The sequence below is a fragment of the Pelophylax lessonae genome (genome assembly GCF_965119305.1).
Source record: "Pelophylax lessonae genome assembly, chromosome: 12".
In the NCBI taxonomy this organism is placed as follows: Eukaryota; Metazoa; Chordata; class Amphibia; order Anura; family Ranidae; genus Pelophylax; species Pelophylax lessonae.
In genome coordinates this window covers 62,712,859-62,857,037 of record NC_138779.1, presented here as the reverse complement: position 1 = coordinate 62,857,037, position 144,179 = coordinate 62,712,859, and the positions used below count along the sequence as shown (strand labels likewise).

At 42.7% G+C, this 144,179-nt stretch overlaps 2 protein-coding genes across 2 annotated transcripts in view; both read right to left on the bottom strand.

Annotated features, from left to right (window-relative positions):
• Nucleotides 1–15,848, bottom strand: part of ZW10 (zw10 kinetochore protein) — a 72,796-nt gene extending 56,948 nt beyond the window's left edge. The window contains exons 1-2 of the mRNA XM_082273389.1: nt 15,666–15,848; nt 962–1,096 (exon numbers count right to left, since the gene is read on the bottom strand). Coding sequence (XP_082129515.1) covers nt 962–1,096; nt 15,666–15,770 — 240 coding nt within the window. The 5' untranslated portion in view covers nt 15,771–15,848. The remainder of the gene's footprint in view (nt 1–961; nt 1,097–15,665) is intronic.
• Nucleotides 15,849–37,361: 21,513 nt separating this feature from the next.
• LOC309567877 (G protein-activated inward rectifier potassium channel 4-like) lies at nt 37,362–124,198 on the bottom strand (the record flags this gene model as incomplete). The annotated part of the gene is made up of 4 exons (XM_082273388.1): nt 124,111–124,198; nt 72,943–73,219; nt 67,619–68,858; nt 37,362–37,720 (listed from the first exon to the last, which is right to left on the bottom strand). The coding sequence occupies exons 2-4, from the start codon at nt 73,156–73,158 to the stop codon at nt 37,362–37,364; spliced, it is 1,815 nt and encodes a 604-aa protein (XP_082129514.1). The 5' UTR covers nt 73,159–73,219; nt 124,111–124,198.
• Between the last annotated feature and the right edge of the window lie 19,981 nt (nt 124,199–144,179).

The following is a 144,179-nucleotide window of genomic DNA, read 5'->3' as shown; positions in this document are numbered from 1 at the left end:
CATAATGGAAGTCTATGCAAGTCGCTCCGAGGTCGCCCCAAAGTAGTACAGGACCCTTTTTCTAAGTCGGAGCGACTTGTGTCGCTCCTATTAGAACGGGTCCTGTAGCGGTCAATGGACAAGTCAGGGCCATCTTACCGATTGGGCACGATGGGCAGTTGCCCGGGGGCCCCACTTGCCTGGGGGGCCCCACCTTCCCAGTGACCCAGCCAAGCATTAGTCCCGATTCCTGTGTGCATCCCGCCACCAAACTTAGCAGGTGGCAAGCACCTGTCAGCCTTGCACTGCTGTGAGGCCACTTGGGTCATGGAGAGGGAGCCCACAACTGCAGGAATACCTGTACTCCCGTCCGTATGTGTGTTCACAGAACTTGAAAGCTGTCATTAGCCTGGCACTGCTGTACCAATAAATATCGCCTTATCGATAATTTGCATTTTTATTCTCGTGGGTGATTGTGTAGGCAGGGTTCCAGTGCACTGCATTGCCCGGGGGCCTATAATGCTCTTAAGATGGCACTGGGACAAGTCGCCTGACAAGTCGCGGCATTGTGGACCGGCTCTTAAGGCGAATTTAACAGAAATCAGACTGTGTGCATTCACAGACTGGGTTGCTCCATTCTCCTAAAGCATATGCCATAGTATGAGTAATATGATTATTATTATACAGAGCACCAACAGTTTGCGCAGCGCTTCACAAAATGAAGGCAGACAGTTCAGTTCCAATACAGTAACAATCAGAGGATCCTGCTCGCTAGAGCTTACAATCTAAGAGAAAATATTTTATATTCAATATTTTTCCTATTCTTCTGAATACTTACAGTGCTTTTTTCTACCATAAAAAAAAAACATTAGGATTTTACAGGAAATATATCTGCATCCGAACATTGATTTTGAAAAGCAAAGCATAAAGCCATTTGCAGGGGTTTCTCTCTGCACCCCAGATCTGCTATAGTTGTACTCGCCTCATTCTCTATCCGCAGCTTCAAAAGGTCCACATCTTTGTTCAGGTTGTTTACTTGTGTCACCAGATCTTCAGCGCTTTGCATGCTGGGAAGGAACTCGTCATATTTCTTATTTATCATGTCACATACTTCACCCTGCAGAAATATCAATGCAAACATGTTCACAGCCAAGCCAAACATTTAGACAAGAAACCCCCAGTATTCACTACACATAAAGCCCCAATACATGAAGATACTACAGACAGCCATTTATAAATAGTCACCTCTCCACTTTTCTAGCCTGCGCTGCACTGAGAAAACAGTGGAATGCTCTATCCCCATTCATCTACAACATACAGGTCTTATCGTTTTTATTTTTATTTTTTAAGGGTAATTTAAAACTTGCTTATCCTTCTAGTGTCCATTAAAAAGGAGCATACTTCCCTCGTTCTGACTTGACCTAGCTATGGCTCATCTCTTAAAAATTGTATTTAAGGATTTTTTTATTTTTGTAATTCTTTACTTAAAATTGCATCTCTGTATACAGTGGTGATCGAAAGTTTGGGCACCCCAGGTAAAAATTTGTATTAATGTGCATAAAGAAGCCAAGGAAAGATGGAAAAATCTCCAAAAGGCATCCAATTACAGATTAGACATTCTTATAATATGTCAACAAATGTTAGATTTTATTTCCATCATTGACACTTTCAAAATGACAGAAAACAAAAAATGGCATCTGCAAAAGTTTGGGCACTAGGGCTGAACGATAGTCGATATGATATAGACTATTGTTCTGCGGGCGTGGGCGATATTCATATCGCCAAAGACGCGATATTTACCATTAGGCAGGGAGAAGTCGGGACTCAGGGGGAGGAGGAGGACTCGCAGTGCTGGCAGCCGTCCCACATGTTCAGCGGTGAGCAGCGCGCCATGAGCAGCTGTACAGCTAACCAATCACGCGTGCCTGCACATCTGATTGGTTCCCTGTGCCGCTACCATGTGATTGGTTCGCTGTGCCGCGCTCACCACTCCGTCAAGAGAACTAGCTCCAGGGCGGCAGAGGGAACGTGTGGGACAGATGTCATGTCGGGCTGTGTTTTTCTACCTCCTACCACAACTGTGAGTCCCGACTCTGCCTAATCTGTCTTCTGCATTCCACAAAGAGAAATATCGCGATATTTATCGTTGAAAACGAAATATCGCAATGTTCTTTTTTCCCCCAATATCGTGCAGCCCTATTGGGCACCCTGCAGAATTTATAGCATGCACTGCCCCTTTTGCAAGGCTGAGACCTGCCAGTGTCATGGATTGCTCTCAATCATCATCTGGGAAGACCAGGTGATGTCAATCTCAAAGGTATTAAATGCCCAGAATCATCTGACCTTGCCCCAACAATCAGCACCATGGGATCTTCTAAGCAGTTGCCTAGAAAACTGAAACTGAAAATAGTTGACGCTCACAAAGCTGGAGAAGGCTATAAGAAGATAGCAAAGCGTTTTAAGATGTCAATATCCTCTGTTCGGAATGTAATTAAGAAATGGCAGTCATCAGGAACAGTGGAAGTTAAAGCAAGATCTGGAAGACCAAGAAAAATATCAGACAGAACAGCTCGCAGGATTGTGAAAAAAACAATTCAAAACCCACGTTTGACTGGGTTCCTCCAGAAAGATCTGGCAGACACTGGAGTTGTGGTACACTTTTCCACTATAAAGAGATAATTGTATAAATATGGTCTTCCTGGAAGAGTCATCAGAAGAAAACCTCTTCTACGTCCTCACCACAAAAATCAGCGTTTGAACTTTGCAAATTAACATATAGACAAGCCTGATGCATTTTGGAAAAAAGTTCTGTGGACCGATGAGGTTAAAATTGAATTTTGGCCGGAATGAGCAAAGGTACGTTTGGAGAAGAAGGGGCACAGAATTTAATGAAAAGAACCTCTGTCCAACTGTTAAACATGGGGGTGGATCAATCATGCTTTGGGGTTGTATTGCAGCCAGTGGCACAGGGAACATCTCACGAGTAGAAGGAAAAATGGATTCAATAAAATTTCAGCAAATTTTGGATGGTAACTTGATGCCATCTGTGAAAGGGCGGAAGTTAAAGAGAGGATGGCTTCTACAAATGGATAATGATCCTAAACACACCTAAAAATCCACGGGGGATTACATCAAGAGGCGTAAACTGAAGGTTTTGCCATGGCCTTCACAATCTCCTGACCTCAACGTAATTGAAAATCTATGGATAGACCTTAAAAGAGCAGTGCGTGACAGACAGCCCAGAAATCTCAAAGAACTGGAAGACTTTTGTAAGGAAGAATGGGCAAAGATACCTCAAACAAGAATTGAAAGACTCTTGGCTGGCTACAAAAAGCGTTTACAAGCTGTGATACTTGCCAAAGGGGGCAGTACAAGATATTAACTCTGCAGGGTGCCCAAACGTTTGCAAAGGCCATTTTTTTGTTTTCTGTCATTCTGAAAGTGTCAATGATGGAAATAAAATCTAACTTTTGTTGACATATTATAAGAATGTCTAATCTGTAATTTGATGCCTTGGAGATTTTTCAATCTTTCCTTGGCTTCTTTATGCACATTAATACAAATTTTTACCTGGGGTGCCCAAACTTTCGATCACCACTGTAAAGTATCAAAAAAGATACCAAAAAGATGTATGCGTTTCTTCTATAAAACAATTCCTCAGGTAAAATGAGAAAACTGAAACCTAAATACTGCCAAATTGTGAACTCCAGTTAGGAAGGTATATTCACCGAAGGAAAAGCAGCCATTCTTGTGATCCAAACACCCCACCAGACAGCACAGCCAGATCCTGGAACTCATCCTGAGGCACAACATGGTCAGAGACAGGGCAAGCCTGCAACCACCAAGAAGCAGTAGAACAGAGACAGGAACATCTCTCATTCTGCAGCCCAACCCCCAACTGAACATGTACAGAAGACCTGAAAGGCTCTTAGGGTGGTCCCAGCCTCACCCAGTTCAATTACTGCTGTACAAGGGACTATAGGAAGCTGAAATAAAAACAAATTCAGTTATTTACATTGGCCGCATTTATAGTGGGGTTGTAAAGTCAGAAGGTTTTTATTTGTTTTTTTTTAATCTTACCTGTTTATCTTACCTGTTTACCTGAACCCCTTCTCGATCCAGTGATGTCCACGTCTGTCTCAGCCATTAGGGACTCCCCTCCTCATTGGCTAAGACAGATCGATCCGCCGATTCCCCGCTGAGCAGGAGGATGACAGCTGTGTCTCCGCGCTGTGTGTGCGGAGACACAGCTGTCAGTTCCCCATGCATCTCTATGGGGGAAATTGGATGGGAACGGACCGTCGGTCCGTTCTCATCCCGATAGATGGATGGAAAATAGGGTTTCCCTCCTTCCAGATTTGACGGATTGGATGTCAGTGGACATGTCTCCGCTGACATCCGATCCCCCATAGGGATGCATGGGGGGACCGTTTAGATCCGCCTGTCCGTTTTTTTTGCAGATCTGAACGGTGACCCCATGCATACATGTCCGCTGACACCCGATCCGTCAAATCTGGAAGGATGGAAACCCTATTTTCCATCCATCCAGCGGATCGGATTGGATGAGAACGGACCGGCGGTCCGTTCCCATCCGATTTCCCCCATAGAGATGCATAGGGAACTGACAGCTGTGTCTCCGCACACAGCTGTCATCCTCCTGCTCAGCGGGGGATCGGCAGGTCGATCTGTCTTAGCCAATGAGGAGGGGAGTCCCGAATGGCTGAGACAGCCGTGGACATCCCTGGATCGAGAAGGGGCTCAGGTGAAAGGGGCCTTAAAGCTGAACTCTGAGATTCTGACCTCTAATAAACTCGATCTAGCGATCTTTGCCCATGCACATGCTGCTCAAGTATTAAAAAAAAAAAAAATTTCACCCTAAAGAGAAAAAAATAAAGTCAGTAGCTACAAACACTGTAGCTGCTGACTTTTAATAAAAGGACACTTACCTGTTCAGGGACCCAGACCTGTCCTCACATGGGGTCCGTGCTTTGCCAGTTTTCGGGTTCCTGGCGCTGGCATGTTTACTGTAGAAAGCCGGCTGTGGCTCCTTGCAGCTTCACAACCAGCTTCCCGCTACGCTTTGTGAATGGCCCCGCAGGCTTCTGGGACCTGTGACTGTGACAAGTCCTAGAAGGCTGCAGGCAAAGAGAGGAGGGGCCGAACTTCTGCTCAGATCACCAAGGCGATCCTAGTGGAAGTGGGAGCGGGTACCTATTAAAACAAGGTAGCCGGTTCCCCAAAAAATATTGAACGTGCCAAATATGGGAGAAGGCAGGGGGGAAAGACAAGGACATAAAGCAAAGTTCTGCTTTAAAAATCAATGGTTTACTTTTCAATTAATTAAGAATTTTTATTGTGATGTCATCACTCCTTCAGTAAAATGTAGTGTCCAAGCAACCGGGGTGGATCCCAGCTAGGGCCACATATTACAGTCAACTAGTTTACAAGGAACTTTCACTCAAATCAATAGGAGACCACCAACATCAAGGCCAATGAGTAGCTGTGGGAAGGTCATGACCAGGTGCTGTGCAGATCTCACCCATCTACCGAGGGAAGGGTGATGTAAGCATGTCACTGCTCTACTTCAGAAGACCATTCAGATGTGGAAAGGCAACAGAGAACCATTTCTCCATAGGGAGAACACAGCAGAACCTGGGTGCCCAAACCAGAACAGACTGTAAACTGGAGGCGGAGTGAATAAATAGTGGGATAACTTCAGAAATAAATGGAGACAATTTACTGTAGGTAAACAGGGGCATGCTTATTATATTCTCCTCCTGGCTAGAAGTCATCTCTAATGATGACATAATTGCAGGAATTTGGTTTTGTTTTTTTAGATTTAAAGCAGGTTTAAATATAAAAAACTGAAATAAGATTTAGTAGTGTCCAAAATTTTAAAAAAGGGGGTTCCTGCAAAACTGAAAAGGTTATAGAATGAAAACACATGTACAAGTTGAATTGCATACCTTCTATGAAATCGCTCAGCTGCCATACCAGGAGCACTAAGGCCCAAAATAGTTTTCGGTGACAAGTTCACAAGTGAAAATATAGTAACACACCGAGTACAGAAAACATGCAACTGAAGTGACACAGCAAGCTTGTTACTCAGAGCGATGAGGCTAGGAAATAAACATAGGGTTCAGCAGCCTTTTGACCACTTGTAGCCCATCATTCTAGAGTAGCAAAGCACTTTGTTTTCCCAATAACAGCAACACATTAAGGCTACGTTTCCACTATTGCGGCTACAAAGTCACGCTACTTCTATTGCGACTTTGTAGTGTGACTTGTTTGCGGCTACTTCTGATGACTTCAGTGCGACCTTCCTTCTATGAGGGACAAGTCGCACTGAAGTCGGCCCAAAAGTAGTGCAAAAACTATTTAAGTCACTGCGACTCAAGTCGCAGCAGTTAGAACGGGCCAAATTGAAATGAATGGCTTTTGACTTGCTGTGCGACTTGACATGTGTGGAAACGGAGCCTTAGATAGATTACATCTTTTGTTCAGCAGCAGCATCACAGGATAAGGTTCTGATGCCACTGCTCAACTATAGCAAAGTACTACAACTGGCAAGCTGCTATAAACAGAACTCAAAATACAGGGCAATATGTAGTCTCTTCAGACATGGCTACAAAACCAAAACGCTCACCGCTTTCCATAGCACATCTGCTTTTCTCCCTCTGATACAGTCACTTGTACTAGATGTTAAACCCAAGGCTTACCAACTCGATGGCTGTTCTCTCAATAGGCAAAACCAAGACAAGACATCTCTTTATTAAAAAAGCAGACTCGCAAAACTTGATAATGTACTCTCTTTTGCTTGGCACAACTCCATAAGAAGCAGAGGAACACTTCGTCAATCTCTTGTCTAGCTGGAGTACCTCAACTGCTTCTGCAAAAACAAGGACATGACTACGGTGCTCCCCCCCCTCCCCCGCCCAGGAGAAAAAACCTTTGTGATCTCAAAACGTATGTCCAGGTAGTTTCTTCTGCCATGGACGAAAACATCTTAATTATATGACTTCTCCTCCAAGAGCACCGTCTGCTGCTCTCCAAAGGACTTCTCCTCCAATTCCACCCTCTGCTGCTCTCCAAAGGACTTCTCCTCCAATTCCACCCTCTGCTGCTCTCCAAAGGACTTCTCCTCCAATTCCACCATCTGCAGCTCTCCAAAGGACTTCTCCTCCAATTCCATCATCTGCAGCTCTCCAAAGGACTTCTCCTCCAATTCCATCATCTGCAGCTCTCCAAAGGACTTCTCCTCCAATTCCACCATCTGCAGCTCTCCAAAGGACTTCTCCTCCAATTCCATCATCTGCAGCTCTCCAAAGGACTTCTCCTCCAATTCCATCATCTGCAGCTCTCCAAAGGACTTCTCCTCCAATTCCACCATCTGCTGCTCTCCAAAGGACTTCTCCTCCAATTCCATCATCTGCTGCTCTCCAAAGGACTTCTCCAACTTCACCATCCACGGCTCTCCAAGTGACCTCCGACGTCACGATCTGCTATTCTCCAATCGATTTCTCCAATGTCACCATCTGCTGCTCTCCAAGGAACTTCTCCAACTCCACCATCCATTACTCTCCAAGTCAGTTTTCTTCCATCTCCACTATCTGCTGCTCTCCAATAGACTTCTATGACTCGCACACTCTCATGACTGAGCAATAATCTCACCCAGAGACAAACTATAGCAGAATGAGGAAAAAGAATCAGGTCTTAAAGTCCCCTTATATACAATAAGACCATACAAGTCAGTGTCTCAATTGCAGGTAATCACTTGCGTCCACTCTCAGCATAACAAAGTCATTGGAAGGGATTAGCAAGCAGTTACTGGGCATTTAGAAAGCGATCTACCACAGTATTTGTAGCTTTTTGAGCATTTTATTAGCATTTGCGATGCTTTCTGATCGCTCAAATTCCATGACAATGCTAAAGTCTACTTGAAGCGGTAGTATACTCCGCCATTAAAAACTTCTACCTACAGGTAAGCCTATGATAAGGCTTACCTGTAGGTAAAATGAATATCTCCTAAACCTGCACGGTTTAGGAGATATTCGCCCTGCATGCAGCTGCTGATACCAGCGGTGCATGCGCTCTCAAGGTCTGGCGGACCTGCAGCGCTCCTTGCCGGAAAGTAACTCCCGGGCGTATGCGCGGGAGTGACGTCATCGCAGCTCCGGCCACTCACGGCGCTGGAGCCACCGAGGGAACGGGACGGCTCCCTCAGCAGTGTGCGGAACGGGGCTTCGTTTTAAGGTAAGTATTTCATAATGAGCTAGTATGCGATGCCTACTAGCTCATTATGCCTTTCTCCTGCAGGGTTTTTTTTGAGTATACAACCGCTTTAACAATCATCTGTAAGCAGCTAGTGTAAAGTGCAGAGCATACTGTTTGGCTTCAGATAAGTAAGCTTTACATATGGTGTGGTAACTGGAAGGTTCTAATAAGTCTAAATCCACTGTTCTTAAGCCTCGTACACACGCAACGATTGTTGGCCGTGAATTTTTGGCCAACGTCCGATCGGCCGATTGTCGGCTTGTTAGTATGATGCTTCCGACAACCGACTGCGACTTTTCGGCCGAACAAAATCTGGTGTGCATGCTATAACATTTTTGTTGGCCGTCAACAGAACGGCCGATTTTCCGTCAGTCAGTACAGATTTCGGCAGACAAAAATCAGATGAGCAAGACTGGGCATGCTCAGAGAAGAAAAAACACACGGAAAGTAAACCAGCACATGACATCACTTCTGAAGTTAATTTTTGTTGGCCGAGAAAATTGTGTGCAGTCTAGAGCACATTTCAACCAACACAACAACAATGGACAAAAGTCGACCGATCGGTCGGCCGACAATCGTTGCGTGTGTACGAGGCATTAGTCTCTCTGTAAAATGTCCCATGTGTTTGTCTATGACTCAACAAAACCATATTTATAGTAACATGGCATTAGCTGCACATCTTCAAATGCCAGCTCCAGGATCTTGTGTCAGAACAATACTTTACAAGAACATACCAACCCTGCACTGCCCTAATATGCAATGAAGTGGGATGTTCTATGCAATTCCAGAAGCAGACAAAGATTTACATGTCAGGGGAAATATCAGGTAAAGATCAAGGGATAGTTCCACTTATTTGTGAACTCAGGTTATCTACTTTATTATTGCTCTTCACCTTTTCCTCTTCTATCCAGTCTTTAAAAAAAAAAAAAAAAGATACAAAACAGATTTTTTTATAGCTTTAACATACCTTTGCATTGCATGCGTTAGGACATTGTGCTGCCTTTTATGTTGAATCTACTTGAAGATCCAACTTATTAAAGCGGAATGACACTTAAATAAAGGATGCTGATATGTAGGATTTTTATGACGGAAGAGACTATCGATCTTTTATATCAAAAACCTCTCTCCCAAGACCCCAATAGGAGAGCTGACACTGGAGGTGGTCACTAGCCAGGTAAGTCTGCTATAGTGTGCTAACATGTAGTACATAGTAGCACACTATGGCTAATAGCTCTTGGGACCCAATTTCAAATTGTTTTTTCCCCAGGACATGTAATTACGGTTTGAAGGCCAGTTCACACCATAGAAACGCAGTCCAAATGAGTTCTGGATGAGTTTCTGCATACACGTTTTTGATGCTTCCCAGTGCATTTTTTACCCTCCACTTTAAATAGGGTCATGTGCATTCCGGTGTGTTTTACTACGTTCCAGTTCAGTGCAGAAAAAATTCAGCATGTTCTACTTTTTTCTCTGGAACTGACCACACCGGTGTGAGCCAGGCCATTTGAAACAATATAACCTACTTTTCATGCGTTTTTGATGCAGGAAAAAAAAAAAAAATACACTGGACTGCATGTGGTGTGAACTGTCCCTAAAGCCTCGTACACACGATCAGATTATTCATTTTAGCACGTTTTTTGTTGCATGCTAGTCTCATATGGAAAGTGAAGAGGTTACTTTCATACGAAAATTCTCGTACGACAGAATTCAACTTGGGAAGTGATGTCATGCGTTGGATTGTTTTGTACGTGTTCTTTCGTTTTTGAGCATACCTAGTCTTACTCTTACAATTTTTTTTCGGACAAAAACTGTACCAATTAGATGAAAAATCAGACGTGTTCACGTACGATAAAAATGTTATAGCTAGTGGTGCACCGAAATTCCGGCAACCAAATTTTCAGCCGAAAATGGGCTTATTCCATTTCGGCCGAAAATGGGTTAAAGATGACGATATTACTGATGGCCGCCGCAGGCGCAGCGCAGATTTCAAAAGACCCGCCTCTGGCCGGCGGCCCGCCTCCCGGTGATGTCACTACTACTACGATGTGTATGAACGAACTAACACACCGGGTGGGCGGGCGAGCGGCCGCTAATAGCTATAACTATGTGAGCCCTTCACTTCCCTTTCAGGCGGGTATCTCCGCTGACAGGGAAGTGAAGCACTCACTTAGTTACAGCCATTAGCGGCCGCTCGCCCGCCCGGTGTGTTAGTTCATTCATGCATATCGTAGTAGTGACACCACCGGGAGGCGGGCAGCCGACCAGAGACGGGACTTTTGAAAGGAAGGACACAGGAGGAGCTGAGAGTTTGCCTGTCACATGGAGGTGCCAACAAGTAACGAGATTGCATCATTGGGGTGAGGAGGGGCGCTGAGGCAGGGGCTGAGGCGAGGTTACCAATGATATTTGTATTATGCAGCATGAGGGGGTTAAGGTATTGCCACTGCTGGTCACTGATGCATTAGTGACCGACCAGTGGCAGTTAATTAACCCCTTTGTCCTGCATTAGTGCAACCACCATCAGTGCAACTAGTGTCAATTAACACTGATACTGGTTGCACTAATGCAGCACAAAGGGGTTAATTAACTGCCACTGGTCGGTCACTAATGCATCAGTGACCAGCAGTGGCAATACATTAACCCCCTCATACTGCACAATACAAATACCATTGGTAATTAAATTAACCACTTGCCAACCCGTCACAGTACATATACTGTGACAGGGTGGCAGCTACGGTGTACGTCGCTGCCTGTTTTTGGTGCCCCTGTTCCATCTATTTAAAAACATTTGGGTGAAAAAAGTCATTTTCGGCTTCGATTTTCAGCCAAGGGCATCCTGCATTTTCGGTTTCGGCCCAGAATTTTCATTTCGGTGCATCCCTAGTTATAGCCCACACATTCAGTTTTTGCCATCCGAAAATTCATATTTGGCTGTTGAAAGTACTAATACTAATGATCCGAAAATCGGCAGATCGTTCATCGGACGAAATTTTATTTTCAATTTTCTTATCGTGTGTACGGGCCTTAGCTCTTAACATTTGCTGAAATTCCCCACAATGCACTATGATGTGTTGTGGTGTGTTATGTTGGGAGAAAGTATATGGGTGTGGTGAGCGCTATGGGAGGATAAACTGCAGGTAAGTGGCACAAAACTGTTAAAACATAAATAAATTGGAAATACAAGATAACCAGCATTACAAATGCGGCCCACTGCGGGTTCCCTGTCCCTCTGGTGAGCAGCAGAGGATTTGATTTCTTGTGCCTTTCTCTTCCATGCCTGGGATTTTTTTCTTGTGAGTGAGTGGAACCTAGTCCTGGAAGACCCTCCGGTGTCCTGAGTGTGATCTCTCCAACCATCTGTTAACCCCTGAGGGGTATAGCGGTATCTGACCCTTGGTGATTCTTGGGTCAGAGAGTAAGGTGAGAGGTGTAGTTTTGGACACGTATGAATATTGGGACATTATCACTACTCACATGAATTATATTATTTGAATATCTTTAGCTTTTCACCATCTGACAATTTGAGCACTTTTTGGATATTTATTGACGCAGCACATTTTTTTGGTTTTATACTATATGCCGTATTTCTCTGTTTATCTTGTGAGTGCATCCTTTTATTTAATGCGATACTTTTACCCACATACTGCACTTAGATTGACGCTGCCTTCTTTTTCCCTTTGTTGGAAAAATGCTGAAAGTCTGTTTTTTGGTTGAAGCCCCCCATCACATCAGCAGCCCCCAAATTGTGTTGAATTCCCCCCTATACACCCGAAGCCTCCATCACAACAGAGTCCCCTTATCACAGAGTCAGAGGCCCCCCATTAGAACAAAGTCCCCCCCCCCCCCATCACCACTGAGTCCTCATCTTTCTCTGGGCCAGGGAAAACAGTCTGGTGCTTCCGGCACCCTGGAGGAACCCAAATGGCAACCCCAGAGTTCTGCAGCACCCTGGTTGAGGAACACTGGCCTAGCCTATAAGAATAAACGACTGCAGTTGAAATGGTTTTGTAATGGAGTTGGAAACTGCAGTGATCTTACTCATGACATCCTTCATCTCCATCTAACACAATGATAAGTGGAGATCCATTGCTTCCAATCGATTCACCCCCCCCCTTACAATCTTAAAAACAGCATGTCCCCGATTCTTACAGAGCTCTTCTCTGCTCACTCACAGCTGTCAAAAAAAAATAGGCTGCTAAAGAACAATAAACACAATGCTTTACAATGTATCATTTCATTCTTAGATCAAAGGAATGAATGTATGTCCGTAAGGCTCCATTCACACCCGGGCGTTTTTGTTTCAGGCGTTTTTATGGGCGTTTTTGCAGGCGTTTTTTGATTGACTAGAGACCAATGGAAAACGCCTGTAATCTGCCCAAAAAGAAGCTCATGTACTTTTTTGAGCGTTGGGCGTTTTGCTTCAGGCGTTTAAACTCTCAGATGTAAACAGGGGCCATTTAAATGAATGGGGTTTTACTTGTTGGGCGTTTTGGAAACGTTTCTTTTGAGCGTTTTTGGAGCTGAAAAACGCCCAGGTGTGAATGGAGCCTAAGTGAGGGCAGTTTAACCTCTTAAAGACTAGGCCTTTTGACATTGTTGCTCACAAGTTAAAATCAGTATTTTTTGCTGCAAAATTACTTTGAACCCCAAGCATTATATTATATTATATATATATATATATACACACACACACACTTTTTTTTTTTTTTTAGCAGAGATCCTAGAGAATGAAATGGCGATCGTTGCAATCACACTGTATTTGCGCAGAAGTCTTTCAAAAGCATTTTTTGGGGAAAAAATACACTTAAATGAATTAAAAAAAAAAAAAAAACTAAACAGTAAAGTTAGCCCAATTTTTTTGCATAATGTAAAAGATGTCACGTGGAGAATCGTGATCTTTATTCTGAGCAAAAAAATAGCGATTCTCATTTTATTCAGAATCGTGCAGCTCTAATTTCTAGTTTAGTGTCACACGGTGAGGAATCGTATATAAGTGAAGCACAGAGATGTGGGGAGACCTCTGAGCACACTGTCAGACATCCCAAGTCTCCCGCGATCTGTGGCTCCCTGACCCCCCCAGCAATATCCCGGCTGTCAGCACAGAGCCAATTTATCCTGTATAGTTCCGGCTCTGTCCTGTCACAGGCGGAGTGATATCAAATGCACGCCGCCTGTGAGGACAGATACAGGAATCTCTGAGTCTGCATGTTTCCTCCAACACCGCTCCTCACATTCCCTTGATCATGTGTCTCAGATGAGCCAGCATTACCCACCAGCAGTACCCGCCAGCATTTCCTACCAGCAGTACCCGCCAGCATTTCCCACCAGCTATACCTGCCAGCATTTCCCGCCAGCAGTACCCGCCAGCATTTCCCACCAGCATTTCCCACCAGCATTTCCCACCAGCATTTCCCACCAGCATTTCCCACCAGCAGTACCCGCCAGCATTTCCCACCAGCAGTAACTGCCAGCATTTCCCGCCAGCAGTACCCGCCAGCATTTCCCACCAGCATTTTCCGCCAGCATTTCCCACCAGCAGTACCTGCCAGCATTTCCCACCAGCAGTACCCTCCAGCATTTCCCACCAGCAGTACCCTCCAGCATTTCCCGCCAGCAGTACCCGCCAGCAGTACCCGCCAGCAGTACCCGCCAGCATTTCCCACCAGCAGTACCCTCCAGCATTTCCCACCAGCAGTACCCGCCAGCATTTCCCACCAGCATTTCCCACCAGCAGTACCCGCCAGCATTTCCTACCAGCAGTACCCGCCAGCATTTCCCACCAGCATTTCCCACCAGCATTTCCCACCAGCAGTACCCGCCAGCATTTCCCACCAGCATTTCCCACCAGCAGTACCCGCCAGCATTTCCCACCAGCAGTAACTGCCAGCATTTCCCGCCAGCAGTACCCGCCAGCATTTCCCACCAGCATTTTCCGCCAGCATTTCCCACCAGCAGTACCTGCCAGCATTTCCCACCAGCAGTACCCTCCAGCATTTCCCACCAGCAGTACCCGCCAGCAGTACCCACCAGCAGTACCCACCAGCATTTCCCACCAGCAGTACCCTCCAGCAGTACCCGCCAGCATTTCCCACCAGCATTTCCCACCAGCAGTACCCGCCAGCATTTTCCGCCAGCATTTCCCACCAGCAGTACCTGCCAGCATTTCCCACCAGCAGTACCCTCCAGCATTTCCCACCAGCAGTACCCGCCAGCATTTCCCACCAGCAGTACCCTCCAGCATTTCCCACCAGCAGTACCCGCCAGCATTTCCCACCAGCAATACCCGCCAGGATTTCCTACCAGCAGTACCCGCCAGCAATACCCGCCAGCATTTCCTACCAGCAGTACCCGCCAGCATTTCCCACTAGCAGTACCCGCCAGCAATTCCTACCAGCATTTCCCACCAGCAGTACCCGCCAGCATTTCCCACCAGCATTTCCCACCAGCATTTCCCACCAGCAGTACCCGCCAGCATTTCCCACCAGCAGTACCTGCCAGAATTTCCCACCAGCAGTACCCGCCAGCAGTACCCGCCAGCATTTCCCACCAGCATTTCCCACCAGCAGTACCCGCCAGCATTTCCCACCAGCAGTACCCTCCAGCATTTCCCACCAGCATTTCCCACCAGCAGTACCCGCCAGCATTTCCCACCAGCAGTACCCTCCAGCATTTCCCTCCAGCATTTCCCACCAGCAGTACCCGCCAGCATTTCCCACCAGCATTTCCCACCAGCAGTACCTGCCAGAATTTCCCACCAGCAGTACCCGCCAGCATTTCCCACCAGCAGTACCCTCCAGCATTTCCCGCCAGCATTTCCCACCAGCAATACCCGCCAGCATTTCCCACCAGCAGTACCCGCCAGCATTTCCCACCAGCAGTACCCGCCAGCATTTCCCACCAGCAATACCCGCCAGCATTTCCCACCAGCAATACCCGCCAGGATTTCCTACCAGCAGTACCCGCAAGCAATACCCGCCAGCATTTCCTACCAGCAGTACCCGCCAGCATTTCCCACCAGCAGTACCCGCCAGCATTTCCCACCAGCATTTCCCGCCAGCATTTCCCACCAGCAATACCCGCCAGCATTTCCCACCAGCAGTACCTGCCAGCATTAAAACATAACTGTAAATATCCCAGCATGTGCAGAGTTTCTGACTCCTATCACTGAAGTGGTGATGGAGATTAGAGTGTTCCTTTATTATCTCTCAGAAGAAGTAAACCTCTGTATACTGATTACATTTCATCATCCTCTAGTTGTGTTATACTGGTGGGGGGGGGGGGGGGGTTTCACCTCCCTTAAATGAGTTTCTTGGGGTTGGTATGTCTGCAGTGTGTATACAGAACACCTCCCCATCACTCCTCTCCTATCCCCGCACACTGTATGTCACCCTGTGACAGCTCCTCATTATTACCTTCACCTCCTCCACCCTCCGGGACAGCCGGTTGATCTTGGTGCCCAGGTCTTCCTTCTCCAGGCGCCCAGAGCTGGCCAGCACCTCGGTCACAAACGACGCCATCCCGCCCGCCAACTAACACGGCCCCCCCAATCGGTGCCCAGCGCTGACGGGGCCGCTTTCAAAACTAGAAGAGTCAGCCCAGGGCGCAGTGCATGCCGGGATTATAGTCCAGCCTACCGGGGTCTCCGCACACCTCCCACTACACAGCTCAGCGAGGGAACTACCAGTCCCGGCATGCACTGCGCACTATCACTGACAGCTATGGAGCCAGGTCAGGATTCCTAAAGGATGCTGGGAGACGGGGGCTTCTGCGTGGCTGTGATAGGGTGGAGCGAGACAGGACGACTGTCGGTGTGATAGGTGCAGGGTGGTGGGGGGCGGAGTCTGATGGACAACTTGTGCTATGTACTTCCGCTCTTTCTGTGTCCTCGCTAATGTTTACATTTCTGACCTATGGAGGAGAGGGAGAAGGAGAGAAGGTCCTCCTATACTCAGAGTCACTACTGACCTCCTGTGGAGGGAGACGATTATTGCTCTCTGTAACCTTATTAGGAACATTTCACATCCAGGAAAATAAGAATAAAGTAGAACTGAAGGCAAAAGCATTCTTTTTTGTTTTTTTCTTTTGTTTTTAAACTCTGGTTACAGTGAGGGAGGCTTCTATTCTATCCCTGCCAGTGTTTTTCAGTTATAATTTAAATTCCAACTGAACTTTCCATTTAAATCAGCTGAAGCCGTTCTATTTCAGGCGTATCCAAACAAAAGGTGTGAAAGAGGAAGTAATTTTCCATGGACTGTTTCTACTTAACCGCTTGCCAACCGCCGCACGACTATTTACTGCGGCAGTCAGCCCCTCACAGGCAAAGCGACGTAGTACTACGTCGCTAGCCTGTGAGGGTCTAGGGAGCGAGCGTGCGCCCCCGGAAGCGCGCTCCCGCGCGGTCACGGACCCCTCCGTGCGTGTGCCTGGTGGACCCGATGTCCGCCGGGCACTCGCGATCTTCCGTTACACCGGAAGAAAGGCAGACGGCAAATGTAAACAAAGCCGCCTGTCATTCTCCCCTGTGTAAGAATGGTGATCATACGGTTCTACTATGTAGGACCGTTGATCTCTGTTCTTACACTAGTAGCCACAGCCAATCACAGTTAGAAGCACGCCCCTAGGGACACACTTAACCCCTCCCTCTCCAATACAGTTAACTCCTTTACTGCCAGTGTCATTTTTACAGTAACAGTGCATATGTATAGCACTGATTACTGCAGTAATGTCACTGGTAACCCCAAAAGTGTCAAAATGTCAGTCAAGGGTCCGATCTGTCTGCCGCAATGTCGCAGTCCCGCAAAAAAAAAATCGCAGATCGCCGCCATTACTCGTTAAAAATAAACAACAAAAATCTTTCCCTTTGTTAGTAAACGTGATAACTTTTGCGCAAGCCAATCAAAATACGCTTTTTGCTTTTTGCGATTTTTTTTACCAAACATATGTAGCATAAAACAAATTGGCCGAAAATGTTAAAAAATTTTGATTTTTACATTTTTTTTGGGAATTTCATATAAAAAAATTTGAAAAATATTGTTATTTTTGCAAAATTGACGCTCTTTTTTTGTTTCTAGCGCATGATCAAAAAATTGCACAGGTGATCAAATACCACCAAAGGAAAGCTCTGTTTGTGGGAAAAAAAGGACATCAAATTCGTTTTGGTACCGCGCAATTGTCCGTTAAAGTCACGCAGTGCCGAATCGCAAAATAGGCCCTGGTCAGGAAGGGGGTAAAATCTTCCGGGGCTTAAGTGGTTAAGTATAGGGACGTCTATAATAAGGCCTACCTATAGGTACTGTAAATATCTCCTAAACATGCACCCATTTAGAAAATATTTACTATATACCACGCCTATGACGTCATCAGCGCATGCGCTCTAAGTAGGGTTGCCACCTCATCCCTTTAAACCAGGACACACATTAATTAAACAGGTTCTGTGGCTGATAAAGATGGTAATTAAACTCACTTGGTGTCTTATATCAGCCTCAGAATCTGTGTAATTAAAGCGGAGTTCCACCCAAAAGTGGACCTTCCGCTATTTTGCTTCCTCCCCCCCTCCGGTTTCACATTTGGCACCTTTCAGGGGGAGGGGGGAACGGGTATCCGTTTTTGACAGGTACCCCTTCCCCTTTTCCGGGACACGGGCCGCAGCGCAGTGTCCTGGAAGTTCGGCCCCCCCCCTCCTTCCCCCTGCCGCCGAGCCAATAGGAATGCGCAGTAGGGACCTGGCCGTGAAGCCACAAGGCTTTACTGTCGGGCTCCCTTTCCCAGAATGGCGGCAGCAGCACCCGAGAGCCGATACTAAAATCGGCTTTGGGTGCCGACATCGCTGGACTCCAGGACAGGTAAGTGTCCTAATATTAAAAGTCAGCAGCTACAGTATGTGGACAGTATGTGTAGCTGCTGACTTTTAATTTTTTTAAGCGAAGGCAGAACTCCTCTTTAACCACTTCTGGAGTGGAAGGATTTGCCCCCTTAATGACCAGGCCAGTTTTTGCAATTTGGCACTGCGTTACTTTAACGGACAATTGCGCAGTCGTGCAACGCTGTACCCAAATAAAATTGACGTCCTATTTTTCCCACAAATAGAGCTTTCTTTTGGTGGTATTTGATCACCTGTGCAATTTCTATTTTTTGCGCTATAGAAAAAATAGCGACAATTCTGAAAAAAAAAAACAATATTGTTCCCATTCCGCTATATAACATTTCCAAAAAAAAATTAAAAATCAACTTTTTTCATCCTTTTAGACCAATTTGTATTCTGCTACATGTTTTTGGTAAAAAAAAAAATCGCAATAAGCGTATTTTGATTGGTTTACACAAAAGTTATTGTGTCTACAAACTAGGGGAAAGATTTAAAGCGGAGTTCCGGGCCCAAAATCGACCTAATCGATTTTGTGCCCATCCGCTTGCTTTGCTTCACCTGAAAAGGAATTGGATAGTTAAGATTATTTTTTTTTTTTTTACTTACCTTGTAATTGTAGAAAGAAATACTCACCTTTCGTCACTTCCTCCCTCTGCGCCGTCTCTTCCGGCTTGCAATGATTCCTGGGAGCTGAATGTCATCGTTCCCAGGAATCAATGCGCATGCACCGGCCCCGCTCGTCACTTCCGGTGCGACGCCGCATTCCCTGCTAAACAGCTTCTGGGCATGCCCAGAAGCTGTGTAGGAATGCGGCGCCGCGGCGGAAGTGACGAGAGGGGCCGGTGCAGGCGCATTCTGGGAGAAGAAGACGCGGAAGAGGACGCAGAAGAGGATCGCGCCGGCTTCAGCTGCCCACAACAGAGATGGAAACGCTGTGGAAGAAATTTTATAAGTGAGTATTTCTTCTTGCAGGTAAGTGCGAACCGGGACAGATCAGAGGTTATCCATTGTGGAATGTACTAGCCCTGACTGTCCCGGGGGTATGTTCACTGAAAAAATGTTTCTGTGCCCGGAATTCCGCTTTAAGTCATTTTTATTTTTTTATTAATCTTTTACTAGTAATGGTGGCGAGCTGAAGTTTTTAGCGGGACTGCAACATTACAGCGGGCAGTTCGGACCCCTAACTGACATTTTTGACACTTTTGGGAGGACCGGTGACATTATTACAGTAATCAGTGCTAAAAATATGCACTGTTACTGTTCTAATAACACTGGCAGGGAAGGGGTTAACCTAGGGGTGATCAAAGGGTTAATTGTGAGCCTAGGTGAGTGTTTTCTAACTGTGGGGGGAGGGACTTGTGAAATGATCATAGAGACCTGTGATCCTATATAGAAGGATCACAGGAGCTCTATAAAAAATTTCAGAGGGAACAACGGTCGTCTGTGTTTACAAGTCCTTCTCTCTCAGCGGGGAGCAATGGGGGGTGCCAGCCCCGTGGATCAGCATTCCCGCACCCCCATCACCGTTCCCGCGAATTGACGTATCCATAGGTGGATTCGCGCAGCCAAGCCAGCCTGCCGCAATATATGCGGCCGGCGGTCGGCAAGTGGTTAATATGTGTCCTTGATTAAAGGGATGAGGTGGGAACCCCAGCTCTGAAGGTACGGCTGCCATTGTAGTTTCTTCAGAGCCTTGGGCTGTGACTGGCAGCTCTCGCACGCCTGTTACACAGCTGGAGTCCGCGGACCCGGGAAGGAAGACGGTAGGGTTGCCACCTCATTCCTTTAAACCAGGACACATATTAATTACACAGGCACTAAGTGAGTTTAATTACCACCTTTAACAGCCACAGAACCTGTGTAATTAATATGTGTCCTGGTTTAAAGGGATGAGGTGGCAACCCTAGAAGATGGGTGAAGATGTATAGGGCCTCCAGCAGTGACAACGAGGGCTTTGTTTGCAGGAATGTTTCACAAAATGTGCTAGTATAGGATGCATACTAGCACATTATGCCTTTACTTTGCAGGTCAGAAAAAAAAAAGGCAGCGGTTTACTTCCTCTTTAAAGTGTTACTAAACCCAGGAAACTGCATTTACTATATCTGGTCTCCCACATTACACAGAACATGGAAATGCAATAGTTTTAGTAAATATAAACTGCTAAATACCTTTTCTCATCAGCACTCTATAGCAGTCTTATGACTTCTATCAGTGACTGGTTAAAGCTTGTAGGAGGAATTTTCATTCTCCCCTGACCCTCTGTCTGGACAGTGCTGATTGGCCCTGTGCTGATCACATGCACCCTCCCCAGAAAAAAAAAAAAACACTAGCAATACACACCAAACTGAACATGTGCAGAGTGCCTCCTAGGGCTCTGTTTTATCAGGAGGTGGATTGGGGACAGTGTAAGAAGGGCAGAATCAGAGAAGACATGATCAAGCAGCCTTTTTAACCGCTTGCTACCCACCCGCCGTCAAATGACGGCGAAGAGGTGCATCTATTGTTCTGGGACGCCGTCATATGACGGCTCACCAGAACGGCCTCTATCGCGCGCCCATGGGTGCGCGCAGAGCGGCGATCGTGGTCGCGCCATGTTGCTAGGACACGGCGCGACCCCGATCTTGGTAAAGAGTCAATGACATGACTCTTTACTGACATTACTGATTTTGTCCAATCACAGCCAGTCACATGTAAATGAGGAAGTGCCATTATTCGGCTCTCCTCGCCTCACACTGTCAGAGTGTGAGGCGAGGAGAGCCGATCAGCGGCTCATCCTCACAGGGGAGACAAGGACAGGTAATCAGGGCACTGATCGTCAGTGCCCTGATTACAGAAAACTGAAATAGAGTGCCAATCAGTGCCCACCATCAGTGCACACAGTGCCCACCATCAGTGCCCATAATGCTCCCAGTCAGTGCCCATCAATGCCTGCTCATCTAGGCACTAATGAGCACTGACTGGCAGCACTATGGGCACTGATTGTGGGCACTGATGGTGCTGTCCATCAGTCTCACCCATCAGTGCTCATCAGTGCCGCCTCTCAGTGCCCATCAGTGCCACTTCTCAGTGCCCATCAGTGCCACCTCTCAGTGCCCATCAGTTCCGCCTATCAGTGCTCATCAGTGCCACTCATCAGTGCCCATCAGTGCGGCATATTAGTACCTCCTCATCAGTGCCACCTCATCAGTGCCCATAAGTGACACCTCATTAGTGCCCATCAGTGCAGCCTATCAGTGCCCATCAGTGCTGCCTCATCAGTGCACATCAGTGCTGCCTCATCAGTGCACATCAGTGAAGGAGGAAAACATTTTATTTTCAAAATTTACTCACAGAATATAAGAAAAACTTTTTTTTTTATATGGGTACAGTGTAGCATGACCGCGCAGTTGTCATTCAAAGGTTAGAGCGCTGAAAGCTGATAATTGGCCTGGGCAGGAAGGAGGTGAAATTGCACAGTATTGAAGTAGTTAAACAATGTAGAGGATTAACCCCTTAGGTTCCACAGTGAGTATAACAAGCATGCTTCACTGCATATACGGACACTCAGATTTTATTGTTGTGGGTTTAGTAACTCTTTAAAGTCTCACCAATGGTTTATTTTTTCAGAAAATGTCCCCAGCCTAATTACTAGTCAACTAGTAATCACTAGCCTCACTAGTTGGGGGGGGGGGGGGGGGGGGGGAAGTCACATCTTCAGCTCTGAGGGGTTCATGCCTGGACCTGTAGTCCTTCCCTTTTGAGGGGGGGGGGGGTCACATTGCCCAAAAGTAAAGGGCTGCAAGTTCCAGCATAAGCCCCTGACATCTAAGGATGTGACTCCCCCCCCCCCAAAAAAATTAAAGGACTATGAGTCCCAGCATGAGTCCCTGAGATCTAAGGATGTGAGCCCCACCCTCAAAAAAAAAAAAATTGAAGGACTACGAGTCCCAGCATGAGTCCCTGAGATCTGAGAATGTGACCCCCCCTCCCCCAAAAAAGAGGAAAAAATTGAAGGACTACAAGTTCCAGCATGAACCCTAGGATCTAAGAATGTGACTCCCCCACCAAAATTGAAGGACTACAAGTTCCAGCATGAACCCCTGAGATCTAAGGATGTGACCCCCCAAAATTGAAGGACTACAAGTTCCAGCATGAAGCCCTGAGATCTAAGGATTTGACTCCCTCCAAAATTGAAGGACTACAAGTCAAGGTTTGACCCCATAGATTTCACGGGTTCATGCTGGGACAGGTCCTTTTTCACTAGTTGGGGGGTCACATCTTCAGCTCTGAGGGGTTCATGCTGGGACCTGTGGTCTGTCACCTTTTGGGGGTCACATCCCCTAAAAGTGAAGGACTACAAGTCCCAGCCAGCTGAACCCCTGAGATCTAAAGATGTGTCCTCTGCCTATCCCTCCAAGGGTGTCACCTGTCCTCTGCTGCTAGATCATCTGCCATCCTCTCTGCAGCCTCATGACACACATAGTGTTACCTCAATCCTCGGCGCCTGGCCTCACCTCTGACTATTGGAAATCCTGCAGTTACTTTCCCTCTGAGTATGTCACCAGAGAAGATTGAGGAGGAGGTGGGTGGAGCTAAAGGACTAGGCGCAGAGGAGGAGGAAATACTCCTCCGCTTTGAATGCTGGGGCCTTGGCCCTGCTCTATGTTGACATGACGTCACTGGTTGCTACAAATTCTGGATGGACCCTCTGCACACTGCTACACCCTTTCCAGCAAACTATGCAATGAAAAACAGGGATATTTAGTTCACATATATTGTAAAAACATGTTTAAGCTGACAAACTGCATCAAAGTAATCCCTCTTCTGGCCAGTCCTACACGGCCTTGCCACTGCAAATGCTCTGGTGGACACCATGCCAATATGGGGCATAAAAACCCAAGGTGGGGGAGATCAACTAATTTTAGATCTGGTCACTGACCTGCGTTACATCAGGTATATCTTTTCTCTGTCACTGGTTGCTAGCATAGGTGTGCGCAGCCCATTGCATTAGGGTGTGCACCCCAAAGCCGCGGTGAATGGTGGGTGTGATCATTTTCTGTTTTCAGTGGGAGGGGCCTAGAGGACGGGGTTAAATAAAACAAAAGCCTTTCTGTACCCATAAAATTTGCTTTTGGTCTTCCCTCCCCGCAGTGGGGTACATTCACACTGATGCCATATGGTTTACATGGATCCAGTGCAGTGTACCTGCAGTTTTCCTGTGGGTTTGTTGCACTTTGCTATAGACTTCTATTAAATCCCGCAGTTTTGGTGCGTTTTCTGAAAACAAAAACTGAAAGGGCAGTTTTGGTGCGTTTTCTGAAAACAAAAACTGAAAGGGCAGTTTTGGTGCGCTTTCAAAAAGGGCATCAAAACATGGGACATAATAGAAGTCTATGGCAAAGTGCAGCTAACCCACACAAGAACCTTGGGAACACTGCTCTGCATCCATGGTGTAGAAAAACTGCACTGACAGGTGGCTTGTGCTGAGGAATTATTTCTGGTCAGTTGTAGGATGCAGCGGCACCCGAAACAAGGCTGCTTGTAGCTGGGTTCTTCTTTTTTTTTTTACAGGAGCCTATTGATGGGGGAAGGGTGTCACTGCATTATGTAACATAGCAAGTTGGGACCATAAAATGTAACCTCCCTATATTTTGCCTTCCCTGGTTCTTGCTCTCTCAACAAAATGATAGTGAAATTGTAAAATTCTTAAATAAAACATTTCCGTTTTCATTGCACACTAGTACTACTACTCTACCTACCTTTTTTTCACCTGTCGGACTCCCCAGGCAAGGTTTTCCTGCTGCCAGCACCACAGACCGTCACGTGACGTCACCACACTTCAGGCTCTCTCTCTGGCCTCTCCGAGCTCTCCCCCGCCTTCTTGCTGAATGCTGATGCAGCATTGCTGACTGTCTGGTCCTCCTCGCCGTGCCGGCTTGCTCGTTCTCTGCTGCCTCCTCCTGCTTGGTTCTTTCCCACGCTGGCTGTGCTGGTCGGCCGCTGCACAGGCAGTCCCTCCCCCAGACAGTCCCTCTCTGCACCGCACGCCTGTCTCCCCCACCACTCCACAGTGGGCGGCGCCGGCTCGGATTCGGTTTGGAGCTGAGCGGCGCCAAGCCGAGCAGTGAGCCAGCCCAGGGGCAGAGCAGACTCAGCGGTGGGCCGGCGGCCATGGCGGAACCTGCAAGGAAGGACCGCAGGGCATGAGGGTTATTAGGGTGTGCCTGGGCACACCCCGTGCGCACGCCTATGCCCTTTACCACTTCAGGGTCCTCTGACTAGGCACCCCCTTTACCACTAGCTAGCTCCTGGATCCCAGGGACTTTCACCGAAGTGGTCTCCTCTAAGCTAGGCAGACCCCTAGGGGTAGTTCACAGTACTCACAAACTTGGAATGCTTTCCTGGAACTGAACCCCTCTTTCTCCGCTGGTCCTCGACACACCGGATCCTCTCTGCAGCTACGCTCAGCTCTCTCTCTGTACTCTCAGGCAAGCCACCCGAGACACCCAATCCTTGTGACAGGAGGAGAGACAGCCGTACTCTCCCTCCTGGGACTCTGCTTCCCGCCAAAGACTCTGCGTCATGCGCTCCCCTCAAACTTATACCCACTCCCAGAATCCTCTGCAGCAGAATCTGCCTTCTGGGGTATATACAGGCCTGATTGTGCCTCTGATTGGGTTTCCTCCACTGCCCAATGAGAATCCTCTCATGGAGCCAGTGGGGAGACTCCCCTGTCAGGAGCCACACCTGGGAGACAATACAGCCCAGCTGAAAATCATGGCCCTGCTGTTAGGCAGCCAAGGCCCACTATACTTTACCTAGCACCTACCTTGTAGGGTGCTGCAAATGTATGGGCAGGCTGGTTGTACAGAAGCTGAGTGGTAGATGGACTTCTGTACAACCAGCCTGTCAGGTTTTTACCCGATCAATTAGTGCTGCCAGGGATAGCCTGCAGTGCTGATCAGTATTCTGATGGAGGGGAAGTATCCCTGCCGTCAGAACACAATCGCTCAGTGGAAATGATTCCCCCATCCACATAAATCAAATGTGTGAATGGGTGAATCAAGTCATTTTCTCGTTTAACCACTTTACGACTGCTCACTGTGCCTCTACTGCGGCACAGTGGCTCGTTCCCGTCCAGCGACATAGACCTACGTCGCTGGACTCCTCCCCTTGTGGGCAGCGCTCGCGCGACGCCGGAGGCTCGCTTCCACTGTATTCAGTCACAGCGGGAGTCGGGCCAGGGGAGGAGCAGCAGCGATCGCCGCTGCTCTTCCCCGATCATCGGGGAATCGAGTTTGGAGATCCGCCCGCTTGTGTAAACAAAGCGGGCGGATCTCCTAAGTGACAGACAGTGACAGATTGCAGGGTTCAGCATAGCTGAACATGCGATCTGTCACTGTGTCACTCAGTCACCTCCCCCCACACACGTTAGTAAGCACCAGGCATACATTAACCCCTCCCTCTCCAATAAAATTAACCCCTTCCCTGCCAGTGTCATTTTTACAGTAACAGTGCATATTTATAGCACTGATTACTGTAGTAATGTCACTGGTACCCCCAAAAGTGTCAAAAATGTCAGTCAAGGGTCCGATCTGTCCGCCGCAATGTCGCAGTCCCGCCATTACTTGTTAAAAAAAAAACACCAAAAATGACAGAAATCTTTCCCTTAGTTAGTAAACGCAATTACTTTTGCGCAAACCAATCAAAATAGCAGAAAACAAATTGGCCAAAAATGTAAAAAAATTTTGATTTTTACATTTTTGGGGGGGGGGGGGGGAATTTCATATAAAAAAATGTGAAAAATATTGTTATTTTTTCAAAATTTACGCTTTTTTTTGTTTATAGCGAAAAAAGTAAAAATCGCACAGGTGATCAAATACCACCAAAAGAAAGCTCGGTTTGTGGGAAAAAAAGGACGTAAATTTCGTTTGGGTACGGCGTCGCACGACCGCGCAATTGTCAGTTAAAGTCGCACAGTGCCGAATCGCAAAAAGTGGCCTGGATGTAAGACAGCAAAATCCTCCGGTGGTAAAGTGGTTAATTCAGTGGTTGAAAAAAAAAAAAAAAAGATTAATGTATGCCTTAGCATGTCTGAAGTTTGGCAGCAGACACATAGAATTGATCTGTACTTTTGCTAAGGGCTGGTTCATACCAGGCCAGCACATGAGTCACACAGAAATGCACTGCAAGTTCCTGTGCGATCAGAACGCATGCAAAATGCACTCCATTTGCGATCTGCAGTGGGTTTCAATAGAAAGGTAACAACACCCCAAATGCAGGTTGAAAATGCAGTGTGTTTGCTCACACCAGATTGCATGTACTTTTGTATCATGCAATCTGGTTACAGTGCGGTTTAAAAAGTAGTGCATGCACTACTTTTGGTGCAGCATAGTGCGATTTTAGCCCATTCAGGGCCGGTTCATACTATGCCTACATATGAATTGCACAGAAACAAGCTGTGCATTCCTGTGCGATTTACATGTGGTTCTGTGCAGTGCAATTTCAGCCAATTCGTTTTGAATGGGCTAAAATCACACCACGCTGCACCAAAAGTAGTGCATTCACTGCCGATTAAACCGCACTAGTACTTTTCGTAATCAGATCTTTTGTACCATGCAGTCCAGTGCAGGCAGATGTGGGAAAATGCAATGCGTTTGCAACCTGCGTTTGGGATGTCATTAACTTTCTATTGACACCCGCTGCAGATCGCAAATGGAGTACAATTTGCAAGCAGTCTGAATCGCATAGGAATGCACAGTACATTTCTGTGTGGGCATCGTGTGAACCGGCCCTAAAAGAGAAAAAGAAATGTGTCTGGAAATGAATGCAGTCAGCTAAGGTGGGAGGGATGGCAGCTTAATATTAAATAAAATCTTTATTATTTTAATAAAGGTGTGTATAGGTTTTAAATGTTTTTTTTTTTTTTATATATTTTAATCCTATAACTCAATAAGTTCTGAGGATTAATTTATGACCCTTTAGGGTGTAGGATGGTAGAGGAATAATAGTTTAAAAAAAATAATATATGTAAATGTATACTTTATAATATTATGCTGGCCATACACTAGCCGAAAGATCTTTCGAAAATCTGTCATTTGGTCCGATCGTTCGTTTTTCGTCCAGTTAATGAGAACAAATAGAAAATCATTTTTAATTTTTCAGAGCCGGCAAAATCGAAGGAACAGTTTTGAAAATCCGCCGGCCGAACGATAAATGAACGATAGATTGAAAGGTTAATGTGTTTCTCGGCCGAAATGTTTGCACTAGATATATGTGACAAACTGAACGAAAAACTGATTCATTTATGTCCATTGAATGATTTATCGTTCGAAATTCAGTCATTTCTTGATGGCATGATCGTCTGCTCTCACGGCCGATTTTTCGTTTTTTGAAAATGAGTTTGCCCAATATTTCGGCTAGTGTATGGCCAGCATTAGTCAGGGTGTGAATGTGCTATTACATGTGTTCATATTTATATTTTTCAACAGCTCTGAGAAATAATCAATGTTCCTTTACTGTGGATCATAGGTTTTCCCACACAGGATGGCTGCTGTGCAGCTGGTTAAACATTCCCCACATTCCTTTCACTCTCTAACACAGTGCTAACACCGCTTATCACCGGACTGGATTCAACACAACACCGTTTACTAAACAGCCTCAAAGCAGGCTCAAAGTAAACGGATGCTTCCGAAATGTTTCCGGATGCTTCCGGATGCGGCCGAAAAGTCGGAGTCGGTTGTCGGAAGCATCATACTAACAAGTCGAAAATCGGCAGATCTGTCGTCAGACGAAAACTCCCTGCCGATTTTCGACGCGTGTGTACGAGGCTTAAGGAGAACGGTGATAATGAAAGAATTAACAGCGGTTACTAAACGTAACCCAAGGAAAGGAGTTTCACTGATAGCCAACGACAACTTCTTTGAAAGGAAGGAACTAGTAGACCAAGTGTGAGCTGTTTCTGCTTGTTGTTTTAATTGCAAATCATAAAGAAGTACGTCCTTACAGGACAGAGGTAATATTTTTCCAAGTTTTGTTCCTTGGAGGCTTCTGACCATCGATGACCAACTATGCTCCACTTTAGATTTCCTCTCAATGCCTCCAGGATAGTAAGTGAGTGAATATTTCCAACTGCAATACAGAAAGCAGTAAAAACTTGATAGAGGTTCTAGCCCTAGCCTTCCTAAAGGTTTTGGATAGAGCTGCACTTCTAGCTGTGACACTTCTTTTCAAAAATGAATATTAAAGGTCTTAGGAACCATACCCTCTGTTGCAGTGTCCCTAACTAGATTTAAAGAGAGTTGTCTAGGCTTTAACCATCCTGATCTGTTTTTTTTTTTTTTCCCAGTATGGGTTCCATAGATCTTCCCTAAGCTCAGTAAGTTTGTGGACCGGGCCCCTTTCACTGCACGTGGTGGTACCTTTTGCCCAGGACCAAGTGGGGGCAGCGGTTAAGTCTAACATTAAAGCAGTTCCCCAAATTAGAGATAAATCATGTCATGTGTGCAATAATTAAAGTACAGAGCCCACTGTAAAGTACCGTACCATGTCACTACACGCTGTAACCTGATGTATGTTTGTCGTAAGAGGGACACTGCTGAGCCCGTGTTTCTCCACTGGTCCAGCACACCTCTTCTATCTCACCCCCAGTAACAGAATGGGGTCCTACTGTACACATACATAGCGTAGACCTCATGTGTGCACTTGTTTACTCCTTTCATCCCGTACCTATGTGACTAGGACTTGGATCTGTGTACCGCAGATTTGGTTTTTGGTTGCAACTAGAAAGACATTGACCCCCTCACTACTGGAGGACCTGTCACATACCTGGTAGCAGAGCCTGAAGGTCTCTTTTACACCTCTGACACAGGGCTCCTGATAGTGTAGACAGGCAGGACAGGAGGTGCAAAAGTACAGAGTGGTCTTACTAGCAACAAGGCAGGTGTCCATGCTGGGCGGCTGAAGGAGTCAGAAGGCTCCAGTAAGCAAGTGAGCTGGTAGGCAACTGGCAGGCAGTAGACTGAGGCAGGCTGGAATGGGTGACAGTGGGCAGCTGATACAGTTGCTGGTAGGAGATAGTAGGTCAGCTGGAAAAGCAGGGTGGTAGGCAGGTACCGATGCCAGCAAGCAGAGTAGCAGGGTCAGGCAGGCCGGGTCATACACAGGCAGGATGGATCGGGTACAAGGTACAGGCAGGAGCATGGTCAGGAAACAAACCGCGTCTGGAACCGATCACAAAAGCAGGAGTCAATGGAACAGAAAAAAACAGAGGTCAGGGGGCAAGCCGAGGTCCGTGCAGACTGAGTTCAGAAAGTGGTCAAGACAAGCTGAGTCAACAACTGTCTTCAGCCTCCTGTGTATCCTGAGACCCTGTGATTCTGTATCCTGATTCCAAAGCTGCACTGATCCTAAGTACTGGCCCAATTTAAATAGCCTGTTTGCCACCAACATCTGTCACAAGTGCAAGCAGGTGCCACGTGGCAGATGTTGGTGGCAAACAGGTGCCAGGTGGTGGCTGGGAGTGAGCATAAACAATCTGTGTCCTGGAGCAGGGAGGTCTTCTTGTCCAAGAGGAGGAGATCTCCGGGGCAGTCAAGCTGTACTTTTCTGCTGCTCGGGGGGGGGGGGGGGCTATTCTGCTGAATTGTGCTAGAGCTGACTGAGGGACTTTCTTTGGGGATCTGGTCTGGAGGTGGTGTCTGGAAGATATTGGAAGGAGGCATCCAATTATCCAAGGATATTAGTGAGTACAATGCAGTGTGTGAGATCCCAGTGACTGATGCAAAAGGGATAGCAGCAGCACACAGAGTCAGCTTCTGCTTAAAAGTGGACATTGTTCATGGTGTCCCTGTGTAGCTCAGCCCATTATTTGCTGCTGCAAGGACAGTTCAGAATCTTTAGGAGGAAGGTAGGTATCCTCAAGCTACTACCTAACGTTTCTGTAGTATCCCATGGTTACCCAGCCGACATCTAAATTCAAGTTTTTTTTTTTTTTTCAATGAAGCATTAAAAGGAATACTCCTAGACTTTTTACTGGGCAGGATGAGTGTTCGCTGCTGTGTGCCTGGCTGCCTCTGCACCGAATAACAGTGAATTTGAGCTAAATTCCAGTAGCCCTTGTACTATTGTTTCTTCAAAATACCTGTCCTATTTCTGTACACTTCTGGGGTATCCGGCCTCCTTAAACCCTCTCTACTAGTTCTGAGCTCAGCAATAAAGTGTAAAAAGATTTAAATGACTGACACCCAACTGATTTTCTGCCCTACCATACACCATACAAGGATCAGAACCTGCAACTGAAATCTTAAAGCATTAAGTAAAAATTAAAAGTTAGCAGTTACAGTTTTTGTAGCTGCTGACTTTTAATATTTACTTAAGAGACTGGAGCTCCGCTTTAACTTGTCTTGTTACTTAGAGGGGCATTTCACACCACCCCCAGAGAAGGGGTGCTCCACCATTCGTTTAAGTTAACATATCTAGTATAATGAAGTGTAATGCTTGGTTCCAGAATTCCTTCCAATAAAATACATTATTCTCAGGATTTTTACATATTTTTTTTTTATTTACAATATTTAAACATTGTTTAGCTGTCCAGTTTCTCTTCTTACATTTACAGATAGATCCTTGGCTGCTGGGGATTTATTTTGAGAGAGAGCATGTCGCCATGTTCTGTACTGGGAACACTAGGGTATGAACATAGTAAAGAGAAAGAGAAGACCAAGCGCCAATCTAAGTGTAGCAATAAAGTAAATTTAATAGCAATTAAGAGTATTACTCACAAGCGAGCGTAAAAAACAAGCATCTCAATAAGTGTGGGGCATCTGGGCTCTGTTCATCCAGGGTGTCATTCCGGATCCCTTGTGGAGCTGGCGCTGTGGGGGATGAGCGGCGATCTCCTGTTGTGAGGCAGGGGACGTGCAGATCCTTCAGCGGCGGTGTAGCAGCGTGGGTCCCTGGGTCGGAGGGCTATGACATCACTTCCTGGGTATGCTGGTGTGTGGAACGGCGACGCGTTGCGGAGCATGCGCTCCTTCTTCAGGCCGTCGGCGCATGCATCCGTTCCCTGGATGAACAGAGCCCAGATGCCCCACACTTATTGAGATGCCCGTTTTTTACTTTCACTTGCTTGTGAGTAATACTCTTTTATTGCTATTAAATTTACTTTATTGCTACACTTAGATTGGCGCTTGGTCTTCTCTCTCTCTTTGTCTTGGATTCATACAGGGTTACTTCACCCTACAGAGCCTGCAGCCATCAAAGTGTTTAGCAATTCCACTGGACTCTTCCATCTGCATTTTGCCCATATCTAGATTATCGCAGCAGCTCGTGCAGTCCGATTGCGCCAATCTCCCCCCTTTTTCCTGTATGAACATACTAAACACCTCAGCAGAATACAGCATACATACAGTACCTCTGACCTTACCATTTAAAAATAGGGTCCTGCCCACCATACAAGAAATACAAGATATGCCCTTCAAGCAAACTGGACAGTGCTGGAAAATAATAACACTGCATAATATTAAAAATATAGAAATGCCTTCCACCAATTGGCAATTTAATTTTTTCTCTTACTAAAACATAGAGGTGCTTACTTCCAGGTAAACATAATTGTTTATATTATGGGAAATGAAGGCCTTGCTCGTCATAGAATACCCCCCACCCTCAAGTAATTTAGTTACAAAAATCAACGTTCCTTTGCCACTTCCCTATTCAGTTTGCGCTCTTGCTTTTTTGTTGTAACATAGTGAATCTTCCTGGTATGAGAGGTATGTGAATTCCCCATGTGCTCAAGCCTTACCATCATCAGATATTTCCCAGGTAGTTAGTGACCTCACCCACCTAGGTAAGCTCCTACAACTGAATGCGCAAGGTGAAAGTTGCTCCAAATAGATAAAAAAATAAAAATAAAAATGAATGTTAAGTTTTTGTGTTTATGAATACATAATGTATTGTTTTAAATGCACATGCATGCAGTGGCATAGAGATAAGCTCATCAGTGTGCTGCTTCTCCTTTCACTGTCCAGTCACAGACTGGGAGGGACAAGAACTGCAAAGTGATACTAAACTGCTGCAGAATGAAATCAGATCTCATGTCCTGCTAGACAAGGCTGTGTGTGTGTGGCAGAGCTGTATACATTTCAGGAATTGATTGAGAGAAATACAAATCCTTTGACATGTACAAAAGCTGGCACATATATTTCATTTTTCATTTAGCTGTTTGCCTGGAGATCAACCTTAAAATTTAACTAAATGCAAAACTTTTTTAGTTTTGGATAGAGTGGAGAGAGATCAGGCCCCCTGTCAGTTTTTACTGCTGTCTGTGCCCCCGTTAAGGAGCTTCACCCTCTCTGTTTGTCCTGTTTTCCATTATCATTACAGAAAAGTAATAGAGGGGAAATCTTCCAATAGGGACACTAGTTTTGGTGTCCTGGAGGCCCCCCAAGGAATTACCTTAATTTGCAGGGATTTCCTCTCACATCCTGTTTGGCTATGGGATAGGATTTGAAGGAAAATCTCAAAAATGGGACACAGATGGTGAAAAACAATCTGACAGGGGATTTAACCCTCCCTTGCTCTATCCAAAATAAAAAAAAAGTTTTGCCTATAGTTCTACTTCAAAGTGGTTCTAAAGGCTCAAAGTTTTTTTACCTTCATGCATTCTATGCATAAAGGTAAAAAACCTTCTGTGTGTAGCAGCCCACCCCCCGAATACTTACCAGAGCTTCATCTCAATCCAGCTAAGTGCACAAGTGCCTCGGCTCTTCGGGGACTCTGCCTCCTCAATGGCTGAGACAGCAGTAGAAGCCATTGAGGAGAGAGAGGGGGGGGGGGTCAGAGAATGGACACACAGAGCTGCAGTTTGAAAGCAAGCCTGCTCGGGTGCCCCCATTACAAGCTGCTTGCTGTGGGAGGCGCTTGGCAGGAGGGAAGGGCCAGAAGCATCAGCAGGTGACCCGAGAAGAGGAGGATTGAGGCTGCTCTGTGTAGAACCACTGCACAGAGCAGGTAAGTGCTACTTTTTTTTAAACATTTTTATATAAAAAAAAAAAGAGACTTTAATAACACTTTAAAGGAAACCTGTACTGAAAGAAATAAAGTGGCTGCTTATTGGTGACCTCTTTCTGAAAATTCGAACCACATGGCTGTCTCCTGCGTTCATACTTTCAGACGTTCAGCTGCAACAAGCATGCAGATCACAAAAGTCAGATTATATAATTCAATGTTCCACTGTGCCACGCACTATAATATTAAAATGTAAACCAACAATCTCTCCAAATCTGTATGCAACTTTTAAACATATGTTTCTTATACCAAAATATTCTGGAAAAAATGTTACGAAGTGATAATAGTACACACAATCATGTACATCCAAAATATAAAAATAAGTCTCTCAATAATAACAATGCATATCCCTTATACTGGTGCAAAGCAGGGTACAGGCAATTTTATACAAATTGGCTCACAGAAAATGGCAGCCTATAGACTTCCGGTGATGTAATAGGCTCCTCCTAACTAGCTGCATCACAGAGTCATGTGACTTCTTCAGGGGAGAATGACTAGTTGTGACGTGACTAGTTGGGAGGAGCCTATGGCATCACCGTAAGTCTATGGCCTGCCATTTTCTGTGAGCAAATTTGTATATGCTTGCCTGTATCCTGTTATGCACCAGTATGGTGCAATATAAAAGTTGAGTTTTCATTTAATTGGGTTAAAATGTAAAAAAAATAGTCATACATTCTCACTTAACTCTTGACCCTAAACAGTTTCTATTGGGGATATTTCCCAGCCCAGACTTTGATAAATTTACTGCAAATAAAAAACACAAAAAAAAAAAAAACACAAAAAAGGGCGTACCGACCTAGCGCATTATCCTCAATATTAGCTTTATTGTTAAAACATAAAAATGGCTACTCACAAACACAGCTGAAAATCAATCATATCGAACTCAAGAACTTGAGTATCAGGAGTAGTCCATACGAATGTCCATTGTCCTATTAGGATGACGGCTGATGTGTTTTCGAGGCATATGCCTCTACCGTATGGACTACTCCTGATACTCAAGTTCTTGAGTTCGATATGATTGATTTTCACCTGTGTTTGTTAGTAGCGATTTTTATGTTTTAACAATAAAGCCAATATTGAGGATAATGCGCTAGGTCTGTGTGCCCCTTTTTGTGTTTTTTATTTGCAGTACTGTTGGACTGCCCCAGTCCTTTAGGGCAGCAAGACCGTAGCCATCCGAGACGCCATTTGTAAAGTCCTGTGGGAAGAGCAGTCGGGGAGCCCTGTTGTCTGAAAGCAGGAGAAAGGTGGTTCATTCACCTTATTTTGTTTGATAAATTTACAAAGGATTTCCTACATGGAACTTTATTTTCAGATAGAAAAGTGATTGCCAGACTACACCCCCTGAATTGGCGACCTGGAAGGTTGAGATAAATAACAGCATACCATGTAAGAAATTCCTCTAAATTCATATTGGGTGCCCGTCCAAATATAACAAGATTTGGGACCGCAGGCTACAGGCACCTGAAACGTGTGTTTAAATTGACAGCGTCCCTTGAGAGGTTCAGATGATCTTTACCCAATGTTCCCTGAGAATTTTTTAATGATTAAATATTTTTCAATATTCTGCAATGTATATACAGTATATATTTTATTGTGGTGTGCCTTGATTCACCTAGAATATTTAGGGGACTTTAGTATCCCCAATTCTGTGCCTTTTGTATTTTGAAATCTTGTACATTTTTTTTTTTTGTTATCCTATGTATATATCTATTTCAATAAAAGTTACTGTTAAAGTGAAAAAAAATAGTCATATATACGGAGAGCACTATTTGTACTATCCTTTTTTGAGCTTCCTGTACACTTTTATTGGGAGATTCTAGAGGCTGGAGATCTATTGAGATTTCCTGTGGGATGTGAAGGGATGTGAAGGAGAGCATCATGCCTGGCACAGCAAACCTGACTTAGGCTGGCCATACACTATACAATTTTCTTATTCAATTTCCTTTAGATTTACCTTAAACTATGTAGTGCAAGGGCCTGCCTGACTGCATACAAATTGAAAGTGTTTAGGTTTGACCCTATATTACATGGTTTTGGTAAATCTAAAGGAAAGTTGAACAAGAAAAGTGTATAGTGTATGGCCAGCCTTAAAGGGCAAAAGTGCATTAGACCTAATGAATATTGAGTCTAACCATAAGGTGAAAGTTTTGGCATAGTGGTAATGCACAGCACAATAAGTGGAGACATGCACATATACTGTATGTTTAAAAGAAGATCACAACATTTTGTTCAGCACAAATGAATGGAATTTAATAATGGACATGCATTGTTAATACTGAGATTTTTTTCATTTTTTGGATGCACATCATTGTGGACTATTATACCAAAAATGTGCGGGAAAAAATATTAAGCAGAGATAAGAAAAGATGTATATTAGTTGCATATACAGTACATTTGGAGAGATTGTTGGTTTAAATTTTAATCATATATTATGTGGCACTGTGGAATATTGGATTGTTTACGGGTTACATGTGGGAACACATAGGGCGTCAGCAGTAGGTGGTGAACCAGATATATACAAATGCTTCACATACATTATTTGCAGATTTCCGTATTGATTCAAGCCATGCATTGTGGTGGTTAAGAGTGAGTATGCGGTTTTGTTTTTTTAATTTATTTGGTTTTACGCTTAAGTGGATTCACTTAGGAATCTTTTACAAGACAAAAGTCAAGAGTGAATTTAGAATTCTTAACCACTTAAGCCCCGGAAGATTTTACCCCCATTCCGACCAGGGGGTATTTTGCGATTCGGCACTGCGTGAATTTAACGCACAATTGCGCGGTCGTGCGACGCTGTACCTAAACGAATTTGACGTCCTTTTTTTCCCACAAACAGAGCTTTCTTTTGGTGGTATTTGTTCACCTGTGCGATTTTTTGATCACGCGCTATAAACAAAAAAAGAGCGTCAATTTTGCAAAAATAGCAATATTTTTCACATTTTTTTATATGAAATTCCCCCAAAAAAAATGTAAAAATCAAAATTTTTAAAAATTTTCGGCCAATTTGTTTTATGCTACCTATGTTTGGTAAAAAAAATCGCAAAAAGCGTATTTTGATTGGTTTGCGCAAAAGTTATCGCATTTACTAACAAAGGGAAAGATTTTTGTCATTTTTGTTGTTTTTTTTTTTAACGCGTAATGGCGGCGATCTGCGATTTTTTTTGCGGTACTGCGACATTGCGGCGGACAGATCGGACCCTTGACTGACATTTTTGACACTTTTGGGGTTACCAGTGACATTTCTACAGTAATCAGTGCTATACATATGCACTGTTACTGTAAAAATACACTGGTAGTGAAGGGGTTAACTTTATTTGGAAGGGAGGGGCTGTGTGTGTCCCTAGGGGCGTGGTTTCTACTGTGATTGGCTGTGGCTCTAGCTGTAAGGACACTGATCAACGGATCTACATACCAGATCCGTTTTATCAGTGTCTTTGCAGCGAGGAGAATGACAGGCAGTTTGTTTACACAAGCTGCCTGACATTCTCCCTCTCCCCCGCCGATCGCCGAGTGGCCGGCGGACATCGGGTCCGCTGGTCACACGCGCGGGGGGGTCCGTGACCACGCGGGAGCGGGAGCGCGCCTCCGGGGGCGCGCGCTCGCTCCCTAGACCCTCACAAGCAAGCAACGTAGCCCTACGTTAGTTTGCCTGTGAGGGGCTGACCGCCGACGTAGATAGTCGTGCGGCGGTCGGCAAGTGGTTAATCTGTGTACTTGTTGGTAGTCACTGACTTAAAAACTTTATAAAGTTTTTGAATCAGAATGACAGCTATGGATAATGATTGCTTCTCTCTATTGCCGCTGTAAATTGTTTTATTGCCACAAATAAAGTTTAGTGTAAAGTAAAAACACAGATAGTTTAAGAAACAAAAATGGCAGAAGTAATGTGAAAAGGCATGAATAAATGAATTGATCTTGAGGGATATAAAGTAGATATGGATTCAAATTCTGGCATAAATTAGGTGGAATTACATGAATGAAAAAGTTTTAATATAAAGCATTTGCATATCGATATTGTAGCAAAAGACACTTGGATGCAATTGTAATTATAAATTGAATTACAGTACTGTACAGTAATTACTGTGAATTACCTTGTAGAAAATGTTAGTTTTATAGGATGAAAGCATGTTCTGTTAAGTATTTTCTTTCTCCCTGCTGTAAATCATTACACATTGGCAACTAAAGACAAAGAGTATTTCTATCAAACATCAAGGTCATTACTTTCAACATCTCGAGTGTTTTCAGGAAAGCTGGGAAAGTCCACTCTGCCTTGGTTATTCTGAGATGCGCTCTCCATTTCTGCATTTGGGTCCTCTGGAACTGTCTGAAACATATTATTGTCCCAATAGAGGCTGAGAGTCGATCTGTCATTCTGTTCACTCTCTTTGATATCTTGCATCTCTTTTGCACTTGCCCAGGGTGTCTGGACATCAAATGTCTTGTCAAAATGAGAGTAGTCAACACGGAATGCTCCTTTCTCCAGAGTCATGCAAGGCTCAAACCGGTGACCCCACAAAATTTCATCTTCTGTATAGGAGGTTTTGGCTTGACATGTCATTCCTGTATGGGATAAGAATTGAGATATATTTTATCAAGGGGCACTTATAGCGTAATACTGAAAAGATTATTTATCAAGACATACAAAGAGTTGCTTTACCACACCCATCCATCTGTTTTATAGTGTAAGTGCACTTTCAGTGAGTAGGCTCCACCAATGGAGATGCTCGGAAGATAACCATTTACAACTCTGTGCCTGCTTACTGTACAGGCACTGAGAGAGAAATGCAGAAGGATGCTATAAACACAGCTGCAGCATGGGCAGGCTATGGCTGCCATATTTAGGGAAGTCTACAGCTGGGGCGGGGGGGGGGGGGGTATTTTTTAACCACTTAAGCCCCAGCCCTATTTCGGACACTTTTTGTTTACAGGTTAAAATCAGTATTTTTCCTAGAAAACTACTTAGAACTCCCAAACATTATAAATATTTTTTTAGCAAAGACTCTGGAGAATAAAATGTCGGTCATTGGAATATTTTTTGTCATGCGGTATTTGCGCAGCGGTCTTTAAAACACCAATTTTTTTGGAAAAATTACGAAAAAATCATATTTCACTGCATTTAAAAAATACTAAACAGTAAAGTTAGCCCATTTTTTGTATATCCTGAAAGATGATGTCACACAGAGTAAATAGATACCCAACATGTTACGGTTTAAAATTGTGCACACCCATGGAATGGCGACAAACTACGGTCAATAGAAATCTCAGTAGGCGACGCTTTAAAAATTTTTTAACAGTTACCAGTTTAGAGTTAGAGTGTAGCTCTTTTTTTAAAAAAAAACTATTGCTCACGCTCTGGCGATCGCGGCGATACCTCACATGTGTGGGTTGAACAGTGATTTTATTCGCGGCTCGACTTCCGTATACGTTTTCTTTCGTGCGCGAGCTAACGGTGACGGGGGCGGCTAAAAAATTTTTTTTTTCCTATTTATTTTATTTTATTTTTTTAACTTAATTACAGGTTTTTTAAAAAAAAATCTGATCACTTTTATTGCTGTCACAAGCAATGTAAATATCCCTTGTGACACCAATATGCAGTGATAGATACTCTTTATGGAGGGATCGAGGGTCTAAAAGACCTTAGACCCCTCCACTACACTTTCATGTATGCGAAAAGCCAAAAACTGCATTTTTGCATACAGTCGTTTTTTAAATCTGCCGCCTTTTGCAGCAGAGTAACCCGGAAGTGACATGAAATGAAATCACGCCACATCCGCCCAAGTGGAACGCACATCCGGACCGTGGCTCGCACGGCGTCCCGGAAGTCCGCAACGATTATTGTTTTTACCTGCCTATTCACTCATCACGTTTGTAAGTACCCATTTTTGATTTAATAAAGCCTTTTTACAAAAACGGTACTACTCTATGTGAAGCCTTCTTCCCCCACATATATACCCGTGGATCCTAATTGCAAGGACCCCGATACGGAGGACTCGGGCAGGACATTGGACCATACTAGCGATACAGTAATAAGGGGACCCCCAGGATTATTTATCCAAGGCTTGATACCCCTGCAGGGGTGATCAAATCTGGTGAGTGCGGTCCAAGGGGTGCGGGGAGCACTGAATGGTCACCGGCACTCGAGTATCACCATAATTTCTGCCAGAGCACCTGCACCAGTCACTTTTTGCACCCCTAATCTAGGGAGTGTTTCACCATAGTGGGACTCACCTTTCCTCTAGGACTTTTAGCCATTACGGACTTACCAGTACCTGTAGTTCTGATGTTACATCTTTAGCGGCTTATTTATATACCTGCGTTTTAACATTTGATGCTTCCTATTGTAGAGCTTGCACTTTTTAAGGATTTCACTTTTTAAAGATTTCACAGTTCACGTATGTAATAATATATGATTTTAGGTTGATTCAATATATTTTTACCAATCCTTTTTAGGTTTGCTTACTCATTTTTAAGGTTCACTCACCTAGGAACTAATTTATTTATTTATATTTGGAGCTTGCACCAGTAAAATTGTACATTTTTCACAGAATTGGATCACCTATTTCTTGCACTTAACCCCAGGTTTTTTTTCATTAGTATGAAGCACCTGACATTTTATTTCATATTCAATATTTATTTATGAAGCACAAGACACTTTATTAATTCTATATTTAACATTTATTTTAGCATCATTAGAAAGCAAACGGATTAGCAGGTATATACTGGCAGCGCCATCAACCTGTTCTTGCATTTTTTAACCCGGAAGTGACGTCATGGACGCCATCTCCGGGTTACGTCATCAGAGACCCGATCGAAGCCGCTTCCGGCTTAGATCGGGACTCCATCCAGCCGCTGGAAATGCCGGCTGGGTGCTCGGGTCTCCCGGTGGGACGGGAGGCCCGGGCAAAGTCACGGCAGGCGGCGGGAGGGTGTCCCCTCCCGCTCACCCGGGTAACGATCGAGCGGCTCCCGAGCCACATCGGTCATTACCGACGGAAAGCTGACCGTCGGCTCTAAACCACGGTACCGGGATGGTGTCTCTAGCTAGAGGCATCACCCCGGTATAACACTGCAAAGTTTACCGACGTAGCCCTACGTCACTTTGCGGTATGTGGTTAACTGTGTAAGGGGGGGAGGGTTTAGGGAGAGTGGTTCAGTCTACGAAAGTGCATTTGCTTTGACAGTATGTACTTGCTAGTGCATTTATTATATACATATACTGAACAAAATTATAAATGCAACACTTGTTTTTGCTCCAATTTTTCAAGAGCTGAACTCAAAGATCTAAGAAAACCGGGATTCATCCATGAAGAGAACACCTCTCCAAAGTGCCAGATACCATTGAATGTGAATATTTGCCCACTCAAGTCATTTACGATGAGGAACTGCAACCCGGTTGAGACCCTGATGAGGACAACAAGCATGCAGAAGAGCTTCCCTGAGACGGTTTCTGACAGCTTGTGCAGACATTCTTTGGTTATGCAAACCGATTGTTGCAGCGGTCCGGCTGGCTGGTCTCAGATGATCTTTGTGGTGAAGATGCTGGATGTGGAGGTCCTGGGCTGGTGTGGTTACATGTGGTCTGCAGTTGTGAGGCCAGTTGGATGTACTGCCAAATTCTCTAAAAAGCCTTTGGAGACGGCTTATGGTGGGGAAATGAACATTAAATTCACGGGCAACAGCTCTGGAGGACATTCCTGCAGTCAGCATGCCAATTGCACGCTCCCTCAAAACTTGCGACATCTGTGGCATTGTGCTGTGTGATAAAACTGCACATTTTAGAGGGGCCTTTTATTGTGGCCAGCCTAAGGTACACCTGTGCAATAATCATGCTGTCTAATCAGCATCTTGATATGCCACACCTGTGAGGTGGATGGATTATCTTGGCAAAGAAGAAGTGCTCACTAACACAGATTTAGACAGATTTGTGAACAATATTTGAGAGAACTAAAATGTGAATGTGCCTGCGCTTAGGTAAATAAATAGATGAAGAAGGTAGCGTTTTAGTAATGGGCTGCTGCTGATATAAAGGTGATGTATTCCTTTAAGATGATGATTATATAGGTATCAACGCTGCTCTATAATTTCAATATATTTCCTCAATATAATAAGTAAATACAAAAAGTTCCAAGTGCAAATAATCACAAATGCATATATGCCAAGTGCAAATAAATAATGACAGTTGTGCAAAATGGTAAAAAAAAGGTTAATAAATATGTTCAAAAATGAGTTCATAAAGTGGCAAAAAAGTCCTTGTGATAGGATGTAAATAAAAAATCTGGTAATAATAGGTGTATCACTCAGTGCTCCCCTCCTGTGTCCCCACTCACCAGATAAATGGGGGAGATGAGCATCTAATGCTATAAAGCATTGGGGATACCCCAATGTCCACTGTTTGGGAGATACACCAGGAAGGAAGGAATAACAAAAATACAGACCTTCAATGCTTTATAGCATTAGATGCTCATCTCCCCCATTTTATCTGGTGAGTGGTGACACAGGAGGGGAGCACTGAGCGATTCATCTATACTTGGATTCCTAGCACTGGCACTTCAATGAACTGATTTTTTTATTTACATCCTATCACAAGGACTTTTTTGCCACTTCATGAACTCATTTTTTGAACATATTTATTGACATTTATTACCATTTTGCACAACTGTCACTATTTATTTATTTGCACTTGGCATATATGCATTTGGCACTTTATGTATTTATTATATTGAGGAATCATATTGAAATTATAGAGCAGCGCTGATACAGTATATAATCACAATATTTGAGAGAAATTTTCAGTCCGACTTGGGGGGCGATTTCACAGACATTTTTGCGGTTTCCTGCACAGATGTCTATTAAACCCCCCCCCCCCCCCCCACCTCCCTAAGTCACCAAAAGTAGTACAGAAACGACTTTTATAAATCGGTGTGGGGCCGCAAAGTCACATCAAAGCCCAACAACACGATGAGAAGGTGCTTTGGGTTGGCCGCCCTCAAATCATCCCTATGTTCGGGCATGTGGTCTAGCATAGTTCTGAAGGGGGGGCACTTGCTTGTCACCCCCCTTTCCTGGCCTGCCAGGCTACATGCTCAGATAAGGGTCTGGTATAAATTTTTAGGGGGACCCCATGCCTTTTTTTTTTTTTTTTAAATTGTGGTTTCCTCTCAAAATTCAAACCAGACCTGAGGGGCCTGGTATGGATTTTTTTTTTGGGGGGGGGGGACCCCACGCAGATTTATTTTTTTTTTCAATAAATTTTGCATTGCTAACATTGCCTCTGAGCACATGTCTCATGTCACAAGTCAGATTAGTTAAAATGGTGATCCGACATGGATGCAACTTCCATTAAATTTAATGGGCTGAAATCTGATCCAAGTCAGACAAGTAGTACAGGAACCTTTTCAAAAGTCGGTCTGACATAAGTTGGAGCAGTTAAGATGGCTCTCATAGGGAAATATTGATTTTTTTCATGTCATGTGACTTGTGTTCTCAAAGCTGTAAAGCTCTTGTCGCACCAGTGTGAACCGGGCCTAAAGAATACCGATACATTCTCCTTTTAGAAAAATAATAAATGCATATTTGTTTGCAGGTAAAAAAATGTGCATTTATTCTTTTTTTCTTTTGGAGCCTGTAAAGCATTGCACCAGGGATCAGAAGATTACTGGTGCCATATTGATCAGATCTGTCAGTGTATCTGTATATCCCGTATGGGCAGGCAGATACACTGACAGGAATAAATCAATGAACATTCGGAACATGTTGCATGTTCCACCCTAAAAACGGGTGGAACATGTAACATGTTTCCAAAGGTGAACTTAACTCAAAGGTGAACTTATCCTTTATTTGAACAAGTTGAAGTAAGAAGCTGGTTATTATGCACAGCTGCAAAAGATTCTGTGTGCACCAGTTTCAGTAAACCTCCCCTGTACTGTACTCACTCGATCCACCGCTCTCCCCTACACAGAACAAGTCCCCCCATCTCCTGCACCTCCATGCTCTAGCAGTCTTGAGTCCTGGTGTCATCAAGCCCAGGACAGTGTCCATAACCCTGCTCTAGATAATCAATATAGAAGAAATGGCTGCACTCCAAGTATCATCAAAATTCTGGTATATTTAACCGAACATCCCAATGTGGCAAACAGGTAGATGCGTTTCACACACTAGCTTCTGAATCCACCTGGAGCAGTGAGTTTTCCTTGTCTTTGTATGCCCTGCTCTAGACATGAGGACCCCAGGAACAGTCCACCACTGAATCATGGGGGAGCACCATTTGCTAGGGAGCAGAGGATCAGGTAAGTATAAAGGGTTTCTCCTCTCTACTGGACAAGATGAGCAATTAACCCCTGCAGTGCAGGCACAGCCCCACTGCAAGAGACCATCTTTTTTTTTTTTTTTTTATTCTTTCGCTTAAAGTTTGGCTTTAAAGTGACAGCAAAATATATTCTTATTCTCCAAAAAGAATCCATACACATCCACCACCTCGATCTCTCCCCACTGAGCGAGAAGGACAATCGGCTGATGTAAACACAGCCATCCGTCCTTCTGCCTGCAATGATCACAGAGGTCATGTGATCCTGCTATGTAGGATCGCATGTCTCTGTAATCATTTCACAAGCCACGCCCCCCACAGTTAGAATCTCTCCCCTAGGCTTACATTTAACCCCTTGATCACCAACAGTGTTAATTCCTTCCCTGCCAATGGCATTATTACAGTAACAGTGCATATATTTAGCACTGATTACTGTAGTAATGTCAGTGGTACCCCCAAAAGTGTCAAAAATATCAGTTAGGGGTCCGATCTCTCCGCCGCAATGTCGCAGTCCCGCAAAGAATCACAGATCGCCACCATTACTAGTAAAAAAAAAAAAAAAAACAATGAAAATGACATAATTCTTTCCCGTAGTTAGAAGACACAATAACTTTTGCCCAAACCAATCAAAATACGCTTATTGCGATTTTGTTTACCAAAAATATGTAGCAGAAAACAAATTGGCCTAAAATGTTATAAAACTTTGATTTTTAAATTTTTTTATTTTTTGTTTATAGCGCAAAACATAAAAATCGCACAGGTGATCAAATACCACCAAAAGAAAGCTCTATTTGTGGGAAAAAAAGGACGTCAATTTTATTTGGGAACGGCGTCGCACTACCGCGCAATTGTCTGTTAAAATAACGCAGTGCCGAATCGCAAAATAGGGCCTGGTCATTAACCTTCCTAGCGGTATTCCCGAGTGTGACTCGGGGTAAGATTTTAGTGCCAAAAGCGGTAACCCCGAGTCACACTCGGGGTAGCGCTAGGAAGATCGCTGGATGCTGGAGGAGGTTTTACTTACCTTTTCTCCGGGATCCAGCGAAGACTGCGAGCGGTGTGCGGCGGCGGAGCTCTCTCCCGATCGTCTGCGAGCCCCGGCTTCCGTCTCCGGCGACGTGACGTCCGCCGGGGGGTGGAACCGGCGGCAAATTCGAATGTAAAATGCACCAAACACACTGATATCGTTCAAAATAAAATAAAATCACATTACATTACCCCCCAGTGCCCTTTCCTGCAGTTTTACTGTACTTTTTATGTAAATATATGTATATATATATATATATATACATATATATACAGTATATATATATATATACATATATATACAGTATATATATATATATATACGTATATATATACACATATACATATATATATATATATATATATATATATATATACACACACACACATATTATATATATATATACATATATATATATATATATATATATATATATATATATATACATATACACACGTATATATATATATATATATATATACACACGTAATTCTTGTGAATGAGCAGCCCAAACCAACTGTATACATTATATATATATATATATATATATATATATATATATATATATATATATATATATATATAATATATGTATACGTATATATATATATATATAATATATGTATACATAATATATGTATACATACATATATATATATATATATATTTATAATATGTATAATAAATGTATACAGTTGGTTTGGGCTGCTCATTCACAAGAATTACATGCTTTCAGCACCTAAAATAATGGTACCGCTTTCAGCACCTAAAATCCAAAAGAATCATACCGCCAGGGAGGTTAAGAGGGAAAATCTTCCGTTCCAGAACTGGTTAAGGAAGAACTAAAACATTTTCAGGGACTTCTTAGCAATTAGTAACTGTAGTACACCTTGGTCAGATGTATGCAATGTACAATATAACGTATATAATGCAGGAGTCTGTAATGTCCAATGTAGTGTATATAGTTCAAGAGTCTGTGATATTCAATATATAGTGTATATAGTTCAAGAGGCTGTAATGTACAATATAGTGTATATAGTGCAGGAGTCTGTAATATTCAAAATATAGTGTATATAATGCAGGTGGCTGTATTGTACAATATAGTGCAGGGGTTTTAAAACCTTCAAAAACAATGGGGCACTTTACTATTCTTCAGGCTTTAGGAGGGGGGGGGGGGAAGGGACCGGACTCTGGCCAGTGGAAGTAGATAATGTCTTTGTGTGGGAGAAAACAATACCTCGTCATTGGTTTCAGTGGGAGGAATAGTGCTCCATCATTAGTTTCAGTGGGAGGAAGGGTGCCCAATCATTGGTCTCAGCAGGAGGAATAGTGCCCCATCATTGGTTTCAGTGAGAGGAATAGTGCCACATCATTAGTTTCAGTGGGAGGAATAGTGCCACATCATTGGTTTCAGCGGGAGGAATAATGCCCCATCATTGGTTTTAGTGAGAGGAATAGTGCCACATCATTAGTTTCAGTGGGAGGAATAGTGCCACATCATTGGTTTCAGTGGGAGGAATAGTGCCACATCATTGGTTTCAGCGGGAGGAATAATGCCCCATCATTGGTATCAGTGGGAGGAATAGTGCCACATCATTGGTTTCAGCAGGAGGAATAGTGCCGCATCATTGGTTTCAGTGAGAGGAATAGTGCCGCATCATTGGTTTCAGTGAGAGGAATAGTGCCACATCATTGGTTTCAGCGGGAGGAATAATGCCCCATCATTGGTTTTAGTGAGAGGAATAGTGCCACATCATTAGTTTCAGTGAGAGGAATAGTGCCACATCATTGGTTTCAGTGGGAGGAATAGTGCCACATCATTGGTTTCAGCGGGAGGAATAATGCCCCATCATTGGTATCAGTGGGAGGAATAGTGCCACATCATTGGTTTCAGCAGGAGGAATAGTGCCGCATCATTGGTTTCAGCAGGAGGAATAGTGCCGCATCATTGGTTTCAGTGGGAGGAATAGTGCCACATCATTGGTTTCAGTGAGAGGAATAGTGCCGCATCATTGGTTTCAGTGAGAGGAATAGTGCCGCATCATTGGTTTCAGTGAGAGGAATAGTGCCGCATCATTGGTTTCAGCAGGAGGAATAGTGCCGCATCATTGGTTTCAGCAGGAGGAATAGTGCCGCATCATTGGTTTCAGCGAGAGGAATAGTGCCGCATCATTGGTTTCAGCGAGAGGAATAGTGCCGCATCATTGGTTTCAGTGAGAGGAATAATGCCCCATCATTGGTATCAGTGAGAGGAATAGTGCCACATCATTGGTATCAGTGAGAGGAATAGTGCCACATCATTGGTTTCAGTGAGAGGAATAGTGCCACATCATTGGTATCAGTGAGAGGAATAGTGCCACATCATTGGTATCAGTGAGAGGAATAGTGCCACAACATTGGTTTCAGTGAGAGGAATAGTGCCACATCATTGGTTTCAGCAGGAGGAATAGTGCCACAACATTGGTTTCAGTGAGAGGAATAGTGCCACATCATTGGTTTCAGTGAGAGGAATAGTGCCACATCAGTTTTAGCGGGAGGAATAGTGCCCCATCATTGGTTTCAGTGGGAGGAATAGTGCCACATCATTGGTTTCAGTGGGAGGAACAGTGCCCCATCATGGGGGGATTGTGAAATGTGTAGACTTGGGGGGGATATAGAAATAACCATGTATGGCCCGCTTCATAGACTTCTGCACTGTATACAATATACACTTTATTGTACATTATATACACTATATTATACATTATACTACTGTGCTGTATACACTATATTGTACATTGCAGATTCCTGTGCTATATACACTATATTTTACATTATTCACTCCTGAACTACATACACTATATTGTACATTACATAATCCTATATACACTGTATTGTAGTTTACACATGTCTGACTAAAGTACGTATTCATTGTCTCAACAGTTGCTGGTAGTTAAGCAGCCCATGACTATTTTAGTGAAGGTCTTCTCTAAGGTCACTCAGACAAAGTGTCAGCTCTTCTGTCTATATTCAGTGTACACAATTATATGTAATTAAATAGTTTCATTTTTCTTGCCTGTGGCACAGAAATCTTAGTATGTTTTATGGGTACAAGGGTACAAGAAGGCTTTTGGTTTAGTTAACCACAACCCTTTAAACCCCTCTCACTATCAAGGCCACCCTCACCACTTGCTGCGGCGCGCCTAGAACATCATATTACTCATCTGTTTGATGTTTACAAACCCACCAAAGGTCTTTTACAAATCATAGTTACAATATATTATACATTATACACTCCTGTACTATATATACTATATTTTACATTATACACTCCTGAACTATATACACTATATTGTACATTATACACTCCTGAACTATATACACTATGTTGTACATTATACACTCCTGAACTATATACACTATGTTGTACATTACATAATCCTGCACTATATACACTATATTATAGTTTACACATGTCTGACTAAAGTGTTCATTGTCTCAACACAGTTAAGCAGCTTAGCGTGCCACATTACTCATCTGTTTGACGTTCCTAAACACACCCTCTTTTACAAATTATAGTTATACCCCCAGCTTCAATGAAAATCATGCCCACTCTTTGCCACAGTGCACTAAACACATCTCTTTTTCTTTTTTTTCAAGCAATGGGCCCAACTTATGATCTTGCACACAGGCCCACCAAATTCCTAAAACACCCCTGTGGTGACAGAGGAAAAAGAAATAAAAAAACCCTGCAAAGTGCAGGGTGAGGACAGAGTCTAGGCCACCCCCCGGCTTGGATTGTGTACTCTGTGTCCGAGCAGAGGCCGGCTCAGTTCCCCACTGGAGGCTCTCCTCCCTAGGCCATCTCCAACTGAGCTTCCCTATCTCTCCCCTGCAGCCCCCCCCCTGCCAGCCAGTTTTGGAACCCAGAGTCAGTGCAGCAGGCACTGTTCAGCCTGACCCACCTGGTGAACAGAACACCTGGAGCGGAGCTTCAGTCTGGGATGAGGGTTGGGAGGAGGCAGGGAAGAGGGGGGGGGGGCAAGTTGAAGCACCATGGGCCTCTGGGTTGTTCTTGCCCCCTGGGACAAAGGTTGCCAGTCAGCCTCTGAGGACACAGCAGTCAGCTTCCCAACCCGCTCTTAGCAACCAGCTATTTTTACATTCAGTTGTCAGCAGGGAACCCTGCTGATAGCTGATATGTCATCAATTGTTAGGATGCCGGCGGTGCAGGCTCCTAACAACAGATGCAAAAACTGACCATTTATCCATTGACATCCGTCTAGGTCTGATCCTGTTTTTTTAAACAGAACAGAAATAGGGCTTTCTTCCATTTTAGAAAACAAGTATTAACAAAGGCTGATGTCAGAAAAATATCTATATTTTAGGTGAGCATTATGGCTCCACACTTAAAGGGATAGTAGCCTGTCTGCTATCAGGTGGAATGGAGTCAGACCAGGCACTGCCAGTCAAGGGTTCCATAGTCTCATCATCACATTCTTGGGTACAATTCCTATGCTAGTATATGAGCTTTTATCAGGAGATAACAGTGTTAGCTTGGCTTTTCCACTCCACAGTCTTTGTGGGTTAGAGGACAACCATTTTTGGGAAAGTACTTTCCATGTGAAGCAGTAGAATCTACCGCCTCATCAGGCACCAAAAAATAATCGAAAATATTGAGTGAACACAATTTAGGATCTAGTGATCAAGTAATTTGATATATGGAGGATATAAGAGAACATTAACTATTTTGATCCTTAGGCTGCTAGCATTCATAAATAGATAGGAAGGTATGATATATTTGCTAGTTTTTAAACAGTTTTTTACAACTCTTCAGTGACTCGCTGGTTTCTGGCCTAAGCCAAAATTATGCTACACATCCCAGGAATCTTTGTGAGCATTTTCTTTTTTGCTTTCATCTGGAGGAGGGGTTTTTACACACCTTCCTGCCTCCTTGTCAGAGCTAGGGGGAGATGGGTTCCAGGAAGTAAATGTTACATGAATTATCTGCCCTTACTCAAGATGGCCGTGGCTAAAAAAGCATATATGGTGTTTTTCAAAGGGATTTTGCAACAAAATAAAGCATGAAGACATGGAAGGATGGGGGAGTTTGCTTTGGATATGAAAAAAAAAAGTTAAATTGCCTTTTTCAGTTTGTGGTGCTGAGATACAGTTCAGTTTTACTTTAGGAAGATTCCAAAAATGTGCAAATTCATCAACTGCTTTTAAAATGGATTGACTCAACAGCACTTTGAAGTGCTTTACATTCAGCAAGAACACAAGAATAAAATAAGCCAGGCTCTAAGTCAGTGGTTTCAGAATATTGGTTTGCAGATTTAGGAAAGCTTTTCCTTTGAACACAATTTTAAATGTTTACAGTCCATTTCTTTGTCCATAGTGGTGACAGCTGCAGTCTTTCGTTTTACAATAGTTCTATGTTTCAGAGATAAATGCTAAACCAAAATGCGTTCAGTTGCATTAGGAATTTGGAGTATAATACAATAAATGGAATGGGTTGTCCACATTTCCTTATGTTGTACATCAAAGTGACAGCTTTGCACATTAGGCACTTTTTGGAGTGCTATTAAAGGCAGTTTCTCAATGACATCGCAATTTCTGTCTTTGCACTAAGTTGAAACTGGTTGTTATTAGTAATCTATTATAGAATGTAATGTAATGATAAATGTGTTCAGTGACTGATTACTTTATGCTAAATATCAGAGGTATATCTAGTTGAGCACAGGTAGCTGTACTAGACCAAGAGGAGACACAGCATCTTTTCAAATTGAAACAAACTTTACCAATTATATTTTGGCTACAACTGCCACTGTTTTGAGTAAGGCCCCTTTAACACAATCCGGTCCGTCAGGTGGACTCTGTTTATCTCAGCAGGGGATTGATCCGCTGATCCCCTGCTGAGCAGGCGATGGCAGCTGTGTCTCCGCGCTGTGTGTACGGAGACAAAGCTGTCAGGTCCCGCTGTTCTCTATGGGGGAATCGGATGGGAATCTCATCTGATCCCATCCGAGCCAATCCGCTGGACATATAGAAAATAGGGTTTCCATCCGTCCAGATTTGACGGATTGGATCGGATGTCAGTGGACATGTCTCCGCTGACATCCAATGCCCCATAGAGATTTATGGGATGTCCGCTCAGATCCACCAAAAAAACTGACAGGCGGATCTGAATGGTCCGCCTGTTTGAAAGGGGCCTAACACTAAAAAGAGGAATTATATGATACATAATGTCACATCATAGTAAACTGACATATAGCCTGGTATCTTGGAGATGATGGAAGGCTACATGTACATGAAGTACGGTGTATCAACCTGCTTACCCACATTCCCAGGGTCCATAGAAGTCTAAGAAAAATGTATAGAGAAGGACCTGTGTCAATGAACTTTGGGCTTGTGCTGATGGCACCAGTTTGACATCCGTTCAAAAATCTTCTGAAATCGTTAAGAATTCCCAGACAGGTGTATTTGACATGCAAATGACTTCTCTCTGGCCTGCATTTGACCTGCTTCAAGCAGGTTTAGCATTTCCATAGTCTTCTAAAGGAAACCAAAACACATCTGACACAAAAAGCCTACTGGCATGCTCCAACCAAGAGGAAGTTCTGCTTTAAGCACTCCTCTCCCCCAAATATGCCACATTTGGCATTTCATTTTTTTGGGGGGAACAGGTACCAAGATTTGACAGGCACCCGTTCCACTTCCACTCAAGCCACCTAGGCCACTCAAGCAGAAGTTCTCCTCTCCCCCTCCCTCCTTGAAATCTTCTGGAACACGTCAGAGGTCCCAGAAGATTGTACGACCAATAGGGAGGTGGTTCACGGCTTGAGCATGCGCAGTGCGCAGTACGCACCCAGCTGTAAAGCCGCATGCTGTCACGGGTGGGTGCCCACACTTGCAATGCCAGCACCGCAGAGAGGGGAGGGAGAAGAGTGAGGCTTTGGGTTGCTGCATCACTGGACTGTAGGACAGGTGAGTGTATGTTTATTAAAAGTTAGCAGCTACACTTTTTGTAGCTGCTGACTTTTAATAAACACAAAAATTAAAGGAACTCCCTTTAACAGGCCAAAAGTTTATAGGGAGTTTATGTATGAGAGGCCTGCTAACAATATAATGTGTTCTGCTAACCAGTAAAGTGCTTGATTTATTTTCAATCTATGGACTGTAGGAATTACAGTTGTGAACTGACTGTTCATTATGAACAATAAGAAACTTTCTTACTGATAAAATCTTATACCAGGATTTTCAGCCAGTTAATTGGGAGCTCAGTGGCACAGATCCGGGTGTAATTATATGGTATACTCATCCCTTGCATTGTCCATACCCACTTGTTGATTTGCGGGAGTTGTGCTTTACATTTTTTGTAACTATGAATATTGTTGTTTTAATTAAACATAATCACATTAAACTTGTAACACTGTGTTAAACTATAACTAAAGGCAACTTTTTTTATATTATTTTGGATAGAGTGCAGAGGGATTAGAACACCTGTCAAGTTTAATTGTTGTCTGTGCCCCCATTAAGGAGATTCACCCTCACTATTTGTCCTGTTTACCATTATCATTGAAAGTGAAAGTAAAAGAAAATTGCACATTTTGGCTTGTTCCCAGAAAAGTAATAGATGGGACAGCTTTCAAATTGGGACACTAGTTCTGGTGACCTGGGGGTCTCCAAAGAATTCCCCTAATTTGCATGGATTTGCTCTCACTTCCCGTTTTGGCTATAAAACAGGAAGTGAAAGGAAATCTCCACAATAGGATATTATCATATTCCTCCCCTGCTCTATCCAAAATGGAAAAAATAAAAGTTTTATAGTATAGTTCTACTTTAAGTCATCCTTTTTACGTGCAGATTAAACACATGGGATACATGTAGGAAAGGAAAGGCAGCATTATTTAATGAAACATGGAAAATAATTATAGCTATAGCTGCATGGACCAGGCTGTGACAGCTCTAACAGCCACCACACACTGTAGCCCTCACCTCTCTTCAGCTGCCAGTGCATGGAGTGGCTTCAGAGAGGAGAGAGAGAGAACTGGCTAGACATGGTGACAGGTTGTTCTTGCAGACATAGCCATAAGAGAGACCACCCACTGCCCAGAGTAGAGAAATACTGAGATTGGCTGCAGTGCAGCCTTGGAAGAGAGAGAGAGAGTTGGCCCATGGAGCAGGGAAGGACTGCTGAGAGCTGCATGGAACTGTGGGAGATGTAGTCCCTCAGAGACAGCCTCTGTTAAAAAGAGAATTGTATGTGACAAGCCCCAGGATGATGGTGTGCGGCCAAGAGGAGAAAAAGGATGCAGAAGCCTGGGCTTTGAGAGTCTCACACGGGCAGTGAAAGGAGATGGTTGGAGTGCTGCTAAGTAGGGATGATCGAACTTTTCAAAAGTTCGGTTCGACCAGAACACCAGAACTTCCAGAAAGTTCATCCCGGATTTCAGAACCCCATTGAAATCAATGGGACCCGAACTTCGGTAATCAAAAAACCCCATTTTGAAGCCCTAAAACCCAATAAATGCCCCTAAAAAGTGCCTAGGGTTCTGGGTCATGCCCCAGAGACTATTAATCACACAAAAAAAAGTTCTTAAAAATTGTCATTTTTGAAAGAGAGCCAATTTATTGAAAAGAATATTGAAAAAAAAAATGAGATTTCTTTTGAATTAGTGTCTGGAGGGTCTAAAAAGTGTACCTGTGAAGTTTCAGCTCTGTAGCATGTCCAGAACCAGAAAAAAAAAGTTTGTTTGTATTAGAACACTTATAGAACAGGCTCCGCTATTTTCACACCTTGCCGGTTTTGTAACAAGCGTTTTTTTTGGGCATTTTTTGGGGGTTATTGGAGGCAGGCATAACATCAGAACTTCTGTGTAGGGGTATATATATATACACACACACTTATATGTATATATACACATACACATATATAGGTGTGAAAGTAGCAGAACACTATACTTGCACTAATGAAATAATTAACACCCATATGGCTTCTCTCCTTTCACACCTATATGTGTGTATGTGTATAAATACATATAAGTATGTGTGTATATATACCCCTATATAGAAGTTCAGATGTTTTGCCTGCCTCCAAAGACCCACAAAAAATGCCCAAAAAAAACGCCTGCAATAACACACCTGGGCGGTTTTTTTGGGCATTTTTTGTGGGTCTTTGGAGGCAGGCAAAACATCTGAACTTCTGTATAGGGGTATATATTCAAGCATCGCCAGGCTTCCATGTCTCTTCTACATCAGAACGAGGTCGAGGAGACAGGGGTCATCCAGTTTCACCTTTGTGGCAATCTACTAGAACCACCAGAAGCCGTTTCTGTCGTCAGTCCAGACCACCCTGAAAACTGACTTGGTTGATACACTTGTCCCACTCTCTGGAGGAGTTCTTCAGTTAACCTTATCCTGGGTCCCTCGAACACAATTATTGAACGTACTTTGTTCCAATATTTATTCTAGGTTATGGTTCAAGGCTCATAGGCCGCTTGTGTTACAACTTCACAAGGATGTTGTTCGTGTATCTTCCAGAAGAGGGTGTCCGAGTACCACTGTAGCTTATGCCTACCACTTTGTCTCTAATTTTTTTACTTTTTTTCATAGCATTTTTTTCCCTATATACTTCTTACAGACTCAATCTTGAACACTACCACACACTAAGTACTCGTTCAATGTCCATATTTTAGGTGATGGTCAGCTCAGGTCAGGCAGTTGAGCCATGTGCTTCACCCCAATTCCAACTCTGCTTCCTCCTGTATAGCAATTTGGGGCCTTAGGCTTCCAAAGCCACTACCTCCCAATCTATGGCCTGATTCCTTTTAGAATTTATTTATTACCTCAGACAATTTATTGTATTTATCGACATATAACACACACTTTTTCCTCCTGAAAATGGGAGCGCAAAACATGCATGCGTTGATATAAAAAAACAAAACAAAACAATTTGGGTAGGGTGCCAGGCAGGACCAATCTTGGGTGGGTGCATGGAGTGCGCAGCACCCAGAGGCAGAGGGGGGCGAAGCGGGGCGGGTCGGGCCGAGTGGAAGGGATGGCGATTACTGCCGTTTACCCAGCGATTGCTGTCATACGAAGTCCCACCTCCTATGATAGACAGCACACTGACCCAATGCTGGGGCATGTGACGTCTATTATAGGCTCCGGTCCAGGAGGCAGGACTTCAGATGACAGAGACCACCGGATAAGCGGGAGATCCATGCTCTGTGTAATCTCCCCTGCTTAGTGGGTACTGATGAGGCCGCACTGATGAACACTGCACTGGCGAGGCCGCATTGATGGACACTGCACTGGCGAGGCCGCATTGATGGACACTGCACTGGCGAGGCCGCATTGATGGACACTGCACTGGCGAGGCTGCATTGATGGACACTGCACTGGTGAGGCTGCATTTATGGGCACTGCACTGGTGAGGCTGCTTTTTTGTGTACTGCACTGGTGAGGCTGCATTCATGGGCACTGCACTGGTGAGGCTGCATTCATGGGCACTGTTGAGGCTGCATGCATGGGCAGTGTTGAGGCTGCATTCATGGGCACTGGTGAGGCTGCATTTATGGGCATTGGTGAGGCCGCATTTGATTAAAAAACAAGTTCTGATTTCTAAATTCTTTATTTCAAATTTAATATTTTTTCCTGAAATTTCTCTCTTAAAATTGAGGTGCATGTTATACGCCGGTGGGTGTTGTACGCCGATAAATACGGTAATTGTCTTTATATTCGTAATATGTTTGCTTTTGATAACTACATTTTGTACTAAAGACTTTTCTTATTGGTCCTTCTCCTAGGTACTTGCCCTCCCATGGGCATCTAACTTCCTTCTTTCTGTTTGCCTTTCTTTCTTCTTTCTGCGATCCATCTGAGAATCCTAAAAGGTCTGCTTCCAAGGGATCTTGTAAATGGTATTGTCCAGGCTGGACAGTTAAGAGATCCTCACCCCACCACATGTCATGGCTAACGCACACAGAAGCCAAACCAATTCCTAACAGATGATGTGCAGGGCCTCAATCCACCCGTAAAATGGTGTAAGGCCTTCAATTATTTTCATTCGGTAGGAGCTGAGATAGTGTTTCTCTAAGAAACCTACTTTTCATCTGCCTACAAACCCAACTATATTGACAAGCACTACCCAACCTTCTTTCTCGTAAAATGCTCCAGATAAGATGCGGGGAGTGGCTATCTGCGTTGCCAAGACCCTAGCTTTCTCCCCCTCGCAGATAATTACTGACCCAGAGTGTAGTTTTCTTCTGGTTAAAGGGGACTTGGAAGGCACCTTAGTGATGCTTCTTACCTATTTTGCCCCGAACAAGGACCAGTTGTCCTTTTTTTTTTAAAATCTACTTCAGCAACTATCCCCCCCTTTTTGACTTTTAATGGGTGGGGACTCTAAAATCAACCTGGATTTCATCTCTTTATAAGACCCGACCACTGGGTGCTCTCAAACTTTGAAGCCCACAAAACTGGGTACCAAATTTGCGGAATTGCAGCATGATAATGACCTGGTGGATATTTGGAGGGAGTTCAACACTACCAAAGTGACTATACTTTCTACTTCCATGTCCATTTGATGTATTTGCTGATAGATCATGTGATCACGTCTGCTACATCTTTACCATTATGTGTCTCTTCTAAGATATTAGAGAGTTCCTGGTCTGATCCTCCTGTCCTCTTTGCGTAGTCCCACAGCCTCCTATACCTGGCATCCAAATGAATCCCACCTTAGCAATCTAGCTATTTGCCTTGACATCAAAATTGCATTGAAGGAGTACTTTTCCTTGAATGATCCAGCACACACCTCTCCAAGGTGCATATGGGCCGCTCACAAGGCTACGATCAGGGGTATTTTAATTCAGACAGCCACTAGGTATAAGAGACACTACAATGCTTTGTTAAAACAAAAAGAGGACGAATTAGCTACCCTACTCAAAGAGCACAAGCATAACCCCCACCTAGACTTACGTAATCGGATTGAGGCCGCTCATCTGGAATTACTATGAGGGCAGAAAAACAATTTAGTTGGACACAAGCCAGGTTCAATTCCCAAGCGGACAAACCGGGTAAACTTTTGGCGATGAGGCTGGCCCCCAGACGCCTCCTCCTCCTGTTCCTAAGATTAGGAAACCAAACGGCACCTTTACTCAAAACCCTACATTGGTATAACAGGAATTTCAAGCTTATTATAAGAATTTATATGACGACAGGAATGTTACTGACCAGCTAGAGTATGACGATAGAGACATTCTAGACAAAGAAATTATGGTGGACTAGGGACTGGCTACTATAAAACAGACCCCATTAGGCAAAGCACTGGGCCTAGATGGGTTTACAACCCTATACTATAAAAAAATTGCTCCTCTATTGGCTCCCTCCTTAATACAATTCTTTAAAGAAATACAAAGGGGCGGTTGAATATATATCGACTCTAATAAATCCTTTATTACCCTCATTCCCAAACCTCACAAAGATCACAGTGATGTAGCTAACTTCCACCCTATATCCCTCATTAATACTGATCTGAAATAATTCACCAAAATTCTGGATATAGGTTGTTGACATTTATGACTGGCTACATACACTCTGACCAGGTGGGCTTTTTGCTACATAGACAAGCAGCTGACCAGGTTCGTAGAGCAATTGATCTCATATCTATATTACATTCTTACTGGGGTGGTGTCGTGAACAGAATTGGGATGTTATTGTCTATTGATATCCGCAAACCATTCAGTTCTCTGTTGTGGCCCTTCCTTTTTCGGATGCTGGCGAGATGGAACTTCGGTCCCAAATCATTGGCCTCGCTTCAATCATTATATAGCTCATCCACAGCTCAGATAGTTTTGCCAGGTCATAGATAAGTACCCATCTCATCAGGCACTCGACAGGGATGCCCGTTATCTCCCCATATTATTTGTTATAGCAATTAAAACCCTAGCAATAGTGATGTGCCAAAATTCAGACATTTTGGGGATTAAAAATAGGAGGAGGGATCACAAGTGTGCCTTATTTGCGGATGACCTTGGCTGTACATTACCTCCTCTTACACCACCTTGCCAAACCTACTGTCTCTCCTGAATCGTTTCAGGAAGATCTCAGGCCTTTAAGTCAATCATGAGAAATCAGAGGTGCTGAATGTCAACTTGAGCATCCAGTCCAAATATTCTTTCCTATGGCCACTGAAGTCCCTTTCATACTTGGGAATCTGACTGACCTCTAATGCTTCCTCTCTATACAAGGCCAACTACCCGCCTTTTTGTGTTAAGCTACTGGAGGATGTGAATGCATGGTCTGATGCAAACCTATCATGGATGGGAAGAAATACATCTGTAAAAATGACAGTTCTACCTTGGTACTATATTTCTTTGGAAAATTGCCGATCTAGGTCCCCATTGATTCTACATGGAAGTTCCAATTCAAAGTTCTCTGTTTTAGCTAGAGTACCAAAGGCTCCAGAATAGCTCAGGCTAGTATGTATTCTTCTAAAGACATGGGTGGTTTGGGTGTGCCTGAGTTTAGGAAATATTTACGTGGCTGCACAACTTTCCCAACTATGCCAATTTCATAGCTGTCATTACCGACCAGTTTGGGTTTTATTATTGGCCCAAGCATGCTCCCCATTGGCAATGGACCTCATCCTTTGGACTCCCTCAAAACACTCCAAAGCCATACTGAGCCCTACGCTCTCCCACTCATTACATTTATTTTGTATTTATGGGATATGAGTTGCAGGAGATGGCCTTCTGGCACTTATTCCAGTGGCTCCTCTTTTTGGCAACCCACTATTCCCACCTGGTGTGCAATCTGATAGATTTAGTTGGTGGTTGAATAATGGATTGTACCGCATAGGCAATTATTTTGACCATAGAGGTATACGTCTGACCATAGAGGTATATGTTGCATTTCACAGGAAGCTTGGAGATGCCCCCCACAGGTAATTTTCATTTACAACAAATTTTGCACTTTCTTAAATCATTTCAGAAAAATGACTCTGACCTAGCAGTACACACCATGTTTGAAAACAGGTGCATGCAGGATTCTGCTCTGCGGAGGGGGGGGGGGGGGGGGTCTTCATGCTCTATAAATTGTTTATTAATCCTACTACTAGATTCTCACGAGGTGGCATGGGAGAGGGATCTGGGCATGGCCCTGAGGTAGAGGATTGGCGTAAATGGAACTCAGGAATTCACAAAGGTTGATTGAAGCGGGATATAAAGTACACGCCAGATGGTGTTTAGTACTGGAGCACCTGTCAAAAATGTATCTGGGATCTTCAGCCTCCTGCTTCAGGGGTTGTGGCCAGATAGCCACATTGATGCATGTATGGTGGACGTGCCCTAAGGTTCATCACTTTTAAATGAGAGTTCATTCATTCATATTCTCAGTCACGATGGTTAATATCACCAGAGAGGCAAGCATCCCCCTTCTGAATAAGCCAGTTGAAAATGTTTGTTTCTGGCAGCCAACATCACTATTGTGACCACGTGGAAAAGCCCTGTTATAGACATAGCATTATTAAAAAGGTAAACTCACGTGGATCATGCTGAATGAAAACATTGTGAGTGTTCTACGAGACAAACAATCACTTTTTGACAAAATATGGTCCCCCCCCTGGCTTGCTTACTTACAGGTCCCTGATGTATAGAGCTGAACTCATGGATGATCGACGGAGGATCCCTGGATTGATCCACCTTTTCTCTTTCTCCTTTCCTCATCTTTTCACTCATTCTTTTGTTTCTTGCAAATCTTGCCATCATGTTTCTACAGTCTTCCTGTCTCCTCTCTTACCGAAGATACTTCTGTGCATATTTAGGGGAATAGGGCCCCCATATGGTACAGTTATGGTGCCTGGCAGTGGGAAGAGCCTTAGTTTCAGTGTTAATTTCGTCGACTAAAACCGACTAAAACATTTTCGTCAACTAAATTAACACAATTTTAGTCGACTAAAATACGACTAAAACTAAAACAATTCAGATGACTAAAATATGACTAAAACCAAAATGGCATTTTAGTCAAAAGACTATAACTAAAACTAAATCGAAATTTGCTGCCAAAATTAACACTGGTGCATGCTCAAAGCTTAATACCATAAATAATAACATATTAGATTTTTCACTCCAGGACCAGCAGTAGTATATAATGAGTTTGGAAATTGTAGAGAAATGCTTAGTAATGCATTACAAATTACAATTGAACTACACCCATTCGATTATAGATGACTAAAATGAAGGACGTTTTAGTCGACTAAAATGTAGGACGTTTTACACGTCCTACATTTTAGTCGACTAAATACGACTAAAACTAAAACATTTGCAGAAGACTAAAATGGGACTAAAACTAAAATGCCATTTTAGTCCTAAGACTAAGACTAAAACTAAATTGAAATTTGCTGCCAAAATTAACACTGCTTAGTTTTGATCTCATGGTCCTTATGTTTTGGATTTTTCGTGTTTCCATAGGGCCTTATGGAAAATCTAACCCGATGGCCACGTTCTTCTTTTGTCTGCCCCCCCCCCCCCCCATACTTATGTGCCACTATTGTTACATGTACAGAGCACGCAAGCTTTGTTAGCTACTCTGCCAAGTAACCTTTTCTCTTTGTTTTTCTCAAAACAATTAATAAAAATGATTGAAACAGAACACCTATTAGGTTTTTACTGACAAATAGAGATTGTCAGTGTCTCTATTTAACCTATTTACCATTATTGTTGAAAGTGAAAGAGAATCCCAAATTTTGGGTTGTCCCCAGAAAACTAGAGGAGAAATCTTCCAATAGGGACTCAGAGGGATTCACTTAATTTGCAGGGACTTCCTCTCTCTTCCCATTTTGGCTATGGAACAGGAAGTGATGGGGCACAGTGGGGCACAGATGGCACAGATGGCAAAAAAAAAACCTGACAGGGGTTACAACCCCCCCCCCCTCATTAATATGAAAAAAAAGTTTTGCCCATAATTCTACCTTAACCACTTCCGGACCACCTGCCGCAGTTTTAAGTCGGTACTTTGACGTTAGATACCAGTGTTATGGCAGCAAATAGCTGCCATAACCCTGGTATTTTCTTACACGGCCGATGATCCGCTTTCACGTAAAAGTGGTCCCAGCAGCGGATTCACCGCGGGATCACTTTTATGGGCGGCGGGAGAGGTGCCCTCCCCTCCCACTGTTTCCTGGTCGTTTTCGGTCCGTTATAATAGTGAGAGACAGAAACCTAATGCGCTGCCACTTAAGTGATGATACAGATATACAAATAGTCCAAAAGGAGAGGGGGAAATAGTAAAATATTAATAAACTAAGAAAATGAAGATAAAAATGTGAGGAAAATGTGAGGTCCGTTGCAGTCCCAGGTCGAGTGAGAGCAAGATTGCCCCCACTTGACTCTATGGTCTTAGAGGACTGGAGCAACATCATAAGTCGCTTCCGCCCAACGGCCCTAAAGGGCCCATTTTTTTTTTTGCTTTTAAGGGTAGATGTGAGATCTGAGGTCTTTTTGACCCCAGATTTCACATTAAAGAGGACCTGTCCTGTTTATTTCTATTACAAGGGATGTTTACATTATAGATGCCTCAGACAGGAGGAGAGAGACAGCCGTACTCTCCCTCCTGGGACTCTGCTCCCACCAAAGACACCCTGTCACGCACTTCCCCCAAACTTATATCCACTCCCAGAATCCTTTGCAGCCTAATCTGCCTTCTGGGGTAGTTATAAGTTGGGAAGTGTCCCCTGATTGGGCTTCCCACACTGCCCTATGAGATGCCTCTCACAAGAGCCAGTGGGGATAATTCTCCCCTCAGCAGACACATCTGGAAGTCCTGACACCCTACCTAACAAATCTCAGCCCTGCTGTTAGGCAGACAAGGCCCACTATATCTTTACCTAGCACCTACCTGTAGGGTGCTACACTTGTAAACAACAAGTGTAAGAAATAGACCTGGTCCTTATGTGGTTAAGGTAGTGAGAGTAGAGAAAGCCCTGTTTGAGGCCAGAAAAGTCATGGCCAGCCCGAGGATTTGATTGTCAACCAGAAATGGGTTGGTATGTGCAAATTCAGAAATAGCAACCCTAAAGTCACAATTGTCAAAAGTAATGGAAATGATGACTCTGCTTGCCATCAAAAACATTGCATCTCCTAGAGAGTGCTCAGGGTCTGATCTGTCTATGGCCTCTGCAGCTGTTTATGCTAAGAAGCCAGTAAGGCAAGTGATTTGCTTTAACTATATACAGGAATAAAACACTACTGACGCAATCGTACAAGCCCAAAGCTAGCCCGAGGAGAGGGGCACCACTAGCTTCATTAAGGATCATTTCTACAGAGTCCAGCGTTGCTGTCATCACTACAGATTTTGTTGAAGGCAGCCCCTGAGAGACTGGGGGGGGGGGGGGGAGGATCTGGACACCAGAGAAAAGGAAGGAGGATTCACAGCAGACTGCATAGTGGTGAGAGGCCACAGGCCACAATTGCATTACTCTCCTCTTAAAGTGACAGTGTCACCCTTATTTGGGGTTTTGTTTGGGGATTTAGACCCTTTACTGTTAGAATACAAATTTATTTGAGTGCTCCAATGCAGAACATTGGGCCCCAGCACTAGCTGATGTCTTGTACCACACTGGCCATTGGAAGGGGTTACAGAAAGACTCCAAGACTTTTAGCCTACCAATGAGTATCACCTGTGTTAAGGACTCCCATACAGTCAGAATTCAGGCACTTGAAGGGGTTTGGGTCTTAAAATACTGTACTTGACTCACGCATTGTTATTGTAATATTATACAAATTTGTTTTACTTTCTGACTGTTATCTGCTGTTGCCATTTTTGTTACCTCATTGGGTGTGTAGACCGAATACATTTTCCTTCTTTAGTTTTGGTGTGTCAAAGGGTGCGCCATTGCTAAAAGGTGCCATCCAGAACCAGGCAACCCATTCATCACCATCACCTTGGTCGGTAAGCACTACAAAAAAGATGTGGAAATCCAGAGCTGACCTCTCCTGAAAATATTTATTGCCTGGCTGTCATGTTGATATTAAAGCTTCAGTTTTTCTGAGTCACTGATTTTGAACAAGTATAATTAGCAGGAGTTCTTGTTTTTCTCACGACATACTTATTGCAGGTCATTGACTCAAAAAGTAGAGAAGCAAGAGACAGCTATGCAGCAGATAAAGGAGGTCAGCAAAGGCAACTGCTATATTAGTATCAGCACATGTTTCCTTTAAGAGCTAAATTAATGCTTTACTAAGAACTTCCAAGGGCAATTGAGATTCCAGACCCAAAATTCCATTTATTAAAATTAAATCTGTGGTTACAGCATACACTTTCATTCCTTTCAAGCTGTGAGGGCTGCCTGTCTGCTGGTCATCTCTTCCCACAACTTCTTGGATTCTCTGCATGCTTTGCAGCTTTTCTTCTGCTGTTTTCAGTTTCTAAGGATTATATATTCCATGGTACATTGCTGCCCACAAGCAGTGATTCCTGTACTGACTCTACCTCCTGAAACTCCTCCTTTCTGCACCTCTGTAGTTCAGAAGGCAGGCTCTGTGAAATGTGTGACACAGCAGTGCCTACTCAGAGAGCATATTGACTACGTGTCAGAGGCATAACTAGAACCTTCAGGGCCCTGGTGCAAGAAACCATGAAGGGCCCCCCCTGTCCCCCGGGAAGGGCCCTTCCCATTGATCCCGGGCGTGAGGGCAACAGGACCTGGATAGGAGGGGTGGCGTAGGGGGATATATAGAGGAACAAATCCCCCTCCATTTTCCTCCTGCAGTCTCTGATTGCCTATGGGATGGAGAGGAGGAGAAGCTGGCTTTTAGCAACTGCAGTAGAAAAATGGAGGAGATTTTTCCTCTATATTCTGCCCCCCCCCCCATTATCCAGGTGTACAGGGGCAACACATTGGAAATTGCAATTGTGACCCCTGTAGTTATGCCCCTGAAATGAGTGGCAGTCAGTGGCAGCAGTGGTAATGGTAATGGTGTGGGGGGGGGGTCAGTGGCAGCAGTGGTGGTGGTGTGGGGGGGTCAGTGGCAGCAATGGTGGTGGTGTGGGGGGGGGGTCAGTGGCGGCAGTGGTGGTGTGGGGGGGATCATTGGCAGCAGTGGTGGTGGTGTGGGGGGGCATCAGTGGCAGCAGTGGTGGTGGTGTGGAGGGGGTCAGTGGCGGCAGTGGTGGTGGTGTGGGGGGTCAGTGGCAGCAGTGGTGGTGGCGTGGGGGGGTCAGTGGCAGCAGTGGTGGTGGTGTGGGGGGTCAGCGGCAGCAGTGGTGGTGGTGTGGGGGGGGGGGTCAGTGGCAGCAGTGGGGATGGGTCAGTGGCAGCAGTGGTGGTGGTGTGGGGGGGATCAGTAGCAGCAGTGGTGGTGGTGTGGGGGGGGTCAGTGGCAGCAGTTGAGGGGTGGTGTGGGGGAATCAGTGGCACTGCTAGTAGAGGGATGGGATCAGTGTCACTTGCAGATCACTCGGTTCCCGCTCCTTCACTTCACTGGGTCGGCCTGGGTCAGCTGATTTTCTGTTGCCCTGAGTCTCCCGAGTCCCGACATTGCATCTCTCTTCTGCAGGGAACTCAATGGGCGGGGCCCGTGTGAATGTCAGTGCCCGTGAGTGCGGCCGGAGAAGATGGGCGGGAAGAGGCAGGGCGGAGAGGATGGGCGGGGCGGGGAGTGTGTGCCTGTGACTCGGAGTGCAGACAGTGCACTCAGCAGGGCAGTGGGACGGGGCGGGAGTGTGTGCCTGGGAGTGCAGACAGTGCACTCAGCGGAGCAGCAGGACGGGACGGGGCGGGGAGTGTGTGCCTGGGAGTGCAGACAGTGCACTCAGCGGGGCAGCGGGACGGGGCGGGGAGTGTGTGCAGAGAGTGCAATGACCATCTCCCGGGAGGCGGCGGGCCCCCCTACAGTGGTGGAACGCCAGGGCCCCGTCGCAACTTCGACTTCTGCGACCCTGGTAGTTCCGCCACTGCTACGTGTCACAGAATTCAAGGAAGTAGATGTGTTTTTACAAACTTCAAGATCATTCAGAATAATAGGAGTAGCCCAAAAAATCTGTGAAATTTAATGGAAATGAATGGAAGCTAATATACACTAATATTGTCAAAAGTATTGGGCCTTTAAACGCACATAAACTTTATTGGCATCCCAATCTTATTCCGTAGGGTTTACTATTGAGTTGTCTCACCCTTTGCAGCTATAACAGATTCAACTCTTCTGGGAAGGCTGCCCACAAGGTTTAGGAGTGTGTCTATGGGAACGTTTGACCATTCTTCTAAAAGTGCATTTGTGAGGTCAGGCACTGATGTTGGGTGAGATGGCCTGGCTCACAGTCTCTGCTCTGATTCATCCCAAAGGTCTTCGGGTTGAGGTCAGGACTTGAGGTCAAGTTCCCCCACCCCAAAACCCACTCATCCATGTCTTTATGGACTTTGCTTTGTGCACTGGTTCACAGTCATGTTGAAAGAGGAAGGGGCCACCGCAAACTGCTCCCACAAAGTTGGGAGCATGAAATTGTCCAAAATGTCTTGGTATGCTGACACCTTAAGAGTTCCCTTCACTGGAACTAAGGAGCCAAGCCCAACCCACTGAAAAACAAATCAACACCATGCCCCCCCCCCCCTCCACCTAATGATTTGGACCAGTGCACAAAGCAAGGTCCATAAAGACATGGATGAGCAAGTTTGGGGTGGAGGAACTCTACTGGCCTGCACAGAGTCCAGACCTTACTCAATAGAACATCTTTGGGATGAATTAGAGTGGAGACTGTGAGCCAAGCCTTCTTGTCCACATCAGTGCCTAACCTCACAAATAGGCTTCTGGAAGAATGGTCAAACATTCCCATAGACACACTACTAAGCCTTGGGGACAGCTTTCCCAGAAGAGTTGAAGCTGTTATAGCTGCAAAGGGTGGGCCAACTCTATATTGAACCCTACGGACTAAGACTGGGATGCCATTAAAGTCATCCTGTACATTTTGACCATAGATATGGTTTAGTCACAGTCAATTGATGACCACAGAGCATATTTCTCATCTGTGTAGTTCCCAGGATTAACGAAAATCTAGATGTGACTAAGGAACTAGGGACTAGGAAAGTAAGCTGCAAATTGCTATGTCCTGTATACTAAAAAATGTGGTAGCTGGGGCCCAAGGAGGTGTTAAAGCTTTGTGCCAATCCTGAAGTTGTAAATTAAATCTTTATGCGTCTGACCTCCAAGGGGAGGAAAGCATAAAGAAAAGTAAAGGGAGAAAAGGGTGTATATATATATATATATATATATATATATATATATATATATATATATATATATACTGTACAGTGCCTTGCGAAAGTATTCGGCCCCCTTGAACTTTTCAACCTTTTGCCACATTTCAGGCTTCAAACATAAAGATATAAAACAGTAATTTTTTGTGAAGAATCAACAACAAGAGGGACACAATCATGAAGTGGAATGACATTTATTGGATATTTCAAACTTTTTTAACAAATAAAAAACTGAAAAATTGGACATGCAAAATTATTCAGCCCCCTTAAGTTAATACTTTGTATCGCCACCTTTTGCTGTGATTACAGCTGTAAGTCGCTTGGGGTATGTCTCTATCAGTTTTGCACATCGAGAGACTGACATTTTTGCCCATTCCTCCTTGCAAAACAGCTCGAGCTCAGTGAGCTTGGATGAAGAGCGTTTGTGAACAGCGGTTTTCAGTTCTTTGCACAGATTCTTGATTGGATTCAGGTCTGGACTTTGACTTGGCCATTCTAACACCTGGATATGTTTATTTGTGAACCATTCCATTGTAGATTTTGGATCATTGTCTTGTTGGAAGACAAGTCTCCGTCCCAGTCTCAGGTCTTTTGCAGACTCCATCAGGTTTTCTTCCAGAATGGTCCTGTACTTGGCTCCATCCATCTTCCCATTAATTTTAACCATCTTCCCTGTCCCTGCTGAAGAAAAGCAGGCCCAAACCATGATGCTGCCACCACCATGTTTGACATTGGGGAGGGTGTGCTCAGGGTGATGAGCTGTGTTGCTTTTACGCCAAACATAACGTTTTGCATTGTTGCCAAAAACTTTGATTTTGGTTTCATCTGACCAGAGCACCTTCTTCCACATGTTTGGTGTGTCTCCCAGGTGGCTTGTGGCAAACTTTAAACGACACGTTTATGGATATCTTTAAGAAATGGCTTTCTTCTTGCCATTCTTCCATAAAGGCCAGATTTGTGCAGTATACGACTGATTGTTGTCCTATGGACAGAGTCTCCTACCTCAGCTGTAGATCTCTGCAGTTCATCCAGAGTGATCATGGGCCTCTTGGCTGCATCTCTGATCAGTCTTCTCCTTGTATGAGCTGAAAGTTTAGAGGGACGGCCAGGTCTTCGTAGATTTGCAGTGGTCTGATACTCCTTCCATTTCAATATTATCGCTTGCACAGTGCTCCTTGGGATGTTTAAAGCTTGGGAAATCTTTTTGTATCCAAATCCGGCTTTAAACTTCTCCACAACAGTATCTCTGACCTGCCTGATGTGTTCCTTGTTCTTCATGATGCTCTCTGCGCTTTAAACAGACCTCTGAGACTATCACAGTGCAGGTGCATTTATATGGAGACTTGATTACACACAGGTGGATTCTATTTATCATCATTAGTCATTTAGGTCAACATTGGATTATTCAGAGATCCTCACTGAACTTCTGGAGAGTTTGCTGCACTGAAAGTAAAGGGGCTGAATAATTTTGCACGCCCAATTTTTCAGTTTCTTATTTGTTAACAAAGTTTGAAATATCCAATAAATTTCATTCCACTTCATGATTGTGTCCCACTTGTTGTTGATACTTCAAAAAAAAAAAAAATTACAGTTTTATATCTTTATGTTTGAAGCCTGAAATGTGGCAAAAGGTCGCAAAGTTCAAGGGGGCCGAATACTTTCGTAAGGCACTGTATATACACAAAGCTTTGCTTTTTCCCTTGGACAGACACAAATCTTACTTCCCACAGATAAAAAGTTGTCCCAGAAGTGGTTGGATGGCTAAGAGGTGCTTATTTAAGTAAAATATACACAGTACTTAAAACTAAATCAGATTCAAGTCAAAAACTTTTTTATAAACAGAAATTTAAATTCTGCATTTTAGCTGTACAGATACAGTTTTAAATGTTTTCTTACCTGTGGCTTCTACAATGCCCTCTAATATTACAATAATTTCAAACTGCTCTCGTTTCAGGGACTCTGCAGACATTTCCCAGAAAGGGCTGTGATCATTTATGTTGTGACAGATGATCTGAGGTTCCACCAGAAACAGACGGTCTTCTCCGGTATCATAACCCAGATTGATCTCCGATTGCTCCAGTGGAATAAATTCACCTTCCTTCGTCTGCCTAGATTTGATAAGTTTAGCTCTTATCTTGGCATCCACCATGTGACTGTCCCGTAGATCTCCAATTCTGAACATCAAACATAACTTTTCATCTCTGTGCGACACCACACATTTCTTACTGAAGATCAAAGTCTCTGCTCTCTTTTTAGGCCGAGAAATCTTTACAAACATGCAACCCACCATGAGTGCATCAATCATGGACCCTAGGATTGACTGAGCCATGAGTAATATTATACCCTCGGGGCAATAGGCAGTTACCATCCTAGTGCCATAGCCAATCGTTCTTTGACTTTCAACAGAGAAAAGTAAGGCAGAAAGGAAGGAGTCAACATTATCAATACAAGGCTTCCACTCAGGATCCCCAATGTGATTCACGTCATCTCTAAGGAAGGCGTCCAAAAAATAAACAAGTCCAAATGCAACCCAGGTGGAAATGTAGACTAACATGAATACAAAAATGAACCAGCGGTATTTTAGATCCACAATGGTGGTAAAAATATCTGATATAAACCTCTTCTTTTCATTAATACGTCCAAGGTTAACCCTACACTTCCCATCCTTGGTGACATACCTCTGACGTGCTTGACGATTAGTGAGATTAAAGAGTTGACGATCATCATACATGAGCTTACAACGAATCCTGTGTGATTTGGTGGTGGCTGGAGCAGAGACAACACTACGGGTTGGGGTTTTACTTCGCAGGGGAATATTTGGAACACTAAGGGCATGTTTTGGATGCCATTTTGAGATGCTTTCTCGAACAGGTTGCTCCTGCTTGGCAGCCCGTTGGTATCGGGGTAAGTCCTCTGTGTTAATAGTCACACTAGGCCTTTGCTTGGCAACTGGATGGGTAGCACAAGTATTTGTAGGTTCTATAGAACTGAATCTCCTATTGCGGGTTGTTTTGACACTGTTGGTGTATGACAGCGGTATGAAATTTGAGATGATGCTACCTTTTTTGGGTGGAGGTAATTCCAGTTTGTGCTGGTAATCATCACAAGATGTAGCAGAGACAACCATTGTTTCAGGCTATATGAAAGCAAAGAAAATAGTAAATGAGATGTTACAGGAATAATCTTTATAGCTAGCTTACCAATAAAATCCATGAATAAAATAAATTCAGTTACTTACCACATCTGAATTTTTTTCAAAGTAAAGCTTTACTTTTGATAGGACACAATCCCCCAAGTTCAATTATATCATTTAGGATCAATTATACTGTTTAAAATCTTTCTGCACCATGGGACTGTGTGCTAATTAAAAAAGAAGTGTGAGAAGTAGAAAAAACAAACTTATGTAGCATTCTCTAGTGTGTGCTAGAAGTGAGTGTAGGAGAAAAGTATATTGCTGGCCAGGAATAACCTAAATCATGGAATTGGCTCAGGGTTATTAGAGGCCAGGGTTGAAAGATTCTTGGCAAGTCTCTCTGGTACCTTGCCCTGGTCTGGAGGGTTGGAAAATCCTCAAGAACCAGAGAGTGGGGGTTAGGAGGGTCTGTCAGGAATATTTGTGGGGCCTCAGCCTGGAGGTGGGCTAGCAGGGGGTTGGGACAACCCCATAAACAGACATGGGTCATGCCAGCAGGGGTAGTAGGGTGGAAGATGGAGATTCAGTGTTAAGGAGGCTGTTGGTGGCCCTAAAGGGGTAGCACCTAGTCTGAGGGGGGGTCCTGCCTTGAGTCTGGGTTTGGGTGCTGGAAGGATCCTGCCAAAAACACAAAGGGAAGATGGCTTTCCTGAAGGCATGGAAGCAAGAGAGGACAGAGTGAATAGTGCAACACTGTTGGGGACTATATAAACGGTGGGGGGTACTGCGCTTCTGGGTAAGTGAATAATATTGAATAATAAATAAATAAATAAACTAAAACTGGTGTATGTGACTAACACAGTGTATACACATGGGAACTAAACCATATACATAAAATTCATAATCATAGTGAACAAGGGTAAACAGACAATAACCTAAAAATCACTTAATGTGTTCATCATTCTTTAGTGATAAATAAAGTGCTCAGGTGCATATATAAGTGTCCTCTGTGCTTCACAGAAAAATAAATCGCGGTCTGGGTGTAAATAAAGTCCAAAGACTAAAAAAATTTGTGCAAGTGAATAAATATAAGTCCACAGGTGTTACTCCTTCACCAACCACCGTGCTATAAAAAATGGGGTGCTTCTCCTTCCCCTCAGGGTGTCCAAGCCTCTCACCTTAAAGACTAAGGGTAAAAGCCTTAATAGTCATCCAGGGGGCTCCTCTCCAGTTTTATGCCGTACTCCACTAGTGTCAGATATCTGGGCTACTGCAGATGATAAGACTCCCTCTCCCTCTCCAGATTCTCCACAGTTCCAATGGCTCTCAAAACAGAATGCTCAAAATAGTGCAGTATGTCTGGATAATGGGTTCTTTATTAAAAATAGCTTTAAAAATACTCACATTTGTTGAGTATATACAGCGCAAATACAAGGGATAGCGTCGGAGTGGGATCGCAGTCCTCACTTCCGCGATGTGCGTCACTTCCGGTCCGAACGTCCCTACGCGTTACGCCACTTCCACGTCACGTGGCTTCTTCAGGGGACTAACAAAGGGGGAAACTCCCACATGTAGTAAGTCTCACTTGAAGACAGCTGTGGGCTTAGGTCTTCTGTCTTTCCCCAAGAGATCTCCAAAAAGTCAGCCGAGCTAGGTGGGCTGGTGTAGAGTCAGTCAGGCAGACTGGTGTAGAGAGGCAGCAAAGGAGGGCTGGTAAAAGGGGCAGATGCAGCCAGGTGGGCTCAGTGGCCAAAAGGGAATCTGTTTCACTCTAATTGTGCTACTTTTAAAGGGTATTTGGGTTCCTTCCTGTAAGGGGCTGCTGCTCAACTGACATGAGGCCTGTCAGTTCCCTCAGGAGTGAACCAGCAGGAGCTGTGCACAGGAAGAAAGGAACAAAGTATGTGCAGATGAAAGGCTAAAGAAGTTGGAGCTGTATATAGGAAGCTGTATATAAGAGGTTGTAAAAAAGAAATTGTTCCTGAAGATCTTGTTCAAGTCAAGTAGGCATCCCATAATCCCCCATCCCTATCCAAGTTGTTAACCCCCTAATAAACAACAAAAACAAAGCCCTGGACTGTGAAGATTTGATGTGCCTGGCTGTGTAAAAGTGGGAGATCCCTCACTTCAGCAACTTCCATGGGGTAGTACTACACTTACATACCTAGATGACAGTAGCATAGATCTGATGGGTCTACATGGAGAACTGAGCAATCAAAGATCGCTGATCACTTAGTTCTCTGGTCTGCTTTGATCACAGAGAGGTGACTGTCATTGGAGTGCCAGGTTGTGTGTGGGGGAGGGGGGGGGGTGAGAGCAGCTGGCTCAGGCTCTCAGCGGCACACTGAGAGGCTGAGCCGGCTGCCAGTAAGGAATCTGGGTGCATACCAACATTATTGTCAGGATTCCTGCATAGCCTGGACCAGCTCTTTTATTTCAGGGGACATCAAGTGTGTCACAGGAGTGCAGAATTAAGTGCGCTCCTGTGAACCACAAAAGAAGTATGGCAAAAAAATCTTTGGCCATACTTCTCCTTTAAAGGATATGTTCACCTTTTGTAACATGTTACATGTTACACCCATATTCAGGGTGTAACATGTAACAAATGTACCAACCCTCCCTGATCCTCAGTTTTCGCAGCGAGTGGGGGATCTTCTCCGCCTGCTCGCTGCCACAATCTAAAGAAAACACGGCTGTGTGGGGCTCCGCTCACCCGGCCACGTAATTCATATACAGTGTTCTGTGAATGAATGGACTACAACTACCAACAGCCTCTGTGGCTGTTAGCTCTTAGTTCTCAATGACTACCACGGTGCTGTTGAGCGCTGTGGTAGTTCATTGATTCTTCCTGTCAGTGTAAAACTGCCTGCCTGAACAATGTACAGTCTATTACTGTACAGGTGAATCTACATTATCTTAGGCACACACACTAGCATCCCCTTTTCTGACACCCGTCCACTGACTCTTCTAGCTGCAGGGGTGGCCCCCTCAGGTCAGGCCCCTTGACACAAATCTGTACACACTGTACTGCAGAATCAGATCCTCCAGTGTCTCCCCTTTCAGTCAGCTTCACCAGACCTCTGGGTTCAGTTCCTCACTAGATCTGCATGGCACATATACAGAGGAGGAGGAAGCCACCCCTTCCTCTGGGACTCCGCTATCCAGCTGAAAGACCCCTAGCACATGTGCTCCTGGCTTTTATACAGTATCCCGGCATGCACTGAAGCTCTTTTCCTCTGTCAAATTACCAGGGCTGTATTAAAAGCCTGTGCACTCAATTTGCCAGGTTTCCTCCACTGTCCAATATGTCTCCCTATTGGACCAGTGTGAAACACTCTGCGGACAGAACGAGTTGGACCTGAGAACAATGAGCAGACCTCACTAACAGATCCTGCTCTCTGGTAAGCAGAGAACAATATAGATTTACCTGCAGTCCTTCTGGTAAGCAGACAGGACTCAAAACTATACTTTCTCTCTAGCACCTACCTAGGAGGGTGCTACATGCATGATTAGATAATGGAAGTCAACAGAGTTACTGCTCATTTACTAAGCTCTGGAGCAGCAGCACTTGCAGGGTGCAACTGCACTTTGCAAAGTGCACAGTGTATTTGCCTTTAGTAAACCTACTCCATAGAGTGTCCGGTGAACCTCTTTCTAAAGTGCAGTAGCAGACATATCTTGATATTTGCAGGTAGGGCTGGATTTAGTATTAAATATTTAAGGTTTTTGCCTATAGCAGAAGAGGCTGCTTTTTCCTGTACAGTTATTGGCCATACATTTTCTGGACATTATCAGTAGAAATACAATTAGCTTCTATTAGCCTATTTACACATTGTCATAATATGCTAAGCAATGTTAGGATGAGTAAAACAAGAGGTAATCCCTGTATGAGAGCTGAAGGTTGTGCACCTACAAGTGCAGTGATACAAAATGCTGGGTTGGTTACATGCTATGTATAACTACTTCTGTAAAGCTAGAGACAGAAATAATATTGTTCCATTTGAAAATATGTTTATATTGTTTTAAAAAAATATGTAATACAAGGGTAAAAAGTTATAGAAAGTAAGCAGGAACTGCAATTCTTTACCTTCTGAGGGAAAGTTCCATATCTGTTGGTATCTGTAGGTGGCCTGGGCAGATAGGCAAGCATATGCTTTCCTGAAGGTGTCTGAACTGGAGGAATGGAGTTTCTTCTGATTCGAGGATCATCTACCTTCAGGGTGTTGTCATTAACATGATTGCGCACGCAGGCCCCATTATCCTGCTGCAGGTCCATGCTGCTGCTAGGAACAACAAATGCCATTGTGGGTCAGGTGACGACCATATAGACTTATGCAAGAGCATGGCACCTTCTGTCTTGAATCCTGTAATGATAATCATGAGTAACAATTAAACTATATTAAGGTCCACTCTATTGTGTAGATCAAATACAAGAACTATATTGCATCACAGTTACATTGAAAAGGCTGATCCGTTTGTCTCAGATATTACCTTGAAGCCTTGGTATATTCTGAATTTCATAAAGCAATAAAGAAATGTTTTATTTCAACGCATGGAAATAACTATTTACAGAGTTAACATAGACTCATCAACATGATTTACTTTATATTTTTTAATTTAGTGAAAGCCAGGAAAGACAAGACAGTGCTTGGTTGGAAGACTCTCCCTTCTTCTACTTATTTTTTAATGACACACTGTCACCAGCTTACAAAATTGCAAGTAAAAGTGCAGAAAGGTATTTTAAAAGCTTACTTGCAGCGTTTTTTCTTATCATGCTAGGTAGAATCAATTCACTGCATGCAGCCAGCCAAAGTTCTACCTCCCTCCTGCCACATCATAGTCCTCCTCTTTTTACTGTCTCTGCTGGCCCAGCTTTTCCCCCCATTTCCCTATATAACCTTTAGACCCCGTTCACACTGGGGCAACGCTACTTGCCGGGGCGACCTCACAGGTCGCGGTGCGCAGCTCGCACCGCGACCTCGGAGCGGCCAGCACGGACTTCATATCATTGAAGTCAATGCAGGTCGCTCCAGGTCGCCCCAAAGAAGCTCCGGACCCTTTTTCTAAGTCGGAGCGACTTGTGTCGCTCCTATTAGAACGGGTCCACAGCTTCTCTATGGCAGGCGACCTACGGCGACTTGTCAGGCGACCAGATCGCCTGACAGGTCGCCCCAGTGTGAACGGGGTCTAAATGTAGCTGTTGGGGGAGAGAAAACTATAGAGCAGCATTTCCCAACTAGGGTTCAGTGGAACCCTACGGTTCCTCCAGAGGTTGCTTGGAGTTTCTTAAGTGATGAGCACTTTGTGAGTCTTAGGTAAGTTACCACTGTCACCATTATCTTTTTAGCTATCTAAAAGGGGGAATCCTTCCTAATGACCACAGATGTATGGTGACCATTACACTAATGTACTGTGAGCTGTATAAATATTTACTGGCAGGTGTTACCTTGAGACTGTGAAGTTATTTCAAAGGTTCCTTCAGGTTTTAAAGTTTGAAAAAGGCTGTTATAGAGTGTCACTTGAGTGAAAACTTTGAGTCTGCTAGAGCTGTTGACATCCAATCTAATATGGTGGTGCTTAGAGCAGTCTCAGGCTTTGGACGTCTACATAAGAGAGGCTTTTACAGGTAAATAACATGCATAAAATACACTAAATGCAGTATATTAGGTATATACAGTATCTCTAGCAAACTATTAACCTAGGGCTTTAAGGGTGCCAAAACATGGTTACAACTGACCACTTCCTACAACCCAGGGTCCAAGGATCTCAATGGTCACCTTTGGTGAATCTTACCATTTCAGAAGTTTACACTTCCTGCCAAAAGAATCTCACTATTTGTAAATGCAGATATATGAAAATGATTAGGGGTAATCTTTTGCCTAAATTTTGTTAACTTGGTGCTTGTTTATTGGGAATAATGGAAGATATCACACCTACAATGGAAGATATCAAACCTACAAACAATTACATACTATAATTTGTGCAAGAAAAGTCACACGTTATCTGTCGAACAAAACATGTATTGCCTCTATTAGGGTTTGGCTTGTGTGGAGAAACTGATTGCCTGGAGAGGGGAATTAAATTGATTACCCTTTGATTATCTATTCATTAACATGTAATATAAGAAAAATATTTTTTAATTTATTCAAACATTCATTATAAAGAAAAAAAAATACCAATAGTACGCATTTGGGTTTAGCTTAAAGTGAAGAGTGGCTTTTAAAAAAGTTGCAAGGCATTGCTAACAATGACTCAAATAATAAATAAAAGCCGTGCTTGCCCAACCTTGCAAATACAAATCAAAACCAATACATCATTATCCTTGTAAATCTATAAAAAATCATTATACAAAAATAATTTGAAAGGTCTAAGTGCATTTGATATTGTGCAAAGATAAATGTGCATAGTTAATCCAAACAATAATTAATCCAAAGAAATGTAAATAAGTGTATGAAATAGTCCACTCCAAAGTGCCAGTGCTTAGAGGTGATCAGAACTGGTGCAATCTTCTGTTGGTGCCAAAAACTATTTACCATCCCTCATTCGCTGTGCCTAAAATCTGTACCCTTCCCCAATGGGGCCACACTCACCAGATGGAGGAGACCCCGCCTAGCATATACCAAAGCAAGCCTCACAGGCTTTACCCAAGCTCCACTGTGGAGGCCTGTGGCAGCGCTCATATGTAGGGAGGAATTAGGACAAAAAGGGATTCATAGCATAACCCACTTTCTCAAAATTCTTCATAAAACATTAAAAATACACTTACAATGTCCAGTGCCCTTCCTAGCACCCCTTCCTAGATAATTTGCTGATTTTACACATGCATAGCAATGTCGTTCCACCAAGTGAAAACTGGTGTGTGTTCCATCAAAATGAGACCAGTTTCCTAGCCCAGTCTGTCGACTGCCACGACCCATATGTGTTTCGTCCCTCAACCTGTAAGTGTAATTTTAATGTTTAATGAAGAATTTTAATAAACATTGGTTGTGCTATGAACCCCTTTTTGTCCTAATTCTTCCCTACATATGAGCATTGCCACTGACCTCCCTTTTTAACAATTCAGCTAAGGATTAGCCACGCACATCGGAGCTGTGGAAAAGCGTGTGGGACCTGCCTTGGTATATGCTAAGGGGGTCATCCCAATCTGGTGAGTGAGGTCCCATCAGGGAAAGGCACAGATTTTGGGCACAGTGGATGAGGGATGGTAAATAGTTTTTGGCATTAACAGAAGATTACACCAATTTTGATGATCTCTAAAAACTGGCACTATGGAAAGGACTATTTCATATACTTGTTTACATTAATTTGAATTAATTATTGTTTGGATTAACTATGCACATTTATCTTTGAACACATTTTATTTAATTTACTTGGACTATTTAAATATATATGTATTATGATTTTTTTTTTATATACAGTGGGTATAGAAAAGAATCACCCCCTTTAAAATAATCACATTTTGTTGTTTTGCAGCCTGAAATGAAGACAGATGCCATTTTTGTTTTATCCAGTTGGATGTTATAAGTTGCACTAGTAAATACAAGTGAAAGATAGAACACCAACATATCAGAAAAAAGTAAAAAAAAAAAAAAAAAATCAAAAACAGAATCACTGAGCCAGGAAAAGGATCACCCCCCTTATGTCAGAATTTTGTTGAACCACCTTTTGCTTTAATTCCAGCCTTTAGTCTGTTGGTATATGTCTCTACTAACCTTGCACATCTAGACTTTGCAATATTTGCCCACTCTTCTTTGCGAAACTGCTCAAGTTCAGTTAAATTAGATGGTGACCATTTTTGGACTGCAGTCTTCAAGTCATTCCATAAATTTTCAATGGGGTTTAAGTCTGGGCTCTGACTAAGCCATGCAAGGACATTCACCTTTTTCTCTTTTTGCTGTGTGCTTTGGGTCGTGTCATGTTGGAAGGTACACCTTCTTCCCATTAACAACTTTTTGGCAGAGGGCAGCAGATTTGACGGTATTTTGCCCCATCCATTTTTCCTTCTATCCTGACAAGTGCTCCAGTCCCTGCTTGAGAGAAACACACCCATACCAGGATATTACCACCTCCATGCTTTACTGTAGGAATGGTGTTTTTTGGATAGTGAGCTGCATTGGATTTCTGCCACACATATAGTTTGATGTTGAGGCCAAATAATTAAATTTTAGTCTCATCTGACCACCTTAAACGCACATTTAAGATTCTGAGGCCACATGGAAAAAGGTGTTATGGTCAGATGAGCCTAAATTGAATTATTTGGCCTTAACGCTGAACTATAGGTGATTCTTTTTTACCACTTTTCTATCCACTCTATTTACACAGATGATGGAGTATTGATTTGTTTTGATTTGTATTTAAAAGGTTGGGAAAGCGCGGCTTTTTTTTATTATTTGAGAGGTATGTTAATATCAGTAAATTAATAGCAGCTGTAGCTACCTGCAATTATATTCACACAGTAACATTGCAGGTTCATAATAAAATAAAAAATTGGCAACAATAAGTTTAACTCACAATAATGTAGTAACACTGTATATGACCAAAACAAGCTGTAGCACATTAAGGCCCCTTTCACGCGGGCTTTCCGATCAGGTCCACCTGTCAGTTTTTCAGACGGACCTGATCGGATGCTCCATGCACCTCTATGGTGCAGCAAATGTCAGCAAAATCCGTCCGTGAAATCCAGACGGATGGAAACCCTATTTTCCATCTGTCTGGAGGATCGGATAGGATCGGATGAAAATGGACAGGTCTGTTTTTATCCGATCTTTTGTTTTACAAGGTGATCGTTTACAATTATTTAAATTTAAAAATGTACCTTCTATTGCTCTCGGCCTCTTCCAAATCTCCAATTTTATTTTTTAGCTGTTGTGATCCAACTTCCTATTAGAGGGTGGCTAAGTTTATTCTTCACAGTCGCACTGTATGTAGAAACATGGCCACCCTTTCTTGCTTGCTTATGAGATGGACTACAGACTATGGGATGTGTAGTGTGTATAGAGCAGTGCACATGACCGCAACTAGGGTGCACTGCTCATTCCAAATAAAGAGAAGTTAGAGGGAAAGGAGAAGTCCTGCAGTACGTGGATTATTTGTCGAGAAAAAAGGATATTTAGTGGCCAAACTACCAGTGTCGCAAAGGTTGCACTCTCCACTGGGTCCTGGGGTTCTGTCACTGCGGGGCCCCAAGATGGCAGGAAGGGGGCCCGCTGCAGAACAAGTGAAAAGGGTCCTGCTGTGGGAAGCTCGGTTCACAGTGCTGCGACCCCAAAGTTGTGTGACTTCCTTGTGACATGCAACCTTTGTGATTTAATATTGTAGCCTATGTCACTTAAATCACATCAAAGTCGCAGAAAAGTAGTGCACAAAAAACAGTGCAGCGCTGTGACTTGGGTCATATTGTTTAAGACAGCAATCATTGAAATGAATGTGTTTTGACTTGTCATGTGTCTTTATGTGTCGAAAGTCGCACGATAAGTCACTGCAGTGTGAACTAGGGCTTATAAAGGGCCCAGTGATGTGAGTAAAGAGCCAGTGGGTGGGATGAGTGGGAAGGGTAACGGACCTGGAGGCAAGGGACCCGGGACCAGTGGAAAGTGCCCTGGTGGTCAGGCTTCATGGGTTCTTGCACCAGGGCCTTGAAGGTTCTAGTTACAACCATAGGTGTGCACAGCCTATTGCATTAGGGTGTGCACCCCAAAGCCCAAACACATATCTGTGTGTATATACTTATGGTGCCAGTAGGGTAGAGATCGGTGTCTGTAGTTTTATTGTTATTTTTTTATTATTTTTTTACAACTTTTGGTGAAATATCAGGGGTCTAAACAGGGGGAATCTGCACCACAAGGGGTGATTAGGGTGTGCCCAGGCACACCCTGTGCGCACGCCTATGGTTACAACTCTGTTTTAGATTTAGTTAAAGTAAAACTAAACAATTTTCTCAATCACTCACACACTAGCCCCTAGAATGCCAATATTTCCATTTCTACAGTTAAAAGTGTGAAAATATCAATTGATACATACAGTATATCTTTACATGTACTGTAAACTTCTATAATATGTTGGTTTCCAAATTAACCACTTGCCGACCGTCCGCCACAGATATACTGCGGCAGGCTGGCTCAGCTGTGCGAACCGCAGTACCTCCTGGGGTGCTCCTGGGGTCACGTGCTGCCAGAGGCACGTGCTCGCCCCCATTAGGCAGCGGGAAAGCCGATTCATGGGGCCAGCGGCCACTATTGCAGCTGGGACCCCGCGATCGCTCCCTGTGGCGAGAGAATGATGGTCTGTTGTTGTAAACACAGCAGACCGTTGTTCTCTCTGGAATGAACACAGAGCCCCTGTGATCCTCCTATATAGGATCACAGGTCTCTGTGTTGATTTCACAAGTCCCTCCCCCATACAGTTAGTAAACACTTCCCTATAACACAAACTTAACTCTTTGATCGCCCCTGGGTTAACCCCTTCCCTGCCAGTGTCATTATTACAGCAACAGTGCATATTTTTAGCACTGATTACTGTAGTAATGTCCCTGGCCCCCCCCAAAAGTATAAAAAATCTCAGATAGGTGTCCAATCTGTCTGCCGCAATGTCGCAGTTCCGCTAAAAATCTCTGATGCCGCCATTACTAGTAAAAAAAATTAAATAAATAAAAATGACATAAATCTTTCCCCTAGCTTGTAAACGTGATAACATACAGTATGTGCAAACAAGCCGACAATTGGTCAATCGGACGTTGGCCGAAAATTCTCGGCCAATAATTGATGCGTGTGTATGAGGCATTAGAGAGCTGCTAAAATAATAAAAAAGGGGGGGGGGTATTTTTGTGTTTTCTTTTTTTTTTTTTTGGGAGGGGGAGGGGGTATTCCTGTGTTTCCAGGTGGGAACAGACTTATTCTTTTTGTTAAATTGTGTTTAATATTTTTGTGTGTTGATGTATATTGAGTAGTTGTAAGTTATCTCTTCATAGTTGTAAGTTATCTCTTAGAGTGTACTGTTAAAACAAACCTCACATTTAAAGTGCAATACTGTGAACATTGCGCAACATTGAAAATAGAGGGCTATAGGAAAAGCACAAAACACTGATATAAATGTCTATTAATACAGACAAAGCAGACTGGGATGCACATAATATCAATAAAAGCCTTTCTGTTAAAATAATAACCAACATTAAAAAAAATGCCCAACATCTGTGCTTTGGTGTCTAAGCTGCCTTGTACTGGAGAGGGGGTCTTCATTAACACAGAGCGGCACTCTGTAAATGACACATGTATAATCTATGCAGAAAGAGGACAGGTTTAGGGCCTGGATTATGGAGTCCTATAATCCCCACCAAATGAGGCCTGAAGCTCATCAAATGCTAAGATTACTTTGCAGATCAGAGAGGAAAACCATTGCTTATCAATGGCAGTTCGGTCTGGAAGCACAACAATTTTCTTCTGTACATTTGGCTTCAGAAGGATTTAAGTCTCAGGGTTTCACAGCTAAAGGTGCATTTGCTATTTATAGATTCTAATTTGTAACTGGTAATGTCCAGGCTCACATCGCAATCCTCAACTCACGTGTCTTGTATACAGTGCACACAGATAACATGACCCGTGCAACACTGGCAAATTACCGTTATCCAAATATCCTTCCTAGTTTACTGTTTGATAGAGAGTCTTTTATGTTGTTTTTAATTCTTGAAGGGCTCATGTATTAACAAGGAACATGCTGATAGGAGGAGAAAGTAGAATGGCATGTGACTCATCAGTGTGCTGCTCCTCTTTTCACTGTCCAGTCACAGGCTGTGGGACAAGACCTGTGTGTGTGTGGGTGTGTAGGTATGGATAGTAAAAAATATAAGTCCTTTAACTCTGTGGTTCTTAACCTTTCCTAACCTTTGTTGAGCCGCGAACTCCTTTAAGAATCTAATGAAATCTACTGAAAGTTATAGACCCCCTTCCCAGAAATATTCATATACACACAACTTTGCATGCAACAAATATATGTACTGTATTTTAATGAAATTGGATTGCCCCATATGGGTATGTTTACTTTAAATTCTTTCAATAGGAAACCATTGATTGGGACAAGGGGGGGGACTGTATTTTGAATGTAAATGTTATTTTTTATTTGATGCTCACTGACCCTGTGAAACCCACCCTGCTTTAAATGGTACAACAGTCCCCATGATCCAGTGACAATTCTGGGCTGGTTTATGATGACAAGCAAAGGTGAAGCTGTTGACCAGAGCATGCAGTCATTTGCCTTTATCTAATTCTACAGTTGGTTTGGAAAACTCCACTTTTACACAAGTGGCTGGAGGTCTGCATCCAGAATGACCTGCTGAAAATGCTGGAAGCATTCACAGTCACCTACCTAAAATGCTCAGCTCTACTTAAGAAGAACACCTTGTGCACCTGTCATGGACAAACTGGCAAGATTCAGTACATGTCAGATAGGCATGACAGAGTCCAGTACTTGGGACACCAGGTAGGAGGAAGCACCCTGAGCCCTAAGACAGGGAAGGTCAAAACCATTATGGCCTGGCCAACCACCACTCGTCCGCAGGCGTCCTTCTCCAGGTCTCTCCTTTTAATTATGCAGGCTGTGTATATGGTTCCTTTAATTCCATTCATAGAATGAATGCGGCCATTCTGCATAGCACTCATAAAAAGCAGACCAGGAGGAGTCTTTCTCCGACACCTCCTGGCACTCTCACCGGCATCTCCGGAGTTTATTAATGAATGAAATTCATTGAAATTTTACTTTGTTATATGAAGTTATGAATTATGATTAGTATCTTAGTTAGTTAGTTATCTTAGTACATTAGACTTTATTGAACTATATTAAAACTGAGAGCAGCGCAGCACTTTGCACTGTAATTAATTTTCATTTTATTTCCCTTTTATTTTGCCGTTGCTTTTATTGTCTATTTTATTTATAATACCTTTTTGGTATGCACTAGGTTTCCTTTTCTTTCTTCGAGAAATATTTTTTAAAATCATTAAGCCTTATCTCTAAATGCTCTAAAAAAAAAAAAAAAAAAAAAATTATATATATATATATATATATATATATATTTTTTGCTCTTTGAAGGACGTTATTATAATTTAATCCCTGTCATATTCCTGTCTGGCTTAACAGCGTGTAATACACGTTTATTAAAAGTCCTAATTGCTGCATTTACTGTGAGTTAAAAAACGTGGTGGCAGTTATTGTTTGAAGCATAACTGTGGAGTTACCCAAACCAAACGTTGATCACTTGCAGTCTGCTGCCACTTAGATTGTTGTCCCATGAACTGTAAAATTTCAGTGCAGAGTTAGGCTGAGACTGGCATCATCACAACAACTATATAAGAGAAATCTCTTCACTTTGGTGAGATTTCTTCTCTCATCCCTTTTTTTCACTAGGAGTAAAGGGTAACTAGTAAGGGTAAATCTTAGCAAAGGAACACAGACAAAAAATGAATAACCTGACAGGGTCTCTAACCCTTCACTACTCTATCCATAGTGAAAGAAATGGTTTTGGCTATACGTAAGTTCTTAGTATAGCTACAAAGTGCAGTTGTCACGCTTACCCGTAATGCAGGTGGTCAGACACTATAACTAGAATCTGTGTTCTTCACCTATAGCAGCCCCCTTTCCTGTAAGGCAGGCAGGCCTACTGGTACTCGGTTGCCCCCCGGACTTATACACAAGTGTTGTGGTTGGCAGACAGGCAGAGAGGTTCAATGACAGTCCAGGTACAAGGCAGGCAAGTTTCAGAATAGTTAGGGACAAATTCGTAGTCAAAAAGCAGGCAGAGTTCAGAGAGTAGTCTGATATCAGATGCGAGGTCATGAATGAGGAAATCCAAATTAGCAGAGCAGGCCGGACAAACTGGGAGCTTGGAGCATGTAACAAATGCAGTATCACAAGCATGAGACTGCAGGCTTGGCTGTCTTCAATCAGGTTTGGTCTCCACCCAGGGATTGACCCAATCAATCACCTTGCAGGTGGACAGGCAGAGAGAATGTATCACAACCAAAACCAAGATGCTGGATTAAGACCAGCAGCTGTGAAGGATCAGGAGCGCTACACACTCCTGACAGCAGTACGTCCCTGGGGAGGAGCCTGAATGAGAAGTTTCAGGAGGTGGGGTCAGTATAGGAATCCCTACCTGGAGGCAACAAGGTACCATGGGATATGCAGTCCTTAGAAATTCCAAGTAAACAGCAGAAAAGAAGTTGCAAAGCAGGCACACAGAGAATCCAGGAAGTTGTGGAAAGAGATGACCAAAAGACAGGCCGCACTCACAACAGGAAAGGAGATTGTTCAAGTAAGCTTATATTAGATTGTCAAAAATATTGATTTTATTGTTTGAATATATAAATACAGTACATTGGTGTGAAATGTGTGCCAGTGCATGAAATGCTGGTGTTAACACTTGTTGAGTGGGGAGGTATCAATGGGCCCAGAGATTTAAAAAAATGGACACCTGAGGGATAAACCATGCTGACACAATGCGTACATTGTATATAAACCAGCCCTAAACAAGCATATACATGGCAATGTAAGCATTCTAGCAGCATTGGCTCTGTACACTAATTCAAAAATCATTGTAATTATGATCAAATATGAGGGCCTCTTGATCCTCTTGGGAAAAAGAGACGTGACTGATGGGGCATGGCCAGGAAGGATCGGCCCTTGGGGGGGGGGGGGGGTCAATGCATGAGGTGGTCGCAGTCAATTGGATCAGCGGGACAGGGGTCGGGCCTGAGCTCACTAAAGTTATCCCCCCATGGAATTCTGGGTCTTTTGGATTCAACACGTGGATGAAAGAGCTGCCCACCCCCTTTTTCGATGGTCTGTCACAACTTTAACGGCAGTTTTTTGACCTGGCCAGCATTAAAACTTGGCAATGGGCTCTGCCCTTGACTGGAAGCTGGAGTTAGTCTGTCCAGCACTTATGGTAAGGACAGGCCCCATTTGAAATTGTATGGTTACACGTGCTCACAGTACAACTGGGAACGGCACTGGTTTAAAGTGTTAGCATGTTCTGTGTTGGAAAATAAATAAAGCTGTGGCATCACAGATCGTGGTAAATGGCCAATCACTGCGGCCATTCACCACGTGATCGGGCCGTCCAATGAGCGATGATCTCATATGTAAACATATGAGATCATCTCTCATCGCCGGCGCTCCTTCCTCACACGGAGCCTGCAGCGTGAGGAAGGAGGGGGAGCCTCACAGCGCCGGGGACACAGGAGAATGTAATCAGGGCACTGATCACCAGTGCCCTGATTACTAGAGGTAAAAACACACACACAGTGCCTCCCCCATCAGTGCCCACAGTGCCCGCCATCAGTGCCCCCCATCAATGCCCACAATCAGTGCCCATAGTGCTGCTAGTCAGTGCTCATCAGTGCCTGCTCATCTAAGCACTGATGAGCACTGACTGGCAGCACTATGGGCACTGAGTGTGGGCACTGATGGTGCTGCCCATCAGTTCCCACTCATCAGTGCCACCCGTCAGTGTCCAGTGCCATCCGCCAGTGCCCATCAGTGCCGCCTATCAGTGCCCATCAGTGCCGCCTCTCAGTGCCGCCTCTCAGTGCCCAGCAGTGACACCTCTCAGTGCCCAGCAGTGCCACCTCTCAGTGCCCAGCAGTGCCGCCTATCATTGCTCATCAGTGCCGCCTATCAGTGCTCATCAGTGCCGCCTCTCAGTGCCGCCTCTCAGTGCCGCCTATCAATGCTGCCTATCAGTGCTCATCAGTGCGGCATATTAGTACCTCCTCATCAGTGCCCATAAGTGCCACCTCATCAGTGCCCATCAGTGCAGCCTATCAGTGCCCATCAGTGCCGCCTCATCAGCGCACATCAGTGAAGGAGAAAAATTTATTTTCAAAATTTACTCGCAGAAAATAAGAAAAACTTTTTTTTTTTTTTCAAAATTTTCTGTCTTTTTTCTTTTTTTTTGTAAAAAATAAAAAACCCAGAGATGATTAAATACCACCAAAAGAAAGCTCTATTTGTGTGAAAAAAATGATAAAAATTTCATATGGGTACAGTGTAGCATGACCGCGCAATTGTCATTCAAAGTGTGACAGCGCTGAAAGCTGAAAATTGGCCTGGATGGGAAGGGTGTTTAAGTGCACAGAAGGCAAGTGGTTAAATAAGATTAATTGAAAAAAATGTGAACGGTGTAATGTTGGCACTCCAGTGATTCCGCCAAACCGCATCCCACACCAGCCGCTGCGTTGTAACATATCGGCTGGAGTGAATTAGCCCTAAGTGTCTATGTGTCAAGAAGAAATGGAAATGTTTGAGATCAGAGTGAGGTTTTCTGTGGTGTAAGTGATGTGTTAGTGACATAATCCTTTCTATTCCTGTCCAGGGCTTCCACTTAGCTCTGACATGGCCTTTCTGCTGACCCACATTATCCCTCCGTCACTCTCCTCACACACAGCCAGCTGTGTCAAATAAAATGCTTTGTTTTGTGATCGGATAAATCTACACTCCACTTGATTAGAGTTATTGCAGGAGCTCTCCTTCTAACATCAGTCACATGGACCAATGCCCTGACCAGATACCCCTGTAATGTCACTCTCACGTGGCTTTATATTGTTAATAAAGTAGAAATATGTTCTTGAACCTCTCCTATTCTCGATCTACACCTCCTCCCATGGCTTTCAATATAATTTCAATGCTGATGACACCCAAATCTATCTCTCTACCCCTCAGCTATTTCCATTAGTCTCCCCATGCATTACTAATCTACTAATAAACATATCAGTCTGGATGTCACACCACTTCCTCAAACTCAACCTGTCCAAAATCAAGCTCATAATATTTCCTTCCCCACGTGCTCCTTCCCAACTTCTCTGCCAAGAGCAATGGCACAACCATCAAACCATCCAGCATGCCAGGGTGCTAGGTGTTATCCTGGAATCTAACTATATTTTCAGCCCCACATCCAATCACTTTCCAGAGATTGCAGCCTCAATCTCTGCAAAATACGCCCCTTTCTAACCAATGACACCACAAAGCTGCTGGTTCACTCACTGGTTATCTCTCACCTCGACTACTGAAACTCCCTCCTAATTGGATTACCTTTAAATAGGCTACCCCTATACAGTCCATCATGAATGCTGCCGCATGACTCATCCCCATTACAAACCGCTCAGCGTCTGCTACCCCTTTCTGCCAATCCCTCCATTGGCTGCCACTCACCCAACAAATTAAATTCAAAATACTAACGATAACTTACAAAGCCATCCACAACTTGTCTCCCAGCTACATCACTAACCTAGTCTCAAAATACCAACCAAATCATTCTGTTCGTTACTCCTAAGACCTCCTGCTCTCTAGCTCCCTCATCACCTCCTCCCATGCTCACCTCCAGGACTTCTCCCAAGCCTCCCCCATCCTTTGGAATTCCCTATCCAAATCTGTTTGACTATCTCCTACTCTGTCCACTTTTAGTCGATCCCTGAAAACTTTTCCCTTCAGAGAAGCCTGTCCTGCCTCCACCAAACAGCTGTACTTTCATTTTCTTCATCAACACATCCCCCACAGTTATTACCTTTTGTATCCCTTGACCCTCCCTTTTAGATTGTAAGCTCTAACGTTGTAAAGTGCTGCACTCACTGTTGGAGCTAAATAAACCCTTTATAATAATAATATTAAAATCAGCTTGTTCACATCCTAATTACCATGAATGCACTACGAGCTTGACCTTTCCCTTATAGACCGACAACTTCAGCTTTAAAACCTAATTTCATGTTTTAGTGAACCTTAAATAGTTTGTTTGGTCCAAATTCTTTTATTAGCCCTAAAAATGGCCAGATTTGAAGATTCCTCCTGTATTGAGTTGTATTGTAACTGTATTGTCTGCCCTCATGTTGTAAAGCGCTGCCAACTGTTGGTGCTATATAAATCCTGTATAATATTAATAGCAAGATAGACTTTACAAGATAAACATATAGGGTTCTCTGCAAAGCTTGCAAACTTTGAACTTCAAGCAAGATTTGTAATACTGTTTGCAAACCAAACCAGGGCAGATTTGCCAATCCCTATTCTGAACACATGCCAGTGGACTGGCGCTTTCATTGTTTACCTTCTTTTTTGCATGTTTCTACAAGGATTCCCCAGGGGTACCCGAATGACTTAGGCTGCCCATAGATGAGTCTGGTTTTTTTTTTTTTCGTTTAACCATCAGATTGAACAAAAAAAAAAAAAACTGACCTGATTCCCCCATCCTCACATTCAAGGAAGAAGGGGGAATTTTCCCCACTGTCAGAATACAAAGATACAGTGGGGAGGATTCCCCCATCAATCCTGCTGTCAGAATACACTGATCAGCACTAAAGTTTGGTTGCTTCCTACTGCCTCTTGAAGAAGCTTCCAAAACACTGAGAGGGAGATTCAAATGACCTGAATATTCATCAATGCCTGCCAATCCCTGGAGAGGAGGATCCAGAAGGTGGCTGGGGAGGTGATAAATAGGTCTCATCCCCTAAAGAGTTTGTTCTCTCTCCTCTGGGGAGGGGGTCAAACCCTTGGGGGGCAGCTGCTGCCCCTTTAAGGTAGCCTGTGGACTGTGTACCTGGTCTTGAGGCCTCAGTGGTGTAAGGGGTGAGGGCATGGAATGATCTCCTGAGGAGCTGTGGGACATCACCATAAGGATTGTCTCCCTCTCTGGTCTGTGTTACTGGAGGAAGCTGGAAGGCGTGCAGCTGTCCGGGGGGGGTTTTGAGTAATGATCCCGAACTGATTCCTGGTGACTGTGTGGGCTTTTGGCATATAAATGCCAGAGATAGCTTGGACTGAGACAGCTCTCACAGGGTATCAGAGTACTGGACTTGTCCTCACCAGAGTGTCCTCTTGTTACTGTGCAGTGTTTTGGAGTATCCCATGCCTGAACCCTGGTCTTGTTTAAAGTTCTGCAAAAAATACATTTCAAAAAGACATCACCTAGACTAAGTTATTGGGGCCTGGGAAGAATGGTGCTTATGGTGGTGGGTAGCCTCTGTAATATTAGGGAAGAACCAGCTATTATCAGTGGCCCCTGAGGGGGTAGCGCTATAGAAAACTACTAGTAAACCTACATGTTAGTATTAGAAAGCATCCAAAAGTCTAGAGATCGAAGCAATAAAAACCAGATGGAGGATTTCAATCTTCCCCCGTTGTTGCATGAGAACTCATTGCAAATATCTTTTAGTTCAATATTTTGTCATTACAAGTAAAGTAAAGGATTTGAAAGTTAATACTTTTCTGAGGACCCAAATATCAATACAAACATGACATAACTTTTATTCCTTCCAAAAATGAAAAGGATTTGTCTTGCGTGTTACTTTAGAGCTACAACACTCCCAGGATGTGAGCAGATCTTCAGTCTGCTTACATACAATATAGATACAATAGAGCAGCAACTTTTCTGGCTCTGAGGAAGGGGGTTCGCCCTGAAACGCGTCAGCCCAGCCACAGCAGCCCCATGCGGCACTCTGCATGCCATTCTGCTACGTATGGGACCTTGGCTACCTTGGAGATTGTTTATGCAATGTTGATGTGTGTATTATCACACCTGCCTTGTGAGTATATTGTATACTTTTTAATATTTTAATAAATGGTTTTAGTGGTGATGCACTAAGTCGGTGCGCCCCTTTTTCTTTTGTCTTTTCAATACAATATAGGACCATGGGTCCTGCATTGTACTCGATGATGTTGGTGAACAGTGAAAAAAAGAAACTTCAGGGGATTGGTCTAACAAAACGGAGAAAGCCTGTGGGATTAGGGAATAAGGTAAATATTTCACCATATTTCTATCCGTCAAGGCCCCAGTGCAAGACTAATGCTTTATGTACATCCTGCCTACAATTACCATGGCCGGGGGAAAATGCAAAACGTTTTGCGTTTTCCTGTGGCCAGCAATAAAATCGTTCCTATCCTGAAAGCGATTCTTCTGCGTTCAGGAGAGGGAGGTTGAGGGAGGTTGAACCTCACCTAACCGCAGCAGCTCTTAAACTCTGGTACATTGACACATAGACTTTTATGGAGAAAAAACCGCCAAAGTTTAGGAGCTGATAGTGTCCATGAAGCCTCAGCTGGCCATGGACGGGTAGTTTTTTTTTGCTCAGTCAGGGAACTGAATGAAAAAAAAAAAAAAACAGATTCTTCCATCCACACAAACTCGGTTCTCTATAGGGACATTGTAAGGCAGCCACTGAGCAACAAATGATTTCCAACTTGGTCATTCAACAGAAGTTGATCTAGCTGTCAAACAGGAATGGCTACACACTGATCGCAATTCGACTGGGTCCTGCTGAGCTGGCCTGATTTCTATCTATCTATGGCCACTTTTCCTTTTTCTCCAGTCTAGAGTTCATCTTTAAAGCCAAACTAAACTGTATCTGAGCACCACAAATTTAAAACACTATTCATTTAATTTTTAATATTCAAAACAAACTCCCCCATCCAACCATGTCTCCATGCTTTATTGCAGGGGTCTTCAAACTATGGCCCTCCAGTTGTTCGAGAACTACAATTCCCATCATGCCTAGTCATGTCTGTGAATGTCAGAGTTTTACAATGCCTCATGGGATGTGTAGTTCCGCAACAGCTGGAGGGCCGTAGTTTGAGGATCCCTGCTTTATTGTGTTGAGAGCCATGGCCAACATGAGTAAGAGCCCATTCAGACTAGCGCGACTTGTCAGGCAACTTGTCAGCCTGACAAGTCGCGGTATGTCGCGGTCCATTGAGTAGTACAGGAGCCGTTCTAATAGGAGCGACACAAGTCGCTCCAACTTAGAAAAAGGGTCCTGTACTACTTTGGGGCGACCTGGGAGCGACTTGCATTGACTTCCATTATGTGAAGTCCATGCAAGTCGCGCCGAAGTCGCGGTGCACGCGACTTCACAGGTCACCCCCCGAAGTCGGATCGCCTCAGTGTGAACCGGCTCTAAGGGCATCTTGTTTTTAAAAGTTTAAAACAAGTAAATATACTTTCCTATCAATTTATCTATCCTATTTAAGGTTAGCAGCACAAAGATTAAAAATAGATTACTGTTAATTGAGAGAGTTTGGTTCTGCTTTGAGAATTTGCAAGATTTGTGCTGAAAATCTATTTTTGCATCTCCTTGTTTATACACCATTCAGTGTCTTTACTTTTAGGCCTTATAAAGTCTTGAACTGTGTTGAATTTCACACGCAAAGCGCTATCCACAATAATGATAGAACAAGTCCTGTGAGTCTACTGCTAAACACACACCACAATCCCGTGTCACACATCAAAATAAATGAGAAGATATAAAAAAGAGCAATGCCGACTAAGTGATTGATATACCGAGGATGAAACTAGCATGACAGAATGGATGATACTGTAGTGCACTATACAGTCTGTCCATTGTATTGGAAGCTGTACTATACCAAATTATGAACAGGTTAGCTAATGATCTTTTTAATGCTTTTTTTTTCTTGTTTTGTTTTATATTTATTATACCATTTGTAATACTAAACTCACAACAATAATATCAGTGTGTATACCTATATGCAGTATAGCATGCTTGTTATACTCACTGTGGAACCTAAGCGGTGTTAATCCTCCGCATTGTGTAAAAAGGCTGTTTGATCCTGTCTTCTCTGTTCCTCCCCTTCTTCCACAGTCCCCAATCTATCTGCTGATTGAACAGAGCCTTGGGAGCAATCTGCACATGCTCAGTTTGGTGTGTATTGCTAGAGATTTTTTTTTTTTTCTTGGGAGAGTGCATGTGATCATCACAGTGCCAATCAGCACTGTCCAGTCAGAGGGTCAGGGGTCCTGCAGCCTCATAGGGCAATCAGAGTAGAAAATAAACTCCTCCTACAAGCTTTAATCAGACACTGATAGAAGTCACAAAACTGCTATATAGTGCTGATGAGAAAAGGTATTTAGCCGTTTATATTTACTAAAATAATTACATTTCCGTGTTCTGTGTACTGTGGGGGACCAAATATAGTGAATGCAGGCTCCTGGGTTTAGTAACACTTTAAGGGAGGACAAGTGGAGCAGAGTGGACATTGGGAACAATGAAAGCCTTGGTGTCAACGTCCAAAATGTTGCAGCTCTAGCACCCCCTCAGCACAAGGCAAGATATTTTCATAACATTCAAGGTGGCCTTTAATTCGAAAATTCAGCCGGATCAGTTGGGGCTGGCCAATCTTTGATCAGAGTTTGACTGTCCCTGTTTGAAGGAAGTTGGTCGTCAGATCAACTGTTGATAGAACAGGTTTGGAAACTTTGATCAGCCAAGTCCTGCTGTACATTAGGCATCAGTGTTTTCATTATAAACCCCAGAGCATGTACTGTATATTACTAAGTACATCATATATCAGTGAGGCACATTTTATTAGTTGGCATCCATATTTCTGTCCATCCATCTCTGAGACGTACACAGCTTTGCCATATAGCACAGCCCTGTCTGGAAGGCGAAGAGACTTATTTTTTTTCTCTGCTGCACATAGAGTAACACCAGGACTTTTCGTCCTCAGAGAATAGGTGCAAGTACTCCTTCTTTCTGAGTCTCTCCGTGTCTCCGCCCCCTACCCACCTCCGAGTACTGTCCCTTATTTCTACCCCCTACCCACCTACCCGTACTGCTCCTTTTAGAGAGTACAGGACTAAGTATCATTTTGTGGTGCTAATGAGCTTGTATGAAATGTGTTAATGACAACAAAAAAAGCAGTAAAATACAGTAGATCCCTTGCAGCCAGTAACAATAGACCCCCAACAACAAAAGATCCTCCCAGCAAGAATAATTTCCCAAGCAACAATAGATTCTCCCAGTAAGAATAATTTCCCCAGCAACAATAGGTCCTCCCAGCAATAATATAACCCCAGCAACAACAGATCTCCCAGCAGCCAGAATCAATAGAATCTCCAGCAGACAGCAACGGTTGACCCCTCCCTCAACAGTAGATCTCTCCCAGCAACAAATTCATATCAAAATTTATTTTGAATGTTTTTAAAAAGCTTTGTTTAAAAGAGAAATTTTACATAAAATCACATGCGAGCCAGGTGTATAGTACAGCAATTTTTGTTCAACATGTTTCGCCAAAGGATGGCTTCTTCAGGAGACTTTTTAATTATTGTACAACATATTCACAGAGCAGAAAACACACATTTGGAGACAATATAACATGGGGCCATAAAGCCATATTGTTTACATTCATACATCATTAGTTCATATATATCAGAAATTACAATGGACCGTCATGAGAAACTGTTCTTACCCCATAGGTGCCACCAGGTATGTATATATCTGCGTAGGAGCCACAGGACTATCGCCATGGGGATATAAGTGTGTCATAGGAGGACCATGTCCCCACAATGGGAAATATATAGATAGTTGGATATAAACCATTAAAGATCCAATCCTACCCATGACAGAGGGAGACATAGAAGCAGCAGATTGATGAGCTGATCTCTCTGTCTCTCAGCTCTCTCCTTCTATTGACATGTCCTTTGCGAGTACATGAGCATTGTAGTGTACCTGCCTGGCTCCTTGTTCTGGTTGTCCCCCTCCCAGTCTTGGCACTAGTGTATATTGGAAAAATCCATTCCATGTACAAATAAATACAAAGCTGTATTCGTGTGTGTCTTTCAGATCTCCCTGGATTGTAAACAATCACCTTGTAAAACAACTCATTCAGTTCCAAATAGAAATGAAAGGCAAAACATTTTTGTATAGATATAAAAAAACATTATAAATACCTTTTTTTCCCATTTTTTTAAGTGATCACATTCCCTCTGTTCTCAGCTGCAATGAAGCTGGGGGAGGAGAAGCAGCAGCACACTGAGCTTCCCAGTGAATGGCTGTGCAGTGGGGGCATATCAGAAAAATGTCTGATCATTGGAGGAGAGCAGGCGTAGTTCCCAGCACAGCTAGAGAACTGACCACAGTGTGCTCTCCTGCTTAGTGCGGTCAGTTTTTAATAGGAAAACAGAGGGACTGGCAGGAAAACCGGGGAGTTCACATAAAGGAAGCAATACAAAGAGAACACAACTAATACAACTAGGCGCCAAGGAGGATCAGGATTAAATTACAATATGCCCGTAGCTGCAAAGAGAGAGTCACCCTAGGGAACAAGGACTCTGAAAATAGTTACACAAAGTTGCTCTCACAAGGCACTTGGGGCTGTAATCAATAAGTCCACTGGAGCCGGTGTGAACTTCAAATAAATCAATTTATTAGTCACAAAGAATACAGGATGGTGGAAACCACTAGAGGAAGATGGTAAACATAGGTGCATTACCACGAAAGCCCGCCTGGCTGATCCTGGGATAGGGGCCACATGCCTAGGCTAATGGATGGAGCCAAAGTGGAGGCCAATCTTGCGGACATGACTTGATAAGTAATTTGTAGTGAAACGCGCTGTCATGGTAATCACTGCTTAGGTCCTGCTTGCCCGCTCTGTTGAACCTGTACTACCAGCAAGCCTGCAAGATTGGCCTTCACTTTGGCTCCATATATCAGCCTAGGCATGTGGATCCTATCCCAGGATCAGCCAGACGGGCTTTCGAGTTAATGTATCTATGTCTACCATCTTCCTCCAGTGGTTCCCACCATCCTGTATTCTTTGTGACTAATAAATAGATTTATTTGAAGTTCACACCGGCTCCAGTGGACTTATTGATTGCAGCCCCAAGCGCCTTGTGAGACCAACTTTGTCTAAATACAAAGGTACAGAATACTTTATCATACAAGTACATGGAATAGCAGGCACATATCAGGAATATGAAATGTTGGGGTAACAAATGCTTAACCACTTTACCACTAGAGCATTTTGCTGTCTTACGTCTGGGCCACTTTTTGCGATTCGGCGCTGTGCGACTTTAACTGACAATTGCGCGGTCGTGCGACGCCGTACCCAAACGAAATTGACGTCCTTTTTTCCCCACAAACAGAGCTTTCTTTTGGTGGTATTTGATCACCTGTGCGATTTTTACTTTTTGCGCTATAAACAAAAAAATAGCGTTTATTTTGAAAAAATAACAATATTTTTCACATTTTTTTATATGAAATTCCCCCCAAAAAAGATGTAAAAACCAATTTTTTTAAAAATTTTTGGCCAATTTGTTTTCTGCTACCCATGTTTGGTAAAAAAAATCGCAATAAGCATATTTTGATTGGTTTGCGCAAAAGTTATTGCGTTTACTAACAAAGGGAAAGATTTATGTCATTTTTTTTTTTAACGAGTAATGGCGGCGATCTGCGATTTTTTTGCGGGACTGCGACATTGCGGCGGACAGATCAGACCCTTGACTGACATTTTTGACACTTTTGGGGGTACCAGTGACATTACTGCAGTAATCAGTGCTATAAATATGCACTGTTACTGTAAAAATGACACTGGCAGGGAAGGGGTTAACTTTATTGGAGAGGGAGGGGTTAATGTATGCCTGGTGCTTACTGACGTATATCAAAGATTCACGTTGTTACCTGGCAGACATTTTAACCTAGGTCTAGCTGAGATCCTGCTTAGAAGAGAGAGAGAATACTCCACACTGTACTCTACATAGAAAAACAATAAAAAAAGAGAAAATTGCAACAATTGCCCTTTTCCAGAGTAACTAAGTCATTTTCATCTTTTATTCCCTATAAATGAGATAAGGAATCTGATTGGTCGTTATAATCAGTTTTTTTCCAATTGTATTTTCTGCAGAGTGATATAAATGACCGACAGAATTTCTGACCTTACAGCCACTGAGGCTATGTTCACTCTTAAAAAAAAAATGATAAAGTTGACATTAATGTGAGCCCCACGAGCCTAAAGTGCTAACATGCATTTTTGACACGTTTAACGCACGTTAAGGTGTGTTTAAAAAAATGCACCCCAGACACCCTCCAAATTATTATTTTTTTTTTTTTTCTCAAAACAGATTTTTTTTCTAATTACGGGAGAAGTGCTTTTTCTCCATCTCACTGATATTTCCTAAACGCTTGTCAATTGTGTTGTAAGCGCATCATAAGCACACTGTAAACGCTACAAGCATGTTTACAATGTGTTATCATAAACTTGAATGGAAGGTGTTGGCAAGTTTCAATGCTCCCCAGATTCGACATGTAGTTTGCCGCACACAGTGATGCAAAGCAACGCAAATGATATATGTTTTTAAATGTGAACAACTCTGTTCTCTGTTCTCTGTCCATATTATTCATTATAGACTTCTTTGTTAGGCATTCGGGGAGCAGCAAAACCACCTATATGCCTATTACTAATGTAAGTGTGAACAAGGCATTGTGCATTGACTTTTTCTGTCTTTATAAATATGTATTTTATCATTATTTTACCACAACAACAAATCCTTAAATTATCTTAGCACAAGAACATTGAGTTAATTATGCAATAAAATGTGATCCAAAATGGAAATTATAATCCATCGTATCATGAACTGATTTAATGGGATTTGCAGATTATTGGATTCATTACAACTGATTGGCTGAACTTAAAAGTCATTGCAGGACTGTACACTGTGAAACTGCAATGGTTTTAAATCAATTTCATGTTACCTTTTTATTTTTTTATTTTACTTTTTATATATATAATAATAATTAGTATACTTTGCAAAAAGAAAAATATATATATATATATATATATATATATATAATTAGTATAATTTGAAAAAATATATATATAGATAGTTTGTTTTTTTTTAAAACAGAATACACAGTAACCCCCGCGACACAGGCTTCAAAGAGCATTATGTGCTTCCTCAGCTGTTTGTTTATTACTGATGTTGTACATTTGGTATGTTCCTGTTTTCCCCTGTGCTTGCCTGTCAGGTACACCAGCCTCAGGTTACTAACTCCTAGCCTTTGTGACCGAAGTTCCATTTCAGCTGCAAGAAATACCCAGAGAATATCCTTTGTAAGCTGGTTTCAGTCTGTGTCTTTCTGGTTAAATCTACTTTAGGAGCTTTTCCTAGCAGACTCTCTAGGAGGGGGAGGAAAAGCTTCCCTGATTCTTTCAGTTGTGTATAAATGTCAGCTTTAGCTGTTGAGCTCTATAAACAGACAAATAAGGACAGATTGGAAGAAAGCAGTTGGTGTGCCAACTGAATAAAGGTCCCCTTTACTGGGGAGTTCACACATACGAAGACAGGCATTTTACTGTATTGTATCTCCCCAAGGACACATTCACACTGCAACACAGTGCAGAGCTGCTATAAGAGAAACTCAGTATGTGTTGGAATCAGAAGGTTTTTACATGCTCATAATTCTGGGCAAAAGCTCACTGCAAAACAGGCACATATGCACATGCATGCGCACTGGCACTAAATGGCCTATTTAAGCTGGACTAGGACATGAATGGATTGCTGAGTGATCTTTAGCTAGTTCCTGCTTTACCTGAGCCATGACCTCCCATACCTGCCTACCTGCGAATGACTTGGCTATCTCCTGATCTATCTTTGGATTTCTGCCTGCCTGCTGTGACCTTGGCTTTTTTTCTGCCTCTGTCCTTGTCTTGCGCTCCTATGCCTTTCTGTCCAACTGTGTACTGATCCCGGCTTGTATCCTGACTCTGCCTTTGCATGATGTTCCTGTACCTCGCTGCTTGGCTGTTGATGACTTTTTAGCTTGTGTCCTGGTTACGCTTCTGTCTTCTGATCAAGTGTCACCATGTTCCAGTTCCCTAGTTTCTGCCTGGTGATCTACAGTCCTCTGCTTCCTGCAAACACCAGCCAGCGCATCCTCCTACCTCCTGTCACCACTACTAGGGGTGTTAGACAAGAGGTGCAAGAGAAGCCCCCCTCTCCAGCTCAATCTGCACTAGGTATGTGACAACTGCACTTTAGAGTGCTGCCCTACAATGCAGTCATGCTACGTTTTATTACAGCACACTGAACAGAATCTCATAGGACCGTACAGCAGCACAGTACATTGCGCTGCTCTACAGTAAAATTAATGAAGTGTACTTTTGCACACTTCAAATAGTTTGTACAAAAAAAAGGAGCTGTGTGTGATGCACGCTGTAAAGCAGTCCAGCAGCTGTCTGTTCCTGTGTGAATCAGCCCTAAGGTCCATTCATACCACAAAGTCTTTGCTTCCTCCCCCCCTCTGGTGCCACATTTGACACCTTTTAGGGGGGAGCGGGTACCTGTTTTTGACAGGTACGCATTCCCACTTCAAGGAGACCTCACTGCTGTGAGAGTCCATGGAAGTTCTGCCCCCCTCCTCCTCTCTCCGCCAGCGGGCCAGTTAGAAAGCGCAGCGGGCTTCGTGCAGTAGATAAAAGGCTTCACTGCCGGTTTCCCTTCTCACGACAGGTAAGTCTCCATATATTAAAACTCAGCAGCTACAGGATTTGTAGCTGCTGACTTTTAATTACTTGGTGGGAGGCGGAACTCATCTTTAAGCACATGTAAACACATATGCGTTGACATGCATTTGCATGCTCTGTTGCATTTACATTTTTCTTTTTTACTTCACTAAGCTTTATTTGTAAAGAAAACCTTAACTGGCTAATTTGAATAATGCATTTATGTGCTTTTCATTTACATGTGTTGCATCGTGTTGCACTACTAAGTAGTTCTACTAAGTATGTTTCACTTTGTTTCAGTGTAGGGCAGCGCATGCCAGTGCAACACACTGCAACACAGTGTGAACTGCTTCTAATAAAATACATAGTATATACACTGGCATGCGTTGATCAACACATGTCATGGCATCTGATGTGACTGGACCCTAAAGCTACTTACTAATTCTTCCAGTTGTTACAACCAGGCTAGTGAGGCTCACTTATTTCTCTGAAGGCAGTGTGCATGCTCCAATAAAAATAGTCAAAACTAGGCTCATTTGCTCTGTTCAAGGATCTTTTGTATACATAGGTAAAGGTGCATTTGACTCCCCCCCCCCCCACTCCCCTCCACATTGTCCTCCCCCTCCACATTGTCCTCCCACCACCCCCTCCACAGTACAACACTCCACCACCTAATGTGATGAGGCACAGCGTGAAGGAGGTACCACAGCATTAAAAATGTAAACTGTGCTGTACTGCCACTAAATGGCTTTGTGTAATATGGGGGCATAGTTATGCATTCCCCGCTTCCCTTCACTGGCTACGGGAAGCTGGTAGTTGAAAAAAAATTAAAACTTCCACGTTGCACCCAGTAGAAGAGAGAGTGCAGCGTTAGGGCATGGAAAACAGGTATCCAACAAATCTGAATGTCCAGCAAGTGGCTGGGGATTTGGATTTTTGCCCCCACCATGCTGTAGGGTTTCCATCTAATCCCTTTAAACCTGAACACATATGAGGTACACATTTACTGCACATATAGCACTAAGTGAATTTTAAAGGTAACTCAATTTTTGTGGAGAAAAAAAATAGCAAATAAAGAAAAAACAATATAGCATACACAATTGCGACACAAATCATGTTGCAATTGAATGTTATTAAAAATGTTATTTTCAATCTGCAGCTGTTGTAATTTTCTGAAAATGCAATGCAATATGGCTATCTGGAACTGTTCTGTACACAGAATGTGTACTGACCACACCCCAGAAACATCATTTCCTGCTTGTGTGATTGGCTCACCAATTTTCCCAGAAGTCTGCCTAAGATACAAGTTAGATTTCTGGCATCCTCTGCAACAAAAATGTCATTTTTGGTGAGATACTCCCAATAGGAACACCTCTAAAGGGATGCAGGACCAGCAGCTTCGCTCATTAGAGCTCTGAAGCTGCCACAGCTGACAGATAATTAGGAAACTACTCCCCTTTGACCCACTCAGCACAGAGGAACAAACAATGATATTTTTCAGAATTACAAAAGGTAGGAACCTGCAACAAATTTTGGTAAAATCCTGGCAATGTACAGAGACCACCCAGAGGGGAATGCTTTTTTTCAACAAAAGTGGAGTTACGCTAAATAAGAGGTCCATTGAATAAACAAGTGTCCTTAATGACTCATACAAAATATATATATAGTACAGTCCATGCAGTAAGCACAATTCACCAGGGTAGGGGAGTGAAGGGTCTTGACTGTTCCTCCAAAAATGACACCACACTCTAGTGCTCCCCCCCTTTGGATGAAACACTCACCAGAAACTGGTGAATATAGAGCCTTAAATCCACCAATCAACGGGTGTGCTAATCACTGCTGGGCTGCTCCAAAATCCTCCTTCCTCCAGAGTTCCTCCACTCAAGGTTCATGCAATTGAACAAAGTGGGGGCGACAATAGTGTAATTCTGCAAACTTTATTAAAACTACACACAGTAAAACCCCTCTCCCCTCAAGATATCTACTCACAGGAGGGTAATGGAGTGAAGGCATAAAGGATCAAAATATGCACACTGGATGACCGATTCGAAACTCTCCTGCAATCCCATAGGAATCACGAATGGTGTCCTGTGCGAAATGTTCAGCGACCGCGCACATCAGCTCTGACGTTTCGTCCTCACGACTTCATCTGAGAGCCCCTGAGGGGCTCTCAGATGAAGTCGTGAGGACGAAACGTCAGAGCTGATGTGCGCGGTCGCTGAACATTTCGCACAGGACACCATTCGTGATTCCTATGGGATTGCAGGAGAGTTTCGAATCGGTCATCCAGTGTGCATATTTTGATCCTTTATGCCTTCACTCCATTACCCTCCTGTGAGTAGATATCTTGAGGGGAGAGGGGTTTTACTGTGTGTAGTTTTAATAAAGTTTGCAGAATTACACTATTGTCGCCCCCACTTTGTTCAATTGCATGAACCTTGAGTGGAGGAACTCTGGAGGAAGGAGGATTTTGGAGCAGCCCAGCAGTGATTAGCACACCCGTTGATTGGTGGATTTAAGGCTCTATATTCACCAGTTTCTGGTGAGTGTTTCATCCAAAGGGGGGGAGCACTAGAGTGTGGTGTCATTTTTGGAGGAACAGTCAAGACCCTTCACTCCCCTACCCTGGTGAATTGTGCTTACTGCATGGACTGTACTATATATATATTTTGTATGAGTCATTAAGGACACTTGTTTATTCAATGGACCTCTTATTTAGCGCTGCTAGTGTTATAGTTTGTTTTTTCTGATCAAATATTCTACAACACCTTTGTTAACAGTTCTTTTTGTATAGTAGCTGCTTTGAGACTTTACGTCTTCTTAATTCCGTGTTGTTATCTACTGTGTTCTTTTGTGCGCGGGGTGAGCCACTTTATGAGACCTGTTTTTGGTCACCCATATTTTGACTCCTTTGTCTGCAAAAGTGGAGTTACGTTCTAATTATCACCTTAATCAGCCACAGAACCTGTGTAACTAATATGTATTTGGGTTTAAAGGGATGAGGTGGCAACCCTACCGTTCTGGTACCCTAAAGACTAGTACACACAGGCTGAATGTTGGGTGGCATTTGCCGATTCAATGGAATACGGCCTACATTCGACCAGAGTGTGCTGGAGTCGGTCCAACAGAACCTGGTCATTTTGCCAGCTTCTGTTGAAGGGACATGACTGAAAAAGGTATGCCGATCGGTTCCCGATCAGTGCTCCCAGCCAATGGCTGAGAGCATTTATTGGAGTGTTCTTGCGGGGGGGGGGGGGATTGGGGCCTATCAGAACACAATAGAACAGCAGGGGGGGTCGATGTACTAACATTGGATAGTTGGCACAGCAGCTCCTCCTAAACTCATCTTTTTTCGTTCAGCCCTGTTGGGTTGAACAAAAAAAAACGACTCGTGTTTACTAGGCTTTAGATGACCGCCTAACCAGCCTTTTGCTGGTGGTGGCCTTGCATTTACTTATCCACATGGCCGCCAGATGAATCATTGATAAAATCTGTGATTTGACACTTGAGCACGTTTATTCTTTGAAAGCAGTCGTTACCCTTTGAAAGTAATATTGCCTTATTTATTCTAACACCAAAGTCACTGAGACACACAATTAACACCAAAGAACAGAAAATCACTCATTTATCATTATAATCCTTGGTCTCTTATCGGCTACTAAAAATATGCATTTTATAGGAATCTTTACATTTCTATTATGCAGAAAGCCAATTAGTTTGATAAATGATAACATTTGATCCATGTAAGGCTAGCTTGTGCTGCCTGTACAGAGTTAAATCTGTTCTCATTTCTGTAAGACTCCCAATGAAGAAGGAAAATTAAACTGCAGATTACTACACAGTTCCTTTAAGCTCGAAGTCAGAGAGAAGAATTGTAACATCCAAGAGCTCTGCCGGATTTAGTCGGATTTAAGAAAAGAAAAAAAAAATCACAGGAATAATTATTTGGCATGAGTTTAGAAGCTTTTATTTTGTTATCCGTCTAAACATATCCAATGAGGATAAATGGAAAGCAATCTTTAGTATGATCAGAGAGGTGCACGAAGTAGAGGATTCCTCCGTTTGCAGCCCAAATAAGCTAAACACAGCACAAAATTACTAAACCCTACTGCCTAATTCTGATTTATTTTTATCTTCAGATCAAGCACATGCTACTGTGTAGTAATTCTCTTCCATCTGCCTTTAATCTGTACCCACCAGAAGCAGCCATCAAAAAAGGCAAAACTGTGCCTGTCCTCATAAACAGTCTTTTAAATAATTTCTCCGCTGTTTTTCAGAGAAACAGCTACCAGCATGTCTTTGGGGTGTACAGATATAATAGAAAATCTATAAAAAATATATCAGTGCCAGCTCACACCACGCAGCAGACATTAGTGTGAACATAACGTGTGACGTGTGAATGCGTGTTGCATTGATTGATAAAACATATTGTAATGCTTATTTTTTTCCTTTTCCTTTATTTAATTTCTTTAAATTTCAGTGTATTGCTATGTTTTGCAATGGGTTGTGATGCATTTCAGTGAGTTGGAATGCAACATGTCCTTTTTTTTCAGTGGACACCAATGGTGGTGTAAACTTATACCATAGGACAAAAGGCAACTTGCCTTGTTGTTGGGTTAGGACTGCCTTGGGCAAGACTGCCCAACACAGACCAACCATGCTGATGTAAACAAAATCTTAAAACTTTTTCCTGCTGTACTCCATTCAGGCTCAAGGAGTGCAACATACTGTACTGATACTAAGTGGGAAAAGAATAAAGTAGGGGGCATTAGGCTTGTGTTATAGCCTACCTCCAGGCAAAAGTCACCACTACCAAAGTCATTGAGACCCAAATTTAAATAAAAAAACGGAAAATACTATTCCTGCAGGTCACCACGGCGGCCAAACAAACCATAGCAAAAGCTTGGAAGACGTCCCATTTGCCTTTACCAGAACTTAAGCATAGAGTCACCAACGCGATGATCCATGCAAAAATAGAAGCGATCTTAACTGACAAGGTTGAGAAGTTTGATAAACTTTGGCACCCCTGGGTGACCCATTATCTGCCCCCCAACTTTGACGAAGCCTTGTTGCTTCCTTAATCGGCTTCCAAGCTTTGAATAGCTCACACCACTTACTTCTGGATTCCCCCCCGGCGACCTGTCTCTCCCACCCCTCTCCCAACCTCCCTCTCTCTCCCACCACTCCCCCACCCTCCTGTTTCCTTCCCTGCTCTGTTCCCCTCCTCCCCCCCTCTCTTTTTTCATTACTGCTATCCATTGATTTTTTTTTGACAACGTATTTGTCTGGTTCAACCACTATTGTTCAACCACTGGTCATGTGGTAACGGCGAGCTATGTTTCCCCCTGTTTACTAATCGTAACCTCAGGTACCAGCTGTCTTGGTCCCTGCCCAGGACGGCCCTATTTGTCCCATGCTTCCCTCCTCCGGGGTCTGATTACCCTCTTGCAGTTGCCTCATCACTCGGTGAGTGCTTGTTGGCCGCGCCTCTCCTCCTGGGCACAGCTTGTTCCCTTTACGGGGTGCCTGGGGGACGGGCTCCTTCTACTCTTCTACCTTTCTCCATCCCCAGATCCCCCATTTGTTTATTGCCTTTGTTGTCAACTACTGAGGTTTTCCTGAGGTTACGACTGTTTGTTATTTTATTGTTTGCTCTCTGTACCCTATGGGTTATTAGTTGTATCTTTGTAACTCTCCAGTGCATGTTAAAAGTTGTACTACAATTGTTAACTCCAATAAAATTTTTGAAACAGAAAAAAAACGGAAAATAGCTAGTTTATCATTATGATCATTAGATTCTTATTGAATACTAAAACTTTAAGTTTTGGATAGACTTGGAAAAAGTAAGCACCCGTGACCCAGTTGGGGAAATTGCACCTTACCTCCTGTCCTTATGGCATCAGGACAAGAAATGATTGACCACTTAGACATAAAAACACAGACAATAATAATAGATTGTATAGAGAAAAAAATGTATATCTTGACCAATCCCTTTCACAATAAAGGGGTCTTTCAAGATTTGACAGCAAACATGTTTGTTTGTAGTTCTTGATGGGTCCTGCTGTTATGTGAAGAACAAAATTCTTATCTTTACGTTCCCTAAGGTTTGGCACTCTCATCCTTCTCTATACAAGCTGACCCTTCTAAGAACCATAATGGGGCTCCACCAGACAAAAGAGAGCAGCCACACTATAACAATTATTTACCTTGATCAGAATCTCTACCAAGCTTTGGGTTCAAAGCTCCAACACCCCAATTCCAGTAAGAGTATCCTAAAAGAGGTTTTAATTATCTTCCATTTTACTGAAGTAAAATGTGACTTTTAGTAGTCTGTGTCTACAGTGGAGAGGTTACCATCATGTCTGTTGCCTATAGGCTGTATCTGCATGCACCGGGGGTCTAAGAGTAACGTAATTTTGATTCTCTGTGTGTATGTATTGTACATGTGGAAGAATTGACAATAAAGTAGCTTTGACTTGACTTGACTTTGACTATAAATTGATAAAAAACAAAGCTCTGCAAAGGGGCAACAGATCACAAATAAAACATTGACATAGGTTCTACTCTTTGCCACGGTGTCCGATTTTTATTTTTTACATTTGCCTGGATAAGGCTTTTACTTGTTTGGCACAGGACACAAGCTGCATAAAAATGATTGTGTACTTTTATCATTTATTCAAAGTCCTGTGAATTGCACCTATATATAGATTATTTTTGTGTATATTTTATATGGAGTGCACCTGGGCTGTCACAGTTGTTAGAGTACGCAGTGGCCATCTTTCTTCTCTATGTCATCTTTTCATAAAAATCTTTCACATAGAAATTTTACACGTTCCCTCTAGTAGCCATCTCAAGGTAAGACAGTGTGGTCAGCCCTTAAATAAACTACAGATTATGTACTGCATCTAAAGCACATTTTTTTTAGTTTTGGAAACAATAGAGAAGGGTTAAAACCCAACATTTTTTTTTTTTAGTATGGGTCCCCTTAGAGTAGAGATGTATATCTCCCCAGTGGGGACATGTACAGCTAGTATGCCTGAAAGGGGTTTAACACTTTCACATTCTATCCAAAAAGAAAAAAATAAAAGATATGACTTTAGATCTACACTTTAACCGCTTGCCGACCGCCGCAAGTACATATACTGCGGCGGTCAGCCCCGGCCAGGCAAAGTGACGTATATATACGTCACTAGCCTGTCACCGGCTTGTGAGCCAATAGCGGGCTCGTTCACTAAGGAGTCCGTGAGTGTGACCGGCGGACCCGATTTCCGCCGGTCACCCGGCGATCGTCGGAAGAGAGGGAGAAAGGCAGGCGGCTAATGTAAACAAGCCGCCTGTCATTCTCCCCTGTGTAAAAATGGAGATCAGAAGGTTCTACTATGTAGGACCGTTGATCTCTGTTTTTACAGTAGTAGCCATGTCCCATCACAGTTAGAAGCACGCCCCTAGGACACACTTAACCCCTCCCTCTCCAATACAGTTAACCCCTTCCCTGCCAGTGTCATTTTTACAGTAACAGTGCATATGTATAGCACTCATTACTGCAGTAATGTCACTGGTAACCCCAAAAGTGTCAAAAATGTCAGTCAAGGGCCCGATCTGTCCGCCGCAATGTCGCAGTCCCGCAAAAAAAATCGCAGATCGCCGTCATTACTCGTTAAAATAAAAAACACCAAAAATGACAAAAATTCAAAATACGCTTTTTGCGATTTTTTTTTTACCAAACATATGTAGCATAAAACGAATTGGCCGAAAATGTTAAAAAATTTAGATTTTTACATTTTTTTGGGGGGGAATTTCATATAAAAAAATGTGAAAAATATTGTTATTTTTGCAAAATTTACGCTCTTTTTTTTGTTTATAGCGCATGATCAAAAAATCGCACAGGTGATCAAATACCACCAAAAGAAAGCTCTGTTTGTGGGAAAAAAAGGACGTCAAATTTGTTTTGGTACGGCATCGCACGACCGCGCAATTGTCCGTTAAAATCACACAGTAAAAAATCGCAAAAAACCCCCTGGTCTCTGATCTGTCCTGGGTTGCACTTACCTGCAAGAAGAAATACTTACCTTGAAAAAGTATTGTCCAGCGCTGCCATCTCAGGTGTGGGCAGCTTGAAGCCAGCGTGTTGCCATTTTTTACTTAAGAGATAGGATAACCGGATTATAGCAGATCTTTGATGGAGGACAGACTCACACAGGCACCATGCTTTAGTTTTCTCAGGAACACACACTGCAGTCTCTGCTGCCTCTTTTTTCTTTTTTTTTTTTTTTTTTTAGTGAGTGCAACTTTATTTAAACACTTCCTGGTTAACAAACAGACAACATATTCATATGACTGTAGATCAATGGATAAGCTGTATAAGGGCATATAAACAAAATGTCATATATCTTAACACCCCCACTTGCTCTTATACTGCTTATGAAAAATAGTTTAGTACAGTTACATCATTTTACTCTCTATACTCCAAAAATATAACTCACAAATCTATCAAGCTTAAACTTTGTTATTGGTTTAGTCATAACATCAGCTACCATTTTATCCATAGAACAATACTCAAGATCTATCTTGCCTTCACTCAGAATAGACCTAAGGAAATGGAATTTAATGTCAATATGTTTGCATCTTTGATGGTAAACTGGGTTCTTTGCGAGAGCTATCGCACTCTGATTGTCTTCAAAGATCTTCACTGGCTCAAACTGACATTCACTGTCCAATTCTCTGAGTAGTTGTGCAAGATATAGACTCTCCTGTGTGGTTGCAGCTAATGCTATATATTCAGCTTCACATGAAGATAGTGTAATTGTTGGTTGTTTCTTTGATTTCCAAGAAATCAGAGGTCCATTTTCAGTCAGGCTAAAACAATATCCTGTTGTGCTTCTCCTATCAATCTGGTCTGAGGCCCAACTGGCATCACTATACGCCTCTAGTTTTAACTTCTCTTTACATTTTCTGTAGCATAGTTCAAAATTGTCGTCGAAATCTAATTTTTGTTCACAAGGAGTAGATCTCGGTTTACAATCTGACATACCAAATCTTTCTATCATTTTCAAAATGTATCTCTTCTGATTCATCTTCACCGTTTCACTAGTCTGTCTAAAATCAATGCCCAAAAAATAGTTCAGTTTTCCAAGATCCTTCATTTTGAATTTTGTCGCAAGTGTTGACTTCACATCCATTTGATGCAAGATTAAATCATATTGTGCTGCCATTTGCATCAAAATGCGTAATGAAGTAAAATTCGCAGTTGGAGAAAAAGTTTCCATGTAGTCGGTTCCCTTTACTTGATTATAGCCTTTTGCCACAAATCTGGCTTTGTACGTTTCAGTTCCATCTGCATTGCTTTTTATTGCATACACCCATCTACCCCCCACTGAATGTTTGCCTTCTGGTAGTGTGGTCAATTTGAAGGTATCATTCTCCTTTAGTGACTCCATCTCATCTTTCATTGCATTTAACCAACTTTGTGACTGGGGTGTTTCCATAGCTTCTCTGAAGGTCTGAGGTACATCATGTGCTCTATAGCAGTAATCTATGTTCATTAGTACCTGATCATCACCAACAGATTCTAGTACATAGTCATTTAAATACTGAGGAGTTTTTCTATTTCTTGTAGGGTATCTTGTACCATGGTCTTCATCTTTGTCCTCTACAATCTTCTCTAAAGAATCTGGGGTCTCATTAGTCATTGGACCTGATACAGGAATTACACTCCTTTCCTCATAGAAATCATCATTATTGTCCAACAGCTCAGTCTGAGTTTGTTTCTCGATTACATCCTTTTCAATGAATTTTACTAGTCTGTGCTTGAAGACTTTGCCAGTTTCAGGGTAATACACTAGGTAAGAAGGACTATTTTTGTCATATCCTACAAAAATTCCTTTTGTGCATTTTGGATCCAGCTTTTTCTTATCGTGTTTGTATGCAAAACATTCTGACCCAAAAATCTTCATTTTTGATAAGTCTGGTTTCTTCCCTGTCAGTATGTTGTATGGCGTTTGCTTCAAACGATTGTTAAAACATCTATTTCGAATCATAGCTGCTGTCATCACTGCATATGTCCATAACTCTTTTGGTACTTTGCTCTCTATTAGCATACATCTTGCCATCTCTATCAGTGTTCTCCAGTTTCTTTCAGCTGTTCCATTTTGATGTGGTGAATAAGGTGCTGAAGTCTCATGTCTTATGCTCTTCTTTATGAGTAGTGACTGGAAGTCATTCGATGTGAATTCGGTACCATTGTCTGACCTCATTCTCTTGATGATCCCATAGGGGGCAGTATCAGCGAAAAACTTCTCTGTGGTTAGAACTATGTCACTCTTGTTTTTCAGAAAGTATACAAACACTGCACCAGAATAATCATCAGTGAATCCTATGACGTATTTGAATCCGTCCTTTGCAACTGGCTCTATAGGACCTGTTAAATCTGTGTGTACTAGTTCAAGTGGGTATTTTGCACGGGTGTCAGGCTCCCTGTTTCTACTCTGAGCAAATTTCCCTTGGATACAAATCTCACAATTCAGGTTGGACTTATCAACCTTACCTTGGATCTTCATTCCATCTACTAGATTCTGTAGTTTCAAGATATCATCATAATTACAATGACCTAGGATTTCATGCCATGTCTGAATATCATAACAACCGTAACAACTGTCATCGCATTCCTTATAGGTGTTCAAATAGTAAAGCCTGTTGTATTTCTTTATAACAAATTTTGTACCATTCTTATGGATCAGAATACTGTCATCTTGTCTGAATTCAACAGACGCCCCATTTCTTGTTGCTGCTTCAACAGAGAAAATGTCTTGTGGATATGTGGGGATAAACAATGCGTTTTGTAGCAATGTCCTCCTTTGTCTTCCCTTACTGTCCATTAGGTATACCTCAGCGTCACCTCTCTTGAGTGCTACACCGGAAGTTCTTTTCCCATCTGCCAACTCCATGTAATGTTTCTCTGGCTTAAACGAGGTGTCAAATCTTTTAAATTTCTTGATGTCTGTGACAATATGCGATGTTGCTCCTGTATCTACCATCAGGCTTTTTGTTTTGGGATTGTTTAACTGGTCTTCACTTATTTTAAAAGCAAATGTTTGTTCTGTATCATCCACTACCTGCTTTACATTGTCTCGTGCCTTTCGTCTGCACAATGTCTCACTGTGAGTGGAGCTCTTGCAATAATTACACCAATTTGTCTTCCTCTTATTCATTTTGTATGGACATGCATTAGCTTTGTGACCTTTCTGATGACAACTGTAGCAGACAATGATGTCTTTCTCCCTTGTTGGTACAACAGGGGTGCTGATTTTCATTACATTATCAGTGCTTGTGCTGCTGTGATATTTTTCAGTGTCCTCAAAAATCCTTAACTGAGTTTTAAAGTCAGTAAACGTCATATCTTCTTTACCTTGTGTTATGTGGATTGCAAATGGTTTGAATGATTCAGGCAGGCCTTTAAGAATCATAGCCACTAATAGTCCATCACTGAGGGTCTCTCCTGCATTTCTAAGTGCTGTAATCGCTGTTTCTGTGCGTATGATATAGTCTGTGACACTTTCACATTCAGACTTCTGAAGAGATGTTAGTTCTGTGTATAAATTTATGATACGTGGCTTACCTTGGCCAGCATAATGATCTCTCAGGATTTTCAGCGCTTTTCTTCCATTATCAGTTGCTTCTCTCATTATAAGAGATAGACTTTTATCATCCAGGAATTGTATTAACTCAGCATAAGCTTCCTCATTCTTATTCCTGTCTTGCACAGGGTCTGTTTCGTCTGGGGGTTCCTGCAGGATTGTTTCTTTAAGATTCATCAAGCGCAGATGGCCTAGGAATTTTGTCTCCCACAGCTCATAATTTTTCTCATCTCCATCGAAAAGCAGCCTGTTCCATCGGCTTGTTCCCTCTCTCCTGGGCCCATAACCTGTTGCCATTTTTTACTTAAGAGATAGGATAACCGGATTATAGCAGATCTTTGATGGAGGACAGACTCACACAGGCACCATGCTTTAGTTTTCTCAGGAACACACACTGCAGTCTCTGCTGCCTCTTTTTTCTTTTTTTTTTTTTTTTTTTAGTGAGTGCAACTTTATTTAAACACTTCCTGGTTAACAAACAGACAACATATTCATATGACTGTAGATCAATGGATAAGCTGTATAAGGGCATATAAACAAAATGTCATATATCTTAACACAGCGCGATCCAGTTCTGTGTCCTCTTCCGTCTTCTTCGGTCCCACGATGCACTGCACCGGCCCCGCCGTCACTTCCGGGGCGGCAGCGTCCTCCCTGCACAGCTTCTAGGCATGCCCAGAAGCTGTTTAGCAAGGTATGACGGCGCCTGCACCGGAACTGACGTCGGGGCCGGTGCAGGCGCATTGATTCCTGGGAGTGATGAAGTTCAGCTCCCAGGAATCATTGCAAGCCAGGAAATGACGAATCGCCGTGGCTGCCGAGGGGAGGAAGAGGAAGTAAGGTAAGTATATTTTCTTCTAAACAAGGTAAGTTAAAAAAAAATAAAATTGCGATTATCCATTTGTTTTACAGGTGACCCGGAGCAAGAAGATGGAGGTAAGTATAATTTTAGGGTGGAACTCCGCTTTAACTAAATTAATTGAATTTCAAAGGGCTTTCGAGTACTATACAGCTGCAACTGGTATATTTAGAGCATCTGCTATTACTGATTAAATTCTAGGTAAAGGGCAAGAAATGAACTTAAAGTATAACTAAAGGCAAAATGTTTCTGTTTTAGTTTTGGATAGTGTGGAGAGGGATTAGAATACCTGACAGTTTTTATTTCTCTTAGTATTCCTATTAGGGAGATTCACCCTCTCTATTTCTCCTGTTTACCATTATCAATGAAAGTGAAAGTGAAAGAAATCCCAAATTTTGGGTTGTCTCCAGAAAAGTAATAGAGGAAGAGTAATATCTATTGTTCGACTTGAACATTGTACTAAGTTACACACAATGCTATCCAAATTATTGTTTTGCTGGTGTTCAAAGTGAACTTGTGGTCAGGCTATGGACAATCAAGAATTTACATTATTTTAAAGTTGAACAAAACTGCCCTTATTTAACGCTGCCATCTATAAAACTATGGGGCATGCAAATATGCACACACGCTGGGAAAGGGGGAGTTTAGGCATGTTTTTACAATGTTACCAGCTTCTGACAGATTTCCACTATACCCCTGGCACAAATCTTCAGCGCATGCACACATACATTAAATAAAAAAGTTCTTAGAGTGAGTTTAGTTCTGCTTTAACCACTTCTGGATCAGAAGGTTTTACCCCTTTAATGACCAGACCATTTGTTGTGATTCGGCACTGCGTTACTTTACTAGCAGTTGTGCGACGCTGTACCCAAATAAAATTTATGTCCTTTTTCCCACAAATAGAGCTTTCTTTTGGTGGTATTTGATCACCTGTGTGATTTTTATTTTTTGCGCTATAAACAAAAAAAAGAGCAACAATTCGGAAAATAAAACCAATATTTTTCATATTCTGCTATATAACATTCCCAATAACAAAAAATGTAAAAATCAAATTTTTTCCTAATTTTGGGCCAATTTGTATTCTGCTACATATTTTTGGTAAAAAAAAAATTCCAATAAGCGTATTTTGATTGGTTTGCGCAAAAGTTATTGCGTCATTTGTTTATTTTATTTTTTTACTAGTAATGGCGGCGATCAGCAATTTTTAGCGGGACTGTGACATTGCAGCAGACAGATCGGCTCTTAACCGACATTGTTGACATTTTTGGGGGGACCGGTGACATTACTACAGTAATCAGTGCTAAAAAAAATGCACTGTTACTGTAAAAACGAAACTGGCAGGGAAGGAGTTAACTCAGGGGCAATCAAAGGGTTAAGTGTATGCCTAGGGGGTGTTTTCTAACTGTGTGGGGGATGGGATTGTAGAATCAACACAGAGACCTGTGATCCTAAATAGGATGATCACAGGCGCTCTGTGCTGATTCCTGAGAGGACAACAGTCTGCTGTGTTTACAACAGCAGACCGTCATTCTCTCTCCACGGGGAGTGATCGTGGTTGCCCGGTGGCAATTGCGGCCACTGGACTCGTGAGTCAGATTCCCCTGTGGTGGGTGGTCGGCAAGTGGTTAATGACCAATTAATGAGCTTTAAATTAAGTCCCCTCTGACCCCTGTAGATGCAGGCACTGTGGAACAATTCATCCTAAGATTTCACTGCAGAAGCACTAAGTCCTTTAAGCCCTTCTCCCAGTAGCTACCATACCCCCTCCAAATGCTCATTTTTTACATTAGAAATTAGAAAGCTGGAAGGCTGGAGGAACAGGGTGAGCTGAACTGCTGAGAGAGCTATTTCAGTTCTTCTGCAGCAAGCTTTGAGGACAAGTTTCTTCACAGTGCCTACAACTACGGAGGACAGTAAAGGTTTGCTGCAAGCTTAGAAAAAGTAAATGCTTGAACTGAAATGTTATCTGGAGGCTGTGTGCTCCCCTTCATGCAGAAAAAAAGTGAATTTTACTGCATGAAAAAGCATTTGCTGTAGAAGTCCCATTCATTCTTACAGTATTTGTTCAGTTCACATCTGTGTGCTGTAGTTTAGTGTGAATGGGATCTTACTGAGATTTTTGGGGACCACTGTTCTGATTTTGTACCAAAGCCCAATGCCTGTTGGTTGTACTGGAAAGAACCCTAAATAGGCCTAATAGACCCTCAATCGTTTGCCAAACATGTTACATCATTATTGTTGCCTAGATAAAGCTATCTAGGCTTAGGCTGGCCATATACAGGTTGATTTTCGAGACCTTTTTCAAAGCTGCTCAAAGAATTCACAAAAAAAAAAAAAAAATACTTTTTAAAAAGACCTTTCAATTCTCTAAGCATGTGGCACCGCCATAATGATCTTCATCACATGTTTCATAGGCTTTCCTTCTTTCTCCAAAGCACACAGCCTAAGCAGAGCCTAACAATGTACATGACAAACAGAAACACATACTGAGATTGGATTTTTTTTCCTCTCTAGCTATTGGCAGTTCCCCAAACTTACTGTAGCGACAGGAAATTGTGTTTAGTCTGATCCTTGTTAAGAATCCACATGATTACACTAAGCGTAATTAAAACCTGCCATTAATATGATTGACCCGCTACTGGAATTCCAAGGTTTTTTGTCGAATGACTGGTTCAGCCAATGAAATTCCAATATTTGTTCATTTTGAAACTCAATATTTAAAGAAGCAGCGCATGGTACAACGTTGAGATGCTGGATACGGCAAGAATGTTATATTTCACAGCTTTAACACCAAAATTTAACATATTGCATCTCCATTCAATTAAAGCCCAACAAACAATTTCCCTTACCAACACATGCAGTAGATGTGTCTGCTGTATAAACTGTATGTAGCTTCAGCTACATAGAGCATACAGCAGGGGTCTCCAAACTTTCTGAACAAAGGGCCAGTTTACTGTCCTTCAGAGTTTAAAGGGACTGGACTGTGGCTAGTGTGAGTAGAAAATGCCCTGGTGTCAATGGGGGTAAAGAATACCCCATCATTGGTATCAGTGGGAGGAAAAGTGACCCATTGTTGGTATTAGGAGAAGAAATAGTGCTCTATTGTTGATGTCATTGGGAAGAATAGTGCTCCATTGTTGATGTCATTGGGAAGAATAGTGCCCCATTGTTGGTATCAGGGGGAAGAATAGTGACTCATTGTTGGTATTAGGAGAAGAAATAGTTCTCCATCATTGGTGTCAGTGGGAGGAACAGTGCCCCATCATTGGTATCAGTGGGAGGAATAGTGCCTCATCATTGGTGTCAGTGGGAGAAATAGTGCCTCATCATTGGTATCAGTGGGAGGAATAGTGCCTCATCATTGGTGTCAGTGGGAGGAATAGTGCCTCATCATTGGTGTCAGTGGGAGGAATAGTGCCTCATCATTGGTATCAGTGGGAGGAATAGTGCCTCATCATTGGTGTCAGTGGGAGGAACAATGCCCCATCATTGGTATCAGTGGGAGGAAAAGTGCCTCATCATTGGTATCAGTGGGAGGAATAGTGCCTCATCATTAGTGTCACTAGGAGGAATCACGCCCCATCATTGGTGCAGTGGGAGAAACAGTGCCCCATCATTGGTGTCAGTGGGATGAATAGTGCCACATTGTTGGTATTAGGGCAAGGAATAGTGCCCCCTAATTGTTGTCAATGGGAAGAATAGGGCCTTTCAGTTGGTGTCAGCGAGAAGAATAGCGCCCATTGTTGGGGGTCAGTGGTAGGATTCGTGCCCTATTATTGCTATCAGTGACAGGAATTATGCCCCATTGTTATTGTAGAAGAAATTAGTGGGGTGAATAGTGTCCTGAGGCCTGATAAAGGCAAGCAAAGGGCGACATCAAGCCCCGGGACGCAGTTTGGGGACCACAGGTATACAATATTGTCTTCTAATAATAGGACATAAACTTACCATCCTATTTCTGGAACAAAATCGATTTGGGCTGAGAGTTGCTCAGCCATTCACAGAAGGCTTTGTATTTTATAAATCGATTGGCTGAGGTAGAGCTCATGATGTCATCCATCTGCCTCTCCACCTCAGTCAATCAGAGGAAGCCTTGCATTCATTTATAAAAATACAAAGTGTCTTATGAATGGCTGAGCAATACTCAGCCCAACTCAACTCTGTTGCCGGAGTGGGAAGAGAAGTTTGCATCTGATGCCGAACCACAATGCTGTATATTGTATATAGCTGATGCTACATACAGTTTATACAGCACACATAGCTGCTACATGTGTTATTGAAATAAATTGTTTGTTTGCTTGGACTAAGCTTCTCCAAACTATTTAAAGGCCCCTATAAACTGAATTGGGTAATATATTGCAGGTTACGAATCCTTAGATGTGATGGCTGCAATCATTTCCTCTTTTTTATGTAGAACTAAAATCAAAGCTTTTATTTTAAATGTGAATAGAGTAAGGGAGGGTATAACCCCTGTAAGGGCCGGTTCACACTAGTGCGATGCCAGACATCGCATGTGATTCACACCGCATTGCTGTTCACATCACATGCAATGTCTGTGCGAGGCAAATTTAGCCATACAAACTGTATGGCTGAATTAGCATTGCATTCGGACCATACTCATGCAGGACCCTTTTTTTTGTCCATACCGGAATCGAATCACATAGGTGTTCACATCCATGCGATCTGATCCTGAAAATCGCGCTGCATTTTGCAAACTGATTGCGGGGTGTCGTTAACTTAACATACACTCCGCAATCAGTTTGCATGAACAGGTTGTGATTTTGATGCGGTGCGGATTTGCAGTGAACTCGCTGCGAATTCTCACTGCATCTAGTGTGAACCGGCCCTATGGCTTTTTTTTTGCCATCAGTGTCCCATTGGGTAGATTTCCCTTCATTTCCTGTCCTATAGCCAAAACAGTAAGTGAGAGAAAATCCCTCTAAAATGAGGGAATCCTGGGTGTCACCAGAGTCATCAGAACTAGTATCCCCATTGCAAGCTATCCCCACTATTTCTGTACTGGGGACAACCCAAAACCTGGGAGTTTCTTTTACTTTAACTTTTGGTGATAATTGTAAACAGGGCAAATAGGAGAGGGTGAATCTCCCTAACAGGGGCACAGACAGCTATAAATACCTGACAGGGGGTCTAATCCCTCTCCACTCTATCGAAAACCCCCAAAAAAGTGTTAGCTGAAATTCAGCTTTAAAGTATAACTAAAGGCAAAGTTTTTTTTTTTAAGATTTGGACAGAGTTGAGTGGGATTAGAACACCTATTAGGGTTTTATTGCTGTCTGTTCCCCCATTAGGGAGATTCACCCTCTCTATTTGTCCTGTTTACCATTATTATTAAAAATTAAGGTGTTACTAAACCCAGGAACCTGCATTCACTATATCTGGTCTCCCACAGTATACAGAACATGGAAATGCAATTATTTTAGTAAATATTAACTGCTAATAACCTTTTCTCATCAGCAGTATACAGCAGTCTTGTGACTTCTATCAGTTCCTGGTTAAGCTTGTAGGAGGAGTTTTCATACCGCACTGAGCTGTCCTATGAGGCTGCATGACCCCTGACCCTTTGTCTGGACAGTGCTGTTTTGCCCTGTGCTGATCACATGCACTCTCCCAAGAAAAAAAAACCTCTCTAGCAATACACACCAAACTGAGCATGTGCAGCCTGACTCCAAAGGCTCTGTCTTATGCGGACATGTTTTGGAGTCAATGAAAGAAGGGGAGGATCTGTGCATACAGGATCAAACAGCCTTTTTACACAATGCAGAGGATTAAACCCTTAGGTTCCACAGTCAGTATAGCAAGCATGCTTTATTGCATATACAGTCTGTTCTGGGTTTAGTAAGAACTAGTAGTAGTAGAAAATCCTACATTTTGGGTTGTCCTTAGAAACGTAATAGAGGGGAAATCTTCCAAGGGGGACACAAGTTCTGATGACCTGAGAGGCCCCAAGGGGTTCCCTTAATTTGTAGGGATTTCCTGTCACTTCCTGTTTTGGCTATGGGACAAGAAGTTAAGGGAAGTCTTCCCAGTGGGACACAGATGGGAACAACAAAACTGACATGGGTCCAGTACAGGGGTGTCAAACTTAATTTAATCACAGACTGCATTGGCAGTATTGTTGCCCTACATGTACAGAATGCAGAGTTCAGGGGTGTGCTGTGTACAGAGTGCAGGGTTTAGGGGTGCACTATGCACAGTGTGCAACCCCGACCCCCCCCCCTCCCAAGTTTCCTTGCATTTCTCTCTCCAACTTGGCCTGGCTCTAGTACCTCCCTATTTAGGCAGCTGTGCCTTGCCTTCTGGAGATCTGTCCCCACCATGAGTGCGAGCCACTGAGAGCAAAGCTGTAAACACAGAAGGCCTCTGTGTTTACAAGTGACAGCGGAGAGCAGGGAGTGGACAGTGAGTGCAGATGGTGGCAGAATGGAGTTCTGCCATGTTCTGGCTACAAAACTAAGTGGGAAGGCCTGGCGGGCCAGATTCAGCCTGCGGGCCTTGTGTTTGACATATGTGGTATAGTGCATCTAGCAGTACCCTGCCCACAGGCTGAAAATGCTGCTGTCCAAAGGTATCTCTGTTACTTAGCCATTCAGAATGGAGATACTGTAAGGCAGAAAGTGTGTTAATGACCCGAAAACTAGATAAAAATAAAGAATAAAAGCCTAAAAAATGATTGCAGTCACCACATTTAAGGATTGGTAAGTAGCAACATATTACATTCTTGTTTTGGGGATTAATATCGCTTTAAGTAAAGAAAGGCATTTGATTTTCTGTGTCCACAAGCATTTCTGCACATCACTGAATTTTATTTATCAAAGACAACACAGACTGTTCATGCTACAACATTTCGATAAGGGATGAAGATCAGAAAACCCTACGTCTCTAAAACCAACCATACAGTATTAATCTTTTTTCACTCAACCACCGGGTTAAACAAAATTTAAAAATGAGCTGATTTCCCCATTTACCGGGGAATCCTTCCCGCTGAGCTATTGTATTGTGACAGCCTTCCACCATATTCAGAATACAATGATCAGTGTTGTCAGCTATAGCCGGCAGCACTGATTGTTCGGAAAAAAACTCAACAGGCTGGTAGCAAACAAAGTAATCAGTCGCCTTGTGTGCAACTAGCCTGCCCATACATGGATCAAAATTTGACCAGCTGAATGTTGATCCATGTATGGCCACTGTGGTTGAATAGAAGTTGCTTTGCTAATTTAGTCCCTAAGCACATTAATAAAACTACTTGTTGGAAAAAAAATAAAATAAAACTAGACCAATGTTTCCACACATCAGGCGCATCTTGGAAAGAGTGTCAAAATGTTCTTGAATGTGGTGAAGAAATAAAGCTGCTGTCCCTCCAGCAAAGTTTACAGTACTGTCAGTCACAATTTTTATTTAGTGTATAGTGCTAATTTTGTTGCCCCAGGACAACTTCTGTACGTAGCCATTTCTACAAGATTTTGTATATAAGCCAGGTTTATTCTTTGATATACAGTATATATATATAGATTTTTAGTTCCAGCCTGATGTCAACATTTCCTACTTAACCACTTAAGCCCCGGAGGATTTGGCTGCTCAAAGACCAGAGCCTATTTTGCGATTCGGCACTGCGTGATTTTCTTACGGACAATTGCGTGGTCGTGCGATGCTGTACCCAAATAAAATTCATGACGTCCTTTTTTTCCCACAAACAGAGCTTTCTTTTGGTGGTATTTGATCACCTGTGCGATTTTTACTTTTTGCGCTATAAACAAAAAAATAGCGGAAATTTTGAAAAAATAACTATATTTTTCACATTTTTTGTATGAAATTCCCCCCAAAAAAATTTAAAAATCAAAATTTTTTAACATTTTAAGCCAATTTTGTTTTCTGCTACATATTTTTAGTAAACAAAAATCCCAATAAGTGTATTTTGATTGGTTTGCGCAAAAGTTATTGCGTTTACTAACTAAGGGAAAGATTTATGTCATTTTTATTGTTTGTTTTTTTTTTAACTAGTAATGGCGGCGATCTGCGATTTTTTTTTTCCGGGACTGCGACATTGTGGAGGTCAGATCGGACCCTTGACTGACATTTTTGACACTTTTGGGAGTACCAGTGACATTACTACAGTAATCAGTGCTATACATATGCACTGTTACTGTAAAAATGACACTGGCAGGGAAGGGGTTAACTTTATTAGAGATGCAGGGGTTAAATGTGTCCCTAGGGGCATGCTTCTAACTGTAAAGGGGTGTAGCTTTTCATGTAACCACAGAGACATACGATCCTACATAGCAGGATCGTATGATCTCTGCTGTTACACCAGGGAGAATGACAGGCGGCTTTGTTTACATTAGCCGCCTGCCTTTCTCCCTCTCCACCGGGAGATCGAGAGTGACCGGCGGACATCGGACCTGCCGGTCACACGCACGGGGATGCAGGGGAACGAGTGGGGGCGGGAGCGTTTTGCCCCCTACAGGCTCCTGGTTTAGCGATGTAGTACTACGTCACTTTGCCCAGGAGGGGCTGACTGCCGCAGTAAATGTACTTGCGACGGTCGGCAAGTGGTTAAACCAATATAAAATGGACTACACTTATATATATATATATATATATATATATATATATAAATATAAACATCAATTTTCTCTAGGCCTATTACATACATTACAAAGATTTTTAGCACACTTCACTGTCTACCTTTATTCGGTATATGCTGAGATGAGCTGAGAAGTAGTATCATAATACAGTAAAACCTTGGATTGCGAGCATAATTCGTTCCGGAAGCATGCTTGTAATCCAAAGCACTCTTATATCAAAGCGAATTTCCCCATAAGAAATAATGGAAACTCAGATGATTCGTTCCACAACCATTTATTCATAAATCCTTCAATTTATAGTCCATATAAAAAGATTATAGCATTGCGATAGGTTGTGTAACCATAAAATGTCCATCCACAAATAGCCGCTTCCACAAGGGGATTGGAAGCAAAATCCAGCAGGAGCTACAGGGTAGCAATATGGTTCCATTTAATGAAGGTACAACATTTAGCAACTCACATGGTTGATGAATAAAACAGGCACATCTAAGTATGCAGGCATCTGGGGTAAAGCTGTCCACATAGACCATCTTCTGCACCGCCGGCTGCCAGTCTGTAATCCTGACCGGGAAGACCACCCTGCAGCAAAGCGATCTGAAAGCGAGGGGCAGCATGGAAAGGATGACGTAGATGACGGTGCGGAGGATGGTCCTATGTGGACAGCTTGACCCCCAGATGCCTGCATCCTTAGATGTGCCTGTTCCAATCATCAACCATGTGAATTGCTAAATGTTGTACCTTCATTAAATTTAACCATATTGCTACACTTAGAGGCGCCTCTCTTCTCTTTTATACTTAGCTGTGACTTGAGGCTACTTGTATATCAAGACATCGCTTGTATATCAAGTCAAAATTTATTTGAAAATTTTGCTTGTCTTGCAAAGCGCTCTTAAACCAAGTTACTCTCAAACCAAGGTTTTACTGTAATAGTATGATCAGTCAATGTGTTGTAGAAGAAGAAAACTTGCATCTTGGCATCCCTACAGATGTGAAGCATCCACATCAATAATGAAACATCCAATGCTGCAAGCCTGAAAACCATGCCGGGTGTGGAGCTCTAGGAAAAACACTGAACTAATCACACAACAGTGGGATTTCTGGAGGCCATCTTCACACAAACCAATACCCTTATTGCCAACTTTGCCAATTTTACAAAATCATATCTGTCTGCAGATTAATATGAAGAGGTCAATTTTAATAACATGAAATGGTGTAACAAATATATTGACTAGATCAAACGTCCATCAAAAAGTGAAGTTTTTCCTATAAGAGATAAAGTCTTTCTGCTGAATGCTAATACACTAGGAATGGGCTGTCAAGTTGATGGCTTGGATTTGGTGCTAATAGATCCGTCTGTTCTCAGACCTCACTTTGCTTTATGCTTCTCTTCAGTGACCCAATGCACTGAGCCAGATACAACCAGGCTTTTCAGGAGGTTATTGCGATAGGAATGCCAGCTAACATGTTTCTGTCATCACAGGGTTTTAACCCTTTCCTGCCCATCACAGCATCCCATTACAAAGTTCTAACCACAGGGGAGCAGGAAAGATCGGCTGATCATGTGACCACTGCCACTGGCTGCCACAGTGGTCACATGATTGGGAGCCTGTTCCACTGTCTATTAATCATTGAAGGTGACCAGAGTTGTCTTTCACAGCTAGGTCTCTGTGCTGGGAACACGCATTGAGCCCGCTGTCAGCAGAGAGGCTACGGCTTCACAGGTCCTGGTTCAGAACAGGATTAAAACGATCCATTACATAACCCATTGTGCTTACAAAATACACCTTAGATTAGGTGTAATAGGTTTATATGTTTTACTATACTGCTTATTTTATGCTGAGACTGATTAAAAGGAAGTACTTGTATAAAAGTACAGCCAAATGATAAATGTTGTTACAGTGCTATACTGCAACTAAAGACATATACACTATAAGACATCTTCTGTGTTCAGCTTAATTGTTTCATGATTGTTTTCCAGATGTGTAAAGCCTCGAACACACTAGTATTTTTTTTTTTATTCAACCCAGCAGGGCTGAATGAAAAAAAGCTGACAGCTCCGGAGAAGCCGCTGTACTAACCATGTGGTTTTAGTACAGTGATCTCCCCTGCTTTGCTATTGTGTTCTAACAGGGGGGTGGCCCACCCACCAAAACACTTCAGTCAGTGCTTATAGCCATTGGCTGAGAGCACTAATCAGGAGCCAATCGGCAGACCTTTTTTGGTCATGCCCCATCAACAGAAGTGGGCCAATTGGCTGGTTTCTGTTCGACTGGCTATAATACACACGGCCAAATGTTGGCCAGTTTCTATTGAACCGGCCGATGCCGTCCGACATTCGGCCTATGTGTACTCGGCTTTAGGCTGACCATAAACACATACACTTCTTCTGTTCAGCTTTTTTTTTTTGAAAAAAATCTAACAGATCCCTTCATCAATGCTAAACAGTGCAGATGAATGAATCTGCAGCATCGGCTGTTGTATTCTGACAGTTAGAATATCTGAACAGTGGCTGTATCAGATTGAATGCAGGCGCTATTCCGCCAACACTTTTTAACCCAGATTCTTCAAGTTTTCAACCCAAGGATGTCAGGAAGAAGGGTGCCGACAGGGCCACCCATGGAGCGAATTTTGTCTGGTTCATCAGGAACTGGCTAAAATTGAGTGCATGGCTAGCTCAACAAATCCGGGCTTGTTTATCAAACAAGAGTAGAGGTCAAAATGTAGCTTAAAGTGTAAGTTCACTTTTACAGAAAATCTGTAAAGCAAACTTACACTGGACCCCCTTCCTCAACCCCCCCCCCTGGTCCCGCTGACTTGGAGTCCCACGATCACCAGCTGTGAGACATCGGGTCGCCGATTTACCGGTCCAGGGATTTGAAATCCCTGCAGGTTAATCTCATAAACATACCTCTCTGCATTTACGGATAGGAGGTATTCTAATTGGTTGGCGCCGTCACAAGGACAACACTGACCAATCAGAACCCGCCTAGCCTAGCCCCGCCCTGTCAGCCCTGGAGAAGAGGAGAGAAAGCTGCAAGAATTTCAAATACTCAGACCAGTAAAGCGCCAACCCAATGTCTCACAGCGTGTGTTCGCAGGACTCAAGGTCAGAGGGACCGGAGGGGTGGGGAAGGGGGTCCAGTATAGGTTCACCTTACAGATTTTCTGTAAAGGTGAACTTACTCTTTAAAGAGGAGTTCCGCCTGGAGAAAAAAAAATAAAGTCAGCAGCTACAAATACTGTAGCTGTTAACCTTTAATATATAAACAGTTAAACACTTACCTGTCCAGGGAGCCCGCAATGTCAGCACTCCAGCCAATTTTCAGGTCAGCTGCCGGGTGCTGCTGCCGCCATTCTTTCTAAGGGAGACTGGCAATGAAGCCTTTTGGCTTCACAGCCAGATCCCTACTGTGCATGCGCGAAGTGCGCAGCGCATTCTTATAGGCTCGGCAGCGGGGGAAGGAGAAGGAGGACGGAACTTTCGGTGGACAGCGCCGTGGCACTGTTTCCCGGAAGTGGGAAAGGGTATCTGTCAAAAACAGGTACCCCCTCCCCCCTGAAAGGTGACAAATGTGGCACTGGAGGGGAGGAGGAAGCAAATAAGTGGAAGTTCCAATTTTGGGTGGAACTCTGCTTTGCCATATGAAAACATTTACTGGATATACATGATAAGGTAACAGGGATGAAGAGGTCTACAAAGATAAACCATGATAATTGATGTTTAAATCTACATATTTTTCCTTTCTAGTCTTAAGGTTAGGGGTTCAATTATATATTTTATGTATTTGTTTACATATTGAATATTAGATTTTTTTGTTGTATATATATTTTCACCTGTATATTATCTATTCTGCGATGGATTACATTTCTCAAAGATTTTTTTTATTATATATATAATTATTTAAATATACAAATTTAAAAGAGATGAATTTCTACAAAGTTTTACCCCTCTGCATATTTATTTTTGTATGAAATGTTTTAGTATAGTTATTAGGGATCGACCGATTATCTGCAATGCCAATATATCGGGGGGCGATATGCACTTTCCCCGATATATCGGAATCGGCCCCCGAGGTTACCCATATTGCCGATATTTCGGGAAAGTGCTTGTACCAGAGTGAGGCCCTCAGCTAGAGGCATCACCCCGGTAGCGGCGTCCGTAGCCGACGGTTGGCTGTCTTGTAATGACAACAGATGCGGCTGAGAAGCCACTCGGCTGTCAAGACAAGGAGCGGGAGGGGGGTCTCCCGGGTCACCCGGGTCTTCTGCCCCACTGGGCATCCTACCTGCATGGCCGCTGAAGAGAAGACCCGATCAAAGCCGCATTCGGCTCTGATCGCTTCTCCATGTAAAAAACCCAGAAGTGATGTCATAATTCGGCGGCAAATTCAAAAAAATGTGAGCATTCAAAACAGCCAAACTTGAATGCTTTTAAGTGCAGAGGAGGGTTTTGGGGTCTTTCAGACCCCCAGATCCCTCCACAATAGTACCTGTGAAAAATAAAAAATAAAAATATATATTTTTTTTAAATGTCCAAAAATATCGGCCAATGTCGATATCCGATGACCTAAATATTGGTATCGGAACTAAAAAAACAATATTGGTCGATCACTAATAGTTATATACAATCCGGTCCAGGGTCCAGGCTGTGCTGTTATATTTTCATCTGACTCATAAGTTATACATGCTCTAGGTCTGGGATTTATTGTAAAAAATATCTTTGTTTCATAAAAGGGAATAGTACTTCCAATAAAAAAGCTTTTTTTTATATTGTTGTAGAAATGGTATGTACCCGCTCACCATAATAGAAGTCCATTTACATTTGAAATCAAAATGTGGAAAACCCCTGGCCATGTGTGCCCTACCTCCTCTTTATACCGTGCGTATATAATGCCATTGTGAACAATTTCATCAAAGCATTCAATGAGAATTAGTTGTGCTCCTTGTTTTTTGTACTCATTTTCAAAACAAGGTCGCATTTACTAAAACATATCAATATTATTTTTTTGCCATTCACAATTGCCAAGAAATCCATATTTCAGTGCGAAAAAAAAAATGAAAATTAGGTCTTTAATGCAGATTTTTGAAAAGACTAATCCTTTAAAATGAGTTTTTGTACATTTGCAGAAAGGATGAAGGATCGGCAATTTGCTTTTTCCACATGTGGTCATGTGGGTGTATTTGCATTGTGTACTACATACAGTAATGGTTGCCACTGGGGAGAAAATAATGGCAATTTAAAGCCTCAAACAAGCACAGTCCCCAATCAAAATAATGGATAAAACTGACAAGTGGTGTATTAATTTTAAGAAATATTAATTGTGATGTAAATGAATGTTTCTCTTGATATATGCACTCTTTTTAAACATAAACTACAGCCCTTGCATATCCAATTTTCCTATATTTTAAAAAAATGTCCCTGTATGTTAACTTTTGATTACTGTTGTGTATATGTATATATGTATATATGTGTATATATATATATATATATATATATATATATATATATATATATATATATATATATATATTTGTCAATAGAACAGCTGAAACTAAATAAAGTGTAATACTTTTTAGAGATAAAAGGCTGTTTTTCACTTATTTTTTAGGCAGTGAATATAACTTTCACCTAGCGTTCGTTGCAGATGAATCTTTGGTGATGTATTTTAAATTACAATGGTTTATTTACCTGCAGTGAATATTTGGTAAATGTCATATGAACGACTTTATATATATAACTCTAGATGTAATTTTTGAACGATGTAAAGGATAAGGAATCCTTCACTGTGAACTGTATGGTGGAATACTTTGTTCTTTAGCTGTGAATATCATCACTCATATTTTGAACAAAGCACCTAAGGAGTTAGAAAACTGTCTGGGTAAGATCAAATTCCTACCTCATTCTGGCGTCTCTGAGGGTCTTAACGAACTGACAGTCCTGAAAGGGTTCCTGTTGGAGCGGCAGCAGAGAGAATCATTTAGAATCAGCAAGGGTCCGAGACCCCATGCATGGCTGACAGACGTGCCGGAGAGTAAATGTGTACCAGTGTCACGGAGGCTCCAATCCTCTACGGAAGGAGGTCACTCACTAATCTGTCTCAATGTCAACCAGAATTACCGCCAGATGATTTAATCAGTGGACCAGCAAGCAGAAGCACATGGGCACTCCAGGGTTAATCTCACTTTTGGCTTTGCGTTCAACCCTTTGTGTTGTCGAGGTGAAAGGTGCAAGTATTATCATATAAACATGATCAGATATCATAGTACGACAGCAGAAACCTGTTGGGAACGCATAGCCACTATCATTCATATGAAGTTTCTATATATATTTTAAATCCACCAGTACACCATATTGGGAGTTTTGTAACAGGTTAAAAAAAAAAAAAAATCCCGTCTTTATTGTTAAAGAAAATTATTTTTTAAATTAAATAAATACAAAAATGATTAATTATTCTTAAAATGCTGTCAATAACATCAACAGAGATGGGAGTGTATTTATTATTGATTTGACCCAAAACTCACCCAACATCAGCCCACATTTTTGCCAATTTTCAACCAAGATTTAATTTTACACAATCGTTCAATTTATAATATTTGTTTTAAACAATTATCAAGTTTGATTCGTCAGTCAAAAGAACATCAAACCAGATTCGCTCATATGAAAAAAATATTCAAAAATTGCCCACTATTTCTTTTTTTTATTAGCTTGTTTAACTGTTCTAAAATTTAACCAAAATTCACTTTTTCATCCTGTACAGTATTTAAATATTCCCTAGTTCGGAGCAAGGAATTTGTATTTTAAAGTGCTTTTTTGCTTTAGGGGTGTGGATTTTTAGTTTATGAATGATGTACCTCACGTGTATCCTCATAGCAGTTGAGCAGTGAGTGTGCAGCCCCCTTGTTAGGCTCATGCCAACCCACATGCCCTTTTGGCATTGGAGGGTACCTTGAAGGGGTTCAGTCAAAAAAAAATCTAAATGGGGGTCCCAGGCAACACTTGATGAACAAGATTAATTTGTCTTGGTGAGATTTGAACTAATAAGATTCGTCCAGTAAATGTCTGATAGACAGGACGAATTTTGATAGGAAATTCTGGGAAAATCCTGTTAAACTTTAGTTGGGCCCATTTACCCATTTTTTCACTGGATGAATTTCACAAAAAAAAAATTGAAAATACACCCCAAGGTGTATTTGCACATAATAGAATGCTGAGTAGAACCAAAGCCCATGTGGGAGGAGAAGTTTAAGTAAATTTTGAATAATTCAGGCCAACATATTGAGGATGAGAGGTTGCAAAGAAATATATGTAAAAAATAAAAGTGTGTGTACACATATTTCAATATTAAATATACTATGGCTTATGTTTTTCATCAGTAAATTTTGAACCATAACTCATGGATTTTATGGACACGACTTCAACAAATAAGTAAAATACAACATTTTTAAAGATATGGAATATAAAATATGACACTAAAAAACAACTACATTAATAAACATACAGGTGTAGGATTGAGCACCACTTAACGAGGGCAATAGTGGCCCAGAATTAGTCAAGTCCCTCCACCCCAAACTCGCTCATCCATGTCTTTATGGACCTTGCTTTGTGCACTGGTCCAAATCATTTGGTGGAGGGGGGATTATGGTGTGGGGTTGTTTTTCAGGGGTTGGACTTGGCCCCTTAGTTCCAGTGAAGGGAACTCTTAAGGTGTCAGCATACCAAGACATTTTGGACAATTTAATGCTCCCAACTTTGTGAGAATGGTTTAGGGTTGGCCCTTCCTGTTCCAACATGACTGTGCACCAGTGCACTAAGCAAGGTCCATAAAGACATGGATGAGTGAGTTTGGGGTGGGGAAACTTGACTGGCCTGTTAAGAGTCCTGACCTCCACCCGATAGAACACCTTTGGGATGAATTAGAGCAGAGACTGCGAGCCAGGCCTTCTCGTCCAACATGAGTGCCTGACCTCACAAATGCGCTTCTGGAAAAATGGTCAAACATTCCCATAGACATACTCCCCAGAAGAGTTGAAGCTGTTATAGCTGCAAAGGGTGGGCCAACTCAACATTGAACCCTACGGACTGAGACTGGGATGCCATTAAAGTTCATGTGTGTGTAAAGGCAGGTGTCCCTATACTTTTGGTCATATAGTGTGTATGTACTGGTATACCTTCAAATAGAGGGTAAAATATTCAAACAGAAGAGGGTTCCACCATCCCTTTATATAAAGCTTGACATATTTTGAGTGCGCTGCTTACTCAGGAGCGAAAAGTTCTAACATACAAGTGCTACTCTATAGATTGGTCAGGGACAAAAACTCAGAGTAAAAACAAAGCCCATGTGGGAGCATAAATTTAACTCATACTACTACTACATATTTAAAATTGATTCAGACCAACATGTTGAGGATGAGAGGTTGCAAAGAGATAAATGTTAAAAATGTAAAGTGTTTATACACATATTTGAAAATTAAATATATTATAGCTTACACTCCAATAAGAAAAATGTACATATTCCTTTTAGTATGGTGCCCTGAATTCCTGCAATTATACCTAGTGATCTTGCATGCAGAAGGCTATTGCAGGGACTTCCTGTAGTAGGGTGACAACATGCATTTACTGTGTCTCAGTACAGGAGGAAAGAGTAGACAGCAGGGATGCTCACCAGCAATGAGGGTGCATGAATACTGGGACTGACACAGACTATGGAGACATGCACAGTGCTGGATCAAGCTCTTGGACATTTTAAAAAAGCACTTAGAAGAAATATAGGTCAATAATTTGTAATTATATGTCTTTGCAAACAAGGTTTCATAACTTTGGGGTTTAGCTATAATTTAACTTCAGCACTGTAGACAGCTCAGAAAACACTATCCCCTACTACAGGTTTTAAAGCCGTATTTGCTAAATGACTAGTTTTTACTTGAAAAACAATTGCGTGGGAATTAATTTAATAGTGAAGATTTTTTTTAGTTGAAAAGGGTTAGAATATCTACTCTCAGGTTCTGTATTGATGCTTGTGTTCCCTTTGTGGAGATTTCCCCTCCCTTCCTGTACATTCAATGAACAGGAAATAAGTAAAATTATTTCCAGTGGGAGAGTTAGGGAAGCAGTAAGAGTGCCAAAGCAATGATAATAGAGTCCAAAGATGATTTTTCTTTTTACTTCAGACCAGATCAACATAGGATAAAAAAGCTGATGTGTTTCAGGGGCACCAACACTCCATCTTCATCGGGGATTTAAAAACTATATAAACTGGGAATATTTGGACCTAATAGGGTCAGACAGGAGTTGTTGAGATACCGGGATCCACTTCTCAGATTTACCTTCTGCTGGGAATTTGCAATAGACATAGTTGCCAGCATTTAAAAAAAGTTAGGAAGAACGCCTATCTATAAAGTGGGCATGGCCAAAAAGTGGTGTGGTGAAACAAGTTAGTGTGGGTTCATATCATATGGTTTGAAATGTCACACCTGTTCCCCTAGTTTGCTATGTTTTAGACAAAATAGGCCCTACACTAAGGAGATGTTTGGATCAAAAAATGTCCTATCATTGGTGTCACTGGGTGTTAGTAGAAGCAAAGTATGACCCCTCACTGGTGTCAGCGCAAGAAAGGGGGGGAGACAGGGGAAGACAACTGAATAGGTTACGTATGCTGCAGGATCCAGTGTAAGACAGTGAGAATAGCAAACATACAACACAGCATACAAAATAATCTGGTGTCCAACCGGCTTCCCTCCCACAGTGAGGTTGGGTGGGGTGGTGGTCCTTATCCTGGTTCTATCATTCAAAAATGAATATCATATTGCTGAGTATACACTGGAAAATTCTGTAAAAAGCTGTAATATGATAAGATGTCTTAAAGGAGTTGTAAAGTCAGGAAGTTTTTTTATCTTAATGCATTCTATGCTTTAGGATAAAAAGCCTTCTGTGTGTAGCAGTCTCCCCAGCACCCCCTAATACTTACCTGTGCCCCCTCTTTGTCCAACGATGCCCACGAGTCCCTCTGTCATCCTGGGACTCTCCCTCCTGATTGGCTGAGATACAGCCGCAGCGCCATTTGCTCCCGCAGCTGTCAATCAAAGTCAGTGAGCCAATCTGGAGAGAGAGGGGGCAGGGCTGAAAGGCAGCTCCGTATCTGAATGGACACATGGAGCTGCAGCTCGGCTCGGGTGCCCCATAGCAAGCTGCTTGCTGTGGGGACACTTGATAGGAGGGAGGGGCCAGGATCAGGAACGAGGAACCTGAGAAGAGGAGGATCCAGGCTGCTTTGTAGAAAACCAACTGCACAGAGGAGGTAAGTATAACATGTTTGTTATTTATTTTTTATTTATTTTTTTTAAAACAAGACTTTACAATCACTTTAATGTAGATCTATGTTTTTTTCTATTGATGTCGTTTACAGAACATGAGGAAGTGGGGTTTGGAACCCAGGAAATGCAACATGTATCTGCCGATAGGCCCCTGATCTTATCTGCACACAAGACTTTGGGAGACACTCTTGTATAAAGGATAAATATATCAATAATATGTTGGAGAGTGTAGGTGAGATTGGCAGACTTTAAAATATTACGTTTGGAAGATTTTTTTTTATCATTTATTGCTTTACTCCACACCCAGGACTTAACAATTATATTAACGTATAATGGATCTGAAATGCATCCACCTATGCATGTTAAACACCTTTCAGGGTATTTATTGTCCACTTATCACAGAGAGTGATACTGTTGTATTTGGACTCCTGCCATAGGATGAAAACATCATCAATAAAGCGGACTCAGAGGGCAATCTGAGATGTATATATTTGCTAATTTCTTCCGTAAAAATGATCTTTTACTCCCACCACCCTAGGAATAGAACTATTCAATGTGACTATGTACCAAGAGCAAAAAGGCACAGCAATGGGTACTTGCTGTGCACCCACCTTTGCAAATCTATTGATGTGTGGTTGAAAGAAAAGATCATTCTTGCTCAGATGCCTTTAACTTTATATTAGTTCTATTGTGCATTGTAGAAGATTTTAATGATGTCTCTGGAAATTATCTTTTATTACTAAAAGTATTTATTATTAAGATCGCCTCTGGGATGTGGACTGGGCAGAGTGACCATGATGGCAGTCCCATATTACTTAAAGTGTCATTAAACCCAGACTATGAAAAACTCTCATTACATTTTGTATAAAAGAGTGTGCATACTCAAAAAAAACACTAAAGCATTAATTTAATGTAGAGTGAAATATAGCCAGTTGATCCTGCCTTCAGCTGTCCCTCCCATCTTCCACACTGCAGGCTGAGACTCTATAGACCAGCTGGTGTATTCTTCTAAACATGCTAATATTTCAGTACCCTTCAAAGCATTTAATTTCCTCTTTTTTTCTCATCTGTTCAGCCCACATGACTATAGAGTCACACAGGCTGACTGATTATACATTCACTAAGAAACTCACAAAAAAAAAGCTTTATTTTTTAATAAATCAGTATTAAAGCGGAGTTCCTCTCATTTTTAAGCTTATTAAAAGTAAGCAGCTACAAAAAGTGTAGTTGGTGACTTTTAATAAACACACACTCACCTGTCCCATGATCCAGCGATGCAGCAGCCCAAAGCCTTGCTTCTCTCTCTCGCCTCTCTCCAGCTTGTTGCTTCACAGCCGGCTGCACACCGCGCATGTGCAAGTCACGCTGCACCTCTTTAGGACAATCTTCTGGGACCTGTGACGTGTCTCAGAAGATTGCAGGGAGGGAGGGGGAGAGGAAAACTTCTGCTCGAGTCGCCTAGGCAGCCCGAGCGGAAGTGGGAGCTGGGTACCTGTCAAAACTAGGTACCAGATCCCCCTTCCACCCCAAAAAATTACATGCCAAATGTGGTATGTAAGGGGGTGAGGAGTGCGAAGGAGTTGTGAAGTCAGGGAGTTTTTTTATCCTAATGCATTCTATGCATTAAGATAAAAAGCCTTCTGTGTGCAGCAGTCCCCCCAGCACCCCCTAATACTTACCTGTGCCCCCTCTCTATCCAGTGATGTATACTAGTCCCTCAGCTGTCCTGGGACTCTTCCTCCTGATTGGCTGAGAAACAGCAATGGCACCATTGGCTCCCGCCGCTGTCAATAGTCAGTGAGCCAATCAGGAGAGAGAGGGGACAGGGCTGAACGGCATCTCCGTGTCTAAATGGACACATGGAGCTGCAGCTCAGCTCGGGTGCCCCCATAGCAAGCTGCTTGCTGTGGGGGAATTCGATAGGAGGGAGGGGCCAGGAGCAGGGAGGAGGGACCCGAGGAGGATCAAGGCTGCTTTGTGCAAAACCAACTGCACAGAGGAGGTAAGTGTAACATGTTTGTTATTTAATAAAAAAAAGAAAAAAAAACGAGACTTCACAATCACTTCAAAGCAGAAGTTTTACTTTTGGGAGGAACTCCGCTTTAAATATATCAAATTAAATTGGCAATACCTGTAAAGTAAAAAAAGAGCAGATGCCATCTGAACAAAATAAAAGTTAGTGTCAATCATCTTTTACTACAGCATGGTAATGCACAAAAAATACATTTGAGGTTCAATAAAGATTTACATGGGGGCTATAAAACAGTTTTTGATATTTATACTTGAATTTGAATTGCTCTTCTGAAAATGTTTTTATTTTAGCCATGTGGCACAGAACCAAATAGGGCTGGCCAGATACAGAATTATATTGTAGAGAGCATAGTAATAGAAGCCCCTCCCAAAGCTCTTTCCCTGAAAATGCCAAAGACCAAGGAAAGACCATGTGACCACACAACAATGCTGCAGAAATAGGGTATTTAGAGATTAAAAAAAATAAAAAATACAGTGGCATGGTATACATGATTTGTGTGAATGGATTATGGCAATGAACACTTCTCTGTTTAGTATCACTTTATTAGTGTGTGTGTGGCATGACTATTTACTGTAGAATAAGGAGATTCATAGGTATTGCATTTTAATTAACTGTAACCTTCGTGGACAAATAGGGTGTGATCATCATGTCTCTTGTGATGATCACACCTTCTGGATGTTAACTCCTGATCCGGGTGGTTGGTGACCTTAAGTTTTCTGAGTTAGTGTCATGCTGACATGAAAGGGAGGAGGGGCTTCCATTCTGGGTCTACATCATGGTGAGGCAGATGGGAAGGGTTTCCATGATTTCATATTTCCAGACTCTACATTACAGTTGAATTTGATAGGAGGAGCCAATGTTAGAAGGCGATGATTGAAGGAGGCGGAATAGAATATTGTGGTATACATTTTTTTTAATGCAAATGTCAGACTGGCAGTCCCAGAAGATGGCCCATAGGCCGAAATGCGTAGAGAGGAGAAAACAAAAGTGACAAAGGATGCTGTTTCTGTATGCCTGATTTGTGTATCTTACATGTACATTTTTACTGCTCATTTTAATGAATTGTTTTAAATTGTCCTGCATGTATACAGTACATGGTGGCACATCCTAGCTTGTTCACTGGCCCAACACTATTTTAAGACCACTTTACTACGAACAACTTTTTTCCTTTTACATAACAAACATACAGTATACAAATAAACAAGACAACCCAAAAAAAAACCCAGAACAAGAAATCCCCTTCCCCCCTTTTCCCTTCCTTTCTCTCTTCCAATCTCCTTTCCTTACTGCAAAGTTAAGCTGATAAAATATTAACAACAGCACATTTATTTTGATATAATCAAGTATACCAAAAATTCCAGAAATATTTCAGGGCAACCCATACACTGTATAAAAATGAAATAAAACAAGCCAACCTGCTCTTCAAACACTACTTCTCTTTGTTATGCATTTAGACTGGAGCATGAAGCATCTATTCATTTATTCTATATTTTTTTGGACTTCAAGGATGTGTTTCATTCAACATAGGTGTGTTTTTCAAACATAACATGTTTATCCATTTCCTGGATCCAATCCCCCAGGGTAAGAGGGTTTGGCGAGACCCAACGAGAGGTTATCAACTTACAGGCTATAAAAAGTGGTCTTATGAGGGCCACTACCTGATCATGTTCCAGATTGTTGGGATTTATATACCTTAATAGGCATGGAACGAGATCTGTTATTAACACAGTGTAATAAACAGAGTTTATCACATCTATTATATCCCGCCAATACCAGTGTGATTTTGGACATCCCCAAAACAAGTGAATACAAGAGCCAGGAGATTAGGCACATCTTGAACATTTAGGATTATCCTTCCTTTCTATGCTATACAGCAGTTCTGCGGTTTGATATAGTCTATACATTTATTACAGCCACTGTCTGCATCTTTTATTTCACATTATTTTAATTTATTTCAATAAATGGACATCTTATATTTCCAAGACTCTGGTTTGGTTTGAGAATTGTCTGCAACGATTAGGTGTGACCATTTGCAAAGGCACTATTTACAAATAATATATGAATTGAGGGGTTCTCTGAGTACTTTTTTCTTAATGTTCTTGGTTTATTTCTGGTAAGCTGCTCTATTTACATCTGGATAAAGGTGTTATTCATGGATGGTGGAAATGTGATGGAAATGTTATAAAGATTATAAATATACCACCATAGCTCCCAATGGTCACTCTTTTGGAGGGACTGTTCTTCCTTTGAGACCAAATTGCCATGTCCATTGTGCAGCCTCGCTAATATTTTTTTTGGTCTAATGTGAACATAACCTTACAAAATGTATTATTTTACTACTGAAAGTGGTATGCTATAGTATGGCATCTTTTTATTTTGAAATGCTAATATAACGGAAAAAGGAGGTAAAAAAAGCCCTTGTGTGGTTTAACCAATCATTTTCTGCACATCTATTTGGTCCACATAAGCTGGGCCGTGGCAGGAACGTGTCCTTTGCCCACATTCTGTGTACTAAAATATGTCCTTCTTTATCATTTTAGAAAGTTTGGAAATATGACACTGTGGTGTACCTATTGATAGTTGACAGACATGTGGCATGTATAAAGAGCATCAAAGCAAACAGAAACTCTCAAAAGTCCACATGCCTGCATATAAAAGATGAGAGGTCTGCTCATTGAAATCAGGTCACTATAAAAAAAAGTCTAGTTAATAAGAGTTGCTGAACTTTACTATGTGCTTTATTAAATAAAGCTGTGTATTTTGAATTTGTATATTGTGTTTTTTACGTCTCTCTGTGTTTTATTCACTTTCGTTAGCTATAAACTGTAAATAAATGTACTTTTGTTTCCTGTAGCTGCATGTTTCATAACCTCTCGGGTAACAATGAGGCTGAGTATGTAAGAGCTTACAGCAATAATCCCCCAATAAAGATGAGTTTCAGAGAGTTCCTGCTTATGCTGCTTTACTATCTGTGAGTGGACAGATGGCATGTCTTCAACACAGAACATACTGGCTCCAGCACAAGCATGTGCCTTGTATATCAGGTCATTCTATATCTAAATATACACATGTATATTCAGAATGAAATTTTGGTGGCTCATGAGCAACATCCTTCTTGATTTCAACCCTTGCCAAGAGAAGTGTTCAGAAAGGCTTACATACACACTTTACATCTCAGCCTATAAGGAAGGCTACAAAAAAATCATAGGTTTATTACAGTTTTATTACAAATGCTATCATCACTTGGTGTTTGCTTATGAATGTTGTATTTTGGTCATGTAATAGTTTAAGTTTTGGGGTTGTATTTGATATGTGCTAAGAGAGATCACACAAATACTTATAAGTATATCATTTATTAAAAGTACTGACAGATACAGATAAAGAAAATATCACAAGTATACTTAAGTAAAGATGCTGTTTCGCCACAAAGTCCTGTTTGCGTATGCAGCATGGCACAGGTGATCACAGACGCATGCATAATTGCAGGCTCTGAAGACGAGACTTTTCCAAGTAATAACTATAGTGTATAGACTTGTGTGTAAGGAATGGACAACCCCCAAGCCAACTCCCTTTGTAAGCAACATGACCTTTTAAGGATTTGGCCAGTTTACAATCAAACATTCCTTTGGTATGAGTAACAAGACTTTGTCCTTTTATAGCCCCTTAGCCAAGGCTTGGAGCCATTCTTAAATATTGTGAGACAATTAGACAACCTGAAATAAGTAAATATGTAATATGCGATTTCCACATCAATGAATGTTAGAGATCAGCCACTAAGCTTTACAATTTCATAGATAGAGCACAATTTAAAATTTACATCAAGCCAAAACCGTTTTATTAGCTATGAATAGAGTGGGGATGAGTTAGAAATTCCATTGGGTGGTACTGCTATCCACGTGTCCATTAGAAAGAGTTTTCCTTACATCCTGTCGTGCCGACAATGTTTTACCAGATCGGAAATGAGCAGAGCTCTACACAAACAGATTTTTTTTTTTTTTTTTTAGTATAGTGGGGCAAGGCTAGAACTACGGTAAGGGTCCTTTCACACGGCCCACATCCGCCGATGGTCAGAAAAAGTGGTTGTTGGGCGCTTCTGACCAGGCAAGAGGGAAGGGAGTCCACCGCTGTAGGGGGGGCGCAGGGGATGCTTCAAATTCTTGTTAGGAGACTGTCCTGAATGGCAGCACTGGCAGGAAAACTCAGAGGAATCCGCTGGCACAGGTAGAAAGAAAAGAACAGGCGCCACTGTAATTAGCCAAACAATTTATTGCACAAAATACATAGTAACTTACACATGGGTAAGCTGCAGTCCGTATCGCAGCGTCTCCAGCGCACGATCCGGCCGTCCACCGGTCCGGAGGTGACGTCACAGGAAGCTGGTCAAAGACTTGGTTACACCGGAAGCCGCAAATGGAACGCAGGCTCCCGGAAATGACGCAACGCGTTTCGGAGCATGCGCACTCGGCTCCTTCCTCAAGCGTAAGTGACTGCCACCTGGTGCCAGGTTTAAATACAGCAGTCTACAATCAATTAGCATTAAAATCAACACAAGGGGCGGCGCAATACTCTGCAGGACCAGCTACACAGCCAGCACTTCTGGAGAGTCCGCACAATACATTTAGGTAATACAATGAATTTCATACTGGGGCTTATTAATGTACAAATAGTTTAAAACAAACAGTATATATTACAAGTATTATTACAAGTATTTTTACGTCCTCTACGATAGATGTACTGAAACATGACTAGCACACCATAAAGCTAAAAATTAATTGTGTATATACATATATTACTCTGTATTGGAGTACAAGGGAAAAGAGGGGCTGCCTAATAAATAAGGGAAAAAGCATAAGCTCCTGAATAAATCCAAAAATCATGTACTCACAAAAAAGGTTCATTTTCCATGATCCGTAATACATTATAAAAATATATAAGCACAAAAAAAGTGCCAGATAGCTAAAGGAAAAATACACTGGATAAAAAGCAAGAATTTATTAAAAAACTGTAAAATGTTTTAAAACACGTACACATATGCATGCAGGCGTAAAACATGTGCAGACACATGTATACGTATGTACCCTCAAATACTAGCAAAATGGGGATAAAAGAAAAAAAGGGGGGGGAGAGGGAGAGGGAAAAAATGGGGGGAGGGAAGGGATGAGGGGAAAAAAGTAAGAAACAAGGGGAAAAAAAGAAGAAGAGATTAGAATAATAAAAATGCACTGACTCACAGGATAGTATTAATATCTAACTCCTCGTTCAGTCCCCCGGGAGCTAGAACATTCAGGGCGTATATCCAGTAAGTTTCCCTACTGCACAGACGCCTGAACCTCTCGGCCTCAGAGGTACCTTTTGGAATCGCCTCAATCACCCAGACATATAGTCCCTCAGTGGACTTATCGTGGTGTTGAAGGAAATGTCTGGGGACGCTATGGTGGTCTTTACCCTCCTGAATGTAACGTCGGTGCTGACCGAACCGTGCTCTTAAAGTCCGTATGGTCCTGCCGACATAGTGCAGGCCACACGGACATACCAGACAATACACCACAAATTCAGACGAACAGGTATGGAATTCATTAATTCCATACCTGTTGCCTCCAATCACGAAGTCCTTCTGTCCATGCTTGACATATTGACATGTCAAGCATTGTATTTTACGACACTGGTACATGCCAGTGACGTTAAAAAAGGTCAGGGACGGGGAAGCATATTTTTTGGATTTAAGTTTACTAGGTGCGATTTTAGTTTTTATATTAGGGGCCTTTCTGTATGAGAACCGGGGTTTGTCAGGGAGTACTGCGTTTAGATGAGGGTCTTGGAGTAAGAGTGGCCAGTGTTTTTTTACCACTCGCTCCATTTGTCGGTGGTGACTATGGAATTGAGTTGTGAATCTCATCTGTGTGCCATCAGATCCAGTCTTGTTACGCTTAACAGTCTGTGGTGCTGTATATAGGGAGAACGCCTGCTCAACAATGGTATCTGGGTACCCTTTTTCTAGAAATTTTTGTTTGAGGGCCGTGCCTTGCACATCCACCGATGGAGTCAGTTCTGCTCAGCGGGGGATCGATCTGGTGATCCCCGCTGAGCAGATGGATGAAAGCTCCGTCTCCGCTCTGTGTTCGGAGACGGAGCTGCCAGATCCCCGCTGTCCTCTATGGGGGATTGGGTGAGAACGGTCCGCCTGTCCGTTCTTATCCGATCCCATCTGATCCGATCCGCTGGACGGATGGAAAATAGGGTTTCCATCCATCCGGATTTCATGGATAGGATCGGAAGCAGATAGCAGTGGGTGTCAGTGGAGATGTCTCCGCTGACATCCGCTGCCCCATAGGGATGCATGGAGCATCCGAACAGATCCGCCTGAAAAACTAACAGGCGGATCAGATCGAATCGTTCCTGTGAAAGGACCCTTAGACTTCTTGTATCTCTGTCTATGTGTTGGTATAATTTGTATTTCCATTTTTTTACCCTTTTTGTGTGCCGTTGTTTTAAAAATATTCGTTATTTTTTTGTGGCTGTCTCTTCCGTATGTGGAAAAAAATCACAAAATAATAGGGGGATTTTCTGACTCAAAAACAAGTCAAAGATACCACCCTAAAAATCACCAAAAATACTCCTACTTTTAGCCGAAATTTCAGGGAAATTGAAACTCTATTTTTTTCTTGAAGTATAACTATATAATAATGCAAAACTTTTTTTTTTTTGTTTAAATTTGGATAGAGTGTAGAGGGGTTAGAATCCTTGTCAGTTTTTATTGCTGTCTGTGCCCCCGTTAAAGTGGTTGTAAACCCCCAAGCCGGGGTCCACAGACCCAGAAGAAAGATGGGCGAAGATGGATGCATACTAGCACATTATGCCTTTACTTTCCAGGTGGGAAAAAAGAAAAAAAAACGTTTCTTTCATTATCATTGAAAGTGAAAGTAAAAGAAAATCCCAAACTCTTTATCTCCCAGACAGTGAAAAACCCCCTGAGCAGTTTAAAGCGGAGTTCCGGGCACAAAAACTATATTTTTTTTTTGTGCCCGTCCGCTAGTTCTGCATAACCTGAAAAGGAATTGGATAGTTAGGTTTTTTTTTTTTTTAAAACTCACCTTGTAATTGAAGATCGTAAATACTCACCTCAGGGTACTTCCTCCCTCAGCGCCGTGGCTCCGCTGTCACTTCCTGTCTCGCGATGATTCCTGGGAGCTGAACGTCATCGCTCCCAGGAATCAATGCGATGGCACCGGCCCCACTCGTCACTTCCGGGCGACGCCGCATTCCCCTGCTAAACAGCTTCTGGGCATGCCCAGAAGCTGTTTAGGAATGCGGCGCCGCACCGGAAGTGACGAGAGGGGCCAGTGCAGGCGCATTCTGGGACAAGAAGACGCGGAAGAAGACACAGAAGAGGACCGCGCCGGCTTCAACTGCCCACAAGAGAGATGGAAACACTGTGGAAGAAATTTTATAAGTAAGTATTTCTTCTAAAAGGTAAGTGCGAACCGGGACAGATCAGAGGCTAGCCATTGTGGAATGTGCTAGCCCTGACTGTCCCGGGGGTATGTTTGTTAAAAAATGACTTCTGTGCCCGGAACTCCGCTTTAAGGTTAAACCGCTTTTCCTTCAATCTCATTGTGTGGTCCTGTGTCCTCTTACAAGAAAACACACAAATGAAGAGCGCTAAAAAACCACTGGCATATGAAGGGTGAATGCAAAACTACCAGACTGGGGAGGGGGAAGGGGAATGGGAAATCTCAAAGAAAAAAAAAAGGGGACTTCTATATAAAATAAATACCAGTAGTTAATGAATATAAGTCCCAAATCTGGATGTCAAATGGCACTGAGCAGCTCTTCTCAGAAGTGAGGAAGACTCTGAAGCAGAAAAAGACAAAAAGAAAAGCGCTCTAAGTGCAGACAAATTTATTGTAAAATAAAAACAATAGCTGTAGCGACTCACAAGATGCCACGGTATTCTTTCTTTGTCTGTGTCCTCTTACCCCCCCTGATACTGAATAGTTTTTTCCTGCATTGGAATCACCATTGAGATGTTTGTAAATCGCTATCATGTCCACTCTCAAGCGTCTCTTCTCAAGTGAGAACAAATTTAGTGCCTGTAGTCGTTCCTCGTAATTGAGGTCCTCCAGTCCCCTTATTAATTTTGCTGCCCTTCTCTAGACCCTCTCCAGGCCATTCCTTCTTAGAACTGGTGACCAAAAGTAGACGGAATACTCCAGATGTGGCCTAGCCAGAATTTTATAAAGTGGCAGGATTATAGTTTCTGGAGTATATCCTCTTTTTTATGCATGCTAAAATTCTGCTGGCTTTGGTAACTGCAGCTTAACATTGCATGTCATTGCTTAATCTATTATCTACTAGGAACCCCAGATCTTTATCCATCCATGATTCCCCCAGATGTTCTCACCCTAGTGAGTAGTTTGCTTTTATGTTTTTGACCCCCAAGTGCATGACCTTACATTTCTCCACATTAAACCTCATTTGTCATGTAGTTCCTCACCCAATTATTTTGTTCAGGTCCTTCTATAAAATTTCTATATCCAGATTTGAAGTTATTGCCCTACTTATCTTTGTGTCGTCCGCAAAAACGAAGATTGAGCTATTTATCTTATTCCCTATATCATTAATGAATAAATTAAATAGAAATGGTCCCAAGACAGAGCCCTGGGGTACCCCCCTTATCACTGCAGACCAGTCTGATAACACCTTATTTATCACCGCCCTTTGGACACACCCCTGTAACAAGTTGTCTATCCAAGAACAGACCCTATGGCCCAAGTGTATACACAGTTTCTACTAAGGTACCAGAAAACCATAATTATGGATAGCAAAGCATAACATCATTTGTGGGACTGTGTAATTCTTGTAACACAATCTGCCAGGTCAATGGTTCGCCAATAACATGGCTTCTTCAGGACCCAATAAGGCAAGGTAGAACAACAGATATTGCAGTGGATCATATGGGTATAGCAGAATACAGTCTGGGGGCAGGCACAGGGGAACCAAGACCCATAAGCACCTCTCTTGGACAGTCTTGTGGGGTACTACATTCATAGCCTCGCTTCATTATCTCTGACTGTGACGTTTCTCGCCACCTGCTTGTGGGCCTTGGTGTCCCTGTGCCTATCCCCAGACTGTACTCTGCTATACCCATATGATTCACTGCAATATCTGTTCTCCCTTGCCTTATTGGGTCCTGAGGCAAAATGTTGACCTGGCAGATTGGGTTACCGGAATTAGACAAGTGGTGTTATGCTTTGATATCCATAATTATGGTCTTCAGGTACTTTAGTAGAAACTTGTATAGACAGTGGGGATCGAAAGTTTGGGCACCTCAGGTAAAAATTTGTATTAATGTGCATAAAGAAGCCAAGGAAAGATGGAAAAATCTCCAAAAGGCATCAAATTACAGATTAGACATTCTTATATGTCAATAAAAGTTAGATTTTATTTCCATCATTTACACTTTCAAAATAACAGAAAACAACTGCAAAAGTTTGGGCATCCTGCAGAGTTAATATCTTGTACTACCCCCTTTGGCAAGTATCACAGCTTGTAAACACTTTTTGTAGCCAGCCAAGAGTCTTTCAATTCTTGTTTGAGGTATCTTTGCCCATTCTTCCTTACAAAAGTCTTCCAGTTCTTTGAGATTTCTGGGCTGTCTGTCACGCACTGCTCTTTTAAGGTCTATCCATAGATTTTCAATTATGTTGAGGTCAGGAGATTGTGAAGGCCATGGCAAAACCTTCAGTTTACGCCTCTTGATGTAATGCCCCGTGGATTTTGAGGTGCGTTTAGGATCATTATCCATTTGTAGAAGCCATCCTCTCTTTAACTTCAGCTTTTTCACAGGTGGCATCAAGTTACCATCCAGAATTTGCTGAAATTTTATTTTTCATTCTACTCGTGAGATGTTCCCTGTGCCACTGGCTGAAATACAACCCCAAAGCATGATTGATCCACCCCCATGCTTAACAGTTGGACAGAGGTTCTTTTCAATAAATTCTGTGCCCCTTCTTCTCCAAACATACCTTATGCTCATTCCGGCCAAAAATTCAATTTTAACCTCATCAGTCCACAGAATTTGTTTCCAAAATGCATCAGGCTTGTCTATATGTTCATTTGCAAAGTTCAAACGCTGATTTTTGTGGTGAGGACGCTGAAGAGGTTTTCTTTTGATGACTCTTCCATAAAGACCATATTTGTACAAGTATCTCTGTATAGTGGAATAGTGTACCACAACTCCAGTGTCTGCCAGATCTTTCTGCAGGGATCGTGCAGTCAAACGTGGGTTTTGAATTGTTTTTCTCACAATCCTGTGAGCTGTTCTGTCTGATATTTTTCTTGGTCTTCCAGATCTTGCTTTAACTTCCACTGTTCCTGATGACTGTCACTTCTTAATTACATTCTGAACAGAGGATATTGACATCTGAAAACGCTTTGCTATCTTCTCCAGCTTTGTGAGCGTCAACTATTTTCAGTTTCAGTTTTCTAGACAACTGCTTAGACGATCCCATGGTGCTGATTGTTGGGGCAAGGTCAGATGAGTCTGGGCATTGAAAACCTTTGAGATTGACACTGGCAGGTCTCAGCCTTGCAAAGGGGGCAGTGCATGCTATAAATTCTGCAGGGTGCCCAAACTTTTGCAGACGCCATTTTTTGGTTTTCTGAAATTTCAAAAGTGTCAATGATGGAAATAAAACCAACTTTTGTTGACATATTATAAGAATGTCTAATGTGTAATTTGATTCCTTTTGGAGATTTTTCCATCTTTCCTTGGCTTCTTTATGCACATTAATACGAATTTTTACCTGGGGTGCCCAAACTTTCGATCCCCACTGTACACTTATTGAAGGATCAATTTTAGGCTTGTATGCCTCTTTTGGAACCAAATTTTGATGTCTCTCTTCCCTATTAGTTGTTAATCTTTTTGATCTTGCATATAGACCTCTAAAAGAATGTATTTCAAAAATGTTATACAATGCCAAACATGTTATGCAAACTCTAATACAATACTAAATATGTTATGCAAACTCTAATTTATCTCGTGTTATTTTGAAATATCAGTATAGAGGCATTATGGTGGTGAATAAAAGCACTTGTGGTATTAACAAATCACTTTTTTTTTTGCACATTTTTATTCCTGTTACTTGAATAGGGGAGTTTGGCAGGGTTTGCTCTTTTCCTATGTACTGTTTGATAAAAAGATTCCTCTGAGAACATTTTACTGTTGCCAGCAAATTTGAGGTGGTATGCCAATGTCTATCTCAGTGAATTCTCATATGCAAATGTGATCTACACAAAAGATTATCATTCATCCTGGAGCAACATCCCAACTAAAATGAAACTCAAAATCAAACAAAAACAAAAAGAACTTTCTTGATCCATGGTCCCAACCTGCAGCCAAGAGGCGCATAAAGTCCTTTTTTGCTTATCATGCAGCCCTTAGAGTCCCGCCCCAGGGTATTCTCCTTACCTAGGTTCCTATTCAGGCAAGTAAAAAAAATATTCTTTAGTTCTAGTAGTTAAATGGTTTGGTTTATTTCTTTCACACTATCTTACCTTTTGCTATGCTATCCAGTTCTTTTTCTTTTTTATGGTCATTTTTTTTCTGATCTTTTATCATGAATCTTGATATGGTATCAATAATTTTTAAATGAGCATTAGGGAGTACAGATGTGGATGCAATGATTTGTGAAGGGGCTGTAATAGCAGTGATCTGTGGTAGTCTAATATAATGTGTCTCCATTATATGACTGTTTCCTAAACCATGTACCCACTCCAACCACTCATGTGCTGCCTCTGATAGTTTTCTGTAGTATTAGATTCACTAAATATTATTAACCTGCTGCCATCCGCGCTACAGCCTATATACGGCTGCAGCGCGGACTCGAATTTTCGGGAGGCCGTTTTTAAACGGCCTCCAGTGACACGCCCCCCCTTGGACACGGCCGATCACAGATCGTGGTGAATGGCCAATCACAGCGGCCATTGACCACGTGATCGGGCCGTCCAATGAGAGATGATCTCATATGTAAACATATGAGATCATCTCTCATCGCCGGCGCTCCTTCCTCACACAGAGCCTGCAGTGTGAGGAAGGAGGGGGAGCCTCACAGCGCCGGGGACACACAGTGATGTAATCAGGGCACTGATCACCAGTGCCCTGATTACTAAAAGGTAAAAACATACACACAGTGCCCCCCCATCAGTGCCCACAGTGCCCGCCATCAGTGCCCCCATCAATGCCCACAATCAGTGCCCATAGTGCTGCCAGTCAGTGCCCATCAGTGTCTGCTCATCTAGGCACTGATGAGCACTGACTGGCAGCACTATGGGCACTGAGTGTGGGTACTGATGGTGCTGCCCATCAGTGCCGCTCATCAGTGCCACCCATCAGTGTCCAGTGCCATCCGCCAGTGCCCATCAGTGCCATCAGCCAGTGCCCATCAGTGCCGCCTATCAGTGCCCATCAGTGCCGCCCGTCAGTGCCGCCTCTCAGTGCCCAGCAGTGCCACCTCTCAGTGCCACCTCTCAGTGCCCAGCAGTGCCGCCTATCAGTGCTCATCAGTGCCGCCTATCAGTGCCGCCTATCAGTGCTGCCTATCAGTGCTCATCAGTGCGGCATATTAGTACCTCCTCATCAGTGCCCATAAGTGCCACCTCATCAGTGCCCATAAGTGCCACCTCATCAGTGCCCATCAGTGCAGCCTATCAGTGCCCATCAGTGCCGCCTCATCAGCGCACATCAGTGAAGGAGAAAAATTTATTTTCAAAATTTACTCGCAGAAAATAAGAAAAACTTTTTTTTTTTTTCAAAATTTTCTGTCTTTATTCTTTTTTTTTTGTAAGAAATAAAAAACCCAGAGCTGATTAAATACCACCAATTAAAGCTCTATTTGTGTGAAAAAAATGATAAAAATTCATATGGGTACAGTGTAGCATGACCGCGCAATTGTCATTCAAAGTGTGACAGCGCTGAAAGCTGAAAATTGGCCTGGATAGGAAGGGGGTTTAAGTGCACAGTAGGCAAGTGGTTAACTTTCTTTTGCTGATGTCAGGAGCCACATATGAGACCCCCTATATCGAGAAAGTTGACCATTACTGCTCTAGAAAGGGGGTTGATGGGCACATTCTTGCCTTCAATTTTATACAACAGTAACCAATAGTTACAAGTTGCAATAGTATTAGTAACCAATAGTGGCACGTTTTTTGAATCATATGATGTTTTAAAACACACAGCACAGTACTTAAGGGAAAAAAAACGTGCAACTCTACAGGATTAAAAAAAAAAAAAAAAGCAGATTAGATTATAAACAAGGTTGAATTTCTACTTTCTGCCTTTTTAGGCCAACTGTATCTTGTTGCCCTCATCTTAAGCCTCGTACACACGCGTCGAAAATCGGCAGGGAATTTTCGTCTGACGACCGATCTGCCAATTTTCGGCTTGTTAGTATGATGCTTCCGACAAGCAACTCCGACTTTTCGGCCGAAAAAAATCTGGTGTGCAGGCTATAAAATTTTTGTCCGCCGTCAAAACACGGCCGATTTTCGTGCAGTCAGTACAGATTTCGACAGGGAAAAATCTTATGAGCAAGACTGGGCATGCTCAGAGATGAAAGAACACAA